General features: G+C 52.4%; 4 protein-coding genes across 13 annotated transcripts; 2 read left to right on the plus strand and 2 right to left on the minus strand.

Annotated features, from left to right (window-relative positions):
- Positions 1-14,389: 14,389 nt before the first annotated feature.
- CNGB1 (cyclic nucleotide gated channel subunit beta 1) lies at positions 14,390-76,169 on the minus strand. Its single transcript, XM_045076121.1, has 32 exons — positions 76,002-76,169; positions 73,901-73,958; positions 73,533-73,605; positions 72,610-72,730; positions 72,478-72,520; positions 72,245-72,281; positions 70,273-70,348; positions 69,951-69,990; positions 69,406-69,565; positions 68,508-68,583; positions 66,992-67,028; positions 61,436-61,598; positions 60,582-60,662; positions 55,044-55,131; positions 54,350-54,389; positions 48,988-49,147; positions 46,111-46,218; positions 43,652-43,809; positions 42,449-42,604; positions 41,119-41,327; positions 40,048-40,098; positions 39,695-39,781; positions 38,070-38,134; positions 37,125-37,247; positions 32,023-32,164; positions 31,146-31,305; positions 28,886-28,983; positions 28,703-28,786; positions 25,818-25,936; positions 25,417-25,563; positions 18,188-18,404; positions 14,390-15,594 (listed from the first exon to the last, which is right to left on the minus strand). Exons 1-32 carry the CDS (start codon positions 76,164-76,166, stop codon positions 15,328-15,330), a joined length of 3,609 nt encoding a protein of 1,202 aa, XP_044932056.1. The 5' UTR covers positions 76,167-76,169; the 3' UTR covers positions 14,390-15,327.
- Positions 76,170-80,915: 4,746 nt separating this feature from the next.
- Positions 80,916-88,750, plus strand: LOC101693991 (testis, prostate and placenta expressed). Its single transcript, XM_004744268.2, has 8 exons — positions 80,916-81,020; positions 81,765-81,989; positions 85,668-85,729; positions 85,990-86,164; positions 86,539-86,600; positions 86,822-86,886; positions 87,475-87,507; positions 88,582-88,750. The coding sequence occupies exons 2-8, from the start codon at positions 81,767-81,769 to the stop codon at positions 88,610-88,612; spliced, it is 651 nt and encodes a 216-aa protein (XP_004744325.1). The 5' UTR covers positions 80,916-81,020; positions 81,765-81,766; the 3' UTR covers positions 88,613-88,750.
- A 6,121-nt stretch (positions 88,751-94,871) lies between these two features.
- ZNF319 (zinc finger protein 319) lies at positions 94,872-101,885 on the minus strand. 5 transcript variants are annotated; one of them, XM_045076126.1, is made up of 5 exons: positions 100,926-101,416; positions 100,012-100,130; positions 99,707-99,800; positions 98,648-98,745; positions 94,872-98,494 (listed from the first exon to the last, which is right to left on the minus strand). In XM_045076126.1, exon 5 carries the CDS (start codon positions 98,491-98,493, stop codon positions 96,712-96,714), a length of 1,782 nt encoding a protein of 593 aa, XP_044932061.1. In that variant the 5' UTR covers position 98,494; positions 98,648-98,745; positions 99,707-99,800; positions 100,012-100,130; positions 100,926-101,416; the 3' UTR covers positions 94,872-96,711. The 5 variants fall into 5 exon arrangements, with proteins under 5 accessions (XP_044932061.1, XP_044932059.1, XP_044932057.1 ...); XM_045076124.1 differs by lacking the exon at positions 99,707-99,800; XM_045076122.1 differs by lacking the exons at positions 99,707-99,800; positions 100,926-101,416 and adding an exon at positions 101,424-101,885 and having other exon boundaries at positions 94,872-98,745.
- A 32-nt stretch (positions 101,886-101,917) lies between these two features.
- USB1 (U6 snRNA biogenesis phosphodiesterase 1) lies at positions 101,918-116,428 on the plus strand. Of its 6 annotated transcripts, none has more exons than XR_006605580.1 (7): positions 101,919-102,115; positions 103,000-103,166; positions 105,319-105,502; positions 111,669-111,722; positions 112,845-112,950; positions 113,698-114,288; positions 115,337-115,401. XR_006605580.1 is itself a non-coding variant. In XM_004744270.3 (7 exons), the coding sequence occupies exons 1-7, from the start codon at positions 102,006-102,008 to the stop codon at positions 115,439-115,441; spliced, it is 837 nt and encodes a 278-aa protein (XP_004744327.1). In that variant the 5' UTR covers positions 101,919-102,005; the 3' UTR covers positions 115,442-116,428. The 6 variants fall into 6 exon arrangements, 5 of the variants coding, with proteins under 5 accessions (XP_004744328.1, XP_004744327.1, XP_004744329.1 ...); XM_004744270.3 differs by having other exon boundaries at positions 114,205-114,288; positions 115,310-116,428; XM_004744272.3 differs by having other exon boundaries at positions 114,205-114,288; positions 115,337-116,428.
- Positions 116,429-127,856: the final 11,428 nt, after the last annotated feature.

Genomic DNA, 127,856 nt, shown 5'->3' on the forward strand with positions numbered 1-127,856 from the left:
ATAAGCACGCCTTTTTTTTACCCCTCACTCCCTTGAAAATTTTAAGGAAAGAAATATATAATTGAATTCTCAAAACCAACATAATTTCCATTTGTATCAAGACAGACCAACGCATACAAAAGTTTACTAAGTACTCCTTGGTTTGATGGAAAAGAAGGTAAACAAAAAGGCACTTTTACTTTGCGTTCTTACAGTTTTAAAATAATATATAGAACTGTGGCCACCTCCCAGTTAGATTCCCTTCAAGCCGTGGCTACGTGACAATTTTATACTGCGGGGGGGCAGTATCCTGAGAGGAGAGACAAAGGCTTTCCAGGAAGGTCTTCACTCAAGACCCTTTCCATACACCCGAATTAGTTCACTAATGCCTTCTCTTTGCTTGTTTTCCTTGCTTCCACTTCCAAGTTTGAGAAAGGGCCCGCCCTCCCTTCCCCCCAAAAGTTGGGTTTTGCAGTTAAAATGGCATGAATGACTTTAGTTGGGAGTAAAAAGGGTACTAGTGAAAGAGGTACTAATTATCTTCTCACCAAGCTTTCAGAAACTCCACCAGGGGGCTCATCCCTCCCTGCCGAGCTGCCATAGACCCCAAGATTATGTTGTCTACGCGGTGCCCCTCCCACACCCCCTGAGTAATAGTGACGGTAGGAGGGAGGCTGTGTAGGTAACTAAAACCCCCAAACTACTGGTTTCATTTCAAAACTCATGACCCACAAAACAACAAACCAACCAGCCACAAGTGTGGCAGATGAGGGCTCCTCATGCTTTCCGAGGGAATTACACAAAGACAGAGGGAAGCGTAGAAAATCGAATTGGACATACCAGTGAAATTAACTCTGCCCTGGCACTCCTCGCCACGATCAGCCTTCTATCTCAGCGTCCTTCTCCCCGAGTCTATGGCCACAAAACTTTTCACAACTTGTTTGTTGGTGTCCTGCATCACATGGGCTTGACCTGGACTGGATGCTCTCAAGGAGACATTGCCGGCGGCAGGAAGAGCTGTAGACCAGTCAGTCGGCGGCCACTTCCCCAGTGGACACCGGTGACACAGCGTTCACGTATGGAGGGGAGGGGGTAGGAGGGCAGAAGGGGGCCAGGTGAGTAAGTAACCTATTTCTATAGGTAAAAATCATCTCAAGCCCGGGGCGTCGGAGTACTGGTCCATGTACAGACCATCAAAGAGTGAGGATGAGTTTCTGGGTGCAAATCCTGGCCAAGAGGGGCTCTGGCAGAGCCGTGGGGAGCCAAAGTGGAGAGCCGAGATGGACTTTCCTGGAAGGAGAGGATCCCAGAGGATTAGAGACAAAAATAGTAAAAATACCTGACATCCAATAAACCCTCAATAAGATAAATAGGAACCTTTATATTCTCTTAAAGGAAACCTTGAGCTGGGAAACCTATGCAAGCGAAACAAAGAAATTATCTTGTGCTGAGAACGTCTCAAGGATCCTCATTTTACCCAGGATTCTGCTTCTTCTCTTTCTACGCACAGCCCCTCCCATCCCCATCCCCTCAGACACACGGGAAATATGATTCCACTCACAGAACTTCTAATTTGGGGTGCCAAGTGGCATTAATAGTAAGAATAAATGTAATTAGTGCTTGGACAGGACAAAAAGAAAACAGGATGGTTCTGGTCTTGGAGATGCTCTTTTTAAAAAAAATTTTTTTTTAAAAAGATTTTATTTATTTGACAGAGATCACAAGTAGGCAGAGAGGCAGGCAGCGAGAGAGGGGGAAACAGGCTCCCCACTGAGCAGAGAGCCCTGCGCAGGGCTCGATCCTAGGACCCTGAGATGATGACCTGAGCCAAAGGCAGAGGCTTTAACCCACTGAGACACCCAGGCGCCCCTTAAAAAAGATTCTTAAAAAAAAAAAAAAAAAATCCGAGGGAAAGTGGCAGCTCAGTGCTTCCCCAGAGCAGCCTCCATCAATGGCCCCCAAATTTCTGCCCCTCCAGCTACAGGGAAAGGCCCCCCACAACCCACCAACCAGGCCACTTCAGGCTGGTCTTGGTGGTGCTGGGTCCAAGAGAGAGAAATCATGTCCTCAGCTATTCATGGTGGTAGCCAGAAGAAAAAAGCTTTGGTGGAGGCAGAATTTCGACAACTAAAAGGAAAACATCAGTGGCATGTTACAGAAGACAAAGGAGATGACAAAGGTGGCCTGAGATCATGACCTAGGTTGAAGGCAGATGCTTAACCAACTGAGTCACCCAGGCACCCCAATAAATTGCATTTTAAAAATAACTTCAATGATGTCATCTAAGTAGTACGTGCATTTAATTAAAACTTGATTTTTGTCAATGCTTTGTAAGTAATTCAAGCACCAAACTTGTAACAACCTTTGAAAGATATTGGTTATAACCTGAATCACTGTTTTCCAAAGAGAACACCATGGGTTCCATGCCTCAGATCTCTCTCTGACATACCTTCCCCTCCCATCCCTGCTGTGTAGCCCCCAGTCAGGCTATCACCTGGCACTGCCCTGGGACTCTGGGTTTCCTGGCCTCCGGCCCCCCATGCAGCTGCCAGGGTGCTCTTTGTGAAAAGCAGACCTATCCAGGCCATTCCCTGAGCTATCCCTGAGCTGTCTCTCTGCCCCCAGGATCAAGGGCACATTCTAAGGATAACACTTGGGATGAGGCCTTCAGAGTGTGGCCCTGCTTCCAGGATTGCCAGCCACTGCTTTGCCCCGTGCCCTCAGCCACAGGTGCAGCCACAGCCTGCAGCTCTCCAGCAAGCCTGTCCAACTTCCCCCATGCCCTTACCTGTCTGGAAGATTCTCCCTCCTGGTTTCTCAGCCTACAAGCCCCCGCGTCCTTCAGCCTCAAAGGTAATGTCACCAAAATCTTCCCTTTATATTTTTTTTAAGATTTTATTTATTTACTTAAGAGAAAGAGAGAGAGAGAGAGTGAGCAGGGGGAGGGGCAGAGGGAGAATGAGAAGCGACTCCCCGCTGAGCAGGGAGCCCCTGTCCTGTGGGGCTCCATCCCAGGACCCTGAAATCATGACCTGAGCTGAAGGCAGAGGCTTAACTGACTCAGCCATCCAGGCACCCCCCAAATCTTCCCTTTGAACTCCTTAAGCCGCTGGTTGCAAATTCCTCCAAGTGACCCGAGTATACTACAGTCCCCTATGTTAATAGCATCTTTGATTTAGGGTGTGATTTTTAAATTTCATTTCTGGATTTTTTTTTTCATTTTTAAAATTTTTATTTATTTATTTACTTACTTACTTATTTAATTTCTGGATTTCTTTCTTTCTTTCTTTTTTTTTTTTTTTTTTAAATTTCTGGATTTCTTAAGAGAACCTCTGAGTTCCTGGAAACCTTGTCTCATTTTTTCTTTTTTTTAATTCCCAGTGCCCAGCATTGTGCAAAGTGAAGGTAAATATTCAGTAGCCTCTTTCTGGATGAATGAGTGAAGGAATGGATGGTCCCCCCGCAGGTGCCACGGTGCTTTTTCTGCACGGTGAATCCGACCACACCTCTCAGCGACATTCCTCCCCGGGCTTCTCCTCTGGTGATGAGTTTACAAGGGAGCTATTAACAAACAAGAAACAAACAAAGACGAAGTAGCAGCGGAAGGGGAGACGTCGAGGGGACTCTGACAAATTACTTATTTGCACTGAGTTTCTGTGTCCTCGTTTGTGAAACAGAAGTGCTGCCCTGGTGAGCTCCGAAGGAATCCTGTTCTCAAATTCCGGCTGGCGAGGCTCCCGGAAAGACAGTTTCCCCGGAGTCCCCGCAGCTATAACCCGAGTCTCAGCGCCACCTAGTGACAAACAGGCCCAGTAGCAGCGGGGAGGAAGACGGGCAGAGGGACCATCGGCGCGAGAAGGAAACCCCCAGCTTAAAGATTTTAGGAGGCAGCAAGAAATTAGGTCAAATGTGAAGTTAAGCCAAGAGGCCTAACTCGGGTGATTTTGAGTCCTCTCCCCTGGCGATGGAATAAGCCTCGGAACACGTGAGAAAGAGCCAATCGGGATCCTTAAAACATGAAAACATGAAAAAGGCAACAAAAAGTCCTGTGTGGCATGGTCCTCTTGTTCTTTTATTAAGTTACTGCTTGCTGTCCCAATTAAGTCTTTTCCTTGGGAGGAAATGTACTTTTGAAGAACCTATGGTGTGGAACTCCAAAAACCCCAACAAAAGTACAAAATATTCAATTAAGAGTTTATATGTGGTTTTCAAATGTCATTTAGCTTCATTAAAGTGTAATAAGAAATGTGAGGGGCGCCTGGGTGGCTCAGTCGGTTGGGCATCTGCCTTCGGCTCAGGTCATGATCTCAAGGCCATGGGATCCAGGGGCATCGGGCTCTCTGCTCAGCGGGGAGCTTGCTTCCTCCTCTCTCTCTGCCTACCTCTCTGCCTGCTTGTGATCTCTGTCAAATAAATAATTAAAATCTTAAAAAAAAAAAAAAAAAGTCTGCAGAGCATCTGATTCTAGAAGCCTGTCCTTGTACACCCTCCCTCAGCGGGGTTTGGTAGAAGCCCACTCATTGACCCGTGCCTGCTTACCTCACAGATACTCAGTAAAGAGAATTACGCGACCCCCAGAATCCATATCGTGTGACGTGGAACCCAGACCACTGCCCCGTGGTGACTGTACTTTCCAAACCTAGACTGAGGCCACTTGCTAGGACAACGATGTGTGTACACACAGATGCAGAGGGGAAGTGGGGACGGCTGGTGCATATCACCTCGGACCCCTCCTTGGGAAATGTATTACCTAGAAGTGTCTGAAAAGGCACAAATTGCACACAGAAAATGGAGCTGGACTTCTGATGGGAATTGGGAGGACGAGGGCAGGATTTGGAGGCAGCTTTGAAAAGCTTGGAAGAAAGCGGGTGACTGGCGGGCCCAGTGGTTCAGGCTTTAGCAACATAAAGGAATGTAACAGTTAGGAGGGATGGACTCAGGAGGCAGGTCTGGGCCTGATTTGGGCCTTCTACCTGCCATTGAACATAGGCCCTACCCTGTAAGCTGACAAGAGATCCCGCTTTCATTTCTAATATGGTTACATTAAAGACGATGTGTTCTACTTGGATCAGCTCAAGTTTACTGGCAAATTCAAAAAGAGTTTCACACATAGAGGCTTGGAAAACAGACTCCAAATAAATAAAAAATTTAAGTTCTAATAGCGCTCAAATAGGTGCCCAGAGCACTGGGTGGGGTGGGGGTGGGGTGGTTGCGGGGAGGTCCATTAGCTCGGCGCAGGCATCAGCTTTCTCATAAATTCCAAATAAGGGAAACCCTTGCAATTAATTTCATGGGGGATTTAACATATATTAGGTGATGAATCGTTACCTTCCTAACTGGCACCCTTTGAAATGTAAATGTGTTCTTTATTCTCTAAACTCCCCCATTGTTTTCCTCCCGAAAATTCCATTTGGAAACAGTGTATGTCTGCAGATGTCACAGTCATTACCTCTTTTTTTTGTTGTTGATAAGTATGCTCTGCTTAGAGGTTTTTATAAGAGTTATCTTTCCTGTAATGAATACTCAGCGATTCAAGCCCGTCTTTTCAGCTTGCTGGCTCTAAGTGTTCCTTGATTAATGGACCTGTCGGTGGGATCAGCGGCGATCCTACAACAAAGGCTCAGCCTGAAAAATGTCACTTCTTATCCTGGTTGTCCAAGCACTTCTGGCTTACAAGAGTCTGTGCACCAATCGGACATCCCCTAGGATTTCATTTTGAGTTTGGTTAATCATAAGGGAAGTTACGTTTAAGGAGGTAATTGAATTATTGAATGCAATAGGAAGAATTTCTTTTGTTCAAACAATGCCCTTCATAGGACGGAGGGTTTTCTTGTTCTATTTTTTCACTTCTGTCAGCTGAACTGCTACCTAACCATTTAAATCAATGTATGGATCAATATAAACAACATTCTCCCCCCCCCCTCCATTTTGCCTGGAGTTTTAACTTGCAAGAGGAGAATTGCTTGGGAAGTGGGGGGGAAATCAAGTTCTTAAATGAAATTATTCCGCTTTAGTAAGTCAAAGACATGAAATCAGCTAAAATTAAGGCTGTATGCTTTGAAAGTCAATTTTTCCATGTGCTTTTATGTTGTTGGATTCCACTTCAGTGAGGGAATCAGAGCTCTCAGATTATAAAGGAGCAGAAGTAGGGCGACTCTGAGCTTCTAGATAGGCAATATTCTTTTTATTTTTTCTAAAAGATTTTATTTTTAAGTAATCTCTATACCGAACATGGAGCTTGAACTCACAACCCCGAGATCAAGAGTCACATCCTCTAGCAACTGAATTAGCCAGGTGTACCTTGATAGACAATGTTCTTGAAAAATTATGTAACTGTCTGGGTAGAATAAATTTCAAGGTGATTATGAAGACCAGTGGTCCCAAAGTCCTAAAAACATTGACTACCTCAATGTGTTCTACACAATAAGTAATGAAGCCTACCAGATGCCATGCTGGGGCCCCAATAAAAGAAGGAAAACAAAAAAACACTTTCTTTCAATGTCTGGGGGGATAGAAATATAAAATGGAGGTCTCAAAAGAAACAAGGACTAGAGTAGGGTACATAATTTCCGTAACTATAAGAATCTAGGGGCTCCTTGGTGGCTCAGTGGGTTAAAGCCTCTGCCTTCGGCTCAGGTCATGATCCCAGGATCTTGGGATCCAGCCCCGCTCCCAGGGCTCTCTGCTCCGAGCCTGCTTCCTCCTCTCTCTCTGCCTGCCTCTCTGCCTGCTTGTGATCTCTGTCTGTCAAATAAATAAATAAAATCTTTTTTAAAAAATCTAAATGCTCTCAAATAATCAGAAAGGGAACGTAAGCTTCGAGCCTAGACAACCAGATACAGCATCTCATGGAAAGTAAACGCGAGACTGGCAGAGCCCGGATCAGCCAGCCAAGCTCAAGGACTAACCAACTGGGCTGAAGCAGGGATACCTAGGTCCTATACATACTAGATTCGAGCAACATCGAGACTAATGCTCAAGAACCCAACATAGAACTGAGGACGACAACATAGGGGCGTTGTGGATGTCATTCACAGACATTCAAATGGCACTGAGTACAACAGGTTCTGTACTAAGCAATAAGACCCTCAGCTGAATACAACGGAAGAGGCTCACAAAAGATACTGCAGATACACAGCTTCCACGGAGGGTGAAGTTATTGACACACGCTTTCAGCAAAGACCAAAGTTTACACTGAAAGAAAACCCTAGAGACATCCATAAAGTCTCTGCTGCTGACCCCTTTGTTATTTTGTCTCTTCTGCTAGGTATTCCACAAACACCCAAAATAAATTACCAAGGAGAATAGCTCCAAATGTGCAAGCACACAGAGCCCTGAGCACTGTTTGCTGGTTGTGCCGTTCAATATCCTACCGTTTGCTGACAGATGAAGAGGAGTGTCCTTATGTTCCCTCATATTAGCAACCTCGTAGCAGATACTGTTAGGCTCCTACTGTTTTCAGTGGGTGGGTGCCCTTCGGTTTCCTGGCAAGCCAGACTGAGAAATTCTGTGATTCAGCAGGCATTATTCCTGGTTTCAGTTTACTGTCTTCAGGGGCATTACTCACATCTGGAAGAGTTACCCCAGGTTGCAATGGATAATTCAAATCTGAATCATACAAAGTTCCTAATATCCTTCTTAGTCTTCAAACATTTCTTCTCCATAGTTACCATGTAATGTTCCTAGGGGGTCATTTAAAAGGGGATCTAGCTGTATCTTCAGTTCCATCCTTTCAAGTAAATGTAGTTTCTACGAGAATGCGAAGTATTATTTCTTGGTACAAACTTTTGTGGCTCCTACTCCTTCCTGGCAGTTGTCTTCCCGGGTTAAGTGCTGTTCATTATACATTTGCCCAAAGTCATCAATACATTTTCCTCTGTAGAACTGAGGTCAATCTGATTTGAAAACCTTTTAAACACTTTAGGCTTATCTGTGGAAGTTTTCGTCTTATCTGGATTATTCTTTTGGACCTATCTGGAAACATTTCAAGTTCTTTCTTACCCCTTCTCTAAGGAGGGAAAGGCTTTGGTTTCAGGAATTTGGAAGCGTGAAAGGTGGGGATGACCACAGCCATCTAGGTGCACGTTTCTGTATACACTGCTTATAAGGAAATTGAATTTCCCTGGATTTCTCTGTGCTCCGGGAAAAGCCCTCGCCTCCAGAGACCCTCACGCATCCTGGTAATTAGAGTGTGGGCATTCATCTAGCTAATTGCTCTTCTCTGAAAGGATGATGAAGCTCCTCTTATCTCAGGGAGGGAGAGAGCCAAATGGCTCCAGCCGGATCTAGGACTCTAAGTCAAGCCTCAAGGTGCCGGAAGTCTGCAGGGCTATCTCGGCAGGTAAGTATTCATAGCAAAAGCAATGAAGTCCCCGAACTTGCAGTCTCTACGAGGGGTAAAAGCAGAGACCCTGGGGGCCGTCTAGCTCTTGGAGAGACCATTAACATACCAAAAGGCTGGAGTTAGGTTTCAACCCCATTTGGTATCCAAGCAGAGTCATTCACGAGGGAAGGGAAACTATCTGCCTCCTTCCTCTTTATTAGCAGAGAAGCATTATTTTTTCCTTGCATAGGACATTTGACCCCTGGCCAGGGATAAGATCTGGGGGACGTAGGGGTGGAGGTGATATACTCATTTCTTACTTTGAGGCAGTTAGTAAGAAATCTGTCTCGGATCCAGAACAACTTGTCTGCACATTCAGGATACTATTAATAACAATGAACATTAAAAAACAAACACTGACAGACTGGGTGATCTCACTGGGGTGGGTCCTTTCCCTCCTTCTCCACTAATCACGACCAACTATGGAGAAGGGATGGAGTAAGGTGTTCAGTCAAAAGCTTGGTCTTGCCTTTGCAGGCGGGGGCGGGGGGTGGGGGTGGTGGTGGCCAAAGTCAGCAAGCAAGCTGCAGCCCTTGGTGGTGCATTTGGTGCACTGAGTGGATTGCCAGATAAGACACAGGACCCCCCAGTGTCATGCGAATTTTGGATAAATAACAAATAATTAGTAGCATAAGTATATCCCAAATATTGCATGGGCCATACTTATGCTTTTAAAAAAAATCCTTTATTCATTCATCTGAAATGGAAGTTTAACTGGACATCCTGTACTTTTATTTGGCACTCTGCCATGATGACAGTGACCTCTTAGAGATGCCAACAAGTCATGTCCATTGAAAGAATAAACTTAAAAGTGCCCTTTTCAGGAAGTGGGGGGTGCTTTCTTTTCATTTCTGAAGGGATGTTAGAGAACACTGTGCGCAGATACTGAATCTGGTCAATGTTGACATCCATAGTTATATGTTACGGGCTGAATGTGTCCCCTCCCAGTTCCTGTGAAGGCCCAACCCCTGCCCAGTGGGGCTGTGTTTGGAGATGAGGCCTCTGAGGACAAAATTACGGCTAAATGAGACCATACAGGAGGGGCCCTGAGCCAACAGGAGTAGTGCCCTTCCAAGAAGAGACAGCAGAGAGCTCGAGCTCTCTCTCCACAAGCCCAGAAGAAAGGCCTCGCAAGGACGCAAGGACGGCGGGAAAGCAGCTCTCTGCACATTAGGAAGTCAACCCAACCCTGTCATCTGGGGCTTTCCAGCCTCCAGAAGCATGCGTTTAACTCCGGAAGATAAACGCCTGTCCTCTAAGCCGCCCAGTCGGTGTTCTGTCATGGCGGCCTGAGCCCACTGAGCCAACATGGGCAGAGTTAGCTTCCCAGGCGTCCACTGAATTTTTTTTTTATAACCGTCCTGGGGGAGACTGCTTTATTTCTCCCGGCTCAGAGATACAACTCCCGAGGCCTGGAGAATGGTAGACCAGTGCTTGGCACATTGTTAGAAATATTTAATGACTGAAAGTTACCCAGCTGAGGAGGTACCGTACATCTGTGGCTGAGGCAGGACAGTGGTCTCTGGGCTCCTTTCTCTTGGCTGTTTCTGGCTCTAACCCCGGGAGGCTGAGGCCCTAAGGATGAATCCCTTTGACTGTGTAGGTTTGTAGGTTTTCCTTGTCTCGAATCTGGATTTACTAACTCCCTTCCTGATCCCCTCACAGCAGCTCGGTGGACACAACAGGTTGAACGGGAAAGCTCTCTGAAAACCATAGGACACAATCCCCTGTGTTCTGAGCCTTACCTGGAAACGCCAGCAGTGAGAGGCAGATGCTTCTAGAAGATCATTCAAGAGGGGGTCTGCCCCAGGGATCTTTGCTCTTGTGTCCTTGGCAAGACAGGAGGAGACGCTGGAAAGCTGCCTCGATGCCCACATGCTCCTTGTGGGGTAAACTGCCGCTTCCCACTGAGTTTCCCATCCCCAGAGAAGCATTTGATCTTGGTCAAAAATGGCCTCCTCTGTCCTCCGGTCCCTCCTCTGAAGGTCTCTTCCTGATTGAATTTAGAAACCACAGGTGCTTGGACCAGATCAAAGACACGGCCAGAGTGGGGGGCCTAGATCTTGAATTTTAAACAACCAGGAAACTCCCAGAAGTACTTTCATCCGCCTCAGTGAGGCTTCCTTCACTGTGAACAACGGAAGTTAACTCGGGCCGACTTCAGGTGAATGTAATCAAAATACACGAGGTAGCCTGTGTAATAAAAAAAGAGCGGAGGAGTGGGCCAGGAACAACAGGAACACGGAGAGTCACAAGGACCTGAGCGACAGGAACAAATGGTGTGTGTGGCCAGGGTGTTGGGGCTGTGAAGTCTCTGCTCCCACGTTCTTTCTTTCCTTCCACATCTCATCCCCCTCCCAGCTGGGTGTTTTCAGCTGCAGGCAAGAGATCGAGGCTAAAAATGGTTTAATAATAAAGGTATATCAGGGACACCTGGGTGGCTCAGTCAGTTAAGTGTCTGCTTTCGGCTCAGGTCATGGTCTCGGGGTCCTGGGATGGATCCCCCCAGGGTCCTGGGATCAGTCCCCACCAGAGTCCTGGGATTGATCCCTGCACCTGCTCAGTAGGGAGCCTGCTTCTCCTTTTCCCTCTACTGCTCCCCTTGCTTGTGCTCTCTCCCTCTCTCTGTCAAGTAAACAAAATCTTTTTTAAAAAGAGATCTGTCATTGTCTCGTGGAACAGTGTTCTGGAGATCAGCGGTTTGGGGTTGATGTCAGGCTCTGTATCGCTGATTCTTTGGCTGTTTTCTATCACAAAATGGCTGCCGCAGCTCCAGATGTCTATTCTCTCCCCAGCATTGCAAGCAGGAAGAAAAATGAGTCGCAGAAATAGGGAGGTTCCTGTTTTCTTTAAGGAGGCCTCCTATCACCCTTTACAATTCTTTGGTTGGAACTGGTCCCCTGGCCACCGCTAGTCCCAAGGAAGCCTGGGAAAGTGAGCATTTGGCTCACTTCCTGGATCAGAAGAGCGGTGATTGGCTTACGCCAGCGGGCATCCTCTCCTGGGGCTGGGCATATTGCTGCATGAAACCAAATTAGGACTCTGTTAGTGAGGAGGAAGGGGCAGGGGCTCTCCTGATTCAGATTCCCTGGAAGGAGAGCCCATGGGCATGGCTCAGGTCACCTTGTCCGAGTCCCAGTGCATGACTGAAAGGTGCCGTGTCAAAAAGGGGCAGGATCCTGTGGCTGGAAGAAGGGAGATGAAAGCTGGGTGCCAAAAGGACACATCTCTACCTCCCTCTCCCTTTGGCCTTTCCAGGTATTGGTTGTGGGGGAAGTGGGTGGTGGAGATTTCCAGCCTAACAAGGACAGGCTCTATAATTTGTGGGACCCAGTACAAATAAAAAATGTGGGAATGCCTTATTCAGAAATTATTAAGAATTTCAAGATGGTGGCAGCAGAGCATGAAACAAATATGGGACTCTTCAGAACACACATGGTGAGCTCTGTTTTTGTATGTAGCTGGATGAAATACATTCGTGGATGGTGGGGAAGCCTGTGACATATAGTTAAAATTCACATATGTCCAGGTGTTCATGCAAACTCTCCATTAAAGAGCAAAGAAAGGGGTGATCACGCCTCTTCCGTGTGTACACCCCCGGGAAGAGGCAGAATTCAGGGCAGACAGATTTCTCTGGGAGCTTCCACTGTACCCCAGCTGCAGCAGAGTAAGGGGGGATAGCAACTCAGATTTACCCCTCATGCCCATTCAGATGTGGTAAACCCCGTCTATTATTTAACCATCACTGTGGTCATGTGCAGGGGCAGTGTATCATCTGTGTCTTCTAGATGAGGTTGTTGGGGCTCAGAGAGGTTCATGGTCATCTGGGGTCCATGGTCAAGTTAGGGTTGGAGGCTGGGCAGTCTGAACCCAGAGTCCATGTTCATCAGCACGCTTCAACATTGGACAAATCTAACAGAGCGGGGGTCGTCGAAAGCAGTCGGCGTGGTGAGACCAGTAGGGTTTGACCAGATGCAAGGAGGCTGTTTTTGAGGCTCTTCGAGTCCTAGGGCCCATGGAGTCCTAGGTGTGCCGCAAGAATGTCCCTCCAGCAACAGGAACGCAGGATGGATGACAGCCCCCAGGATGTCACCTGCAGGTAAGAGGAGCCTGAACCAGGAAACAAACTTAGTTTTCTCACCAAAGCGGCTGTCACACATGGTCAATTTCTGAAATGAATCCATAAGCCAGGAACATTTGTCTAAACACTTTAATTAAAATGCATTGTAATAGGATGAAAGCCAGCATCTAAGTGCAGTGTTCATGTTTGCTAAGAAAACAGATGAAAATATTCTAGGTAGCCAAACACATTTTGATAATGAAATTTTACACAGCTTCTGTTTTAATCTTATTTAAAATATTTATATACTTAAAAAAATAGTTTGCTATTCATTTTCTACCTCAGTACAGGAAATGTGGAGATATTTGAAATCGGTACATATTCAACACACATAAGTAAAAGATTCTGTTTCATCTGCAGAATTACAGTATTCTGAGCTGTACCAGCCATACCTTGGCGACCAACCAGTCCAATTCTATTTGGAGAATAATGTTAGCCTCAAATTCAATTTATCTACTATCCAACTTTCGTGAAAGCTTCAAGTTTAATGAAATATCACAGTGAAATTAAGACACCGCTAATCTCATTTCAAAATCAATTTTCTTTCCGGGACAATTCTTGGGAACCTCAAGAATCTCTCGCTTTATATAATAAGCAGTATACATTCAAGGGTTGATATCTAAAAGAATGAGTGTGTTCATATAAAAAAAAAAGATTCCTTATAAAATAAGATCTCACAGTGAAGGTGCCTTTGAAACATTTTGCCATCTATTGGAGGGTAATACATGGACCGTATTGATACATCTGAAATACTTGGCTATAGATAGAAGCATTCTCTATGCTTGGATCTTAGAATATGCAGTGCAAATATGAGTATTATAAATGGGAATGATGAAGACAAAAATTAGCCCAAATCTCCAGACTTCCCCTATTTGGAAACAGTGCTTACTGTATGAAATTATGCATAAGATGTTTGCGTGTTGCTGCCTTACTTATTTATTTATTTTTTTAACAGCATGAGATTGGTAACATTGCCAACGACCGTCCTTGGGAGAGCCGTTCAACGTCACGGTCCTTGCATACAATGGACCAGATGGCAGGCATGAAAGATCAGCACGCCCTCCATGTACTAAGAAGGGAAGACCTTCCAAATAAATCCAAGGAAAAACAACAGCAGCTCTAGTATGTTACTATTTGTGTACAGGGGGAAAAAAAAAAAAAGAAAAGAGAAAAAGGAAGGGTGAAAGGAACTGATGTAGTGGTTTGCTCCCAGCCTGGGCACCAGGGGTAGGAGAGATCATTTGAACCGCATAGCCTTTCGTATCCGTGAAAATATGGTATTGGCTATGAAAGCAAATTAATAAAAGCTTTTTAAATGGCTAAAATCATGCCGCCCATCATTCTATTCAATGTGATGACTCAGATCACATGGTAAGTCACCAGCTAGATGAATGTGTCACCCTGGGATCTGGAAATGCTTAGAGCAGCCTGGCAACTCCCATATTGTGTCATTTTTTCACAGGGGAGATGAATGTCCCGCGTTTAGTCTGATGGACAAACACAGACATTTGCAAGCCCTCGACGGCCCCTGTTGCAGGGTGCAAGGTCCTGTGATTTTACATAAAGTGGGCAGTATCTATTGGAATTCCAGGCCTTTTGTGTTCATTGTTGCCGGTGGAAACAAATAGCCCAATACTAGTTTTTGTTGTTAATCACCCACTCCTCTAAGAGCCATTAGGTATGCAAATAAAATCCTCCCAATATTCGGTGACTGACTGATTCCTCCCCACCCCACCCACCCCCCTTTTATCTTGAATCATTAAAACAACAGGACTTGGGAATGCCTGGCTGACTCAGTTGGTTGAGTCTGCCTTCGGCTCAAGTCATGATCCCAGGGTCTTGGGATCGAGTCCCTCACTGGGCTCCCTGTTCAGCGGGGAGCCTGCTTCTCCCTCTACCTGCCACTCCTCCCTGCTTGTGCTTGCTTTCTCTCTCTGATAGATAAATAAATAAACCTCTAAAATGAAACAGAACAACAGGTCTTATCTGGAGAAGGTTCAGGAATGTCAGTGATGTGAGCTGTTGATTTCTGTCTCCTAGGATTAATGGAAGTTGCTGCCACCACCGTTAGAGCAAGGGTGTCAAAAGCAAGCAAGCATGATCCCCCACAGACCAGACTCGGCGGACTGGCAGGTTCTCCGAATCGCTCCCAGCGGGTAAGCCCACTTGCATTTGATCTGTTCTGAGATACTGGCATCGGACTGGGAACTGAACACAGCCTGGGGAAGATCTGCACTAACCTCCCGAATGAGCACAAGGTCCCTAACGTGACTGCCCAGGATGGATCGTCAGGTCGGGGGAGCCAGGATTCCCATTTAGTCCAAAGAATATCATAACCGCCCTTTCTGCTGACAAGGTTTTTAAAGTCATTTCTACACCCAACGTGGGACTCGCACTCAGGACCCTGAAATCAAGACTCAGATGCCCCATGGGGCTGAGCAAGCCAGGCGCCCCATCTGCCCACGGTTTTCTATCCTTGAAATGTGGGAGATGAGATTCCAACATTCCATAATAACCCTGTAGCCGCCAACGGAGCTTCCCAGGTGCTGAAGCCCCCTTCTCTGCTCTATCAACTTCTAAAATAGGAAAAGAATTTTGTTCTTAAAAACCATAGTCGGGAGAGGCAAGGTTCTCAGGTGAGGGAACTTAGGGACACGAACACTACATTTGTTGACTTCAAGACGAGCCGTGGCAGAAGCCGAGGCCGGGGCAGGTACGACAGCCTCTACTGTGCCCGGGGAAGCTGGGCCTGCGCGAGCCGGGCGCGGGGGCTGGGGACCCATCTGGGGCGCGGGGAGGGCGCGCCTGCACCTGCTGGGCCGGGAGCGGCGCGCTGGGGGCCGCCTCACTCGCCCTCCTTCTTCTCCTCCGGGATCTCCACCGACAGGGTCTCCTCATCGGGATCCGGGCCCGGGCTCACGCGGATCCGCACGGAGGGCTCTGAGGGCGCGGCCTCCGACTCCCCGCCTTCCTCGGGCCTCCCAGGGGAGGCGGGGGGCGGAGAGCGCGGGGCTGGGGGCTCTGGTTGCTCCGGGGCCTCCGGCTGCGGCGGTGCTGGCTGCTCCGGGGCGGCCGGGCCCACCTCTCCCGCAGCGTCTTGCGAGCTCTTGGCCTGAAATCCGGAAAGGGCGATTGGTGAGGAGCAGAAGGGCTGAGAGTTCTTGGAAAGGTCTTGAACACCTTCCCGTTCCCCTTCTCGGAGCCCCCAGGAGGAGGATGGCGGAGCGCTCAGGGGTGCAATCTAACGGATGGGAAGTGGGAGGTCGGAGCGGCATCAGGATTATTTGGTAGAAACAGAATATATTATGGGGAGACTTAGGGATTAAAAGTCCCGGTTGGATTTAGTGGATATTTTTGGTCTCTGTTGATTGGCAGGGCTAGAAGCCAGAGTGAAGTTGCAGGTTCAAGCCCGCTCCTGAGCTATGGAGGAAAGAGAGGCTGTGACCAGTAGGGGGAGCCAGGGAGGATTTTGCAAAGCTAAGCCCAGTCCCCCTGGCTGCCCTGTCCACCCTGGTTACCAGAGCTGGATGCTCCTGGGTGAAGGAGAACATTTCTAAGCAAACAAGATAAAGGCTGAGATGACGCCCTTTCTGGAAGGTCTCAAAGGTGGAGACCCCCACCCCCACCCCCATGCTATAGGAGAATGGGCAGGCTACCACTGGCATTTGGCTGGGCTGAACCCCCATGCTTGGAGACTTGGTGGGGACTTCCAGCCTCCAGCCTTCAGGGTTCCTGGGGACACTGGCCATAGTCTGGGTATCGGTAAAAATCCAAGCCTTCGTGGATACCCATTACCTGCCCTGCCCTGTGTGACCCACCTTTACCTGGACATAAATGGAAGGGGAGAGGCCCACAGAGGAGGAGACCTGAATGGTCCCCAGCTATCCAACACCTACTTGAGATAGTGGTAGTGAATTTAAAATGAGAGTAGTCAGCATGCTCCTGAAGAAGAAAACCCCCTTGAGGTTTACTCAAACCACAGAGTGATGAAGGAAGGGAAGTATGGCGGGGAACCCCACTCCTAGTAGAACCCAAGGCAGCTCTGGGGACACATGTCCCTCCCTCTGCTTCCTTGTTCCTGGATGTTTGGGTGCACCTGTTCCGCCTTCTCCTGCTCACCCTAAACTCTGACAATGCCCTTCCAGGGTGGGATGGTGCCTGTCACAGGACTTCCAGAAGCTTCCTGCTATGAATGGAACCAGAAGAATCATGGGCAGGTTGTCAGGTGGTTCATCATGTTCAAAAGGCTTTTCAAAAGCTCTCCGAGCTATCCTGCTTCATCCCTGTGGCAACCATAGGTGATCTGGTCTCAGGGAGCGTGAGGAGCTTCCTCAGGGCACTGCGCTGGCGGTGACAGACTTGGGAATCAGACCCTTGTCTTTGGATTGTTATTTCAGAGCTCCTCTGCCATTCTGCCCTGATTGTTCTAAAACTGCCTTTTATTAGAATTCTCATGCAAATTTAATGCACCTCTCCAAGCCGCCTGGGTGAAAAGCTAATAAATACTCTGGAGCAACAAGCCTGGATAAAGCCTTTCACCATACTAAGAACAGTCTTGGAGTTCATGTCCACTCATTCCCACGCAGCAGCCAGCACTAAAGACCCCAGCTTGCTGTCTCGACCTTGACCCTGGCACTTGGTGAGCCAGACAATACTGTGTGTCCTCCATCAGGGGCCAAGGGTGACTGCATCTTGAGAATATCTTGGAGCCCTGCATAGATTTGATGTCACCTCCCAGACTCTAGATGTCAAATGATCCCCAGATGGGTCCTCTGGACTCTGAACGGAGCCTCAGTTGAAACTGAGTCCCCTGGGCTCCTTTGAATTCTGTCGTGTAGACTGCCGCACCCTCCCTGCCACTGAGCTCCTGCCTACCCACCGCCCCCCTTCCCAACAGCCTCCCTAAAGGACAGTCGTGAATAGTCATAATTAGTGCAATCATTCTAATTGGCATTTTTGGCATTAGTCACAGAAAAGAGTCCCAGAACTAATTTTAAAATTCCCTTCAGATTTCCGAGGGCGGGGACAAGTCGGCATTGTGCCTGTCGGCAGGGTTTTTTCTCTTCAAACCTCTTAAATTGTCACCGACACAAATATTAAATATGAGAACATCACTGCCATCTGGGGAGAGACCTTCCCTGCCCACACCTACTGCTCCCACCTCTGCAACAGCACCAGGACTCCCCTCGGGGGCATGGCCCCCCTCAACCCGGGGTGGGCACAGGAGCCTGGACTCCCCTAGGGCACCACGCGAGTGGCTCAGGAATTGACACGTGACCCGATTCCATCCAATGACAGTGAACCCTGGGACTTTCGCTGGAATCACGGGGCGAGAGGGGCTTTCGGTGGGAGCTGCTAAACCAGGACACCAACCATCGTAGTGCTCTTGCGATCTGAAGCCTCGAGGGAAGCAGCAATAACGGAAAGGCAAAGCGAGTCCCACTGGCAATGTCAGAGATTTTGGGATCCAGCCTTGCCTGAGTTTTTCCGCTCCTTGACCCAATCATTTCCCTGTTCCCTTAAGCTAATGTGAGCTGGCACAGTGACCTGCATTTCTGTCACCTGCCTCCTAAGGCATCTCTACAGATAAGAAGCCGGTGGGGGCGGGGCGAGGGGGCGGGAGGGACGGACATTCCCCACAATGAAAGGTATGGTCCATGCTCTGGCACCAAGTTGAGATGCTGGCTGCTTCCCCACCACGTTACCTGTTCCAGCAGCTGTTGCTGCCTCGCTGCGGCCTCCAACGCAGCCAGCTCTTTGAGCCGGGCCCTCAGGTGGGCAAGCTTGCCGCCTTTGGCCCCCTTGCCCATCTTTCCTGCTGCGGCGAGGGCGGCGTTGAAGAGCTTGGGGGTGCCTGCCCGGGGTGGCAGGATGAGCACGCTCTTGGGCTCCTTGGGCTTGTTGTTGTTTCTCAGCATGCGCCTGAAAGAGAGCAGTGTTAGCCCGGTCACAAGCTTGCCCCCGGAGAGGAGAAAGGTATGTCTGTGGAGGGCCGTCTGGTGTAGCTCTGGGGGGCAGGGGAGGGGTGGGTTGTCCTCGCTGAGTCTGTGAGCAAGCCCAGTGCTAACGGCTTGATGCACGTATCAGTGAATGATTGGAACGACCGGAATGACATGGGTCTTACGGTCTGGACGTTATAGAGGAGGTATCGGAGGCTCAGAGGGGTTGAGTCACTTTTGTGAGGTCACACAGGAAATACTGAATGATGTTATAACAGATGAACTCAGAAACAGGGTACCCAGATGAAAAAAGACCAAAGCTTTTCTTCTCTTCCTTTGGCTTTTTTGTCATGTCACCATCTTCGTTGTCACCTCTGTCAACACTTAATGAGTGTCAGGCCCTGGGCTTGGTCCTTTACAGGTGTTCTGGTGGCCCCCGGGGGTGCCCCATCCTGGTGTCTATGTCTCTGTGTGATGCCCTCCCATCGAGGGCGAGGGGAATGGGTGATTTGCTTTTGACCAGTAGAATACAGCAAAGGTGATGAGACATCCCCTTTGTGAACATGTCACAGAGGAAGGTGATCACTGTCTTGCAAGGACACTCTCCCTTCCCGACTTTGCTGCAGCCAGGGGTCATGTCTGAGGCCCTCGTGGCAAGAACCAAGGACAGCCACCAGCCAACAATTAGCTGGGAACAGAGGCCTCCAGTCCTACAACCACAGGGAACAGAATTCAGGTGACCTTGGAAGCAGGTCCTTTCCCCAGGGAGACTTGAGATGAGACTCAGCTCTGGCCAGCACCTTGATGATGGCCTTGGAACAGACCCACCAAAGCCGTCCCAGACCTGTGACTCACAGAAGCTCTGCAGTAATACGTATATATATGATTTTAAGCTACTAAACGTGTGATACAGATAATCAATACATACTTAGTCATTTAAATCCCACAAAATCCTCTTAGGAAGGTCCCTATTTTTCTCCCTCATTTCAAATAGATATGGAAGACCAGAAGGGGTAAGTTAATTTTCCCAAGGTTACACAGCTAGGAAGTGGCAGGGGCAGAATTAAAACTCAGATCTAGGGGCACCTGAGTGGCTCAGTGGGTTAAGCCTCTGCCTTCGGCTCAGGTCATGATCTCGGGGGTCCTGGGATCGAGCCCCGCATGAGGCTCTCTGCTCAGCAGGGAGCCTGCTTTTCCCCCTCTCTCTGCCTGCCTCTCTGCCTACTCATGATCTCTCCCTCTGTCACATAAATGAATGAAATCTTAAAAAAACAAAAAACAACCTCAGATCTAAAGGCAGTATGCCACCCTGCTCTGTAAACAAGGATAGACTCTTCCATGGAACAGAGAGCCCCAGCCTTTGGTAGGGAATTGTTCACGTTACATGATGCACGATTTGGCTCAAGAACAAATGGATTTCGTCTGCAATCTAGCAGGCCTAGACTCCTAATTGGCAAATTCATTCATCAGGGCTCCAGCAAACTTGTTTGTTTAAAAATGAGGCTGTTGCTGGCTGCTTATCTAATCAGAGGCAATGGATTTAAATTGTGCATATTGATATTAATTGGCCAAGACTGGCGTTTTCTGGCTGGGGCTCCCCCAGGAGAACACAAACACGAGAATTCAGAGAATTCATCCGAGGCCTCTTCATGCCTGGCACCGTCACCTGTGTTATTCAGTCCATAATTCACAGCACGACCGTCTGTGGGAAGGCTCAGCATGGTTCAGAGATGACACAAAAGAACTCTCTATGGGACCTTTGCTGAGGGCTAATGGCCGTCTCTCTTTTGAAACATTGCTCTGGCTTCTGGGACATTTCCAGAGTCAGGAAAATTTCTCCTCACTTTTAGATGACGTGTTTTCCTATAAGCAGGATCGCACATTCACCCCTGGAGAAAGTGGCATGCATGAAAGCTTTTTGCCCCATCTCTTGGAGCAGCCAAGCCAGAGAGCTGAACCCTCCCCTCCTCTAGAGCCCCAGGTCCCCCATCTATAGAGTAGGGAGCTGAGACAGAATCCCACACATGGCTCTCACCAGCTCAGACATCCCAGGCCCTGGGGTTCTCAGACCGCGTCTTTTCTTTGATGGGCAGAGCTTTCTCACCACCCCTTGCCTCTGTCCTGAAGCCTGCCTATCCAGGAGCCCGACTCTCTGATGAATCAGGCCACAGAGCTGGACCCAGGGCCTCTGTGCGGCAGGACCAGATGGCTCCTCCTCTCTCCGCACCTTCTCCAGCGCAGGGCAGGGCGGCAGGCTCTCCGCACACGGGTCAGCAGCTCCTGCGGGGTCCTAGCTGACTGGCCGAGCCCTCACCTACCCTAGCCAAAGAAGTGGGCGGCAGCTGCAAACCTGGCTTTCACGGTCTTGCTCCTCTTGCAGCGGGAGGAAGGGCAGGCGGGGGCCGCGGGGACAGTGCACACTCTCAGACAGAAACGGTAGAATTCTCAGTATTTGAGGTCGTTCGGTGGAGTCCCTACAAATGCTGCATTACTGAACACCGAAACCATCGCTTCCAATGGAAATACAACGTTGGGTTTCTGGTGAGCCTCTCACGACAACACTTCGGCAACTGATCAATACTTGTTTGTGTTCCTGTTTAATGACATCTGATTGAACCTGCAGTTTCGTTAACATGGAACTCATGCCCCACAGCTCTGTGAGCCATGCCTGAGCGAAGCTTATCTAACCCGCGTGCCTTCTCCATCCGGGACATCCCAGCCTCCCTGCCATAAGGAACGCACCTCAGCACCACACTTCAGGGCCACGTCGCCAATGACAGTCACAGAACTATGGACACTGCGGTGCTGAACGGCCCATGGAAAGACTTGTTGACCAGTGTTCAGACGCTTCTGGGTTGAAACAATAAAGCAGAGCGTCCCCTTGGTCAGCTTCTGCTGGAAACGTGCACTTAGGACAACTCTAATCTCTCACTGGTCTCTCTACACACATCCGCGAATGACTGGGGCTGCCCATGAGCGCTGATTTGGGGGTTCCGAACACATTTCAGTGAGTAGGTGAATTGCAGATACAGAATCGCAAATACGTTGAGTAATGAGGGTTGACTGTGCTTCCCTGCTCCTCGGGGAGAGTCAGGGGAAGTGGGCAGATTTGGTGGGAGAAGGTCGGACAGACCAGCCTTTGGAAGGGCCCCATAGCTTCCTTAAGAGCAAACTGGTAAGTTGAGTTATGGGGCAGCTTCCTTCCTCAGGGGACCCCCCCCCCAGCATCCTGTGTATATTATGCTCTAACCTCGACATGGCATCCTCTTACCTGGGCTTGCCAAAGGGGTCCTGTGAAAACCTAAGTCACATCAAGCCACCAGGCTGTGTAAAACCCTACAAGGCTGCCATCTCCCTCAGACCAAGACCCAAAGCCATTGCAGGGCTTCACCTCCAAGACCTACCCACTCTCATCCCCTTGACTGCTCCCAGCCCGCACCAAGCTATGCTTATTTTCTGGCTGGTCTGCCCACACACACCGAGGCTGCTCCTCTGCAGGGCCTTTCCAGCGGCTGTTCCCTCTGGCTGGAATGCTCTTCCCTGCAAGCAGTCCCGCTCACTCTTCCATTCTGTGCTGGTCTCCACTGAGATTCCACTTCCTCAGAATGGCTTTTCCTGAGCAACCTATCTCAAGGAAATCCCTTCCTCACCACTGTCTCCTTGGTGTGGCTTTCTGTTTCCTCATAGCTGACACATCACAGAATCATTCATTTCGCTATGGTCGGCCTCCCCTACTAGAAAGGCAACTTTATTTGGTCCCTGCTGTGTCCCCAGGGCCCAGAACTATGTGCTCAGTAAATGATTATGAGCTATGAGTGGATGTTGGTAAGGTTGTGCCCTTTATCATGACCTCCCTCTGTGTAGTTTATTTTTTGTGTCATTTCATAGCATGAGATAGAAAATAGGAATATGGGGTAAAAGGCAATGGAGGAAAAACGAGATATGTAAATTTAAAAGGCTTCATCCAGGGGTGCCTGGGTGGCTCAGTGGGTTAAAGCCTCTGCCTTCGGCTCGGGTCATGATCCCAAGGTCCTGGGATCTGGCCCCGCATTGGGCTCTCTGCTCGGCGGGGAGCCTGCTTCTTCCGTTCTCTCTCTCTCTCTCTACCTACTTGTGATCGCTGTCTATCAAATAAATAAATAAATAATCTTTAAAAAATAAATAAAAGGCTTCATCCAATGGGAAAATTACGGAGAGAATTTAATGGATAAAGAGGAACAATTATTATTATGAACGTTCACTGAGCTCTCCCACATGTCAGGTACCCTGGTGGAGACATTTGCACACACGCTATTTTATTTAATTTTCCCAAAAACAAAGTAAGGGGTTAACATACCCTTATTTTACAGAATTGCAGAAAACTGAGACCAGAGAGGTTAAGCAACTTTTCCAAGGCCACATGGCCAGTACCTCACATGGATAGGACATGAGCCACATCACCTTCCCAAGCCTGTTGTAGATTTTTCTAGCACACCCATGTTACCTCTGTCACTCAGCTTAAAGCCTGATCTTAAGGATCTGAAAGCAAAAACCCACTTCCCTAAAATGTTACCCACTCTAGGGGCACCTTGGTGGCTCAGTGGGCTAAACCTCTGCCTTTGGCTCAGGTCATGATCTCAGGGTCCTGAGATCAAGCCCTGTATCGGACTCTCTGTTCCACGGGGAGCCTGCTTCCTCCTCTCTCTCTCTCTGCTTGCCTCTATGCCTATTTGTGATCTCTGTCTGTCAAATAAATAAATAAAATATTTTTAAAAAATAAATAAATAATAAAAAGTTACCCAGTCTTCAATAGTACAAAATACAGAGGCACAAGGTTATTCGCTGTGATGCTGTTTATAATTGCAAAATATTGGAACTCTAACTTCCCATTCATAGGAATGCTCTGCAACTGTCAGAGGAATGAGGAAACTGATGGGTCTATGGACTGAGAGAGAATGTTTTCCAGGATCGGTTGTCATGTGAAAAAAAGCAAAGTTTAAAAGAAAATCTATAGTATGCTACATTTTGTGTAAGAAGGGGAAAATTAAATATTCTCCCATCTGCCTATTTTTGCAAAAGGAAGCACACTAAGGAAGCAGCAGAAACTAATGAGATTGGGCTCCTACAGGGCTGGGCACAACAAGTCGGGGGAGCTGGGACTTCTCCAGGCACACCATTTTGTTGCATTGTGACTTGTGGTACCCTGCTAATGCTTGACATATTCAAAACAAAAATAAATCAACAAGGATCGGGACAGGAGGAATCCTAAAAGAAGAGAGTGCAAACCGAAACACATGAGCCTGGGTAGATTTCAAATGAACAGCCGTCCTTAAGGGAGGCAAAAGAAAACGAATCCAAATAACTCTGAACATAACACTTAACTCATAGGTACTTAGGCTAACGACAAGAAAACAGCCCCAAATATTAAATTCTGCTGGGAAGGCTTCCCCATCTCCCCAGGGCTCTGGGATAGCAATTCTGAAATTTCTTTGTCTGTATTATAGGACTAAATAAATGAGTGAACGTGTTAAGGGTAAAGAGAGTCAAATTTCTCAGTGATGGGGAAGGAATTTACAAAATATGGAAAAGGAGAAGATTAGAAAGACTCTGTGGTGTTGGACCAAAATTGTTAGATGGATACAGAGAGAGATACAGACGGACAAATGCATGTTGATATATACACAAACTTAGATGCATGTGTATATGTAGATTTGCAATTGTATATATACCGGTGAGCATGTGGGCGTGTTTCCCAGCTCTGTCCACTTGGGAGCCTAGAAGCCATGAGCACACATAGCACACAGATGGTGGTTTCTAAAAACCATTCCCACGTGCAAGGAATCAAGGCTCCTTGGAGAAATGGCCATTTCCAGGGATGTGGCAGAGAAAGTCACAAGATGAGCCTGGAACATCTCACTGTGCTTGTAAGCAAGGAAGAGCTGAAATATTTTGGAGACATAACAAGGAGTCACAAGGGCCAGGCTGAAGAGGGACCTCCTGGCCAAATCTGGAACAATCTGAGCACCAAAACAGTGATTGTAACAGGATATTTACAGAACAAAACAAATCTACGTTGATATAGATAAATGAATAAATGAAGAAATGGGAAAGAAGAGGAAGCTCTTCCTCACAGTAGAAGGCTCCTAATAAACGTGGAAGGCATGACGGAATCAGAAATATCACCATTCTGCAACCATGATAGCAATCGCTGATTTAGCAAGGAGCTCTCAGTGGATGCTGAATATAGCGAATGAAGGCTTACTTGATGGGAAACAGGAGGTCTAGATAGCTTCAGACTGACTCCCCACTAAATGCTTATTAATTACAAAGAGAAAAACGTTAACTCTAGAGTGCAGAAACCTTACCAAGTGATCAAAGGGAAAATCATCAATACTGGGAGAAACCAGCAGCTGGTGCCTCTCGATACGCCGCACTAAGAAGAATGCAACATCACTTTTTTTTTGTTGTTTTTTTTTAAGTAGGCACCATGCCCAACGTGGGGCTTGAACTCACAACCTTGAGATCAAGAGTTGCATGCCCTACCAAGGGAACCCACCAGGTGCCCCACAACATCACTTCTCAGACATTCCTTCCCCCATGCAAAACCTGAAGATAATCATGAGAAAATATCAGAACATCAGCTAACCCTAAGTGAAGGGACATCCCGCAAAATAATAGGCCTGTCCTCTTCAAAGAAGTCCAAGTCACCAAAGACGGAAAAAGGCTGAGGGACCATCTCAGATCCAAGGAGACTGAAGATATGAGGCTATGTGATGAAACTGGGGAAACCCACACTGGATCCAGGAACAGAAAAGAAGACAGAAAAGGCCATAAAAGGCATGATTGAGACAATTGGCCAAATCTGAAGATGGATTGGGGATGGGGTAGTAGCATCATTTCAATTCTGAATTTCCTGATTGGGATAAGGTACTATGGTAGGTAAGATAAAGGTTTAGTCCTCAAGAAATGTGCACTGACATATATGTGGATTTTTTTTTTTTAATAAAAAAATGTACCTGGCTTTCTTCCGGAGTAACTTCTGAGACTCAGGGTAATGCACCAAAATTTCATTCAGGTCCTTCTTGTCCAGAATGAAGAGGTTGGTAAACCCGTGGGCGACCACATTGGCCGTGCGCCGATTCCCGCCCCCAACAGCCAGCAAGCTGGGGTAGAGAAGGGAGGAGGTGAGACCTGGCAGGCTGGGGTTGAGATCCTGCTAAAATGTCCCTTTCCTCCCATTGCCAGAGCACAGGGTGGCCCCACACACCCAAGAGCTGGGGCCCACCCCAATATGTCAGCATCCACGCACGGCTTCCTCAGACCTGCCAAAGGGTCCCTGAGGAAGAGGTTCCCCCCTTGGCTACCACCACCACAGCTTGCCCAGGGCTGCCCATCTTACCCCAGCTTCCCCCCTGACCTTATTTCTCCAAACACGGATCCAGCCTTCAGTGTCACCAGCACGGCCTTCCCATCAGGGCCACCCAGGACCTGCACCTGTCCCGCCTGGATGATGTACATCTCTCGACCAATCTCCCCCTGAAACAGAGAAGTGCTGAACCCCTCTGCCATCATCAGAAGTGACCAGAAGACTGGCAGGGCTGGGCCCGGAGGCCGCTGGCACAGAGCAGAGGAACCTGGGGTGGCGTCCAGCTCACCACTGACATGGTGTGTGAAGCAAGGCCACTCACTTCCTCTCTGGGGCCTCAGTCTCCCCATCTGTGGATTGGGAAGAGTGGCCACCCCTGTCCTGCCTGATGAGATTCTGTTGGGGAGTTAGTGGTGTGATGGAGAGGAAAGTGCTAGGTTAGCGAGAAGGTGCGAGTGTAATGGTATTCTACAAATTCCCAATTATACACGCCAATGGAGGGCCGGAGACATGGAAAAAATTAGCTGTGGTTCATACAATATGTTGATACCCGTGCCTAGGACATGTCACCTTAGGAGCTCGGTAAGCATTTGCTAGGTGAAACAGCAGTGATAATGATATCAGTCACGAAGTCCAGCTCTCGTGCAACATTTTTCTGAGCGAGGCATTGCTCTAAGTGCTGGGTCTGCTTAGTCCTCCACAGCTCTTTGCCCGAGGTTGCAAAGCTAGGAAAGTGGGGATTGGGGCCCAGTCTGCTTTCAGACCTCATGGGTGCTGTGGGTTGAATGGTGTCCCTCCCAAATCCATATGTTGAAGTCCTCACCCCCAGATGCTCAGAATGCGACCTTCTTTGGAGATAGGGTCATTGCAGATTTCATTCGTTAAGTTGAGATGAGGTCATACTGGAGGTGAGTGGGCCCCTAATCCAATGTGACTGGTGTCCCTCTTAAGGGGATATTTGGACACAAAGACAGGCATACCGAGATGACGATGTAAAGTTACACAGGGAGAGGACAGCCTGGGTGGCTCAGTCGGTTAAGCGTCTGCCTTCAGCTTAGGTCTCAATCCCAGGGTCCTGGGATGGGGCTACACATCGCACTCCCTGCTCAGCAAGGAGTATGCTTCTCCCTTTCCCTCTGCCCCCTGCTCATGCTCTCTAGCTCTTTCTATCTCAAATAAATAAAATCTCTTAAAATTTAAAAAAAAAAAAAAGGAAAGAAAAAAAATACCCAGTCTGCCATGCACCTTCTAATCCTTATGCCCTCACAACGCCCCTCTCCCTGTCCATCACACCTGACATGTTTAAGAGGAGAGACAGCAAGGATAGGTCAATTGATGACACTTTGGATTCATTGAACAATGTGTGTGAACAGGCATGGGAGCCTTAACAAACAGGAAGAAAGCTTCATGTCCCTGTTTCTGTGTCCAATTTGACACAGGGCCGAAGGGTCTACAGAGCTCCCCCTCAGCCCTGGGGTGGGCGGCGGGGGTGGGGGGGGTGCATGGTGTCCCAGGGGTGACTCAGCGAGATCATCACATAGCAAAACTGGACAGCAGGGGGCACCATTCACACTTGCTTATCAAGTGTTCACTTCAAGGTCCCTCTGCCAACCCCCTCCACCTCGTTCAGCCTTCCTCATTTGCCAGCAAGTTCTACATTACCCCCAAAGACAGCTACAGCAGCAATGGCACCTAGCTCTGTAGGTACAGCTGATTCAACCATTACAACCCCCACCCCCACCCCGGGAGGGAATACCAGCAACATCCCTACTTCACCCATAAGAAGAGACTCAGAGAGGGTAAGCCACTTGCCCCAAGGAGGCACAGCTAGGAAGGAGCCTGTGTCAGACAAATCGCTCTATTGTTCTCAATCCCATCTTGGCCTCTAGGGCTGCAGCTTTAAGTTTTCAACCATCTGTAGCACTATTTCCCCATTTCTCCAGGCTCTCTGCTTCCAGAAACTTCACTGCTATACAGCATACAACTTGGAGATGGGGGCCTTCTTGGGCTGAAGTTTTCTGAGTCGCACAGGGGTTGCGTGGGCATTATTTTCACCTCTGTACACACACCCAGCCTTTACAGGCCTCTAACAAGGGGACTGAATTCCAAGTTCGTGCCCTTTCGTCCTAACCACTCACTGCCCAGAGGGCACTGGTCTCACCTTGAGTGGGGAATGGGAGCAGAAAGGGCCTTGACGCTGGGTATCCCTAGGTTCAAGTGCAAATATTTTCCAGGATCAGATGGGCAGATGAAGGAGTGAAGAGAGCCTGGTATGGGGCAGCGGGGAAAGGTGGGGCCTGTGGCATCGGGAGGGAGGGTGCCATCCTCATTGGGGGCAACCCCTTCTCCACCCAGTTGACTCTCGCTATTTGGGAAAATGGGGCTCTATTTTTAGCTAGAAATCTGGATTTTTATGTGAAACCTTCAAATTTGTAAAGGTTGGGGACAAAGTCAACATTGGTTTTTTTTTTTTTTTAAGATTAGGAAAAAAAAGAACACCTAAAAAACTACAAAACACTGTATTGGCTGCTCCTATGAGAAGGCCCTCTGTTTGCAGCCTGTGACCTAACCCAGGCCCCCCTCCACTCCGTTTTCCTGATAGGAAGACCAAGACCCTGGAAGCTGTTCCATCGGCACAGTCAGGGCCCTACCTCTCGTGAGGCTCCTCACTTTCCTTTTCTGGAAAGTGGGGTTCCTCGTCCTGGCTCCCCTGGTCCTGTGCCAAGAGAACAAGGTCTGAGGCGCACTGGAGCTCAGTGCCCGCCTGGGGCCAGACAAAGGCTCCTCGGGGCCGAATAAGCCGGGAGGCCTGGGCGCAGCTCTCCCTGGGCTTGCCGACCCTCCTGGCCTCCAGAGGCACCCCCTTCAGCCCAGCTCAGGGCCGGCGGGTGCGCTGGGAACCTCAGCTGGCCTTGCAGCCGTCTGGGGCCACCCACCTTCTTGCACACGTAGTCGTTGGGAAGGTAGACGACAGAACGGAGCCTCTTCAGCATGTCAAAGATCAGCTGCCGGTCACAGCCCTGTCCCCAAGAGGAGGGGGAAAGAATGCCTGTTTAGAGGAGGGTAGGGTCTTAGGGCTCCCCAGAACCCCGGGGACAGGGGTGCTGGGTGGGCACTACCTGGAAGAGAGCCACTTTGCTGACGATGTTATAGTTCACGTCAATGGCAAGGTCCAAACGCATCTTGTCTGGAAGCTGCACCATCAGTTCTGACTCATCTGCAAAGAAGATGCTCGCAACAATCAGAGGCACATCCCGCTCTCCCCCCCCCGCCCCCACACATGCACACACGGGGCCACACCATTCCTCTGCCGCCCAGAGCCACACTGTATTGGAAGAGTCCCTCTCTGGGCTTTTTTCCCTCTTCGGGGAACACCACCATGTACTTCCTTAGTTAACTTCTACTGCTTCTTTAGAACCCCTTACTAAATATCACCTCCTCCAGGAAGCCTTCCCTCAAGATCCTCACACCAGCTATTAGGTTCAGCAGTCTCTGTGTGGACGTGCTGACCACACCCCTATTGCAACGGTTTACTCCTGCTAGTCTGCGCTTCTCATGCTCTGAGGATGTTAGCAAGAGCTAGAGTAAATTGAACACAGTTTTTACAAAGTGCTTTACAAAGATGGTTGTATTAAATCCTCCCAACAACCCAACAGGTGCCCGCTACCACCGTGCCCAGTTTACAGAAACTGTAACAGAAACCGCCAGGAAGGGGCTGTGGGGGGGGCTGGAGAATGGAGTCCGTCTCACACCTGAGGCCATGGGGCTCCAGGGCCTGTCCCAGTCTGCTTTGCCCATGATGAGGGCTGAGTGCCTAGCAGAGAGCCTGGCACACTGGAATGAATGCCTGTACTAGGGACGGGAAATGAACTAACTTGACCTAATCCTGATGCCCCACTGCACCACAATCATTCATGGGTTCAAGTGCAGATCTGCATGACCTGGGCAGCTGGAAACCCGCTCTGGTCCTTCATTGTGCCCCTGGAGAAGGGGGCAATGATTTAGATGTCACAGGGCTGTCCCTGGAATGGAATGACGCGATGGAGGGAACCATGCCTTGTACAGAGTGAGCACACCAGCCAGGGACACTAACACTGCCTCGACCGCTCGCTGTCCACCCTCGGCTCAGGAGACCTTGGAGCTCAAGTGTGGCTTCTTCGAGGCCAGAGGAAAGCCCATGGAAGCAGGGGGCCCTTGAATAAGCTGAGTGTGTTGAGGGACCCTAAGACACAGTGCCAGTGGCCCACCAGCTCATCAGTAGCTTCCAGAATGATGTCTAAGCTCTGAAAACAAAATTACTAGTTCCCAAAGATAAAAAGAGAGAGAGAGAGAGACTGGGGGGAAAAATTGTGACTTAATTAACACAGAAGTAGCATATTCACATTTCATTAAGCGTTCCATTTCCAACTCAGGAAAACGGTACTACACCTGAAAACAGTGCACAGGTCAGATTCCCCCACTTCCCAGGAATTACTGAGTACACCCCATCATTGCCAAAAAAGGAGAAACAGTGGGGAGTTACATGCATTGCTGCAGCTGAAGAATTTCAGAAGCAAAGCATAACATCGAGCTTACAAAAAGTGTATGTGTAGGGGTACATGGGTGGCTCAGTCGGTTAAGTGTCTGTCTTCAGCTCAGGTCATGATCCCAGGGTCCTGAGATCGAGTCCCACATTGGGCTCCCTGCTCAGTGGGGTGTCTGCTTCTCCTCTACCCTTCCTCCCTGCTCACGATCGATCTCTCTCTCACTCTCAAATAAGTAAATAAGGGATGCCTGGGTGGCTCAGTTGGTTAAGCGGCTGCCTTCGGCTTAGGTCACGATCCCAGTGTCCTGGGATCGAGTGCCGCATCGGGCTCCTTGCTCGGCGGGAAGCCTGCTTCTCCCTCTCCCTCTGCCTCTGCCTGCCATTCTGTCTGCCTGTGCTCGCTCTCTCTCCCTCTCTCTCTGACAAATAAATAAATAAAATCTTAAAAAAAATAAGTAAATGAAATCTTTAAATATATATGTGTGTGTGCATGTGTGTCTATGGAAAGAGAAGAGAGGGGATCTTCCTTCTGTCCTGATTTCAGCTGTACTTCCATCTCTGAGAGGGATGCATTTCAAGGCAGGGGAAGAGAAGGGAGGGCAAGCAGGACATCCAGAAGACAAGGCCCTCAAGTCTTCAGGGGTCTCCTGATGGCCCAGCTTGGGGCACCTCATGGGCTTCCCTGGGTCCCCCTTCACTTGAATATGTTGGGGCCACAGCCAAGAGGCCCCAGTGCTCAGGACCTCAGGGACACGGGTTAGAGGCAGGACCAGGGGATAGCTGGTAGGAGGAGGGGGGTGGTCAGGGAGGAGGGGGCAGGGGATAGCTGGTGGTAACTGGGGCACCTGTCTTACCCAGCATGCCTTGGGACTGCCAGGTGTACTCGTACCAGGTCTTGACCCTGTTCTGCACGGACCTGGGGATCTTGTAGAAGTTCATGTACTTCACAGTGCTGTCCATGCAGCTGCGGTAGTAGGTCTGCCCGGCGGTGGCGGCCCCCACCACGTCTCTCATCTAGGCGCAAGGAGGAAGCGTCAAGGGGCAGAGTGGGGCTTTGGGACCATGAGTTGTGAGCCTGTGTATCTACTCGGACTGGGGGTGCATGAGGAAGGGACCCAGGAGAGAGGGGACCCATGTCAGCACACAGAGGAGGCTGCCGACGGGAGAAATTCTGCTTCCAGTGTGGACATGGGAAGGGCGGGGTGAGGCTGCCGAGAACAGCACCTGCTACGAGGAAATGCCTCGCTGGGCCAGGCTAATTGTGGTCTGACCTGGCCCCTCGGTGCCAGAGGCCACTTCGACCTCACTGGAGGAAATGTGAACCTGGTGTACTACTCCTTGTGACAGGACTAGATTCTGAGGCCATGGGACTGTGGCTTCAGGCAATGATTAGAATAGGAGATGCACCCCTGCACATTAGACACCCCCAGGGGTTTCTCTCCAGGGGAGCAACCCAAATCCCCAGCCTTTGCAGAAAGCCTTGCAGCCTAGCTCTCCAAAGATATCCCAAAGGGACCGACCTTTCCAGTGGAAGCCAGCGTAGAGAAGAGTGGGACCTAGACCTCCACCCCGTCCCCTTCACCCAGCAGGTCCTAGAGCTCTAGGCTCCTGAGTCCAGTCCTGCGGTCTCTCCTGGACTTAGTCCAAAAGAAATGACCACAGCTGGTGACATTTCTGACAGCAGTGGGAGGGAGAGGGGCCCTGCAGGCAGGTGGGTGGCAAGCCAGCTACCTGTCCGATCATCACAGAGAAAGCGAAGACACCCGTGAAATAGTTCAGGCCCTGGAAGACGATTTCAAAGAGCGTTTTGGGGTCAGGCAGCCCACCAATGGTGATGAGGGTCTTCACAGCCCAGTAGTAACAGCGAATGTAACTAGAGAGAGAAGAGGAAGGGGACCTGGTCAGCAAAGGCCCCCTTTTGCTGAGTCTGGGTGGCTTGGCTCCGATGGATGTGCAGTATGCAGAAAAGAAAACCCTTTATTTCTACGCACGAGGAAAAGAGCCTAACAGCCACAGGGCACGCGGTGTGCAGAGCACATGCACAGATACAGAGGCGTGCTATCTCCTCTGTTTACATATGGGGAAACTGAGGCTCCAGGAGACTGCTAGAAAGACTTGGCAGCAGGGTAGACCAGGGTCTTCTGACTTCTGATGCCTGGACTCCCTTGATATTATTTAAAATTTCCACTACCTTCGCTTTGCCATCCTGGCATGTTGGTTCCCAGAAACCGAAAGCAATGTCTAACTTGGAAGATATCTCAAGGACCACGTTTTCTGACCCTCTCCCCTGCCCATCTCTTTTCCAGATGGGGAAACTGAGGCCCCAGAAGGCAAAGGAAACATTCATGGTCACCAGCAGGCCAGGTCCAGAGCTGGGATTAGAATTCAGGCTGTCAGCTGCCTCAGTGAGCCGTCATTCACAGTTGGTAACGCCTCTCCGTGGGCGCACGAACCCGGGAAGGGAGGGATGGGCATGGGAGATGCCCTAAGCTTATCTCATTATCACAGAGGAGTAAGAGTCCCTCATACATCTGTTCACACCTTCAGGCTTGGCCGTCCCAGGGGTCAGCAATGGGTGAGGTCAGCAGGGCTCAAGGACAAGATAATCCCAGCTGGCTTTCCTGTGCCTTCCTATCTTCCTACCTGGGCACACAGGTGGTGTCCAGAGCCTGCCCTGACCCCAGTGTCCTGATATACCCACATTTTTGAGGTCCCTGCTCAGCTCCAAAATCAAGATCATCATCCACTGGCAAATCACCCAGTCTAGGGATGACCCCAAGCGGGTCCTCCCCCGGGCTCCGTTCACCAGCTAGTACTGCAGAGTCATAGTTAGAACATGGGCTCTGGACGGGACTGCCTGGGCTCAAACCCAGCTCTGCCACTTCCCAGCCACCTAATGAGGACAAATTACTAATCTCAGCAAGCTTCGACTTCTTTCTCCTACAGTGGACATGGCAGTAGCACCACAGAGTGATCGTGAGGACAAAATGAGGTAGAAAAAGATGCCTGGGACATGACGGGCTCTCAGCCTTCTCTGTCACTGGTACCTGCCACATGCCTGCGGTTAGGGAACAACAGACTCACCAGTGTCCTCAAGAAGCTTACAATCTAGTGCAGACAGGCAAGAAATTGTGCAAAGAATACTGGGAGGGGAAAGCCCAGAGCTTGTTGGTGAGTTATGTTGGAGGGGGGGCTCTGCCTCTGACTACTTGCTGGGAGGCCTGGGCTGGGGGCTGCACCAACCTGCACCTCATTCACCACCTGGTGCATAGAAATTTCCGGACAACACGCGGCTCCCCCATGAAGCCCCCGTCATACTGTCCCTGGCCACCAGAGGGCGTGCAAAGCAGCCGTAAGCAGGGACTGAGCTTAGCGGGTGCTCCTGGACCACCCCCCAAACTCTTTCTGACTAAGGAATCTTCTGTTGGCAGGGCAGGTCTTAGGGGCCTCCCTGAAGTCTTCTTGTCTTCAATGCTACTGGGTCTGTGGGGACCCCTGCCCGCTCCAAGCCAGGCAGATATGTGAGAACTTGGGTGCTCAAGCCTCTGGGCCAGAGCAGACTCTCAACAAATGGTCACCATTTTGAAAATGATTATTACCCGTGATATTGGACTTCAGGAGGGATCCTTCACTCTTTGTGCTTTTTTGCAGATACTGGGGCTCCCCTGTCGGATTTCATCTGGAGAAGAGTAGGACTGCCAAGACAGCGTGCGCCTTCCAATGTTGGCAGAAGGAAGTCCCTGACAGCTCTCCCCTGTCCTCTCTTCCCTGCTTCCCCTTCCACCCCAGGCCTGCCCATGATGCGGGTGCCAGGCCCAGTCCTGGGACTTGGGTTCTCAGCCCTCTGGGGCACAAACCCCTTTGAGGATCTAAGGAAAGCTAGCCACCTTCTCCTTAGGGAAGCCCGCATGTCCTCAAAATTAAGCTCCAGTTTCCAGGAGGGTGGTGGTGGGACCCCCGTACAACTCTGGATTCTGGTTTAGCAGCCCCTCTCCTGGTATGCTGGTTTCCCCATAAGAATGATCATAGCTGGGGCACCGGGGAGACTCAGTGGGTTAAAGCCTCTGCCTTCTGCTCGGGTCATGATCCCAGGGTCCTGGGATCGAGCCCCACATCGGGCTCTCTGCTCAGCAGGGAGCCTGCTTCCCCCCATCCCCCTATCCCTCTGCCTGCCTCTCTGCCTACTTGTGATCTCTGTCTTCAAATAAATAAATAAAATATTTTTAAAAATGGGTTAAAGAATGATCATAGCTCATCAGGCATGACCCGGACACGTTACACACATGAGTTTATCATTCCTCACAAGAAATCTGAATATACTACTATGCTCAGGCTGGAGAAGGGAAATTGAGTCCCAGAAAGGGGAAGAGCCTTGGCCAAGGTCACAGAGTGAGTTTTTTTTGTTTTTAATTTTATTTATTTATTTGACAGATAGAGATCACAAGTAAGCAGAGAGGCAGGCAGAGAGAGTGGGGGGAAGCAGGCTCCCCGCTGAGCAGAGAGCCCGATGTGGGGCTGGATCCCAGGACCCTGGGATGACCTGCGCCGAAGGCAGAGGCTTTAACCCACTGAGCCACTCAGGCGCCCCGACACAGAGTGAGTTTTAATGAACATCTTCTGTTCTTCCCTGGACTCCTGTCCCTTAAGCCTGTGCCCTGCCTCTCCAGGCTCACACCCCTGACCTGGACCCAGGTACTTCGGCCTCCCTTCCCGCACTGCTCTCCCTCCCCCAGACCACACAAAACCTTTGTCTCTAACTGGTTCCTCGGCTTCACCCCTGTCCCTGGAGTCCATCCTCTCCTCAGCCATCACCAGCAGAGTCACCTTTCTGAGATCCCCCTGGGTCCTGTCATCTTCCTGCTTCCAAGGTATGGAGGCAAGAGGGGAGAGAGGAGCCGGGCTATCCTTCCATATCCATCCGACATTGAAAAATATGGCAGCCCGCGGGAACTCCCTGGACTTTCCTACCAACTCTTCTGGAAATCTGGAACTGCTCTAAGAAAATAGTGTATTAATTATAAGAATGATAATTTTTTTTAATCTTAAAAATGTTCTTATTCTTGGCCCAGCAATCCCCCTTTGGGAATTTATCCTGAGGAAACAATCAGGCCAGAAGACAAAGATTCAGATACAAAGATGTTCACTGCAGCATCACGTGTCAGACTAAGGAACTGGAGATCCTCCAGTGCTCGGGGACGAGGGCATGATTAAATAAACACGGGCCTCTCTCCATGGGGAGGATATCAGTATTGTGGTTTTAAAAAAAATTAATCATGGACAACTATGCACAATATTCTGTTATTCAATATCTCTGTGGGTGACATACTTTTCCACATTTTCACATTTCTGAAGTTGGGATGGATCTTACAAACTACGTGTCCATTTACTGTAATATTTCTCTTTTTTTCCAAAAAGCTACATTGACTCAATAATGTGTCCTAGAAGGAACTGCATCTTAGAAGAAAGAAATATAGTGAGGAATGTTCCTGATCCTTCTTCAATAATCAAGATAAATACATATGAAACAAAGAACAGCACAAAAGAACCCCACACTGGCTCCCCATCACCTAGAACTAGATATGAAACAAAGAACAGCAAAAAAAAAAAAAAACCAAACTGACACCCCATCACCTAGAACCACGCTATCCTGTAAAAATACGATGTGACCCACCTATGTAACTGAAAATCTTCCAGTTGTCACATTTTTGCAAAAGCAAAAGGAACAGGTGAAATTAATTTCGATAATGTTTTTTAGTGACCCAAAATATCAACGTTAATATCATTTCACCATGTAACCAATATTTTAGGCATGAGCAACAAGGCAGTTGACATGTTTATTCATGTCTTCTGAACCTGTGTGTATTTCCCATCTCAGTCATAGTGACTTTTGAGGACTTGGTTGTGCCCTGTGGCCAGTGGCCACTGGATTGGTTAGTCCCCGCCACCACACAAGATAGCTCCCAGAGCCTTGACAAGGACACCATTTTGCAACTCTGCACCTCTCTTCCAGCTGCTCCCTCCCCTAGAGTTTCTCTGCCCCTTCTTCCCACCTACCAAGGCCAAAATCAAACATGACTTTTTGGAATTGATGGTCCCACGCCCATGCCTCTTCAGCACCAGGCAGATGGTACACTGGCTGAGAATGCAACCACGCTGCCCCAGGTTCAAATCCCAGCTCTGGAAATTATGAGCTAACTATGTGACCTTGGAAAGTGACTTCCCATCTGCTACCCCCTCTGTAAGATAGCTCATAATAGTGCCCATCTCGAGTGATGACTAGAAGGACTAAGTGAGTTACTGTGTGCAGTACTTAAAGCAGGGCTGGTGCAGAATAAGCATTCTCTGCTCTAAGTGCTTGCTGCTGTGACTGTAGTAGTACCATTGTCAGTCACTACATGAGCATGTCCCACACGTGCGGCAGCTCTCTGGACTGGCAAGTAGGGTTCGCCTTGTCTGCCAGCTCCCGCCCGCATGGCTAGCGATGCCTGGGGAGCTATGTTGAGAGGTGTGCTCTGGCCTCCTTCCCACTTGGCCTTGTCCATGGGATAAAGGAGTAGATGCACGTGGGAGGCAAATTTGCCAACTCTCCTAGGCTTCAGGAGGCTGTAAGGGCCTTTCTAGCAAGTCTTATTCCTGTTTGTGCCCCCCACTGCCTGGCACATGGCTGGTGCTCAGGAAATGTTAGCTCAGGGAGGACACAGAGATGTGGTCCTCAAACTTCCTCATGTCAGTGGCTCCTTGGGACTACGACAGCCTCAGCAACAGGGCAGCAATGGGACCTCTTTCCAGGACCCTCAGTGAATTATAGCCCCAGGAAGAAGACTGTGGCTCACCCGTTTCCCACGCCATCGTAAACCCAGTGAGTGGAGCCGATGCCCTGATAGGCTGATGCCCAGTAATACAGACAAGAGTTCACATGTAGGCTATAGAGCAGGTAAGCCGTGGTCCTGATCACCCTGCAGAGGAAGGACACACATGAACACAGTGGCGGAGCAGGTGGCCATGGTCTCTCGCCCCAAGGGTAGGGACTGCAGGGAACAAACCCACCTTTACCCACGCCCGACACATGCCTAGGTCATGCCCCTGATGGAATGTCATGGTCCGGCCCCACTGCCTGGCAGGATGGACACCTGGCAGACACCTGGCCAGACGGACATTCGGCTGGATGGACTACGCCAACCACATGCTTGCTGGAGACTTTGCCAGCTAGGGATGGTGGCATGTGAATGGCAAGTTGTCAAGGCCAGAGTCTGGGTGTTCTGGGGGTGTGAAGGACAGCAGGAGCTATAGCCTTGGAGGGGGCGGGAAGGGACAGACATGTGCAGAGAAGGACCACGTCGTGAGCGACGTGGAGAAGCTCTGCCCCTGCCCGTGGCCCAGCTGGGCTTGTGCCCCACTCTCCAGCACTGAGAGAGGGCCCACTGTCCTTACAATCACACCCACTGTGATCGAGCAGGATTGAGGGGCCCAGTTCCCTGAGCTGAGATCAAAATGATGCCTGGCTCCATGGAAATAGAGGTGAGCCATGCACACGAACTTCTGTGTGCCCTCCTTACAATTGGGGGAAATGGGACATTCCTGGCTCTCTAGAAAAACAAACATCCCTTCAGAGAAGGGCCAGGAAGAGGCCTGGCTTCCGGTAGCACTGGGGCCCATGGGGCCAGAGGAGCTTAAAAGGGGAAGAAATATGAGTAGAGAATGCCTAGTTCTGTTGTTACCACAAACAGCCCGTGTTGTGTGTGTGCTCACGTGCACGTGTGTGTGCACGCGTGTCTCACCTGTAAACATAGGCTTTGCTGAGGATGGCTTCCAGGCGGCTGTTAAACTCGAAGAAGGCCATGTACTGGGAGGAAGAGAAAAGCATCAGGACGGCCCACCACCCATGGCGTGCGGTGTTAGCCTCCCCTGGTCCGCAGCACAGAGGACTCCTTCTGCAGCGCCCCCCAGAGGAGGCTGGACAGTGAGCGTCCAACATCAGAGGTCTGGAGCCCTCTGAGGGGTGGGGGCCAGAAACTCCCTTTATCAATCCGTGGGAAACCGTGACCTGTCTTCCCCTAGAAACTATGCCTAGTCCTGTTCTCACAGTTTGCATATGTGTGGGGGGCTCCCAGAAACCTCCCGAAGCCTATCATGACATTTTCAGGGGTGACGCTTCTCAGGTTAAGAACCCTGTTTGCAACATTTGCTTATGAAGGAAACCATTTGATAAAGAAACAGCATCCCTACCACCGCTTACTTAGATTCTTCAAAGGCTTGTTTTTATAATAAAAGCGTGATAGTAGCTTCTCTTCTTTACTGAGCACCTTTGACGGCCGCACTTTCTATTCATGACTTTCTTGCTAATTTACACGTGAGGTATGTGGTACCAGTCTCCCTTTACAGAGAGGACACGGGCACTTCGTGACATTGAGGCAGCTGCCCAAAGCACACAGCTGCTAAGTGGCAGAGGCAGGATTCGATCCTAGAACATACTCAAAGTGGCCACACGGCACACGTGTTGTGGACATTGGAGAATGACCGTGGGGGAAATTCCCCGAGCCATGAGCTGGTCATCCTCCAAGGGGTCCTCCTGAAGTCCCTCCAGAGTTTACATGGGATGCAGGCGGCTGTGGGCTTGGCTCTCTCTCCCCTGAGGCTCCAAGTTTTGTCCTGAGTCATGCTAAACACCAGATACGAATCCCATCACTATGGGCGGGGCGGGGGGTATAAAACTCGGCTTATGGATCCACAGTTGGTCTGCCAGGAAATCCCACTTGGGGGATTCCAAGAGCTCCACCTGGCTGTCAACCTGGTCACACTACACGGACCACTGCCTGGTCTCTCCTTTACACTGTGTCACCTTCACTGGGACACTGGCTCTGCCCCAGTGGCAGGAGGGACGACTGTCATGACACCGAGCAACAACGAACAATGAGACAGGTATAGGCTGCACATCCAAATCTATCCTGGGTACTTCCTGGCTTCTGTGACCTTGGGCAAGTCACCCAAGGTTTTCAAGCCTCAGTGTCCCCATCTTTGAGATGCAGTCCATCATAAAGCAGAAGTCCCTCTCTTGTGTTTCTGTAATGACTGAAGGCACACACAGTGGAGGCATACTGCCTAGGTTCCAATCCGACTCTATTCCTTCTGACCTGTGTGACCTAGGGCAAGTTATTTAACCTCTCTGGTCAAATGCTGGTACTAACAACACTCGTAGGGTTGAAGACTATGTACTTAAGCTTCTGGAACAAGTCCCTAACACACAGCACAGTAAAGAAGCTCTAACACTTTCAGGGAATTTCCCATCCCCTCTGGGGCCGCCCTGACACCCCTCCCGGCCCCGCTCCCCAGTGCTGCTCAGGCGGGACATCATGATGCTAGTGCAGAGTACAGGAGAGCTAAAGGCCCTGGACGGGAAGCCTACCTTCAAACAGCGGGGCAAGCGCAGGAGGGGATTCACACCAAACTTCAGGTAGAGCAAGTCCAAGGGCAGGAGGCAGAGAAGGTCCATCTGAAATCCCCGTGGGACACCACAGAGTATAAAACAGGCAGCCCCAGGGGGGTGGGGGGTGGGGGAATGATAGGGTCTCTACCTTGGGCAAAAGGGTGAGGTCGGAATGCACCCAGGGGGCAGAGAGCCTTGTACCCACAAACCTCCCTGTGCCTAGGAGTGGGATTCTGGTGGGATTCACATCACATTGGCCCCAAAGCACCCAGAGTCCCCAGCCACACCTCCTCCCTTCAAGGTGCACGGAAGCTTGTACCCTTGGCACACACCTTAAAGCGACGAGATTTCAGGTAGTTATTGCGCATCTCCTTCTTGTCGGTCTGAAAGAAATGGAATGCTGACTGTGAAATGGCCCAAGGAGCTTCATTCCTGACCCCAGGGGAGCCTCCTGGACATCCCTGCAGAGTTTCCACCTTCTTATCAGAGGAATAGCCTCAGGGGGGGCAGCTGAGCTTTGGGGAGAGAAAGCCTTAGGGTCCACAGGTCTGCAAGGGGGAAGGGCAGACCTCCCAGAGAGCAGGAACTGGTCCAAGGTCACCCAGCTAGATTCCAACTTCCTAGCTGGGGAGTCAATATTAGGGTCATTCTCCTAGCACATGGGTCTTAACTGGACACTTTGTAACCTGGTTTTCCGAGGAAACGGCTGCTGCTCTCATCAGGCAGGGGGAAGAGGCTGCCCAGGGAATTGTTTCCTCTAAATTGTTCTAGAGACACAACAAGTGCCCGCCTGCACACAGAGGAGCAGTCCCCCGCCAGGGTGACATTTGGGGAAGTGACCTGCACAGAGATACAGGGACTGGGCCCTCTGCCTTCGCCAAGTCAAAATGAGGACTCAGTTTCCTCCCCAGGGAGTGGGGCCTGACCAGGGCACATGGTTTTACACTGATCCAGGCAGTGTGTTCTTTGCAGGACCCCCAGGAAATGTTGCTCGCCATGCTGAAGAGCTCTGTGGACATCATCTCAATTCCCCCTCCCTGCAACGCTACGAGGTGGGAACAACGAGTCCTCCCATTTTAGGATGACAAAACAGAGGCTCAGAGGGGGCCTGTAGAGCTATCAGTGGTAGAGCTGGGATTTGAACCAGGTTGGTCTGAAGGTTGTTCCCTGGCCCGCTTTCCATCTTTAGATCCACCTGGTGGTCCAGGAGCCCCTTCACCCATGAGCAGGGTTTGGGGTGTGTAATTTGAACAAGCATGGGTGCACATCCCCGAGATTTGTTCTTTCGTCTCGTCTATCACAGCAGCAGCCCGGGTTGGGCTCCCGAAGGCCCTGCTGCGCCCCCCCGGCCCCCTCCCCGTCCCCGCTGGCCACACCGCCCCCTCCCCCTGCCCGGGCCTCACAATGATGTCTCCCCCTCTGACAAACTGCAGGCGTATCTGGAACACAGTGATGTCCAGGAGGTAGATGAGGTCGCACACATAGTCCATCAGCAACCACAGGTGGACATTGTCCGGCGTCTGGTAGGGGAAGGCCCAGCGCACGGGAATCAGCCAGCAGTTCCAGTTCCAGGCCAGCACCACGAAGAACAGCCACAGGATGTACATCAGGTCTGTGGGGGAGCCAGGGGGTGGGACTGTTCTAGAACATCGGATGGAGGATGGCTCCTCGCAGGAGCATCAGGGGAGGGCATCCTTTCCACGAGTCTATTCCCAGATGTGGTACTTCTGTAAGTGGGGTAGGCACGTGTGTGCGTGAGCCTGTGTGCCTGTGTGTGTGCGTGTGCCCGTGTGCCTGTGTGTGTGCTTGTGCCTGTGCCTGTGTGCCTGTGTGTGTGTACGTGTGCCTGTGTGCCTGCGTGTGTGCATGTGCCTGTGCCTGTGTGTCTGTGTGTGTGCGTCTGCCTGTGTGCCTGTGTGTGTATGTAAAACTATCTCTGATTTAAAAATAAATCACTGCCAGGCCTAATAAACCAGAGTACTCAGCGGGGGGGATGGGGTGTATTAGATAATAGGCAGCTAACTAGAAAACACGTTCGCTCTCATTCTCATTGAAATATTTCCAAAATTGTATTTCCTGCTTTAATAAATACACAACACTAATGCCTGGAAGATGGGCACAGACAGGTGGGTGGGTGCATGGATGGAAGTCATAGGTCATGTGGTCATTTTAGAAACCCAGTGGACACCAGGATTGGCGTCCTGTCCCCCCAGGACTTCTTGTGTGACCACAGGAATGTCTCTCTCTGGCACCTGCCCTGCTCCCCAGGGAAGGCACAAGGAGAGGTCAGCTAAGAAAGGCTGGGAGCTTCATAAACTGTAAAGTGCTGTGCCCATAGAAAGGGTTGTCATTGCCGAGGAAGAGAACATGGGCTACATAAAAGCGAAGTGAGGGGAATTCACTTTAGATGTCAGAAGAATCTCTGCCCTTCTCTGCTCAGAGCAGCAGCTCCAGGAAGGGACCCTCGAGAGCAGAGTAGAAGGCAGACTAGGGCAAGAGTTAGGGTAGGGCTCCTAGTCTGCCACCAACCAGTCGTGCCTCGGTTTCCTTCTCTGTCAGGTGAGGGTGATGGTAGGTTCCCATTCAGGGATGGTAGGTTCCTATTCAGGTTCTTATTCAGAGAGCTCCCTCGCTCTCCCCACCCCACCCACCCCTGGCTCCTCTCACTGGGTCCCCTGCCCTCACACAGCACGCAGGGGCAGCAGCGGCTGGTCCGGTCCCACCCAGACTCACTGGTCAGCGGGTCGATGCTCTGCGGAAACCGGTAGGACTTCCAGGGGCGGCGCTTGAACTTGCAGCAGAGCATGTCGCAATAGTGCTCCTCCTCAGTCTGCCCGGCCTCAGCCGCCTTCTCTTCCGGGGCTGGCTCCGGGGCTTTCTTGGCTGGGGCTGCAGGAGGACATGGGGGACCATCTGAGAGGCTCCAGAAAGAGGGCAACCACCACAGACTCTGGACCTGGAGCCGCAGAGACCCTGGCTGCCCCAGATCCCATGTTGTCAGCTCTGTGTGTGGAAGCCCAGGTGCTGTCCACAACAAAGTCCACGGCACCTGGCCGGATACTCTTACCAGCTGCCAGGCTGAAGCTGCTTCTCAGGGATGGCCCAGAATGAAGTTTTCTGGGCAAGTTAGACGTTTTCAGAAGTCTGTTTGTGCATCTGTGTTTGGACCCCCTTGGTTCTCTTTGGAGGGCTAGGGGCGTTTCGTACCCCAGAACACTGCCCCCAAGAGCCAGAAACCAGGGAAACCTTGCTCTGGGTTTTTCAGAGCAGAAAACTGAACTCCTTCATCTCTGAAATGAGATACTGAAGGGACCACAGCCTCCCTGTGCATTGAAGGTGATGGCGTTGGTGACCTAGGCATTGACTTCTGTAGGTTCAGTATGACTGTGTTTCTAGCTTTAGGACTGTGGATCCAGGCCCTGCTAGGTCAGTTGTTAGCGCCCTGAGCTCGAAGGTACAGTCCTCCTTTGGAAAGACCTGGAAAACCTCCCTGACAAGAGAGCACTTCTCTCATTTCCTCCTGGAATCTGGAAAGCATGAAACTTTCAGGAAGCTCCATGAGACTATTGCAAATGAGGCCTCCAAAAAGTAAGACTGAAAAGAAAAGTGGGGGTGGGGGACACCATCTGTGTATAAGGCCATGAGATCCCACCCAGGCTGGACCACCTGCCTGCCAGTGGGAAAGGGCCAGAAGGGTCGAGGAGGAAGTACTTGCCCTGGGGGGAGGGGGATCCAAATCCGATTGGATCATCAGTCACAACTTTGACCTTATTCACTCCCCTGGTTCCATAGCTAAAGCTGTACATACAAGACCCAAAAATCCAGACAGTGGGAAGCACCCCGACCATTTCCTTGGGGGTACCCTCACCATGAGCTTACAAGGGGCTCTAGGGGACCCATTTCTGGCAGGTTGAACCATCCCAGCTCTGGGCTTACAGGGCTTCAGGCTCTCCTCATCGGAGGTGACGTCAGGGTCGATGAGCTTCTCCTTCACCTTCTCTGTCCTCTCCTTGAAAAGCTTCACCAGCTCCTGGAGCCGGTCGTTGATGATGGCGCTGTTCTGGCTGGCCGCCGAGGCTGCACGATCCTGGCCACTGTGGACACACCTGATGCTGAGCGGGCTGGATGGGAAGGGACCCCCATGCCCCTGGGCAACAGCCGAGCAGCCTTTGTATGCCATCCAGCCCAAAGGAGGCAAAGGCTGCCCCAGTTTCCTTCTGACACCAGAAACATCAAACCCACTTTAATAGCTCCTAGGAGGAAATTCAGTCTGAGGCTCGCACCTGGGTGCCCAGCTTTTAGAGAATGTACCACACAGGATCTGATTCCGATGGGCGGTTCTGAGAAAACTTTGATCCCACTTGTGATTTAGGGGGAAACTCTTGGAACTCGGGTCAGGACGGTCAGCCCCAGTTTGGGGTTCCCAGGAGATTGGTGTCTGGGACAGATCAAAGAGGGGCCAGGGCTATGCTTTGGGCTCAGGAAATAGTTGATGGAAAAAAACAGTGCAGATCCATTCCATATCCTTTTAACTTCTAGGAATTTAAACTGTCTGTACTCACAGCAAGAGAGACAGATGGACAGAGAGATGGACACAGAGAGAATGAATGTGAGTCTGCCCCAGGCACCGGTCAGCCTGGGGCAAGCACTCTGGGTGGGCTGAGACAGGCCGCAAATCAGCTGTCCTCTGAGTGGCGTCCTTCTGACCATCATGCTGAGCTGAGTGCAATCCTAGTGTTTCCACATCGATCTGTTTTCTGACATGGGGGCACCGGCAATTAAGCCCCCTAGTCCCCAGGTGCTCACCTGACGAGGCAGCTGGGGACCAGCAGCATGGGGACCCCAAAAAAAAGGGCACACGGGTATGCAGAGACGCAAACTGCTTGCCCACATCCGCTCCCGCCCGTGAGGAGTGGTCGCTGGGACGCGGACTCCCCGTGAGGGTGGCCGGGCGGGCTCCCCCAAGAAGAACGTGAGTGGACTTGCTGTGTGCATCTCTGGGCCCCCTGTCTGGCATTCTCTCCGTCTAGGGCTGATCCGAAGCTACACACAGGTGGCACAGCTGCAGCCAACAGGGTCCCTAAATGACTGCCTGGAGGAAAACCCACCACTGACCTGAAACAGGTGTCTGGTGACATGATTATGATAAATGAGACATTGTGTTGCTTAAGCCACTGCATCTGTGGGGTCTAATTGTTATAGCAGCTGAACCTACCTCGCTAATGTATGGGTCCCCACGCTGAACTCCTTAAGAGGCTTCAAGGGTAATTTTTATTACTATAACTGATTCCTGCCCTGTTTTCTGGTACTAAACTCTGACCCTGTCCTTACCCTACTGCATAAGATGGAATTGCACTGTATACTCACATGGACCAGTGAACTATGGGTGAGGTTTGGATTTTTTTTCTTTGTCTTTTAACTTTTCTGAACTTCCCACAGCTCTCTAAAACATATTCCGTAAAATTATGGGCGGCGGGGGGAAGGCTGGCAGGAAAGCCCAGTGCCTCCGGTGGCCCCTCTAGGAGCTGAGGCTGGGAATAGGATGGGGGTCCCAGGCCAGAGCCTGGGGCCGGGGGATTCACCATCAGTCAGGCATCCCAGACTCTTCCAGAAAACATCTTCTGTTGGCCCAGCCCTTGGAGTAGTTAGATGTCACAGACCCCAGGTCCCAGTGCTGTCACTGTGGCCCCTAAACACTGTCCCACAGACCTGTTTATAATCAGAATCAGCTGAAGGCTTATAAAGATGTCAGTCCCCCAGGGCCCACTGTCTGAGCTTCTGACCCAGTGGGTCTGGGCTGGGAGCTGGGAATCTGTATTTTTTTTTTTAACGATTTTATTTTTTTATTTACTTGACAGACAGAGACCACAAGTAGGCAGAGAAGCGCCTGCAGAGAGAAGTGGAGGTGAAGTAGGCTCCCTGCCGAGCAAAGATCCCAATGCGGGGCCTGATCCCAGGACCCTGAGATCATGACCTGAGCCGAAGGCAGAGGCTTTAACCCACTGAGCCACCCAGGTGCCCCTGGAATCTGTATTTTTAACAAGCTCCCTGGGTTCAGACCCCTGGAGATCCTTGTGGTCCTCGCCTCTCCCTGCTGACCTTCTCAGGGGTTTAGAGCCAGGACCCAACCTTGGCTGAGGGGCCAGGAGCCTCTCTCTCCTTTACAACAAAGCCTCTGTGCATTTTACAGACTGTACAGAACCGCTAGGCCAGTCAGAAGCAGCCTGGACAGGAGACCCAGCTCTGTCTTACTGCTCAGAAGCTGTTGGCAAATGGTGGAAGGTTCTAGAAACATCCATACTCTCCCCCACCAGCCCAACCCTCTTTCCTTGTCTGCTCATCCCCACCCAGACTTCCAACCACCCTCTGAAACCCTGCGGGTGGGCCCCACTCACTCAGTGCCCTGTGGGCTGGATGGGTCCAACCAGGCGACCATGGGTGATTCAGCTGGTGCCAGTGCCTTGAGCTCTTCAACATCATCATCTTGGGAGGGCAGCCTGTTCCTGCAAGGACACAGTCATGGAGGGGCCTTCAGCGAGGGCAGGAGCCACAGGGAAAAGGGAGCCAATCCTGACCGCTGCAGATCACCCAGGGCTGAACCCTGGGCAGGGGGGGAATGGGGCCGGGGGTGTTGGTGCCATCAAAGGGTCCTCACTTGCCTTCATGGAGAAAAAGAGAGAGAGGGAAGGGACACAGTCGCCCTCTGGACCTCAGTCTCCACATCTGTTCAATGTCCTAGTGTAAAAGTAACAACATTGACCTGGTATCAGGCAAACTGGATTTTGCATCCCAGTCCTGCTTCCCACTAGTGTGTGACCTTGGCAAGTGACTTAAACTCTCTGAACCATCTCAGTTTCCCCATCTGTAAAATGGGACTGGATCTACTCAACTCAGTGAGATACTCAGGACTCAGTGGGGCCTCAGCTAAAATGTTCTGCTTTCCCCTCCTAGCACACCCCTTCCAGGCTCCCTGTCTGAGAAAGGAAGAGCAAATCATCCCTGGGGTCCCCTGTCATTTAGTCCATGTCTTCCACAGGACTCTGCATCTGGAGCCATCAGAGTCCCAGCTGACGGTGTCTGGGTGTGAATTTACCTGTCACTGTGCCCATCCTCAACCATCTCGACTCAGGATCTCAGAGGCTTCTAGAGGGAACAGATGGAGGGATGTGCAGCCTTGCCTTGCCTTTATTCCAGGAGGCTCTGAAACTATCCTATGGCCTTCTGCCAGCTCACCAAAAATGGCAACACTCATGGATTCACCTCCTTCACCCTCTAGTTAAAATCCCCACCCGTGAACACCAAGGCCAGAATCTGCACAGGTGAGACCCAAACTCAGTCCTCTTGCGCCCGGCCTGGTGCCTTCTCCTGAGCCAGGAGGGCACATGCTGCCCGAGATACCAGAGTGTGGAACTCCGCCAGCAGCCAGGCTTCCACAGCCCTGCTTCGCGTGCAGCCCTGCGCAGAGCACCTTGCACGAGTTAGCTTGTTGGATTCTTCCAGCAATCTTATAACAGGTGGTGTGTCTATCTCCAGCTTACAGTAGGAACACAGAGGACTAGGAGTGTTCACTGGCTTGCCTCAAGCCTCACATCAGTAAGTGGTAAGATGGGAGTCACCTCAAACCAAGGCTTTAAGCTACAAGGCAGGGCCCAGCCCATGTGCCCCTCCATCAGGGTCTGTGATTTCCATGGCTTTTTGGTGCCTATCAGTTGCCCACAATGCTCATTCCACCCCTGACCATAGGCAGTCCCATAGGCTTCCCAAGTCAGGTATCAGAATTCTCCCCTCTCGGGGTCAAGCTCAGGCAAAGACTCAGGTAGAGGTTCCCCTGATTTCTCAAAGCCAGGTTCAACTTAGAGCTCTCTAGGACAATCTTGTCTGTTTATTTAATTCCCTGTTCATTGTCTATCTCAGTCCCACCAGAACATCAGCTCTGGGACAGTAGGCCCCTGTCAGGCTTCTCCGTGATGCATCCCCCAGCACCCAGAGAGAGTCTGACACATAAAGAAGTTCAATAAATGTTTATGAATGAATGAATGAGTGAATGAGTGAATAATAAGAACAAGAGAAGGCTCATAGGCCCATCCCATAAACAGCCCTAAGGCAGAGGGCTTAGATTCTATCCCCAAAGGAGCCTACTCCCCTCTCTGTGCCCAGATTTCCACCCCCAACCTAGCCTATAAAAAGAAAACAGAGAGAGGTAGGCCAGATGTCTGTAACAATATTAGCTCTTTTTGTTTGTTTGTTTGTTTGTTTCTGCTGTGTTCTGCATAGTTCAATGAATGAAACAAAAGAATTAATGGGACAGTGAGTTGTGTTCCAAGGCTAGATGAGATTGTTACTTTTTCTTCACATTAAAATCAGAGAGCCCTCAGTTGGCTACATCTAGCTATCTCTGTTACAGCAGGCTTTTTACTTTGGCTGAGAGAGTCCTCAAGGACCCATGGACGAGAGCAATGATGAATCAAGAAAAAGGAACTATCTCCCAGTGCAACCACCACAGGAGAAGCACTGGCAGCTCTCCTGCAGCTTAAATGCAGTCATTCACAAAGCATTGAACTACACTTCACAGTTTGCCTACAGCTGTATACAAGAACTCTCTGTTTCCTGGCTCAGGCTGTTCAAAACCAACTCCAATCGTGCAACAAATTTCTATCAAGAAGCATAAAAATGTGCACAACCTTGACCAAGATTCCCACTTTTGAGAAAGGAGCCCAAGGACAGAAAGAAGTGCAAAAGATGTCCAGAGCTCCACTATGGACGGTGTCCAACAAGAAGGGATTTGTGAAGTTCATTCTGACACACAGAGCTGGAGGAAGGTCAGATGTGGTCTCTAATGAAATGTGATCCAAGCCACCCCTCCAGTGAAAACCACACAAAACCATGAGCCCCATAGACAAGGTAGTGTAGTGGGACAAGGGATGCTTATTTTTCTAGTGTTTTTTTGGTATCTGCATTCCCTTATTTTAAAGTAAAACAAGGGGGTGGAAATAAGCCTTATCACATTTGTTACCCACCTTCTATCTTACAGCTGACAGTACTTGGGACAGGACTTCCTTGGAGAACTCTTTATAGAGTCCTAAACCAAGGTTTAGGGGTCATAGTCCAGTTCTGACCCACCAGGAAATGGGGCCATAATCCCAGTTCTGACACCAACTCACTGAGTGACCTTGGGCCAGCTGCTTTCCCCACTCTGGCCTCAGTCTCTCCTTCTGCCAAATGGACAGAGGGCACGGTGCTGTGAGAAGCCCAAGAGAAGCATAAAAGCTGACCTTTCGGACCCTGCGGCAGATCCCGGGACCGCGAGGGTGTCGGATTTGGCAGGAGAGGGTGGTGGCAGCTCGGGTGTGGGTGGGTTCTCCACGATGAGGGGATGGTGGGCCGCGTCCGCATCTTCCACCTGCACTTCCGGGAGCTCCTTTGTAGCCGGCACTTGGAGAGAGGGAGGAGAGGACAGTCAGAGAGAGAAGCCAGGTCCCAAGGGCTTTGCTCTGAATAAAGCCACAGAAAGCATGTTTGGATGGGCCACCAAGAGCCTCCCCTCCCAGTGGGGCCCACCGGAGAGCTCCATGCAGGGGTGCAAGAATGCAGATCCCGGGGGCCTCCGAGGCCCTTGGCCACCCCAGACACCAGCCCAGGAGCTGCAAGCGAAGCCATGACACCTTTGAGGCCACAGAAGCTCTGGAGCGCCGTCTGGAGTCCAGGTCTCCCAAGCTCTGGTTTCCCAGGGCCTAGGGAAGGCTCAAAGACCTGGGGTTTAGCAGGAGTGGCGGGGGTGGGGTGGGGTGGGAGGAGCAGCACCCAGAGAGGGCAGGGCGAGGCTGAGAGAGTCCAAGTCTGAGGGCCTGGCCTGGCACAGTCTCAGTGCTTCCCCTCTCTGGGCCTCAGTTTCCCCATCCCAAAGTGGGGGTCACAAAGGCACACGGCATCACATTCTTGAAGGGCCTTGAATGGAGACATTGGGCAGTTCCTCGCAATCAAGGATAACAGCCTACCCTTGAAGTATGTGCCACCCTTGTTTGGGAATGTGTTTTGGTACCTCCTTGTTTCTGGACTTGCCAGGACCCCCTGAAATCCATCAGCCCAACTCCTCTCCTGACCTCTGAGAGGCCTGGTACTGGGTCCCGTGTGTTGGGTCCCGCGTACCAGGACAGGGTCCTCCCTTGCAAGTCTGGGGGTGGCCCTGCCTCAGTCTTTATCACCCACCCCAGGGACTGTGGGGACAGGCCTGCCCGAGGCAAAGCTCAGAGGACGCTGAGGGGCCAAGATGGGGGCCCCCCTCTCTCGGCCTTACCTGGGGGGGACGACTCGCTGAGAGCCAGGCCCATTGTACCCAGAACGAGGAGAGGGAGCATTCTGAAGCCCTTGGAGGCTCGACTTTCTTTTTAAATGGCCACCATGGGGAAAAGCCAGCACTTTGTGGAACGTGGCTTAGGAGGGAAGCTGAGCAAGACCTTTTGGCATTTGCTCTACTAAGTCTTAAGCCCTCAGAGGAAGAGGACGAGCAGAAATAGAGAAGTTTCTAAACATTTAAGGAAGAGGTGTTGCCAGACTAACAAGAGATTTCCCCAGGCTGTGGAAAGCAGGAGAGAGCGTAAGGCACAAGGGACCTCAACCAGCTTCCCGGACAGGGCCGGGGTTGGGGGGCTGTCCAAAATGCTCAGCGCCCCCACACTGCCCCCAGCAGAGCCCCAAGAGCCTCCATAATGCCATCCTGGGGAGCCTGGGAGGGGGCAGGTCCTCCCCCACCCTGCCTCGCCCTGAGCAAGACTCTGCAACCTCTGTCGCCCCCAGGAATGGAGGAAAACCCCTAAGCCCGGTGTTTCATGTTTATAGAACAAAAATCACATTATGAAAAATAGAATAACAAGGCATGATTAAATTGGTTGAGAGAAGAGTCATATTTACTGTAAAGCCCTTCCTCCATGCTTGCCATCCATTTCACTAAACTCTTAGTGCTTTATATAGATTAATTCTTTCCCCTTTCCGGGCCCTTCTAGAAGAGCACTGTTACTGTCGTCCCCATCTTGTGGGTAAACTGAAGCACAGAGCAGTGAAGGAACTGGCCGCAGAGCCAAGATTTTGACCCAGGCAGCCCGGCTCTAAAATTTATCCTCTTCCTTTGTCCTGAGGCTGGTGACCCGCTCACGCAGAGGTCTCCATTTGGACAAAAGCTTGCTCCAGGCCAAGCAGCATCCTGGACACGAGGATAGCGCCCTTCCTACGGGCTACCATGCCGTACCCGCAGCATCTCACACCATCGTGGGCCGTACCACCATGGCTGCATCAGCCCATGGTCCTAACCCCGCAGTGGGACTGTTTCCCCAAGTGGGGAGGCTCCCAGGGACCAGGGAGGACACATGGTGACTTCAGATGGCACAGACATGACAAAGGAAATGTGGAATGAGAACGTTTCTCCCATTTCAGTCCTCTCTAGCTCCTGAATGCACAGAGACAAAGTCTCAGCCCCGTGTTCCTCAGCCTTAACACCTTTGTGGCTAAGAGGGCAGGTCTCCCCTGGGAGCCTTGCGCAGGCCATCGCCCTTTGCTGAAATTGTCCGCATGACTTGGTTTTCAGTTCATTTGCGGTTATTTCTATTTATGCCCTCTACTTATGGCAAGCAATGCTGGTTGCCCACTGGAATAGAATAGTAAAGGTTCCTGATTGAATAAACTTAATTAAATTTAAAAAATGATTCCACTGAAAGAAAAATGGCAAGCCAATCAAAGTAGAATTAGTACAGAATATAGCAAAAAATCAGAAGGGATCTGTGGGGGAGGTGGAAATTAGGGGACACTCAGGAGTGAGTAGATCTAGGGCTTGCCCAGAAGACCCAGCATGGGGGGTGTCAACCCTTGTGGTGGGGCTGATCGCCCTCATTCTGTGCCTATTGCAAGCCAGGGAGAGAAGACAGCAGTGGATCTCTACTCATGAAATGTTCAATGCTGCCTGTCTACTGACCTCACAGGCAACCTTGCACACTATCCCCCCAAAATAAACAAATGAAAAGGGAAAGAGGGTGGGTCTGGCTTAAGTTGAAGCAGAAAGTGATAGGGGTTAGTCCAGAAGCACCCTGCTGTCCCTGAGTCCTCTTGTTATCCCAAAGCAAGCAGTGGAGCCCAAGGGCTAGCAGGATCCAGACTTACCCTCCTTCACTGGCCCCTGAAGATGCCTCCCCTCCTGTTGGCCTGCAGCCACCTGGGGGCCTCTCTGTTCCTAAAATGGGATTTGCTGGTGGCAGGGGTGGGGGGGGGAGGGTATTGACAATCCCCAGGAAGTCCAAGTCCCAGAAAATCTTCAGGATTGGTAGGATTCTGTCTGAAATGGGTCCCCACATTCCACTTCTGCCTCATTGCCCTCAATTTATTCTCTTTCTCCACCCAGATCTCCTAGTCTAGCTATCTTAGTAATTTATTTAAACTAGGGTGTGATTGACTACCTATAAAAAATGATGATCTGCAGAATGCAATGTTTAACCCAAAGAAATTAACTGCTAATTATGGGCTTTTAGGTACAGAGATAAGTGGACTAATACCCCTTAAGTCACCATGAAGCAAGATAAAGGCATTGATCAACAGAGGAAGAGGGGGTGGTTTTCTAGTTCAACTGCTAATCCCACCCCTGGACCATGGCACCCATGCAGGGAACAGCCCAAGCCATGCAGGAGCCCACAGCCCACGTGCAAGCATGCTGGGTACACAAGATCACACTACCTAGGCGACGGACGGAATTCCTGGTCTCCTTGGCGAAGTTGGAGTTGGACAAGGCCGTCCTCCGGGAGATGAGGACGGGGATGCGGGTGATTGAGGGGCGGTAGCTGGGCACATTGGGGAGGTGCTCTGCCAGGGTTGGAGGAGCAAGCCCTGGGGCCATCTGGCCGGGCGGCTGGTCCTGTACCAGGCGACTCAGCTCCACGTCCTGGCCTGGCTGAGTCATGGTGCTGGGGCCAGTGGGGCTCAGGCAGGTGTGGGACCCTGGGGACTGCAACCAGGAACACAGGGTTGGGGGAGGTGGGGAGGCCTTCTCCCCACCAGCACCAACATGGACCCGCCCGGTGCCCGTCTGTGCTTGCAGCAGCTGCCCCTAATGCCCGAACACTGTTTGTGTCCCTGGAGTGAACACTGAATGCGTCGCCAAATCACGCTGACTGGTCTACTCAGCAGCTCCAAGGGACAGCATTGGACCCCCTCACCTTGTTGAGCTTCTCTGTTAACCAACCACATGTAGCATTTCCCACCTCAGACAGAAAAAGTTAGAATCAGGGATGCCTGGGTGCTCAGTCATTAAGCGTCTGCCTTCGGCTCAGGTCATGATCTGGGATCAAGTCTAGCATGGGGCTCCCTGCTCAGTGGGGAGTCTGCGTCTCCCTCTGCCTGCCTCTCCCCCTGCTTGTGCACTCTCTCCTTCAGACAAATAAAAGAATAAAATCTTAAAAAAAAAAGAAGAAGAAGAAGAAGAAGAAGAAGGTGCTTTTCAAAGATCAGATTGGGGAGCACCTGGGAAGCCTCTGCCTTCAGCTCAGGTCATGATTCCAGGGTCCTGGATCGAGCCCCACATCAGACTCTCTGCTCAGGAGGGAGCCTGTTTCCTCCTCTGACTATTTGTGATCTTTGTCTGTCAAATAAATAAATAAATAAAATCTTTTAAAAAACAAAACAAAACAAAGATCAGATGGGGAGCAAACTTGGGACACCTGGGGTCAGGACACCTGTGTCCTGTGTCAGTCCTGTGTCTGTTGCTGGCTGGCTGGTCACCATTATGGCCTCTTGCCTCGGTGCCACACAGCTTTGGGTACCTTCGACACATTGTCCCCCTGCCACTCTGACCAACTGCCCTATGAGGCAGGTACTACGATTGCCCTGTCTTTCTCTAATTAAGAGAGGTCACACAGCCTGGCTCCAGGTCCCACAGCAGGCGGAAGGAGGAACCCAGAGTGAAGTGCAGGTCTGTGGCCTTGAGTGCTCAGCCACTTCCTGCCCACTCAGAACCTTAGTTTTCTCATCTGTGAAATGGTCTGTCTGCCTCCCAGGGTGACTTGAGAAGCATGGAGTCTCACAAGGCCAGGGCTCCATGTCCGTCTGCCTGGGGCTCTCCAGCGTGGCTCCCCGAGACTTTACCACACCAAGACTGGAGTTCTCAGGTTCAGGAGCGGGAGTGGCAAAAAAGAGCAAAGTGCATGTGCTGGGTTCAGCCTGGGGATCTGCCCAGGAAGGAAAAGCTCATCAAGACACGGGGTCCAGGATGGGCCCTTTGCAAGCTTGGGTCCCAATTTTGACTCAGAGATGCTCCGTTTCATCCAAACCCTCTCTAGATGGTAGCCTAGAGAGCTGCGTTCCCAGTGAGTGCAGGTGGGGGGCAGAAAGGGCTGGCTGGGAGTGGGGTTTCCACGGGCCTGCTGGCGTCCCGAGAGCCTCCCGCAATTCCCCTGGGGCCTTTGAAATACATCACCAAGCTCTGATAATGTGGCCCCAAGACACAGAGGATGGGTTTTGCCTGGAGATGAGACAGGTGCAGGGGTGTAGGGACAGTAGAGATGGGGGTGGTGAGTGCCCTTGTCCCCAGGCTGCCCCCAGCCTGAAAGTATCATCTATCAAAGCACTGTGCCCTGCCCCCCACCCCCAGCACACCCCTACCTTCTGGACTGACAGTCACGGCCTCTTCCTTGGGCAGCTCCTGCGGACAGGAAAGTGGAAACAAAAGCTGGACCATCAAGGCCCCTCCTCGCACCAGGCCAACCCGGATCCTGTTGGGAGATCTGTCTTCAAGAGGTCACCTGGGCCCCTATTCAACTCCTTGCTCTGCCGGATTGGTCAGGCCCTGCCCCTCCAGCTGCTGGAGCACCCAGGAGATGGCCCCCACCATGTAGAGGGGAGGGCACCCAGAAGCCCTGGGCCCCCGCACCTGGACTTGGCACAGAGCGGGGGGTGTTCCCATGCAGCTCTGTGCATGTGGGGACCAAGCAGCGGCCACAGCACCCCCCACCTGGGCACTGCCCTTCACAGTGGACGACTCTGTGGGACTCTATGGGGAGGGGTTTTCAGCCCCATTTTATGGGCCCAGAGTGGAGAGGTGATGTGTCCAGGGTCACACAGCCATGTGAGGACTGGCCTACGGGACCGGCTGCTCCCCACCCATGGCCATGTCACCCCAGGCCCTCCCTGACCCCACCTGACCCCTGGTATAAGCCAGGCTCTGCAGTACCCACCACCCTGCTCCCCTTTGTCCAGGGGGCATCTCACCAGCTGAAAATCCCCCTGTAAACAAAGTAGATAAAACCCAGCCAGGCCCTGGAAGTAGTTGGGTACCAGGCCTGGTGCTGCTCTGTACCTGCTGTGAGGCCTTCTGGGGCTGGGTGCCGTCTACTCCACTTGGATCCTCACCAGCCTGCACCTCCAGACAGCTATCCAGCAGGACACTGTGACCCCAAGGGGGAAGAGGAAAGGGCTAGTGTTGGGGGGGTTAGACATTTCCTGAGCCCTGCCTAACGGGAGCCAGCCCCTCTGTTGGGAGCTGGTACACAAAGATGGCCAAGAATAGGTAGGTCCTCACCCTCATGAGGCTCCCCAAATGGGGCAGGCAGACCTCCACTGTGCCTAGGAAGGAAGCCTGCCCAGAGGAGGTGGCCTCTGGGCTGGACCTCAGGGACAATGAGTTTACAGTGAGGAATAGGCGAGGAAGGGTATCCAGGAAAGGGGAACAGCATGTGCAAAGGAAAGCATGGTGGATGGCTTGAGGGATTGTCCTCTGCAGGGTGGGAACAAACCGTATTGAACAGTGTTCAAAATGTACTCCCAGCATCTCCCCTCTGCGAGCCTCTAGGCTGGTGATGCAGTTAGGGCAGGGAGTACAAGAAAAGTGAGGCCCAGAGAGGTGATCTGAGCTGGCCAAAGTCACACGGCAGATTGTCTGACACCACACAGATCTGAGTCGGGAACCTCACTTGGCTTGGAAGATCTGATTTTTGAGAAGAGCCTGAACTCCACCTTTAAAGGTAGAATCTCCAAACTTTAGATGCTAGAAATTAATCCAAGTTAATAGACTCCTAGCAATATGTAGATAAACAAAAGAGCCCATCTACAGGTTAAATTGGGCCCTTCGAAGCCTGTGTGCGGCCTGTGGGTTAAAATGGTGACTCAGATCCAGGGGCCAATGGGACTTCCATAATTAGAACTGGATCCTGGTTCCTGGTGGCCCACCCTGCCCCACAGGCCTCTGTCAGCTCATGGAGGGCGGTCTGCTGTGTCCACCATCCAGAAAACCCAGATTCACCATCTCCTACCCAGAGCGCCAACCTTCAGCTCTCCCAAGGTGGGTGAGGAGGTGGGCACAGAATGGCAGCCCCAGTCAGTTTGGAGCCAGAGGCCTGGGAGAGGGACTCAGTGATCACATGGTCACAGTGGCCCCCATCCTCACCAAGACCACCCTGAGGGCCCGGGGCTATGACTGGTCCCATTCCAGCTCAGCAATTGAAGGCACAGATGGTCCATCCACAGTTATATGGCTGGCACAAGGCAAGCCTGGATGAAACATGGGCATGTACGCAATGCTTGGCTACCTGCCTCTGAGGGTCTACATGGCCCCACAGGACAGAGGAGTGAGGCAACTGTCCTGAGGATCCTGGCACTCAGCTCTCTTCATTTCCCTTCATTGACATGTAGCTATTTTCCATGTAAGGGGCCTCAGCTGTCAGGGTCATACTCCCCACCCTGCCCAGGAAGAAACAGATTTTATTCAAAAGATTCAAGTCTCAAAAGCAAGGGCACATGATGACTCTGCCTGAACAGTTTAGCCTTATTGGGCCCCTTCGTCCTTAAAAATAAAAATTGTGTTTTGTGACTGCAATTATATAAGATTCAATACTATATATAACCTCTTCCATTGTAAAGTTCATTTTCGGGTCTGACGTTAAAAGAAATTAAAATGTGCTTGAAGGTCCCTAGACGTGAGATGGGAACCATGCCCTTCCCGGTTCTCAAAGCACGAAGGCCAAGGACATGAACATCCACAGCCTGGGGTCTTGCTCATTCTAGAATGAGGCCAGGAAATCCCTGAACGGCCCTGAGCACAGCACCGGGAAGCCCTCGGGCTGCCTCTGTTTGCCTATCTGTCAAATCGGCAGGACTGCTCAGCCTGTCCAGCCTGACTCCTCTGAGGGAGATCAAAAGGGCCAGTGAGAATCTCATGAAAAAGTCAAAAAAGACTTCCCATGTCTGGTGTCATTCTTGATCCTCCATCTCTCAACACTGATAAGCAACTCTCCTCTCATGCGACATCAAGTGCTGGTTTTGCTCCCAGCTCTGTGCTCGCTGGCAGCGCACCCTGGACGTGGAGGAGACCGTGGCCGAGCCCCAGTTCTTTCGTCTGTGAAGCAGGATGAATAATCAATGCCCAGAGTCTGGCATGGACACCAAGCATTGCACAAATGGTCACCGTTGTCATGATCGTTCTTGTCATTATTATTACTAATAGTAAAGGAGGCAGCATCTGCGGGATTAGGAATCGCCCACGTGGATTGGGAAACATCTTGCACAAACATCTAACAAGCCCTACCATGGCCCTGTCAGCACCACCGGGGGGCTGCCTGTGGAGCTATGTACTCAACGTCATGTTACCCCTGGTCAGCAACGTGCCCAAGGCCCCCTCTTGCCTGGCCCAGAAGCCACAGAGAACCCAATTCTAGAAACCTCCCCAATCCCAGGGGAGGATCAGAAAGACTGGCTGAGGTGGGCACTCCTGGACGACCCCCACAGCCGGCCATCCGAGTTAAAGGTGCAGGGAGTAGCCAAGAGTTGACTATCTGCTCCTTATCCCCCAAGTCACCTGGAAGGTGACAGCCCAAAGCAAGGGTCCTCGGCACACTCCTAATCCGGCACCCCAACCCTGATAGAAAGAAGGGGAGTCCTTAGGAAGAAGGAGCCACCTACTTGGGTCTCGCCGTCTTTGCCAACAAGAACACCCATGATGCAGGAGGTCAGCTGGGGGCGATGACATACATCCCAAGCCCCGGGTCGGGGGCACACAGGGAGACAACTGGGAGAGCCCCGGCCCAGCCCCAAGCCTGCCAGGCCAGCTCTGGAGCCAGTGTGGCTCGGGTCGCCGATGAGCCACTGATCCTTCCTGCTTCTAATCAAATTGAGGGGATGTGCCGGGAACTCTGCAGAAATGCCCCCAGGGAGGCCAGGTGGGGACCGAAAGGCTGCGGTTGCTAGGAAAAGCTGAGCCGTTGCTGGCAGAAACCAGGTCGCTAAGCGACCGTCTGCCTGTTACCAGGGCCCGTTGCACGTCATCAGTAACCCCTGTGCCTCCATGAAGCCAGCCCAGAGCATCCTCCCTCAGCCAGGGACAGCCCAGTCCCTCCGCCCGTGTCCCACGCCCTCTGGCCCTGGCCCGGACATCGCTCACTCTCCCAACTGGTGCCCTTGTCCCAACCTAGGGGCCCGGGGCCCAAAAGTTCCCAGAGTTGGAAACTTTGGATAGACATTTGTGTGGATACGTGCGTGTCTGGAGCAGTTGGGGGTAGCTACATACATGTGCTTGTGTGCACGAGCATGCATGCAGGGCATAGGATGGCCACGTGCGAGTGTGTAGCAGTGTGCCTGCATGTGCAAGTGTGGGTTGTGTGGGCAGGCTATGTGTGGGTGTGACTGTGTGCATACCTGCACACAACCCAGCGTGTATGGGTTTGTGTATATTTGTGTGTACATAGAGTGCAGATATGCGTGTGTGCCTATGTATACTGTGCACTGAGAGCACATGTGTGTTTGCTACATGCGCGTGTGGGTGAGCACACTGACTTGCTGGCCTCTGAGGTGGAAAGCAGATGGCTGATGGGGCTGTACTAACAAGGCTGGGCTGCACCTAAGTCTTCATCCAGGAGATCAGGTGTCACCTGTCAGGGAGAGCAGCCTGGCTCCAGGGGACCCAGAGGGCAGAAATCGGACTGTGTCACAGAAACCATAGGGAAACATACTTATTTTTGTGGAGGAAATAATTTCATAAGTCAGAGGTGTATAAGAATGGGATGGACAGTCCTCAAGAGGTTGTGAGCTCCCTATCATTGGAGGCAAGCAAGTAGGTGTGTAGCCTCCAGCCAAGGATGAAAAAATTATATGTGAACTAGGGACAGGTGGACTAAAACCAGAAGCCACTGAGCAGGCCTCCAGCCCAGAAGTCCTGTGTTGGTTTCACAGTGTAACGATTTCCTGCCTGGGACTGGAAGGGACCCTCAGTGGGGACGAGAACATCAACGACATTTGATGGGGCGCCCACTGCAGGCCAGGCCCTAATATGCCTGCTACACAGCTGGCCCTGGCACCACTCTGCTGGGGCTGTGTGTGTCTCCATTCCACGGATGCAGAGGCAGACGCTCTGTGCGGTGTGAACTTGCCCAGATCACTCTGCCAGGAGGAGCAGAGCCCATGTCTCAGGCCAGGGAGGAAGGGTGTGGACACCACAGAGGGCCCAGTGACAGGGACAGGTAATAATGCAAGGGACAGGTTAAATCAGTCTGGACTGCCCCATGATAACAGCCTCCACACGGCTCTCCCTGCCTCCATCTCTCCACAGTGCAGCTGCCAGATCACGCCACTCCCCTGCTCACAAACCTTCAGTGGCTCCCCATTGTTTCTGGGAGAGCAAGTCCAAGGCCTTCACAACCTGGTACCCTGCCTCTGAAGCACCATCTCCCCCACCCTTGTTCACCAGCTGCACTGTCACTGTCCCCAGACATGTGGGTTGCTTTTGAGGCTCTCTTCGAAACCCCCAGGTTCTATGCTCTTCTCGTCTCCCACTCCCCTCTTTGGTACCTTTGGGCTTCTCCTCTCCCCGCACCGGCTCCCCCAGCATCTCCTTCAGCCCCGTGGTTTCCAGTTCCGTCTATGCAGCCAGACTCCTGACTTTACGTCTCTAACCTCTCACCACCCAACCCCGCCCTCAGGTCCAATTGTCTGCTCTCCATCTCCCCATCTGTCCCCTTTCCATCTGTCCTTCTGTCCATCCCACATTGGGAAAAAATCTTCTCCATATTAGTGGTCTTTTTGTATTATTACTGAAATGCATTGGACACAGAACACGATATAAATTTTAGATGAGCAGCACGTTGATCTGACGCGTTTGTAGATTATAATGTGATTGCCACCGTGATGACAATTAGCACCTCTACTGGGTGATATAATGATTATTTCTTTTTAGTTGTTGGAATAATTAAGATCTAGTCTCTCAGCAGGTTTGATGACTAAACTTTAAGTGGTTTCTGATCGCCAATCTTGAAGCATTATTATGACTGATTTCTCTGTGTGTTCAGGTGTAATCTTTATGGATGAGAGCAGAGGACATTCCAGGAGGACAGAATCCAGGGTGGCCTTCACGGGGTCAGAGGCACCCATGGGACCATTGTGGGCGGGGTGGAGGGGGACGCAGCCCAATGCTTTGGTTCTATGACAGAGGCTCTGAGCCCTTTGCATAGGCCCCTTCCCTCCTCCATCCATGCAATCAGCCAACAGTCATTTGGCACCAAGGATCTCGGGATGTGGGAGTGAGCACAACAGACAAAATCCCCCACCCCCAGGGAGGCTGTGTTCTAGTGTGTGTGTGTGTGTGTGTGTGTGTGTGTGTGTGGTGGGTGTGGGTATAGGTGTGTGGGAGGCTGTGAATGGTGGGCCATAGGAATTCCGGGTCATTGTGAGCACAGTGGGAGACCCCCCCCCCGCTTCCCCAGCCTCTCTGGTCAGTGCCCAACAGCACACAGCACAGAACGAACAGAGATGCCCCCCCACCCACCGCCCCGACCAGAAGCCCCACTACCCACACTGTAACCCTCCCTGGGTCACCCTTGCGGAGAAGACGAAGGACACACAAGCGCCTTACTCCGGCTCCTCCTCCTCTTCTTCCTCTTCCTCTCCATCCTCCTCCTCATCTTCTCTTTCCTCTTGAATCTGGGGCAGCTCCCTGAGTTGAGGTCAGAAGTAGGAAGTGAGGCCACCTGTAGCTCCCCCCATCTCCCTCCAGTCTCCATTTTCAGGAGGATGTCCTGCGACCCCTGAGACCCGAGCGGAACTTCTCAACCAAGACTTGACCTGAGGAACCCCACCTGAGCAGCCTCTTCATGACACGAGGGACCTGACCCAGCCCCTGCTGTCCTAGTGTCATCCCTAGATCAGCCCCTGAGCCTCTCTGAGCCTCAGTTTCCCCATCTTTACAATGTAGGCCATGGGCCCAAGGACCTGAGACCTCCCAGCTCGAGAGGCTATCACCAAGATTACTGGTGGGAACAAAGATCATGCTGTCCCTATGGAGGGCAAGTGGCAATCATTACCACGGTCACACGTTCCCATGCCCCATGACTCCATAGCCCCCCTTCCAGAAATCTGTCCTGGACACCTACTCATGTGCCTGTGTAAGGACATCTGTGCCAGAGTGTTTGTTGCACAATTATTTATAATAACACAATTTCAGAATCAAAAATGTCTGTGGGCAGATGAGTCCAATTACGGCACATTGACACAGTGGAATATTACGCAGTTGTAAAAACAACCGTGGGTGATCTTTCTGGGCATGGGAGGTGGAAAGACCAGAACGAACAGAGCAAGGTGCAGCAAGGAGGAGTGGAAGCAGGTTCGGTTCCTGTGCTGTAAGCCCCTGGGTACCTTTGGGATTCCCTACCACATGCCTGTTATCTTCCCAAACGATCACTTTTTTCTGGGGCTGTTTCTGGCTCCCACCTGGGCATCTCTTCCAAGGCTTCATTCTCCTCTTCATCAGCTGGAACCACCTCTGAGCCCTGCAGGTCAGTGCTGCCATCCTGATGTTCATGCTCCTCCCAGTGAGGGTCAACCTCTTCTAGGACGAGATCGGGCTCCTCTTGGCCTCCAGGGAGGATGCAGACTGCAGGGGACACAGGGTGGGTGGGGGAGAGTGGGCTTGGGCCTCTGAGTCCCCGGGGCCACATGGGGGGGCCTTGGCCATCACCCACCATGAGCCAGCTCTCGGGCAAGCAGCAGGAACAGCACCATTATGCGGGGAACCTCAGCAACCAGATCAGTGCTAAGGTGCCAGGCTGAAGCTTGCGATCATTCACACTATCTCCTTCCAGTCGTCTTCCCCCTCCTTTTCCTCTTGAGATAGAGCTTCGATTACAGTTAGCCTCTGTGTCCCCTTGGGCCTCCTTCTTGCAAGTTTGTGCAAAAGCAGAACCATGGCCTCTCGGGTGATATGAAAGTTCCAGGCTGCAAGTGCATGGTGGCCTAGACTGTCCCGAAGGATGCAGAGAGAGCTTGCCCCCTGCCTGTTCTCTAGATGCCGCCCACTGGGGACAGCATACTCATGCTCCTAACCTCAGCATCCGCTTCCAGAAGTCTTTCCCTTCTGGGCCTAGAGGCTCCAGCTTCCAAGGGGATTGACTTTCTGGTAGTGAAGGTCCCATCTTCAGATTGGAATTGGTCATTTTCACTAAATCTCCATGTACCCAGGTCTCTGACAATGCAAACGGTGTGGGGCTGTGAGCCTGGCAGAAGTGGGCATAGGCTAGTCTCATCAGGAACCTAAGCCCAACAAGCAAGAGAAAAGGTGGGGGAAGAGGGGAGATTGCCTGGATCCCAGGTGTTCCCAAAATCTCCAGGTCTTGGCTGGCCCTTGAACCAAGCATGAGATTATAAACAGTGACTTTAAATGGAAGTTGATCTCACATCTTATCCTGTGACTGGAAATTATTGCTCACAGTGTAGAAGAAAAATAATATAATACCAGCTACATTTACTGAGCACTTACTATGTGCCTGTAGTGATACACACAGATTAACTCAATGAGTCCTCACACCAAACTTTTGAGGTGGGAATAATTGTTACTCCCCAATTTTTCCCTCTTTTATATTATTCCCCATTTTACAGATGAGCAAACTGAGACCCATGTTAAAACCTTCCTTTACAGGGTGCTTCCCATGTGCCTGGTGCAGGGCTGTCTGTTTTCTGAGAGCTGCCCCTTCTGCTTCTGCCTCTAGCTCCCGAGTACGACATTATCCTGCCTCACAGAGGAAGGATCATCCTGCCCTCCAAGGAAGCCTCCAGGAAGGCTTCCAAGGAAGCCATGCATCCTGAACTAGCCAGCCTTTTCCACGCCGGTCCTGGCTCCTCCGGCCCTACAAACACCCCTGGGGTCTGACCAGGGAGAGTCTTCCAAGCATGGCCCAAGTCCAGTGGTGGGACACATCATTCATTCTAAAACACTGTCATCATGGGGCAGCATCTCTACCCTGAGCAGCCACTTGGGGTGCAAGGCCCTACCTGACACAGCCAGGGACACCCAGGGGATTAGCTTTCACAGCCCATCTGCATGGGAAGAACAGTACTCTCGCCATTTTATAAACCACAGAGCCAGCTCAGAGAGCCTGAGAGACTTGGCCAAGGCCCCACAGGATGTCAGAGGCATTGCTAGGTCTCCTGACTCCCGATTCCCTGGGGTGCTATCCCAGGAGATAAACATGCCCTGGGAGTGTCTCCCTGGCATGGGGGCCTCTCCATAACAGGCACTGGATGAGCCCATATTTGGTGTTTTGAAGAGTCGGTGTGATCTTTGTTGACAGCCTTGCTTTCTTTTTCAACCCTTTCTTTTCAGGTGCTCTTTAGTGAGTAAGCATTTTACAAGCTTTTCCTCCTTCCACGGCTGTGCCAGGCCTGTGAGCCATGCCCTATACTGTCCCCATATTATAGCCAAAGACTCTGTGGCTCCGAGAAGAGGACCATGACCAAGGCACTAGGCAGGTGGGCCAGGCACAGGGTACTCTGCCACACTGACCCAGAGCCAGGGTTCTGAGACCCTCTCTGTAGGCATCCAATTCACAGCTCTCCTAGCTTTTCCAGGGCCCCACCCCGGGGTCACAGATAGGGCCACTGAAGCACTGTGGGTGCTCAAGCTCCCACGGAATGTCCTGTTCCATCTGGGGCTGAAACTTTGCCCCTGGGGTGCCTCACTGGCATACCAGCTCCTGGCCAGCATCATCCCTGCCAGGCTCAGATGTCCCTCAGGGCAACTGAATGGGGTTCTGAGTCCAGCAGTGAAGTCCTCAGGTGCATCTGGGGAAGGAGCTCCTGTTTCCAGGACCAGCAAACAGGGAGGGTGGGAGCATGGATTCCAGGCCAAGGCCCCCAATAGACCCTGAGTTGCTGGCAAAGCCTGAGCCCTGGCTCACCCTCTCCAGCAGGCCGGGGTCCTCAATGCTTCGGGTGTGGCTCAAAATTCAAGAGCCTTTGCTTCCTCAACCTCCAGGGCTTGCTCAGCCTCAGAGTAGTCTTTGTGAAGTCACTCCCCTGCTCAATCACCTTCAATGGCTCCCCATTGCCTACAGTTTAGTCCCCTAAAATCAGACCCCAGCTTTTCTAGTTTCACCTTCCGAACTAAGAACTCAAGATTCACGAAAGCACCCAGCTCTCTCCCTCTCCCACCTCCAGGCATTTGCTCACTTTATTCCCTCTCCAGCATTGCCCTCCCCTTGCCGCAGGGTTGGGACGTGAGGGGTCTCCAAGGCCAAGGCCTGGGAGACAGTGTATGTGGTTGAGGGGGAACGTGTTCCCTGTCTTTGGGAGGCAGCTGCTGCTCAGACTATCCTCACAAGCACAGTGCGGGTCCATTACAGCCAGACAGTCCCCATTTTTGAGAAGCCAGACTTTTCCTCTGCAACGCCACCTCCCTTTTAGATGCTGGCAACTAATTCTAATATTGACAATCATTCCATGCCCCAAACACAGACATCTGTGAACCAGTTGGGGCCCAAAGCAACTGGCTCGGGATCCCCGGCAAACTCCTCCTTCCTGCTCCCCCGATACCACAGGCCACACGAACCCACGCGTCTTCTGAACCTGAGCGCTCGTATTAGGTTCACCTGAAGCAAGGACATTATGCAGTCACAGCTTTGATGTGCCAATGTATGCTTTTTAATGTCAGTGAAGGCATGTGTCACTGTCCACTCGGGGACTCCAACTCTTTGAGGGAGAGAACACAGGCAAACCTAAGGGGATCCTCTTCTGGGAAAAACTGTGTCCCATGGGGGCACCAGCTGGGTGCCCGGCCCCACGCTGAAGGCTGTGCAGGGGACCCCTCAAAGAGAGTCCTGCACGGCCTTTCCCACAGCCTGCTGGTGGGAGGTCCTCCTGCTTTCTAGCCAGCTGCCCTTGGCCACCCTTCTCCTTGCTTCTCTGGAAGGGGCCGGCCTTGATCTCAGAGAGGTGGCTCTGGGACTGGCTGCCCTCGCCCTGCCTGGGAACGTGGGGAGCGGCAGGGGCGCGTCACTGTTCAAGCAGGGTGCAGGGTCGACAGCCACCTCTTCCCCTCCCCTGCAGGTCTTCGGGGCACCCTTCTTTCCTTCCATCCATCCATCTGCTTGTCCATCCGCGCGCTCCCAGGATCCCTTCTCTCTTGTTTCAGAGGCCCCCCGCTGCTGCTACGCCTGAAACAAGACAGAAGGGGTGGGTGGCTGGGTGGGCAGGCGGAGGGAATGAACGAGCAGGGACGTGAGTGAGTGAATGGGCAGAGAGGCTAGGGGCAGAGCCAGTGGCAGGAAGGACACGCATCCCCCAGCCTGTTGGGCTCACCCCATAGCGTGGCTTCAACAGTGTCCCTCCTGAAAACATATACTCAGTCCTAAGGTGAGCTCGTTTAGAAACAGGATCTTTGCAGACATCATCAGTTAAGGATCTCAAGATGAGCTCAGCCCAGATTTCAGGTGGGCCTTACATCCCTGACTGGGGCCTTTCCAAGAGAAAGGAGAGGAGACTGGACAGACACAGAGGAAAAGGCAGGAAATCTACAGGACCCTGAGCATTGCCAGCAGCCACCAGGAGCCAGGAGAGAGGCACGGGATGCTTTCTCCCCAGGGCAGACACTCTGAATTTGGGCCTTGGGATCCTGGGCAGGCAGAGAACACATTTCTGCCATCTGAAGGCCCCAGTTTGTGGTCCTCTGCTTGGGCAGCCCTAGGGAGCTCATACACCCGCTTCCTGGCCCTGGGGCCCCTGCGCTCACCCACGCCCCACACACTCCGGGCTCGCAGGGAGGCCCCGTCCACAGCTGGCTGAGTGCCCTTCCTCCTTCCAGGGCAGCAGAGAGGGGGAGAAGAGGGGCCAGGGCCTCCATGTTCAGAGCTTTCTGGGGTCTCTGCTCCAGGCAAGGTTTTCTGTTCCTTTAGCCTCGACAACTACTACCAGGCCATGTGGATGCTAGTCACCACTCCATGACAACCGGCTCTCTGACCTCAGGCACATCCCTGGGCCTCTGCCCGCCTCAACAGGCATATGGGGCTCACTATTCTCTGCAGGATATCCATGAGACCAGGCAAGCCCTGCACTGATGCCTGCCCCTCACAACATCTTTAGCATCATACAAATCCCATTTCTTCCTATGGTCCCTCTGCCAGACCCCAGCTCAGCAGTCGCTGGCCCATCTGTACTCCAGGCTGTGGGGGCCCTCCTCACCCTCAGGAGGCTTGTAAAGACCACCATCAGCCTAATGGAGCTGGGGTGGACATCCAGAGGACACCCAAGGCCCATGCTCCAAGGGCCCCTGTCCAGGGTGGGGCATGGCCTCCACCCACAGGTCCTGACTTCTGCTTTGCTCACCTCTAGACTATTATCCCAGGCCTGGCATAGGGCAGGCCCTCCATGACCTTTATGAATAAATACAGGCCCCATGGGCCACATGCTCTTCCTGAGGCCATGAAATGAAGGAAGGACAGAATTTGGATCCTTCCCCTCCTGGCCTCCATCCGTCCCCCCAGTACAGGTGCAGGTCTGGGATAAAGGGCAGCACACAGCTCCCCACCCCACCCATAGATGAGGGGAACCCTCCTGTCTCAAGAGAGCTGGAGTTTACAGGACCTAGCTTCCCCAGGGAAACCCCATGCCTTGCCCCTCTCCCCTCACCCGGGGACTCTGCTCAGCCCCACCCACTGTCCCAGGGAAGCAGTGTGGGGGGCTCTCTCTGGGTGTTCCCAGAGGAAGGGGGTGTATCCAACTTGGCCTCAGAACAGTTTTCTCTGCATAGAAACTGGAAGGCAAGCCAGGTCCCCCAGCATGTCTCTCCCCAGCCCCTCAGAGGAATCTCCAGCCACAGTCTGGCGCTGGGCCAGGCTGACCTGAGGGAAGGTCTGCAGGGCAAAGGCTCTCTCAGCTTCAGATCAGGGGCCCTGAACCCCCAAAGCAAGTCTAGGCCTCAGCTACCAGCCCACTGCGCACTCAGACCAAGATACCCTCCCAGGGACGCCCATTAGGACCCACTAAGGTGTCACTTACTTGGCTGCACGTCACATGTCCCAGGGGCATCAGGCTCCTGCATGGGGAGAAGAGAGGAAATGTCATGTCTGCTCAGCAGCCTCCCTGCCCCCAACACCCCTCCCAGCAGAGACAGAAGCAAGAGGGTTTTCCTTATCCCCTACCAGGACACCCACAGAAGGTCCAGTTCCTCCCAGCTCCTCTCTTGTCTTCTTCTCCCCTCCTGCCTCTGCACTTGCTCCCTGCTCCAGGCTCTTCCCTCCCTGGATCACCTCTTGGTCCCCCCCACCCCCACCCAGCTCTTCTGCTAGGGCTGGGCCCCCTGCCTGAAATGCCTGATAACATTCCCCTCTCTGCGTGGGGAAAACTTCCTCCCAGCCTTCCCCGGGGAGTGGTCTCAAAGCTCTGTCTACAGGCGAGGCCTCTCCCCACCAGCACCCCGCCTTCCCCTGCCCCAGCCCCATCCTCAGGGGCCCCTGCTCTCTGTGAGGGCATCTTCATGGACACAGTGTTCTGACTACCAGGACCTTTTTTTTCCTTTGTCCCCCACAGAGGCCACATGGGGTCTTTGCCCCCCACAGAGGCCACATGAGGGCTCGGCCTGTAGGGAAGGGGTTCCTGAGGCTTCTCATCCACCTCCTGCCACAGCCAGGACTGGGGCTCAGGATTCCCACCCCCCAGTTTCAGGTGCTGCTCTCAAGATACACAATTGTCCCCAAGGGAGAAGGGCCAGGTGCCAGGTTCTTTTTTATTATTTTTTAAAGATTTTATTTATTTATTTATTTAGAAAGAGAGAAAGCATGAGCAGGGGGAACAGAAGAGGAGGAGGGGAGAGGGAGAGAAAGAATCTGAAGCAGACTCCCTACTGAGCTCAGAGCTGGAAGTATGGCTCAATCCCATGACTCTGAGAACAGGACCCCAGCTGAAATTAAGAGCTGGCTGCTAAACCAACTGGGCCAGCCAGACACCCCCAGGTGCCAGGTTCTTGGAGAAGGAAAGGAAGAAGTGCTCCCCCACCTACCCATGTAGCTGCTCAGAAATGCACAGAGGGCCCTCTGGTTTCCTGCAAGCCCCACTTCTTTCCAGAACATTCCAGGCCTCTCCTGTCTCTGGCCCTTTGCATATGCTGATCCTTTGCGGGCTCTTCCTACATTCCCCCTCTTCACTTTTACCCACCCCCATCCTACTTCCACCTCAGGTCTCCGCTTGCAAGCCACCTCCACCAGGAAGCCTTCCTTCATGTTCCTGGGAGACTCCTCCACTGTACCCCGCATCCCCTCTGCTCCCTCCACTGACTGTGACCCCTGCTCAGCAAGGCTGGGCCAGCACTTCTCAGCTCTATGGCCAAGCTGCCCCAGAGTGTGTGTGGAAGAAATGTGAGCCAAGCAGATGGGCAGATGGCCTGGGCTGCACTCCCACGACAGGCTCCCTTCTTCCTTCTATGCCCCCCCAGACCATCCATCTGAGCTCCCAAGACCCTTCCCACCCTGACCAAGGCCCCGCTCCGCCCGCCCCACTCCACCTGCCCCACACAGACCTGCTCCCCAGCCTTCCCGTGGAGCGTGGGCTGCGGCAAGGCCCTCTCCAGCCTGTGCAGGAGCCAAGCCATCAACCTGCATGTGGGAGAGAACAGGCCATGTCTAAGCGGCAGGGCTCATGGAGAAACTGAAACCAGAGCCGGGTCCCCACCATGGCAGACAGCAAGCCCAAGGGAAGGCAGATCAGAACCCAGGTGTCCAGCCCCAAAGACCGTAGCCCTCCGCCCTGGCGTCCCTAGGCCAGCCTCTGGGACTGCTCAGACCCTGGCAGGCAGCCCAGCAGCCTCCCACCCCTCCCGGATGTGCAAGCAGGCCTCTTCCCTGCCCCCAGGGTGGGAGCATTTGGCCACACCTGTCCTGATTTTTAAGGCACACAGCTTTAGGCTCAGCAGCTCCAGTTCCTTGGACTGAGCTACAGATGGACTTGCACGTGAGCCAAATGATGCTTGTACAAGGCCACTGAGTGCAGCAAGAGTGGAAACAAACCTAAACGGCCGGCAAATGGCTAAAGCAAAGCTGGTATAGCTATATGATGGGGCACTCGGCAGCTGCTGAAAGAGCAAAGCAGGCCCACGTGCACAAGACCACCTCTAAGAGACACTTTCCGATGAAAGAAACAACTTGTGGAGCAGTCTAGAGATTTTGCTGTTGTCTGGTACGTTTTCAGCTACAGGAGAATGGGACCCCCCCACCCCCCCGCTTGTGTGTGCATGCAGAATGTGTTGGGTGACAGTGGTGGACAGGGCTGCCCAGGGAAGGACTGCTGGAAATCCCTTTAAATTTTCCCCCGGGGGATATGTTTAATTTAAAAAACTAGTTTGGTGAAGTGTTGGGTGTGGTCTGGGGCAACGTACTGGTCCTGCTCCCCAGGAAAGGTGCAGCATTTGGGGGGCTCACCTGGCAGGGTCGCTGGGGGACAGCAGGGAGGAAGCCTGGGAGCTGGGCTGGGGCTCTGAGGTCAGCCCCTCCTTGGGCTCCGGGGGACCCGCCGTGGACATACAAGGGCTCTCCGGAGCCTGCAGCATGGGCTCAGTTTCCAAGGTCGGTTCTGGGTTCTCTACGCAGTGGGGAGAGCAAGAATCTAAAGAGGACAAGGCAGGGCTCCATGTGACCCCTCATGGGCACTGGGGGGCCAGATTCAAGGCCCCAACATGACTGAGTAGGGAGTCCCTTGGGCCCACTCCAACTACCCCCTCATCCAATGGACATGGAACAGAGACTCAGAGAGCTCAAGGGACTTGTCTGAGAGCTCGAAAGACCGTCCCACACCACTCGCTTCCCAGCCTGGACTGGGGAGGGGTTCCAAGGCCCCCAATGGCAGCCCACTCCTGGAGAGCCTGGGTGACGGCTAAGATCCTCCCCCAGGATCCCTCAGGCCCCAGCAGCACCCCAGCCCAGCCTGTGCCATGCTGGGTAGCCCTTCCCAAATCCCCTCCCTGTACCTGGGCCCAAGACAGCATCTTCAGGCTCATCTCTCCAGTCCTAGAGCAGAAACAGGGAGTGGGGGCGTAGAACAAAGCAAGCCCTGTGCATTCCCCCCACCCCGGCCAGCTGTGCCTAGGGCAGGTGGGGGAAGGGGCTCCATCCTTCCCTATGAAACCCCCTTGCTCTTTTGCAGTCACTCCTTTCCATCCAGAACCCTCCAGGGAGGACAATACCCCCTCTATGTGTCCCAGGGGTGAAGACAGCCTGCAGGGTCCTTCCTGGGGCCCCAGAAACCCTCCCAGGTGGTCATCTGCCTGCTCCCCCTTTTCACTGACTTACCTTGGAGGCTTTTGGGGGCTGAGGAAGCACTTTCTCCAGATTCTGCTCAAGCCACCTGAGCAGCCAGGGTCCAGACCTGCAAATGGGCCAGAGGTCAGTGGAACAGCCTAATCACACTTAGAATGTCTGTTGGAGTCCCAGGCTTCGACCAGCCCTTTCTCACCTCTGGTCCACTGTGCACAATGGAGAGCCTTTACTAGAATCTCTGGAAGGGCCTAGGTTAAGGGGCGAACTTCCACCAGCCTCAAATTCTGACCCGTGCCTGGACCAGACCCGGAAAAACAGGCCCAGCCCTGGCTACCTGGGCAGCAGGTGAGGAATAAGGAATAAGGGCTGCCTAGGAACCTGAATGCAGCATGGTGGGGTGAGGGGGTTGGCCATTCCCTGTGCCTGGCCCAGATAAGTCTGGCTCCACCAGTCCGGTAGCAGTGCAGTCACACAGGGCCCGATACTTACAAGGGCCTGGTTTGAGTTTCATGCTATTGTCACCACCTGAAACTCAATCTTAAACTTAAATTCTTTAAAATATTTATTTATTTATGTACCTTAGAGAGAGTGAGAGCGAGTGCACAAGCATGAGAGGCAGAGGCAGGAAAGAGAATCTCAAGCAGACTCCCCTCCAAGTGCAGAGCCTGACACAGGGCTTGATCCCACCACCCAGAGATCATGCCCTGAGCCAAAACCAAGAGTCTGACACTCATCCGACTGGGCCACCCAGGCGCCCCAAACTCTTAATTTTTTAAAGGAATCCTGCCTTTTAATTTTGCACTGGGCTCCACAAATTACATAGCTGGTCCTGAGGCAAATGAGTCCCAGATCTATCTGGCAGCCCCAGATAGGGGGCTATCAGATATGGGGTAGCCCTTCCATCTGGGAAGAAGCGAAGCTCCCTGTTCCCAGGGGAACGAATCCCCCCAAAAAAGAGCTGGCAAGCCCTCTAGGGGCCTTCATCCTAAATGGCTTTATTGGTCTTGTGAGTCAGCAGAGTAGCCCTGGGGAGCCCTGAGCTGGGCAGCTTCCAGGAGACAAAAAGAAATAGCCTGTGAACTAGAACAAAGAGTAAATGAATGGAGTACATTCATTCATTCATTCCCCTCTGTGCTGAGTCCCCTCTTTATGGCAGGCACGGTGCTGGGTGCAGGGGGATGGGGAGTCAACCAAGAAAAAAGCCTCTGCCCTCAAGAACCCAACAGTCTAACAAATGAATCAGGGGAGGAATGAATGAACGAATGGGGTGAATAAGGATGAATGCATGACTCTGGGTTTCTAGCAGAGATCGCGAACTGGAGGCTTCAGGCTTATTTGGGAGGTCCACAAGGTCCCAAAAAAGTTTCAATTAGTTGGCAACAGCTAAAAATTAAGGATTACATAAAAACCTAAAATTTCTAGCTTCTCTTGAAAAATTAGAGGGTCTGTCCACACTGGGCCTGAACTCCTCCAAGGCACAGGCAAGAGAAGCTGAGTAGGGACCCACATAGAGAAGGCCGTGGGCTCCCCTGTTTGACATAGCCCTCACCTAGCCAGCCATTGTCCTTGACAAGACAGCCAGCTGCCCACCTTGGTCAAGTCTGAGAAGTCTGAAGCTATTGCCAACTGTGAGGCCAACCTGGGTACCTCTGTGTCCCCCACAGCGGCCCCAGCCTTGCCCTTGGGCTCCACACGACATCCATGTACACCAGCCCATCTATGAGAACCCATCCTTGCCTCCTTCCCAGGGCAAGGACCTGGGGATCTCCCAGAAATCAGGACAATAAACACAGGGGAACACAGGGCCCTTTGGCTCCATTTTAGGGATGAGAAAAGGGAGGTCCAGAAGAGATGAGAGGCAAGTCCAACATCACACACTGAGGTGGTAGTGGACCCTGCTTCTGAACCCAAGACCCTCAGCTCTGCACACACGGCTCCTCCCACTTCACACGTTACACAGGAGGCTCAGAGGCTCCCAAACCAGTGCTCAGGGATGGGGACTCACCTGGTGTCCTGGGCCCCAGGGGCCTCCACGAGTCCATCTGCAGAAGAAAGGAAGGTGGTCAGCAGCAGGAGGCCCACTCAGACCCCCTTCTCTGGTCAGCCTCACTCAAACCCAGGCTCAAATCTGGGGCCACTCTGCTGAGTCCCCCACCTGTGGGCTTTCTGCAGGGGCAGGGCCCACACCAGGCTCCCCTAGTCCCATCCCCGAAGAGCCATCCCGCCTCATGGCCTTACCTGAGCCCCCAGTGTTGCACTGCCCGGATGTCTGTGCTCCTGCCTGCCAGGACAGATGGACAGATGAGGACAGAGAGCCCAGATGCAATGGCCTCCCACCCTGCCCACCTCAGCTCCCAGTCCCAGAAGTACCTGAGCAGGACTCTCTGGGCCAGCAGCAGCGCTCTGGGCGGGCCCGCCACTGGGGACCGGCTGTGGGACAACCTTCTCCATGCCCTTCTTGAGCCAGCTCAGCACAGAGCTGCTGGAACTGCTGAGGGACAGAGATACAGACCTACCCACCAGACCCACAGCCCCTCCCTGGTCCGAGGGGCCCTCCACCGTGCCTTAAAGAACTCACTTTGAATCCCAAACGCCTATCTCCCCACTCTGAGACTTCAGATATGCCACCTTCCCCGAATCTTGTGTCCAGCTTGGAAAATAGGGGACACTGCACCTTGGCAAGGCCAGGTTATGTCCAGGGCCATCCTGAGCCCACCCCTATCAGATGCTGGGTACAAAGCAGCCAAGTTCGGTCATCCTGCTTTCCCCCTAACCCTGGCTCCAAGGGGTCCCCTCCTATACCTGGCACACATCCTGTGCTCCGGAAGGGTTGAGGACTTCCTGTGGTTCTTTGTGGCTGAGGCTGGGTAGCCTCAACAGGAGGGTCACAGACTCACTGCCTGAGGCTAGCCCCCCACAGGTAGGCTCATTTGGATAAGCGCTAATGGTCTAAAATCAGCCAACTTGGAGATGTCATCTAAAAGTCTGGATTTCTGGCTCAGTTAGGAAAAGTGGGAAGCTCTGGCTGCACTGGATATGCATTTCTCCCAAGCACTGAGGACATTCTGGCCCCTTCTCACTGTTTCTCTTGGTCCCACTGTCTACCTGGCCCGGGAGCTCCCGGCCCTCTGCCTGAGGCTCCCTTCAGCCAGTTTCCAGGATGTTCTGTGCAGTTGCCTGTGAACGACTAGAGACCTGAGAGCAAGGCTGGCCCCCACCCACAAGTGGCTCCCTAGTTTTGGGGGGGGGGGGTGAGGCGCTGGCCCCAAGGAGAAGGAAGGGCGGTATGGTACCTGTTCACTTCAGGAACCACGGTGACCTGGGCCTGGAGGGATGTAGGCGAAGTAGGGGCAGCCTCCTGGATGTCTGGAAAAGAGTCCCTCATACGTTAGATCTGGAGCTTCAGAGTGGTCCATTTCTACCCTGCTAGCAAAGTCAAGGCAGAGGCAGGGGAAAGGGGAGAGCCCCAAGGGAGTCAGAAGGCCAGGCTTCCAGCTCAGCTCTGCTATAAGGTTCCCAGCAGCCCAGCCCTCAACTTCTCTGAGCCTCAGTTGCTTAGTCTGTGAAATGGGCCCCCCAGCCAGTAGATGGGGCAAGGTCCAGAGGGGGAACATACTCCTCCCAGCTGCCCCGCCCACCCACCCGGGCTTCCAGCACTCACCCTCAGGGCCTGGGTCAGCTACAGCCAGTTCCTCTACCCCCAAAGGCTCCTCAGGTGGCTGGAAGGTTCAGACAAGACCATGTAAGCCCTCAGTGAGACCAGCCTGGTTCAGACTGAGGCAGCCCCTGACCCACCCGCAAGGGACCCCCTCACCCCACAGGGCCAAGTCGCTCTGTTCTCACAAACGTCCCAGTAAATCCTGGCAGCTTCAGCTTGGGACACTCCCTTTCCAAAACCCCCAGGTGGGGCCCTCACCGCGCCCCCCCATCAGGGTAGCCCCCTGGAGCTTTCCACATCCCTCAGGAAACCGCCCCATTCCAGCAGCCGAACAGGTAGGAGGACTGGTACAAACTGAGGGGGGGGAGCTGCGCGGATCCCTCACATCTAGCCCGGGCCAGAGCTCTCTTCCTCCTCCGCTCCAAACCTTCCACGACCCCCCCAGCCTCCCGGGGGCATTCTGCACCTGCCAAAGCCTCTCATCTGCTTCCATGGTGGCCGCACCTATAGCTGCGCGCACGCACTCACGTGTACGGGCGAACATGAGCACGCACGCAGAGACGCTGACACGGGCGCGCTCACCGTGACGTGTAAATGTATGAGCTCCCGTAAATCTCCACATAGGTGCAGAGGCATGCGTATGAGCGCATGCGTGTATGCAGGCAGTAACACAGAGAGGGTGTAGACACGCATGAACAGAGACAAAACCAAGTGTATCTGCCTCCACATGCATGTGTCTGCACACGTGCATTTGCACTCGCATGTGCATGCATTCCTCACCACACAGGTGTGTACAAACAGGCACGCGCAAACCTATTCATATATATGTGTGCAGGCATGCGGGTGTACACGTGTGCAGATATCTGCAAGTATCAGACACAGACACACAAGTGTGCTCATGTGCACGCACAGACATTTCCATATACACACAGAAACAGACATTTGTGTGTATACACAAGTACATATATGTGTGCTCAGTCACATAGACATGGGCTTATACACGCACATGCACTGACACAGACATGTCTTCATGAGCACATCCTTTCATGTGTGTATTAACACAAACACATATAGATGAACATACATACACGTGTACACCTGCACACACAAAGTTCTGCATCTGAACACGCATATGTGAACAGGCATGCACAGACGTACAAAATATGTACGTGCACAGACATGCAGATACATATAAACCTGTCTGTACACACATACATGCACAGATACACAGACATGTGTGCAAACACAGGAATACATTCACAGACTCAGAAACGTTTGCATACACACACTTACATGCTTACAGCCTGCCCCACGTGCACATGGAACTACAGGAACACTGATGCATGTATGCGCACATGTGTACATATGTGTGTATTATGTGCACACATGCACACAAATATGTACATGTTTGCATGCACACGGTTTGCTAATGCTTATGTATGTGCAGGTACACCATTAAGGAAACAGGGCACACACATGTGTGTACACACATGCACATGGGAATACTATGTGCACAAACCCTATCCCAGGGTAGTCACTGTTTCCTGAACATGCCCTGCACTACCCGGGACTCACCCTTCCTCTGCCAGGGACACTCCACCCTCTTCATCTCCAGTCACACTGGGCCCAGCCCATCGTGTCTGAGAGGCACCCCCCCACCAGCTTCCACTCTCCAAATTTGAGATGATTCTCTCCCTCTTCTGAGCTCCCGTAGTTCTGCCTGATACACTTGCTTGGCCCTCCTGGGAGGGGAGAGCTGAGCCCAGCGCTGCACGCCCTGGCATTTCCTTATCACCTCTGTCTGCTGTTAGAATGACCTGGCTGGTACTTGTCTACTAAGCCCCTGGGGGTCGATGCCTTATTCCTCATCAGGCTCCCAGCACAGCGCACAGGCCTGGCATCAGTTAGAAGCTAAGTCAAATATTTGTCACTGAACTTCTGGACTCGTGGTCATCAGGATCCTGACGGATGGGAGGCAGAACTGGCAAGTTTGGATGCGCTCGAGTTCCCCCCACAATGGAAGGTCCCTGCAGGGCGGCTGACCCACAGTGGGGATCCCCTGAGCTGCGAGCCCAGCAGCCCTTGCTCAGCCTCCATTTCTCACCAAGGATTCAGCCCCTTGCTCAGCCTCCCCCGGGGCTGTTTCAGGCTCTGGCCCTGGTTCCGGCTCCACCTCTGGCTCTGGTTCTGCCCCCTCCTCTTCCTCTGTCTTGGTCTTCTGAGGGGTTCCTGGGGGCTGGGGCAGCACCCTCTGGACCCAGCTCAACATCCTGATACCTGCAGGAGATGGGGTCCTTAGGCACCCCCACAGTGCCCACCATGGCTCCCACCACTTGGGACCGCTCTTGTGGGTCACACATTTCCTTTCTCTCATTCATCTTCCAAAACATTTACACAAATTATACCTCCAGGTACTTACCTGATAGAAATACTCAAGCAAAAAAAAAAAAAAAAGAAAAATACTCAAGCCAAAAACACGTGTATAAAGAGGTTGGTCACCACAGTGTTACAACGAAAGATGAAAAAAAATCCAAGTAGGGGCGCCTGGGTGGCTCAGTGGGTTAAGCCGCTGCCTTCGGCTCAGGTCATGATCTCAGGGTCCTGGGATCAAGTCCCGCATCAGGCTCTCTGCTCAGCAGGGAGCCTGCTTCCCTCTCTCTCTCTCTGCCTGCCTCTCCATCTACTTGTGATTTCTCTCTGTCAAATAAATAAATAAAATCTATAAAAAAAAAAATCCAAGTATTCATGAGTAGGACCCTGGTTATTGGAAAATACCTGAATGTTCATCTATAAGAGAGATACATATTAAATAAATTACAATACATCCAATAATGGAATATTATGGAGCCATTTAAAGAAAGTGGCTCTATTTGAACTAATATGGGAAAATGTACATGCTCTGGACTCCAGTCATGACCAAATTAATTAAACTCTCTGTGCCTCAGTGTGCTTGTCTATCAAATGGGCATGTTACAGAACCGATCTTGTGGAGAGGATTGTGAGGATAAAATAAACAGATACAAATGTGACGGGCATACACTGGGAGCTTAATAAATGTTGACTGAGACGCATATGTAGTGTCAAGCGAAAACACCGATTGTAGAATATCATGTTCAGCATGATCCCAATATAAATTTTTAAAAATATATTATGAATTGCATACAAATGGAAAATATTTGAACATAAACGTGAACCTCTTTTCATGATGTAAAAATGTTTAAGGTGACAAATTCCCTTTTTCAAGATGTACTGTCCTACCTTATTTCGGTCCAGTCTCTGGTATCCTTTCCCTTCTGGGGAGCAGGGCGGGGGGGGGGGGGGGGGTTGGGCTCTGTCCTTATGACTAAATCCTTGTGGGCTGGCCTGGCCCAGTGAGCACCACACAGGTTTGTATGTGGGAACTCCCACCCTCAAAAGGCCCTTCTGAGGCGATGCCCCATATGACAGAGTGCTTCTCTGTCCCTCCTCTGCCAGGGACCCTAGCCCCACGCTGAAAAGGACAGGCGCAGGGCCCAGGATCCCTGCCCCAGTGCCCAGCTCCCCACTGCCCCCAGCCATGCTCCCTGCCCTTCTACTCACAGCCCTGACTTCTGTCCCAGCTCCGGCCTCAGCGGCCCAGCTCTCTTGGGAGAGGCTGTGGTGAGGGGCAGAGCTCCAGGTGGGAAATCAGAAGCCTGACTCTACATCCAAAAATGGGAACCTGGGCCAGACATGAACCCCTCCGGCCTTCCATTCCCTTGCTGGGTGGAGGTGCCGACACAGTGATTTCCCAGGTGGGGAGAGCCCAAGATCGTATGTTTAGGATGGCGGACGCCACAGCCCCAGGCAACCCCGTGAGCCCAAACGGAACGAAGTGTCCTCCACCCCGGATCACATTCACCTTATTCACCCGCCTGCCAGCAGCCTCAGGAAGGTAAGTGCTACCACTTTATAGCTAAGGAAACAGAGGCACAGAGGGATCGGTAGACTTGCCCAACACCACACAGCTGGTGAGCAGCCAAGCTGAGTCACACTCAGGTCTGCTGGCCTCCAGATGTCCCACGTCTACTCCTGCAGGCCAGTCCCGCAGACCCTTTCCCAGCGGGCAGAACTTCTGGAAATGACCAGGGAAGCCTTCCCCTCTCCCAACTTTTCTCCTTCCCCTAGATCCAATCATTTCCTCCCTCATGAACATACCTGCACGTCCCTGCCCATTCCACAATGATAGGGAGGCAAAGGTGGGAAGGGGGAGCGGAGAGTCCAGGGTAACTATGGCACTGGGGCCACCAGCCTTTCAGAATCTTCTGGGAAGCTGGTGACAGCAAAGATTCCTAGGCGCCTCTCAACCCTCTGTGGGACCTGGAACCTGCATGTCACAAACTGCCTTGAGGAAGCTCCAGGTTCCGAGACTTGCCTTATTCTAAATGCCTTGCTAGAAGGAGAGCATGGGGGTCCCACCAGAGGTCCCTCCGAGCCGCGACCCCATCCTAACTTACCCACTCAGATGCCGACCACCAGCCAGGAATCGCCTTCTCCCCACCACTTGCCTCTGGTCTCTCAGACACAGGGCGGATTAGGCAGCAGTGGGCCGTGTGCAAAGGATTAGGAGGTGCCCCACAGAGGTGGGGAGGTGGTGGTGGAAGACAGGAGCTGGACAGCCAGGCAGCCAGCGGCAACCCTCCAGGGGCTAGCAGGGATCCAGGCCCCAGGGAAAGAGCCCCAAGTGGACCTGGTTGGGGCACCACAGGTTGCCAGGGGACCCAGTGTACCACACACCTCGGCCAAGGCACACTGTGGTCGACGGGAGAATAACAGCTTTGTGACCCCATGTGAGGGAGTGAGGTGCCAGGGGAGCAGTTATCCCACGGGGCCCTGCATGACTGAGGCTTGGCCTGTGCCCCCCTCCCAGGGCTGAGCAACCTGGAGGTAGCAGAGACCCTAGGGAATGGGCAGTCAGATGTGCCTGGGGAGAGGAGGCGCTCTAGGGTAAGGAAAATGAACAAACTTTGGCCATACGCCCGCTGGGAAGACCCGCACGTGCGAATATGGAGGGAAAGAAGCCACACTCAAAAGACACTGATGAGCCATACCGATGAAGCTCAGAAGGGGCAAAATTAGCCTGTCTTGTCTACGGCTGTGAACACAGATGTAAAGCGACCAGGAAAAGCAGTGATGTCTTATAGCCAGAGAGCGGTTACCTCTGCTGAAGGTTGGGCTGGGGAAGCTTCTAGGGGCTGGCAGGGCCCTCCCTGTTTCTTGCTTGCTTTAGCTGACATCAATATTTTATTCTTTTTTAAGATTGTATTTATTTATTTGACAGAGAGAGACAGCGAGAGAGGGAACACAAGCAGAGGGAGCGGGAGAAGGAGAAGCAGGCTCCCCGCCGAGCAGGGAGCCCGATGTGGGGTTCGATCCCAAGACCCCAGGATCATGACCTGAGCCAAAGGCAGACGCTTAACTGACGGAGCCCCCCAGATGCCTCTGGAATCCGTTTTTTTAAACAACTTACCGAGGTATAATTTCTATGCCATAAAATTCGCCCATTTGTAAGAAATTGACTGAGCGAGGCAATTTGCACCACCCAGACTTAGAACCTTGCCATCGCCCTGATGAGACCCTTCATGCTGGATGGGAGTCACCCCCATCCTCAGCCACAGATCTGAATAGCCACCGATCTGCTTCCCGTCCCCACAAATGGGCCTCTTCTGGACATTTTCTATAAATGGCTCATACAACACACGAAGTGTTTTTGTGTCTGATTTCTTTCATTTGGCATGTTTTTGAGAATCACCCATGTGGTACCATGTATTAGGACTTCATTTCTTTTAAATTCCTGAATATTCCTTGGTGGGGATATACCACAGTGTAGGAACGGACACTTGGGCTGTTCTCACCCATCGGCTATCTGAAATCGTGCTGCTGTAAATACTTTCATGCCAGCTTCTGTGTGGTCATCTGTATTTTCCATATGCTTGGGAAGATTCCTAAGTGTAAAATTGCTACATTCTGTGGTCATTTTATGTGCCGTGTTTCAAGAAGCTGCAAAGTTTTTGCAAAGTAGTACCTGTTGTCTTGGCCTGAATAATAGATCGTGGGCTCTCACATCATAAATTATTAGTTACGTTATATATTTACGCACTTGCTGCATTTCGTTGTATTTTATAACTTAAAAAAAATTAACAACCAATCAGGGGTGGGGTGGTGCGTAGAGGCGATTGTGGGAGAGTTTTCTCTAAGGGGTGGGGCTCGGGGATGCTGCTTGCGGGTTGGGGAGCAGGGGAGCCCTGAAGGTGGAGCCACGAGGGAGCCAGACCCCACATGACCCTTCCAGGAGGCATCTGCCAGGACCCAGCAATCTCCGCACCTGGGCAGGGGTCTGTGGAACATACTTGAATACAGGCAAAGGCATTAGACTCTCCCCAGGTCTCCCCACCTGGGGGCCCGCTGCCGATGGCTGGTACCAGGGTGGTGGGCAGGCACCGGGGCTTTTGGGTGCTGGGCTTAGCCACTTGTGACCTCTCTTTCCTGGAAAGGAGGGAGGGAGGCTGCAGGCCCGCAGGGGGGCAGGGCTAGAATATCACCTGCTAATCCCTACCCCTGCTGAGGCCACCACTCTCCCTGATCCCTTTATGCTGACCCTGGCTACTGGGCACTGCTAATCGCCACCCCCTGGAGACCCGAGGGCTGGGGGAAGGGAGGCAGGGCAGCGCCCTCTTCTCTTGGTCGCCTAACATGGCAGGGCCCAATGTAGAACCTTGGGGCCCAGAGAGAGACAGCGATTAGCCGAGGATCACACAGCAGGCCCTGGCTCGCCCTGGCAGGGCCACCTCTGGGAGGGTTCCTCTTTCCATCTGACATTTCTCAACATGCCTGATTTGTTCGAAGGCCTGGGAGACGGCAACCTTCAGGAAATCTGAAAGCGGGAGCCAGTGAGCAACACGCCAGGTAGCTGGCTCCTCTCCAGCGTTGCCGAGCAGTGGGCGCCCTCACAATCAGGCGGCAATGGGCGTTGTCTCTCTGCAGAATGTTCCTTTATTCTCTTGCTGCATAAGGCACTGGGGCCAGCCCATCTCCCTGCCTCTTCTCCTCACTGAGTGGTCAGGAGAGCAGGAAAGCCTCACAGGCCTGTGTGCCTGCAGACCAGGTAGCTGCAGTTGGGGGTCCAGGTGCAAGAAGTCCTTTCCCCCCTCTTCTCCCTGCCCCACTTCCCTGGCCTCCCTGGGAAGGTCCATCCCCTGAGGCAGCTTCCCTAGGGCCAGTCCCCTTGGCCTCTCCCTGCTCCTCCACCATCCAAGGTCCCGGCTTCTCCTGCTCACCTACCACTCACCTCCACGTCCCACACCAACTGGGTCAGGCAGAAAGCAAGCCGACTCCACAAATTCTCACTCAAGTTTCAATGACGGACAAGCCGTGGGAATAGCCACTCTTGAAAGGGAGGCGCTGAGCAACCAGGAATGCTTTCCTACTTCATATCTCTCATGCCTCGCCCCTTATTTAAAACTACCCTATGTCTCCCTGTAGAATTTTGAGTAAATGCCAGATACTTTCGCTAAGGCCAGAAGTCCATAATTAGCTACCCAGAGGCAAAGGGAGCTAAATTCTGAACCCACTTGCCGGGGCTGCTTCCCGATCACGATTTAAGAATAGACTCCCATGCGTCTGCTTTTAGGCCGTTCGCGGCCCTGCACACCCTGTCCTGACCCGTCAGAGCCCTTAGCTCATCACGGGTGTGTGCTGGAGGGCGGGGCGGTGAGTCTGAATGTCCCTGACTCCTCAGGGGGAGGCCCCAGCTCTGGGGAGGAGTGCTGGACGAGTCGAGAAATTGGCAGCAGCCAAGGTCCTATCAGTCCATAGAAGAGTGCTGGGACGGGGTATCTCTGCTCCCCAGCCATGGCCCGCATCATCGACCTGGTGCCCTGGGACGACGGCTCCACGCACGTGTACGCGTCCCCCGCCATCCTGCTGCCAGTGGAGCGGCAGCGCAATGCGCTGGCCGGCGTGAAGCAGCAGCTCTACCACCCCGCCCTGCCCAGCCTGCGCCGCATGGACATGGACTCGGTCAAAGCCTGCCTTTCCGATGAGCACTGTCGGTGCTCCACCTACTGCCGCAGAGGTCGGGCCACCTGGCTGCCGCTGGCCATCTGGCGCTCCCTGGGCCTGGGGCTGGGCAAGGGGTGGGGGGGGGGCGGTGGGGGGGGGGGGGGGGGGGATTCCAGGAGAGCTGGAGGGGCCGGCATACTGCCCAGGACTCAGCCTCTGCTTCCTTATCAGGAAAATGGGATAACAGGGCCTCCCTCTTATTATGGTGAGATTAAAACCAGCTGGGAGAATCAGGAAAGGGAGGGAAAAAGAAAATGAGATGAAATCAGAGAGGGAAACAAACTGTAAGAGACCATTAGTCATAGGAAACGAACAGAGGGGGGCTGGAGGAGAAGAGGGTAGAGGGATGGGGTCCCTGGGCGACGGGCATGAAGGAGGGCACGGATGGGACGCGCACTGGGTGGTACCTACAACCAACGAGTCACCAAGCTCTACCTCAGAAACTAATAATACACTCTATGTTAATTAATTGAATTTATATAAATAAATGACAAGCTAAGAGAAGCACTTAGAGTCGTGAGGAGGCCAGAGTATGCGCTCAAGATTAAGGTATCGGTATCAGTGGTTACTCACGGAGAGAGAAGTGTGCAGAAGTCAGCTGTCGGGGTAGTAGGAGTGATTGTAAAGTGACGGCTTCTGCCCCCTCTGCTCTCCATGAGGAAAAGCAAGAGAAAGACCCTCCTCACACTTGAGAGTGTGGACAGGAGAACCTTTGGGCTGAAAAGGCTGAATGCACCCAAGGAATAGCCCTTCATCCATTGAAAAGCTCGGGTGTGGAAGCGGGGGGTATCTGTGAATGAATGAGTGAATGAATGCATACACCTTCATTTCAGCACAGGTATTAAGTTCTTACCTTGTGCCTGATGCTGCCCCAGAGGGAGGGAAACAGAGGGGTCCACATGCACAGGGGGCTGGAGGGGAACAACTGCCCCAGGTGTTGGGGGAACTCAAGGGGTTTGGCTGGGCTGAAGGACAAGGCGGGGGCAGCAGCAGGAGCTGGGGCTGGGGACAAGGACACTGCTGCTAAGATCAGGGAGCTTTGGAGGCAAAGGGGACCCTCTGAAGACTTGAAGCAGAAAAGAGGTCTATGCATCCTGGGGCAGTGGAGGGGATGGAGGATGGCTCAGAGGGACCAGAGGTGAATGGGAGCTGGGGGGGTATGACACTGGGAGGGACCACCGTCTTCTGGAAGGAGTAACTTGTGTTTTGGCCACTAGAGAGGGTTTGGGAAGGTATTTAGGAGAGGAAGGAACAGGATTTGGTATCGGTGTGGGTGAGGGGCAAGAGTGGGAAGTATGGAACGAGACCCAGGTTCCAGCTTGGGTGACAAGTAGGGTGAGGGTGTCAGGGATACATGGAGATCTCCAGAGGTCTCACACAGAGCCCTAAAGGGCCTAGATGGGAAATGCTGGAGGTGGGTGGGGAAGTAGTGAGGAGGGAGGGATGACCGGTGAACCCCACGCCTGGCCCTCTAAGGGGGAGCCTCCAGCCATGGGGCCCCAGCTAACTGCGGTGTGGGAAGGCTCAGCACGCTTCTTCCAATTTCCTGGGTTCTCTCGGAAGCCAGGAATCTAGATCTTTAGAGAAAGCTCTTGATTTAGATATGTATTTTACTGCAGGCATATGCCTTATGTAATTAAAGCAGTAGAGTCACCGGTTCAAAATTCAAAATGCTATACCAATGTATATCTTAACATCTCCTCACCCTCCGCTGACTTACAGGTAACCTGCCAGTTTCCAACATATCCTTCCACTGTTTACTAATCCAAATACAAACATAACATTCTTTACTCCCCAACTTTTTGTTATGAAGATATCCAAACATAAAGAAAAGTTGAAAGGATATACTATGGACACCCGTGCCTTCCAACCCCTTCAGCTAATCCACTACCATACCTGATTATTCTCTCTCTAACACACACACACACTCACACGCTCACACACACTACAGCAAGCAGTTCCCAGGGACAAGAACCTCCTGTATGATACAATACCACAATCACATCTAGGAAAGTGAACAATAGTTCCATAACACCTACTCTTCTGTCCATATTGAAATGTCCCATGGGGTGCCTGGGTGGCTCAGTAGTTAAGCCTCCGCCTTTTGCTCAGGTCATGATTCCATGATCGTGGGATCGAGCCCCACATCCGGCTTCCTGCTCAACGGTGAGCCTGCTTCTCTCTCTCCCTCTGCGTGCCGTTCTGCTTACTTGTGCTCTCTCTATCTCTCTGTCAAATAAATTAAAAAAAAAAAAAAATGTCCCAAGTGATCTTAAAGATGTCTCATAGTTTTAAGATCCTTCCGGAACCAGACTGCAGTCTAGGATTGTGCATCCCAGCTGGTTGCTATGTGTCTTGTTTTAGTCTGAAATAGTCCTCCCACTTTCCATTTTCCCCTATTATCAGCTTTTTAGAGTTCAAAATAGTTACATTGTGGATAGTCCCATGTTGTGAATCTGAGTGATCATTTCCTTACAACGTGGTTTACCTTAATTGTTTTCTGCAAACTAGAAACTAGATGTAGAGGCTTGGTTAGCCAGGTAACGTGTTGCTGGCCAGAATCTTGCACGGGGGATGTATGCCACGTGTGCTCTAATACTTGAGCGGGATATTCATAATGTTATTATCTTGCTATTGTGATGTGAAGTGTGATGACTTGGTCACGGTGGTGACCTGAATATATTCTTCTCTGCCTCCAATCACCTGTTTTAGGTGATAAAGCAAAAGGTAGCATACAGCATATACCTTTGTGAACCTTGGAGGTTTCGTATGGAGAATTTCCTCTCTTTTAAGTAGCTTCCTAGTGAGGATGTATCAGAGTGTATTTAATGGGTCCTTTCTGATGACAGACCCTTGAGCTGCTCTGTCATTCTCTGCTGCCAATAATGCTGAAATGGGTAGATCTTTTGCCCACCTATTTCCTGGTTGTACACCTGTCATATTGCATAAATTCCCAGAAGTAGGACTGGAGAGTCCGAAGGTATGTGTATTTATACTTCTGATAGATAATGCCAATTGCTTTCCATAGGCTGGAATCAGTTTATACCCACTCTGGCAATGTTACGGCAGCAGCCCTGCTTCCAATAACCGCACTCACTTTTGGACAGTTTCCAATCTGATAGACAACTATTGGCATCTTAATGTAGTTTGAATATGCATTCATCTTATTGTGAACGTGGCTGAGTGTCTTTTGATATGTTTTAGGAACCATCTGCATTCCTTGTGTTTGTGTGTGAATTACCTATGCATATGGCTTGCTTGTTCTCCTTTTCTCGTCTTGATTTCTAGGATCTCTTTAAGGAAATTGCACCTCATCTAAAATAAGTGGAAATATTTTTTTTCCCGTTTACCCTTTGACTCCTTTCGGTTTGGCCAAGCAGAAGTTTGTTTTTATGTAGTCAAAGTCATCAATCTTCCCTTTTCGGCTGTGAATGAGCTGGTATGGCCTTCATCACCCCAAGGTTACAAAGGAACTTACATGATTCCCTCTGGTACTTTTATGGTTTCATTTTTCTTACATTGAAATCTTTGATCTACTTAGAGTTTATCCTGCTGTAAAAGTAAAAAAATCTATTTTATCTTGGGTTCTTTTTTAAGTTGTCACATATTTCCAGGAACTTTTAAAGCGGTGTGGGCCAAAGGTCTCCTGAGTGGGAGAGACACCTCTTCTCCCTCTCTCTCTCTTCTTCAGATGACTTTGACAATGCCTACTTCACACTTTTGGGTGTCCCCAACAAACCCCTGCAGTGCTTGGTGAGTGTCCTTTACATCTGGCCCTGGGTTGGCTCAGGGGAGAGGGTGTGAAGGTCCTGCCTGTGCCCAGCCCCAAGTACCTGGGGTTCTTCACCTGCCTGCTTGGGCCCCTTCCAATGTCCTATAAGGGGCTTCAGGCTCTCGGCAGGAACCTGGGTCGGAGGAGTCAAGTTGTCAGAGCCCTGCTATGGGATGGTCTGGGTCGGAACCCTAGGCTTCTGCAAATACCACTGCGGTCCTGACTCCCATCACGCTGGCAGGACGTCACGGCGACCGGCCAGAGGCTCCACAACAGGTGCCGTGAGGGAAAGCTGGTACCCATCGTGCCAGGCATCGAGCGGGTCGACTGGCCCTGCTTCACGCACGCCATTGAGGACTGGTCCCGCTTCGTATCCTCGGCCGGCGAGTTCAAGCTGCCCTGCCCGAGCAAGAGGGGTCAGTCTACGGGCGCGGAGGGACCGTAGCACAAAGTGCGGGCAGGGGACATCGGACGGACTGAGGCAAAGACGGTGGGGAAGCTGAGAAGCTTCTGGGGCACTTAGAGCGGGCTGGACCGAATGGGCTAAGGGAAAAAGAGGTGGGGCTCTTCTTGGGGACGGGGCAGGGGCCAGATCCCGGCCAGAGGGAGCCAATGGGGAGGAGGCTGAGCGCGCGGCGGGCTCTGGGACTCAGGGAGCGGGATCTAGAGACGGGACTGGCTCGCCCGACAGATGTGGGCGTGTTGGATCCAGGGGCGGGGCTCAGGTAAGAGCAAGGGCGGGGCTTGTTCGGGGAGGGCTGGGGGCTGGAGAAGGGTGGTCTCTCCACAGTTGAGAGTTTCAGTGGATATGCTGTGCGGTACTTGAAGCCGGAGGTGACCCAGAATTGGCGGGTAAGGAGGGCTGCGCGCTGACCCGTCCCTGGGGACCAGGCGGTCCCGGAGAATTGACTAACACGAGGTGGGGGTGGGGTGAGGTGGGGGAAAGGACGTCCAGAGCAGGGTTTCCCAGCCCCCAGGGACAAGATCTCTGGCAGAGAGAGCTGTGGGGGGCCGGGGAAGGGGTCAGTGTTCCCCTCGGCTCACGGACCGCCCATTCCTCTGGCCCGGACCAGTACTGTCTCAACCAGAACCCCAGCCTGGACCGCTATGGACAGAAGCCCCTGCCTTTCGACTCCTTGTAAGTGACGCCACAGGCCTCCGGGGGCCCCATACCTGGAAGAGGGAGGATGGGGTCTTGGTCGCTTTCCTCGGAGCACCTTCAGTGACTCTTGAAAGTGTGAGTCCGGGGCGCCTAGGTGGCTCCTTGGGTTAAGCCTCTACCTTCGGCTCAGGTCATGATCTCAGTGTTCTGGGATAGAGCCCTCTATCGAGCTTTCTGCTCAGCAGGGAGCCTGCTTCCCCCTCTCTCTCTCTCTCTGCCTGCCTCTCTGCCTACTTGTGATCTCTCTCTGTTAATAAACAAAATCTTTAATAAAAGAAAAAAGAAAGAAAGAAAGAAAAAAGAAAGTGTGAGTCCTGGGAGAACTGCCGGGCTCCAGTACATCACAAGGAAATTGACGTTTCAGAATGAATAGATGTTTAATCAAACAGAGGGTCCTGTTCTCCAGTCCCTGACAGCCTCACCTTTCCCAGGGGAGGCCTTCGGTGGGACCAGGATGGAATGTCATCCTTCTGGTGGGATGGCACCTCCTGAGATGAGAGTGAGGTTCCCGAGAGAGTCGACCTTCCCCACCTCAGGCTCACCTTCCTCATCTCTTTTTCACAGGAATGCTTTCCGACGCTTTGGTTCAATCTACAGGTAGGGGAATGACCCTGCTCCTGCTCCACACCCGGCCACTCTGGGCTCAGGCGACTCTCAGACCCCTCTCCACCCCGCCTGACACCAAGGGATTGGTACCTCCTGAGTGACATCCAGGGGGCGGAGCTGCTTCCCTCCAGAGAGATCCACCCCAGGCGACAGTGCACCCTACTGGAAGATGGGGGGTGGGGGTGGGGAGCAGAGTGTGTGTCCCACCCGATTTGGCTCAGACTAGGCCAAAAGGAGGAAAGTTCACCAGGGAGGAGAGCAGGGGCCGATGGAGAGAACAGAGAGTCTGCCTTCTGGGATGAGGGATGCAGATAGGTAGGAAGGGCTGAGGCTCGTGTGTCAGTGGGAAGGTGCAAGGTGCGTGGTATTCAAGCATCATTTGGCCATATCCCCCTTCCCTCCACAACAGCAGTACCACACTCCAGGGTGTCCCCTGAAATCACCAGCACAACCAAGCCACACCTTTACTGGTGCTGTTTCAGGGCCTAGGCAATCCTTCCCTCTCTGCCTGGAAAATTCCTCCTCACCCTTAAAAGCCCAGACTAGATGTCCCATCCTCCTGGAAGTCTTCTTCCCTGACCCTCTGCCTCTCCCCTCCAGCTCAAACCTCCTCAGGCTGGTCACCACAGCTGCATCCCTATCTGATAGTCCAGAACCTACTGTAATATAATTATCAAGGAAAGGCTTGCCTTCTCTCACCTGCCCTGTGCACACACAGGGGAATTCTTCCTGATATTTTCCTACCATATAATGCCTGCCAGGGTAGGTGCACTAAATGCTTGAAAAATGAGTAAAACAGTGCAGGACTGGGGAATCAACGAGAAACAAAGATAAAATGAACTGAAAGAGGGGGTGGCTTGAAAGTCAAGCAGAGTCTCTGAAAATATATAAACAAAAGGAACTAGGGAGCCATTGAAGGCTCCGGAGCCATAGACAGGATAGAAGTTGTGTTTTCAAAGCCTTGAGGATAGCAAGATAGGTTTGTGGGGCAGGCCTACAGAAGGATCGCTTGGTTTTCCCCAGGTCACCCTGGAGGTCTCTGCCTCACTCTGTTTCTTTCCACAGTCGTGTCAACTACCTGACCCCCTGGCATTAATCTGTGAAAAGGAAGCCGAGCCCCAGGCTGCTGGGCTATGCCACTCAGCTTCTCCAGCTGGGCACGGGGTGTTTTGTGGTACCACCACCTACCTTAATGTTCAGCCTGAGTGGAAATAAACCCAATAGTAATAAACCAGGCATGTGTGTGTGTGTGTGTGTGTGTGTGTGTGTGTGTGAGCGCACATGCATTGCAGGGACTGGGAGAGGGCTCAGAACCTCAGGAGACACTGTCTTACCTTTACCTGCCCTGCCAATTCCTGGAGGACTGGTAGGGGGCTGGAGAAAAATATCTTATGACCACAAGTAAAGAGTTGGGGGGGGGGGTCTAAACCCCAAGGCTGCCTGGGAATTGGGTTTTTCCTGTGCCCCTGTTCCCTGATTGCAGCCCCACTACTGAGCCCCCTCCACCTCAGACTTTGAACTTGGGCCCCAAAGAGACAAAAAGAGGTTTTTTTTGTTTTTTGGGTTTTGTTTTTTACAAAAGGAGGTTTGAACGGGGTTTTTAGATACTGCTCTCAGAAGCTTTCACCATACCTGTACACTCTGGGGACTTCCCTGGGCCCAGCAGGCTCTGGGGAGCTAGAGGCAGCCTCCAGGTGTGGAGCGAGAGTCACCTACTCACTCTATCCATATAGCTTCAGGACTAGCCCTCAGATCTGTCCACCAAACTACAGAAAGGAAGGCATGACATCCTGGGGAGAGTCATGGGCTGTCCTGGGCCAGATATGGAAATAACCCCACTCAAAAGCTAAGGAAGCATGTTTCTGGTGTGGCTAGGGAGAGCCAGAACCAATGCATAGCTCGCAGACCTTCCAGATACCCCACTCATACCCCACTTGTGGGCAGTTTGCAAGGACAAATCCCAATCTGGATAAATAACTACCAAACTCTGAGACTATTTGAAAAGACCCCTGCTGCTAGAATCTGGGGCCTCAGGGATCCTTGAACCTTCTGAAATCACAAGCAAAACTGCATGTCCCCCCACATATACATTTTCCCATGGAGAGGCTCCTTGCTTTCATCTGACTCTTGGGAGAGTCAGTGCCCACAAAGGTTAGGAACCCTTACATTCTCCCCATCTTCTTCCACTAAAAATTACTGAGCACCTACTACATGCAAGCCGGGTCTCAGGTGGAAGGAATTTAAAGAATAATACCAGCCTCTTATTTCTGGACCCTATGTTACACTGGTCAGAACACATTGCCATGTGACTCATTCTCTCCTCCACGCCTCATCCCGCACAACTACTCTAAAAATTGACCAGAAGGAATGCTATCCTGTACCCCAGATAGGAAAACCGAGGCCCAGATCAGGAAGGAGTTCCCTTCAGCCACATCCAGAACTCAGGACTCAAAGCAAGTCCCAACACTTGACCCAGTGTTCCATACAGTCTGCGCTCGATATCGTGGAATAAATCATTTCCCAGAATGGGCGGTCTTTTGTTCAACTTGGGTAAGAAACAAGGAAATGAGCTGAGTCATTATTGTCTGATAACGTGGACAGAGCCTGCCCTATAGACTCTAGGCTGATTTTAATTTCTTTTCAGGATGGAGCTGATGGTTACTCTCCTCATACTGAGGTGAGGGACCATGGCATCTGTCCCTCTGTTCTCAAGTGCGGGATTTGCTGACAACAGAGTGGGAGCGTGGGGAGGAGCAGGAGCACGGGGAGTGGTAAACAACAGAGCCCCTTCCTCCCTGGGGGCCTTTCGAGAAGGTACTCATCCTCCTCCTGCCATTTCATGAGGAAAGAAACTCTTCCCTCCAAGCCCAGCGAGGCGTCTCCCCGGCCTGAACCTTGGGAAGCCCCTGGCAGAACCTCTTGGGGATGTCAGAGCCCCATTCTGCAAACCTGAGTGCCTCCTCCAACATGACAGCTCAGAGAAGAAATAGATTTGCCCAAGACCCCCATCACAGGAGGGATGCCAGAGTCCTGGCCTTTGTGGGACTGGGGACAGCCGGAGAGCATGCCTCAGTGTACCAGATGGAAGCAGGTGCCTGCGGGGTTTTTCCTGGCCCTGCCTCCTTGATGCTAAATGAATGGGCAAGGCCCTCTGGGAGTTTGGCCCTGCAGACATTTGAGACTTACCCGGACCCATGCTGGGTGCAGGAAGGACACAGACCAGATGCCATCCCTGCCTGGGAGATGTTTCCAGTCCAGGAGGAGGAAGGCAGGCCCAGTTGATTTGAACTGGAAAGCAGAAGGTGAGAATGTGGGCACACCTAGACCATGTTCCTCAGGTCCAAGACACCATAAATGGTAACCCACACCAGCAATGGAATTAGGTTCTTGCTCACCAATTGTACACTTAATCCTGATTCCACAGACCTAAAAATGAGTGCCCAAGAATAAAGGAAATGCGGAGTAGTTGAGCATTAACAAGCCTGACTCAGGATATACTTTTTAAAATTAATTTATTTATTTTTAATTAATCTCTATGCCCAACACAGGGCTCGAACTCAGGACCCCAACCAAGATCAAGAGTCACATGCTCTTCTGGCTGAGGCAGCCAGGCACCCTAACACTTTCTATTTTTTAACCGCAAGACAATGTATTAAACACTTTGCAGACACCATGAGGTGGGTAATTTTAGACCCAGTTTATGGGTGATGAAATGGACTCAGGGAGGTTAAGTGCCTGGCCCGAGGTCACACTGCTGGTGATTGGCAGAGCTGGGAACCAAAGCCTGCCTACCTGACCCTTGAGCTTGCAGCCACCACATTCCACTGCCTTCTAGCTATGAGAGAAATACAAGCCAAGAGTGGGGGGAAAACCCAAGGGGGCTTCCTGGAGGCAGGGACATCTGATAATCCCACCCAGAGGCCAAGAGATGGGAAGAAGCCCCACTCCCACCTAGTCTGGGTCACTGTCTCCTGGCCTCGAAGTCCCTTCAACCTCAGGGGACTCCTTACTCATCATAAATAGATCACCTTAGAAAGACTTCTTATGGCCACTACCTTGGGGACAGTCTAGCCTCCACAGCCTCACCCACAGGTTTTCCTGGCCAGGCCTCCAATCCACGTCCCTGGCCCTGGGGCTCAATGCATTCCCCTACACCAAACTCTCCACCAGCCTCCTTGCTGTTCTGAACACCCAGACTCTTGCCTGCCTCCTCACCTTTGTTCAAAACCTTCCTCCCACCGGAAATCCTTCCCCATCTCTTCCTACCCAAGTCCCACCATTTCTCGGAAGGCAGGCCTCTCTCAAGTGCTCCCTTCTCGCCGCCAGTCTTCCCCGATACTATAGAACAACTCCTAGCCTCTGGCCCACAGTTGGCTCTAAGGAAATACTGCACTTGGAGGCTTCTTTTATCTCTCTGAGTGAACAGGGAGGCTCAAGAATGGGGCCTGGGGCCACCTAGGAACCACGCACAGATCTGGGCTAAATGAAACAACTACTACAAAGTAATAGTTGTGTTCATGACAAAGTAACACACAAAACACATCCTCACCCAGGGCCTGGGGCTGGCAATGGGGATGGATCAGGGGTGAGGGGAGGGTCAGGGAGGGCTCACGCTTAATCTTTTGTGCTAAAAATCTGAAGCTTTGACACTTCTGACCCTACCTTTTGATACATGAAATCCTCAAACCTCTCTCCTCTGAAGTCTTAGCTGTGTGCCCCTGCAGCAGCAGCTCAGGGATGAAAAAGGCAGGAATGCAGACCTAGGTTGAGGAGGCACACACAGGGAAGAGGGAGACCCCGCGGGCGCCCCCTATTCCCACTCCTCCTGTTGACCTCCTTCTCAGGACCCCGAGGAGAACTGGGCATCCCAGGCCTAGAATCTTTGTAGATTTGTGACAATCAATAGGGCCATGGCTTTTCCTGGAGGCATGACCTTCAAGGAACAAAGAAACACCCCCCCTCCACCTTTGAGGATGGGATGTGGACTTATCACAGCCCAGCCAGGCACAGCCTAGGAGGCCCCGGGCCAACGTCCAAGACTGGAACAGCCCATGGGCCTGTCTGAGGCCTGCTCTGGAGGAGGGAAATGAGGCAGGAAGGTGGGAGGTCAGGATGGAGGACTGGAGACGCACAGAAAACTTCACAAAGGCGTCTGAGGAGGCCTCTGCGCAGATGGGGAGATAGAGTCTGGTGGCTTTAACCCCTCAGGGAGTCGAGGGCCCACCAGAGGGCTGGCCACCCCCTCTGCCAGCTGGTGAGGAGCTTTCCTAGCCCCTGGTTGGACCCGGAGCCAGCACTGGGCCCCAGCACCAGGGCCAGCCATTGTACCTGGCTTCCTGGGCTGCAAAGAGTGGGTTGGAACCAGAGCCCCAGGCCTGGGAGGTTCAGAGCCCAGGGCTGACCCATCCCCTGTCTGTTCCCTACCAGGCCAGCCCCCACAATTCCAGGCCTCCTTCATCACCAATGTGTGGCTTTGGTCAGCCAGAAGGGACTACTCAGGTCTGCCCAGCCCATCTCCTGGAGATGGTAGGAGGCTCTGACCAGCAGGTGGAGGGATAGGAGTTATGAATGGGGTGTCAGGCTAGGGGTTAGGAGAGCCCCGACATTGGAGGGAAGAGTTAGGGCAGCCCCTCTGGCCTCTGACTTCCAACTGTTCTGCTCTCCTGAGTGGCCACCCTATGCCCTACCCTCCACATAAGCCATTTCACTGTGCCCTCACCCTAGAGTTGCAAACTCCCAAGTGGGAGGTCTCTGTCCACCTCTCCCTCTTGCTCCGCCCCATCGGCGGTCATCCTGATGTCAAAGCTCACCCCAGGGTCCCACCTTTTCCCTATGCTATCAGTGGTCAGGGCAAAGTGCATGATGCCCAGAGACCAAAGGAGGTGGTATTAGTTTACACCCCGCATCACAGTGTCTGAAGTCCCCTCATGAAAATGCTCGGCTCTACAAGAGGGAGACTCACATCCACCGTGGGACGCAGGACATTGTGGGGGCTCCTGGGCCTGTGGGTGGGCGGTGATCAGCTGCAGCGGACACCTGCTTAAGCCGGTCCGCACCACTCCTGCGGCTTACAGCTGAAGCCAGGCTGAGACAGGAAGACGTAAGGCTCGAGGCCAGGAGAGGGAGGGAGAGGAAAGGAGACACAGGTTCATCCTGTCACCTTCCCAGAATCAGAGTGTCAGGTCTCTAAGGACCCTCAGAGATCAGGGTGAAGACCTCTGCTTCAGATGGGGAACTGAGGCCCCAAGAGGGGCAGATAACAGGTGCCTGGGGTCGCTTTTTATCAAAAGGCTAGGACTTGAACCTGATCACCCGGGCTCCCAGGCCCCATTCACTGCCCTGGTTTGGGCGCAGACTGGAGAGCAGGGCTGAGGGTCACGTGGGAGCTTTGAAGAGAGGATGGAGACAGAGCAGGAGAAAGTCACTGTTGGCTCCTGGTGAGCTCAGCCCCGCCCCACCAGGGCTCCTCCTGCCCCAGGCACACAAAGAAGACCATCGTCCATTCAGGAAGGGCAACCTGAAGCTATAAAGCACATGCTGGTGCTTTCCAGAAGTCTCTTCAAGGTAGGTGGGTTTTGTCTAAGGTCACACGGCTAGCAAGGAAGGCAGGATGGAAGCCTGGCTGGGCACAAGGGGCGCTGGGTGTCCTCCGGCTGACAAGTGGACACCTGCAGGAAGGGATCGCATGGCTCCTCAAGGGAGGTCCTCCCAAGCATGGGCACACACAGAGGGAGTAGAGGAGTGTGGGGTGTGTCACCTCTAGGGACTGCCTTGGCCTTTCCACTAGCCTTCTGCACCCAGTTTTGAAGCCCCCCGTGGCATGGGCAGCTCCTCATCCTCTTGACTTTCTATCCTACCCTCACCTCCAGAGTAAGGGGCTGACCACCCTCCCCTGGCCTGGGTAGGCTGTTTCTCCCGCCATCTCTACCCCTGCCTTTGAGAAATGGAAGGAGCCTGAGTCACAGCTGGCCCACTGGGGGTCTGGGCAGGGGACGGAAAAAAGGCGGGTTGGAAGGTGGAGAAGGGAGGCGGCTAGCTGGACATGCAGATGGATGGCCACGGGAGAGTGGGGCAAGAGCAGGAAGTCCTCTGGGTCAGGGCTCCTGGCTGGGGCCACCACTGCACTGAGCAAGCCCTGGTTTCCCGCAGGGGCAGAGCCACCATTCAGGCTTTGCCATGCCAGGCTCCCGGCTTCTCCCCATCCACAAGCTGCCCATCCCTCCCAGCCTGGCTCCCTCCACCGGGGCGCAGTTAGACCTCCAGCAGGGCGGGAGGCCGCCCGCTCCTGTACCCCTCTGTCTCTCTCTCCATGCCCCATCACTCCCCAGGGGAAGAATGACCAGAATGAGCAGTGCTTTGGTCTGTGATGGTCAATGTCTTTACTTCTAAAGCATACATTGGACTCACTATATATTAACATCAAAAGGGGCTATCTAAAATGGAGTCATTCTTTTTAAAAATCCAAATTTTCACATTTTTATAGAAGATCCAAAATGACATGAAATTAAACTATACAATGTTATGAACAGTATAACAACTGCTTTTAGAAAGCAAAAGGAAAGGGAAAAATTAGCAATTGGGCCTGTTGTCGGCCTGGGTTCCATGTCTTTTGAGGCATTGTGACTGAGAGCCAGCACCGAGGGGAAGGACCAGCCCCTCTCTGCAGGCACAGGAAGGGAGCCCAGTCCCAGAGAGGAGGCGGATGTGGGCTGTTCAGCCTTCTCAAGGTGAGAACGAGACAAGGCGGGCCTCCCTGCTCCTCTGGGCCCTTGGTGTGAGCACTGATTAAAGTCTTCAAGACCCACGCCCAGGGAGGGCTGGAAGAGGGCGGGGCAGGGGCACAGCTGGGTTCAGAAGAATCATTTTGATAATAAAGGTCCTTTGGGCTTCCCGAGGGCCCCCACCCCCGCCGGCCAGCAATCTCAGTCAACTCCAGGCACCTACTGGCTCCCTTAACAACCCCTTCCTTGGCCTGCTCCCTATTACTCTGGGCACCCCTAACTCCATGAGCCCTCATGGGCAGGCAGAGACCTACAGGGACCCCCGGAGGACCCCAGAGAGAATCTCTGGCCTTGGAAGTCAGAGGATAATGTCCAGGGCATCTTGGCTTGGCAGCGAAAGACCCCCGGGGTCCAGGCCAGGAGCCAGACTGATGGTGAGGATTCCCAGGGGCTAGGAGAGCACTGTGGAGTCACTAGGAGAGCACTTCCCCCACCCTGGGTGCCCAGGCCTGGTCTTAGCCCAGAAGCAGAGCTGGGGCAAGCTGTTTGGGGCCGCCCTTGACACTTTGGTTCACACATTCAAGGGGGAGGGCACTTGTTTCCGTCCACTGGTAAGATCATGGACTTGGCCCTGCTTCCTCCCAGGCACCAAGGTGGTCTAACAGTCCCCTTCTTCCACATCAGTAGTTCTGTCAGGTCAAGAACAAACTCCCCAGAGCTTGGTACCATGCTGCAAAGGTAGGAGGGGCGTTTTCTGTATAGCAGGAGCAGCCCTCAGTACGAAAGCTGCCTTTCCTCCTCTCCCTGTGGACAGCACTGTCCCTGGCTGAGTGTGTCACGGGACAACTTCTCTGCCTCCTTCCTTCTGGAGGGGCTGATTCTCTCCAGGCCCACCCCACTCACAGATGTGCAGCCCTCCCCTGGGAGGCCACACCGGTCCCTAGCTGGAGCAGACGAAGAGGCCTGCGGCTCAGGCTCACCGTCTGCCCTTCCTGGTCCCCAGGACTATATCACAAAGCCGCCTGCTCCCTCAAACAGGACTTGGAGGACAGCTGCCCTACATCCAGCCCACAAACAGGATCTAGCCCTTCTCCCACGCCTGACCTCGACCATCCTCTTTCCTACCCCATCTGGTTTCTAATTAGGCTGAAAAGTTTGGGGAGGTGGGGCTGGCACCAATCCCTCCCTGGGGTGGATTGAGACAGTCCACTTGACTTCCAGCCTGGTTCTAGGCCCCCAGAGATAAGGGAGGCTGATGGCTCTCAAGTAAGGGAATCCTGTAATGGGAAAGAGGTTTGTGGGATCAGGGCCAGCCACAGCAATCTGGCTCCCCACACCCTACCTCCAGGCCGGTACCAGGAGTGCTAGGCACCCCCACCCAGCCTCTGCCCATACCCTCCTGCGGAGGGCACGGCGGGTAGAGTGCGGGGCAGGGGCCGTTGGGGGCGCTCGGAGGCGCGCATTTGGGCGGCACTCAGGGCAGGCAGGCAGCCACCTGGTAGGCGCCCTCCGCAGCCGCTGCGGCAGCACTGTGCTGGGCGCTGTGCTCCTGCAGCAGGGCCACGTCCAGGAAACGCTCGCCACACCACACGCACTTGAACTGCTGCTCGCGGGCGTGCACCCCCTGGTGCTTGTTGAGATGCTCGCGCTGCTTGAAGGCCTTGTCACAGTTGGGGCACTTGTAGGGCTTCTCACCCGTGTGCACCCGCCGGTGCCGCTGCAGGTCGGACGCGTACTTGAAGCGCTTCTCGCAGTCCGGGCACTTGAGCGGCTTCTCGCGGGCCGGGTCGCAGCGGTGCTGCACGAACTCAGAGGACGAGAAGAAGCGGCGCTCGCACAGGGTGCAGCGCAGCGGCTTCTCGGCAGCCGAGCAGTGCGCCAGCTGGTGCTTCTGCAGGGCGGACGCGCGCTTGTAGGCCTTGCTACACACGGGGCACTTAAAGGGCCGCTCGGCCGCGCCCGGCAGGCACTTGTGCCGCAGCAGCTCGGCCGACTGGTCGAAGCCCTTCTGGCACACGGGGCACTTGAAGAGGGTCTCAAGGGTGTGCACATGCTGGTGGTAGAGCAGGTGGCTGGGCTGCCCAAAGCCCTTCTCGCACAGGCCACACTTGAACGGCTCCTCGGCCTTGTGCGTGCGCCGGTGGCGCATGAGCGCGTACTGCTGCTTGAAGCCCATGGGGCACAGGTCACACTTGAAGGGCCGCTCTGCGCTGTGCGTGCGCTCGTGCTGCCGTAGGTCCGACGGCCGCTTGAAGGCCTTCTGGCACTCGCCGCAGCGGAACGGCCGCTCCCCGCTCGGCGTGCACGGGTGCTGCAGCAGCTCCGAGGACTCCTTAAAGTGCAGCTCACACACGTTGCAGCGGAACAAGTGGTGCTCGCCCGAGTGCGCGTACATGTGGCGCACCAGATGCGAGCGGTGCTTGAAGGTCTTCTCGCACACGGCGCACTTGTACGGCCGCTCTGAGCTGTGCGTGCGCTTGTGGTGTACCAGGTGCGACGACTGGCTGAAGCTCTTGTCACACAGCGTGCACTTGTACGGCTTCTCGCCTGTGTGGATGCGCTCGTGCCGCGACAGCTCCGACAGGTGCTTGAAGGGCTTCTGGCAGATGGGGCAGCTGTAGGGCTTGTCCGCCTGCTCTCCAGGGGCCACGGCGGGCGGCGGCGGTGGCGGCGGCGGCGCGGGGGCTGGGGGTAGGGGGGTGGCGGCGGCGGCGGCGGCCGCGGGTTCTGCCGCCTCCGCCGGCTTGTAGGTCTTCTCGCAGATAGAACACTTCACCAGGCCGCTCGTGCCGCTGTGCGCGCTGTGGTGCTGCGCCAGTGACGTGAGCAGTGAGAATCCCATCTTGCAGACACCGCAGACGAAAGGCTTCTGTTCAGCCTGCACACACTGGTGTTCCAGCAGGTCCGTGGCCTGGTGGAAGATCTTGAGACACTGCGTGCACTGGAAGGAGCGATCGTGGCCCGCCAGACACTGGTGCTCGTGCGGGCTGGACAGGTGCGCCAGGTCGTGGCCACACACGCCGCACTTGGGGCCCGGCTCGCTGGCCGCCTGCAGGGGCGCGTGCTGCGGGGGCTGGAGGCCCGGATCTGGCTGCAGGAGGATGCCGTAGACCGCACAGCCCAGGGGGTTCTCAGCCGAGCCCGGGGGCAGGGTGTGCTCAGCCAGGGCCGGTGGGGGCTCTGCGTGGTGCTGAGGCTGTGGTGGCTGCGGCTGCTGCGGCTGCGTCTGCGGGGGCTGCTGCCAGCTCTCCGACATGCTTGGGAAGATGAAACAGGGTTTGGAGAGTAATGGCTTCAGTTTCCCGCTTAAGGCGATCCAGCCCAGGGAGAAGCTGCCCAGGATCAGGTATGGACCAAAACCTCAGACAAGGCACAGAAGAGGGACTGGTCAGACAGCCCAAGGTTAATACCTAGGCGGACCACAAGGCTCTGCCTACAGGCTAGCGTGGCTCTCCGAAGCAGGGTGCCCTCGAGGCCGGAGGGGCTCTGCCTTCCCTGATGACTGGTTCTGGAGGGAAGAGAAAAACCGTGAGCTTCACGGAGAGATACACAGCTGGTCCCTGGACCCCTCTCCCCATTCTGCCCGCACTTGCCAACACTGTGGACACATCAGGGAAGAGGGCAGAGTTTGGGGCTGGAAGGCCCACTCTCTTCACACAGGACCAAAGAAGTTTGCTGAGGGCTCAGCCCCTCCAGCAAAGAGATCTTCCTGCCTCCCCAGCCTCCAGCCAGCCCTCTTTAGTCAGCTGTCTCACAGATAAGGGTCTGGGATGATCTGCCCCTAATACCAAGAAGTCATAAATTCTGCTCATGCTCCAAAGGAAGAGGGAGGGCCATGACGTCCAAACCAATTTCAGCAACTTAATTTTTTTTGCAAATAAAATTCTTACTTGGAAGCCCAATATGTTATTAGATAAAAGCAGAGAGGCACTGGTGGAGGACACCCTGAGGCCTTCCAACTCCTTTCCCCTGGCTGCCCTGAATCATAACCCAGGACTTCCCTGCTCAGGGTAATAGCCAGCTGGGACGGAGAACCAGGCCTTCTAGACCCGAAGCCCCAATGGCAAATGGCCTCAGGCAGCCAATATCTAAAACAACTAGAGAAACTGAGGACCATCTCAAAAAACTTATTTTGTGGGGTGCCCAGGTGGCTCAGGTCGTGGTCCTGGGATAGAGCCCCACATCGGGCTCCCTGTTCAGCAGGAGGCCTGCTTTTTCCCTCTCCCCCTCTCCCTGCTTGCATTCCCTCTTACTGTCTCTCTCTCTCTCTCTGTCAAATAGATAAAAAACTTTAAAAAATAAATTAAAAAAAAACTTATTTTGTGAGGGGCTGACCCACATCCCTCTCAACTATCCCCCAGGCCCTCCATCCTGACCACTGACCACGTGCCTATTCTTTGTCCAACAACTGTTAGGATGGCCTTGCGGAGACCTGAGCCAATGTAACAATGATTGGTCCATAGACCCACCCAGCCTGGAGGTCTCCACAGCAGAACATCCCTGCTCTAGTTAGCTCCCAGAGCACCCCAAACTCCTAAATCCTCCAAATCACAGTTGCCAGGCCTGCAGGAAAAAGTAGGCAATCAATCAGAAGTTTCCCTTGGCAATGTGGAAAGAAGCATGCTAAACACAGAGCATTTCTCCTCTTCCCAGGACAACCTGGAAAAAAACAACCTTTCCAGAGACGACTGCCTTCCCTGGCTCCAAGTCTCTAACATTTTGGGTAATCAATGTAAGGTAAAGACCACCCATCCCAGGCAAATCTCTAACTCACCACTTTGTGGCAGCAGAAGGTAATGACAGCGAGAGGAGGAACTTTTAGAATTACATGCAACCGACTTTCAGGTTTCCAGCTTCTCTGCCTCAAACATCGAAAAGTTTCTAAGTTTTCTCCTGAAGGAAAAAAGAGGAAAAGGGGGATGCCTTCACAGGCCAGCCCTGCCTCTAACTGTTCTGCCCAAGAAACCCAAGAGTCAGACCAAAAACTGTCACCCACAGCATCTTCCAGGAAGGAAAGAAGGAAAGGAGCCCCACTCAGGGTGGACGCAGCAGGTTGCATGAGCAAGAAGGTAGGAAGCCTCCCCAGGAAAGAGGGAAGAGGGGCTACCCTGAGCTCAGTCTAGGTCCGGATGTGCCAACCCAGATGATGTTTTTTCCCCCTCCCACATGAATGGCTGCCAGAACCAGGGTTCCGGATCCCGGCCCCCAGTGCAGCTGCCCACCCCTGTCCTTTCCAGGGGTGCAGCCCGGAGGCCTTTCTGATCGTGCCGCAAAGAGGAGAGACTAGGATGAGGGAAGCAAAGGGAGGCCCCCACCTGCGCCCCACGCCAGCCCTTCCTCCTCCCTGGGAAACCGAATGAAAGGCGATCACCTCCCCGCCGGCAATGCCAGCCGGCCCAGCTGGGCTGCCTCCTGTCAGCCCTCACCAGGAATGGCCAGGCCGCTACGGGCCAGAGGAACCGGCCCCGCAGGCGATTGGGCCCGAAGAAGGCCCCAGGGCCGCAGGTTGGGCCCGGTTAGGAGCTACGCGCCCTGGCTGGCCTGGGCCGCCCCAGAGCTCAGGAGGCCGCCGGGTCGGGCCGGAGGTGGAGAGGGGAAGGTGGTGGTGGCAGGCAGACCGGCTGGGGAAGGGGTGCGGCGGGCGCGGGAGTGACCCCCAGACGCAGCCCCGAGCGCCCCGCCGCTCACCTGCTCCAGGCCGCCCGCGGGGTCAGGCGCGGGGCGAGTGGCGACCGGCTGCTCTCTCGGCCGCCCCTTTATTCCGGCTCCAGCGGCGGCGGCGCGGCCTACGCGCACTGCCAATCCCCGGCCTCGAGTAGCGGCGGCGGCCGGCCTGGGGGCGGGGAACGGGCTAGCGGCGGCCGGAACCGAGGAAGCGACGTGCGTGGCCGGAATAGCGGGGCCAGGGCGGAGGAGCGCCGGGAGGGCGGGCGGACGGACCGACGGCCTTGCAGAGACCGGCGGACAGGCGGGCGGCGCGGGGGCCAGGGAGGCGGGGCCGGGGGAGGAGCGGCAGCCGGGGCGGCGGCGGCTGCAGGAGGAGCGGGCGGCACGGAGCGAGGCCGCCCCCTGCCGGGGACCCCGCGGCCGGGCCGGGTCGCACAGTGGGGCGTGCGGGGTGGCTCTCCAGTTACCTGGCCTGCACGCCTCAGCTGACCCAGGGAGGGCGCCCCGCTTCCCACCAACCTGCTCGGCCTTAGGGGAGGAGGCGCGCCGGACCCGCGGCCCGACGCCCGCTCTTGAGAGGAGGGGTCTCCTAGACCCTCCGATCTTCTGGAACTGACCCGCCTCTGACTGCTCAGCTTGCTCTTAGGAGACGCGCCCCCGAAGCTCGGACCCTGGACCGGCTTGAGGAGGGGTGTCCCGGACCTCTGATCCCGTCTGGGCCTCGAGGGCAGTGATCTCCGCTGGGTCTAGGGCGCTGACCGCTGATCCAGCGACCGTCCGCGGCAAGGAAGTCTGGTCACGGATGGCTGCTGACAGAGGAGCGAACAGAGAGGCCAGGGCCCAGAGCGATCTGTGAAATGAGCACACAGAGGCTAGGTATGGGGTTCCGGGAGGCTCCAGGTAGCCGTCAAGGCGCTGCGAGCTGGCAAGCGGCGTGGTCCGAGTGGTAGAGTCCCGCCAGAGTCGTGTGGGGCCCCGCCCCTCCAGGCCCCGCCCCGAGGCGGTGCTTCCCCTGGCTCCGCCCCCCGGGAGGGCACTTCCGGCGCAGCGGAATTCCGGGTGCGATCCCTCGCCGATACGGCCTGTTGTGGTGAAGGCCCCATGAGTGCGGCGCCCCTGGTGGGCTACAGCAGCAGCGGCTCGGAGGATGAGGATGAGGCCGAGGCCGCGGCCGGGGCCCTGGCGCGACCCGGAGCTGGAGGCTGCCGGCGGTAAGGAGCGAGAGGATCTTTCTGGGGAGGGCGCTGGTTCGCGCGACACCTCGACGGGACCCGAGGGTCCTGGGGGGAAAGGGGCGATGATGCGGGGCGGCTCGCCTGGGAAAGAAGAGGGGCACAGCGGGAAGGAGGGTCCGGAGGACAGCCCTGGACACAGCCCCAGAGTGCCCCCACCTGGCTAGGCCAAGGTGAGGAGGCAGGAAACGTGGGCTCGGGTCCAGCCTCCAGCGCTGGCCGCTGGGATCTCCTGGTGCCGCCGGGATCTCCGGGCGCGCACCCACAGCGTCATCCTAGGTCTGTTTCCACATTTGGAGAGTGTTTTCATTCATCCGGTAAATACTCATGGAGCACCCGCTCTGCGCCAGGCTCGGGCTGGGACGCTCCGCAGTGAACGAAACGGTCGAAGTCTGACTTCGTGGAGCTTCTGTTCTCAAGTGCCACGCCTGGTGCTTTTAAGAGTGCCTTTCAAGCAGGCATCTCTGTTGATCTCACAATAGCTCTATCAGGTCGGGATACACTTTACAGATGAGGAAACTGAGGCCTACACAATGCACATGACTTGCCCCAAGACCCCAAAGCTAGGAAGCGCTACTCCAGTTCAGGCTTGTCTACCCTAGGGAATGTGAACCACACTGTGCTGCCTGCCCAGTAGTCTCCCAGGCCCCCAGCTAAAGTCAGCCTCCCAGGGCTGTTGGGAGACCCCAGTGAGACAGTACTGGGGAAGGAGTTTTGTGGTTATCTAGAAGCTGCCTGCAGCACCTGGTGGGAAATGGATGCACACAGTCACCCTGAATAAGGGGTTATGACTTTTGTTGTAGCTACAGAGGTAGAGAATGTCAGGAGGCTAAGTGTGCCCATTTCCTTTTTCTCTCTTGCAGTTCCCAGAGCCCTCTCCCCAGCCAGAGGTTGCCAGTACCCGACAGTGTGCTGCACATGTTCCTAGACACTGAGGGAGAGCCTGAGGACGACCAGGAAAAACATGGAGGCCGGGTGCGCACCTTCCCCCATGAGCGGGGCAACTGGGCTACCCACGTCTATGTGCCATGTGAGTAACGTCTAAAGGGCGAGAGGCTGAGACTGACAGGTGCCTCTTTCTTTTTTTTTTTTTAATTTAAAGATTTTATTTATTTATTTGACTGACAGAGATCACAAGTAGGTGGGGGAGGTGCCCCGGGAAGCAGGGTCCCTGGTGAGCAGAGAGCCTGATGCGATTCGGGGCTTGATCACAGGACCCTGGGATCGTGACCTGAGCTGAAGGCAGAGGCTTTAACCCACTGAGCCCCCCAGGCACCCCTGACAGGTACCTCTTGATGGGAGGAAGCTGGCCCCAACCAGGAGGAACAAGCCAGAAACCTCTGACATGGATGGTAGGAAAGAGATGGACTTAGCAGAGAAAATTGGGGAGTTTTTCTGTAAATTTGTTTTCAGTTTCAAATTCATTGCCTAAATTTTTTTTTTTTTTTTAATTAATTCTGGGTATAACGTTTTCCCACTCATGAGGAGGTGACCAAGGGAGGGTCTAGGGCAGAGTGTCGGCCATCCCGGAGTGTGGCTGTAGCTGGCAGTTTATTTCTAAGAGGCCTCTGGGTATGCTGGGCAGGTCTCCCCTCCCGCCCCCACCAGCCTCCATGAGTGAATGGCAGGCACATAATGCCACCCTTTAGTAAGTTACTGGACTTCCCAGAGCCTCAGTGTCTTTATCTCTAAAATGGGTATTATAGAAATCTGTATCTCCTAGGACTTTTGTGAAGATTAAATCAGATCGTTTATGTCAGGCTCTTTTTTTTTTTTTTTTTAAGATTTTATTTATTCATTTGACAGAGACACAGAGAGAGGGAGAACATAAGCGGGGGGAGCAGGAGAGGGAGAAGCAGGCTTCCCATTGAGGAGGGAGCCCTATTTGGGTCTCGATCCCCGGACCCTGGGATCATAACCTGAGCCGAAGGCAGCCGCTTAACAACTGAGCCACCCAGGCGCCCTATTTATGTCAGGCTCTTAACACAATACACAGAGTAGGTGGTGGCCCTTAGTATTTTGTGTTAATTAGGTCAACTCTTAGAACCTCCATTTCCCCATCCACAGAAGAATGAGTCTCTACACTGCCTGCTCACCAGGGCATTGGGATAAATTGACTAACATATGGGGTGCAAGCAGTTACCCATGCAGCTCCAGGCCCACATTTGGTTAAAAAAGAAGAAGAATATGTGAACATTCAGTGGTGGTCGTCGTGGTGTTCTTCGTCTTTGTGAAAAATTAGGAGCATTCTAAATATTTATCAGGAGATTCAACATCTAATAGGGACTGATAAAGGAAGTGTTGTTTGTGATTATGGATTACTGTGGACCAGTGACCATGAGCTTGCCCACTACACTGAAAGGAAGACTGTCCACCCTGTAGTGTTACATGAAGAAAGCCAGTGGAAGAACAGTTTGAATGGTACACTCTCATCTTTTCAACAAATAAAATGTGTACACTGGGATAAGCACTGAGCAGAGGCTGGGAAGAAAGGCATCCAACTCCGGCAGTCTTGATCTCTAGGGTAGTAGTCTTGAAAGTGGGGTGTATGCCCCCTGGGGAGAGGTCAGGATGACCCATCTGGAAGAAAAGTGTTAGAACTTCCTTATATATCTCTTTTTATCTCCTCTTTTTAAAGTTTCTGTTTTTGGGGCACCTGGCTCACTCAGTCAGAAGAGCATACGACTTGATCTCGGGGCCATGAGTTCAAGCCCCACGTTGGGTATGGAGATAACCAAAAAATAAATAAACTTTAAATAAATAAATAAAAATTTCCATTCTCAAGAGTGTACATTTTACAGTGGACATAATTTTGTAACATGCACATTTGTAACATAAATAAATACACATTTATTGCAGGGATGCTTGTGAGTTTGTTTCCTAATGGCCCAGGTGATCAAAACAATTTGGAGACCACTGCTTTAGGTGATAGGATTTCAGGAGGCCCTGCTTTCTCCTTTGCATATTTCCTTCTCGTACTTGAACTCTTTACAGTGAGCATATGTGTGTTACTTCTATAGCCACAAAAATCATATTAAACTACATAGAACTAGGCTGCTCTCAAATTAAGTGTCCCCAGAAGTCCAGAGTAACAAAGGCCTTTCTCTGCCTTCTGGGATTCTTCCTTCAGCCACACGGCCCTGGCTAAGAGAATGGCCCGCCCTATCCACTCTTGCCTCCAGATGAAACGAGGGAGGACTTCCTGGATCTGCTGGACATGTTGCTGGCCCACGCCCAGACATGTGTCCCCCGGCTGGTCCGGATGGAGGCATTCCACGTCAGCTTGTCCCAGAGCGTGGTGCTGCGGCATCATTGGATCATCCCCTTTGTGCAGGCTCTGAAGGACCGCCTGGCCTCCTTCCAGCGGTGAGTGCCTGGTGCTTCCTCCTCTGCTTCTCCTCCCCTCAGCTCCTCTTCCTGTCCTAAGCTACTGTGTGGGTGTAGGTGTGGGGCGTACTACCCTAGCCAGCAGACCAGACCTGAAGGTTGAACACAACATCTGGAGCAGCCTACCATATACCCCACCTTGGGTGACTTTGGACAGGCCACAGAAGCTCTGGAAGCCTTGAATCCTTACCTGTGGGCAGGTCATGGGAGCGGTGATGGCCGCCTCCAAGGGGACCTATGAGAGTAAAATGAGGTCATGCGGGCCTTGGCGTAGTGCTCGGGGAAGGATGGGACCTGGACCCCGCCTCTGGCTTGGTTGGCTAGCCTCAAACTTTTCTTTCCTCAACTACGCATATTTCTTCTTCCTACCGGAGTGCCTTTCCCCCTGTACTTAGCCATATCAAAGCCCTGCTCCTTCCAGAGGCTCTCCAATTTGGCATCTCCCCCAGAGTTCCCCAGTCCCTGGGATCATCTCATACTGGGGCAGCTTATTCCCTCGTGCTCATTTCATGCCTATCTGGTCCTTGTCCCCTGGGGAGCCAAGCTCCCACAGGCCCAGGAACACCCCTTTTTTCTGAATTCCCCATGTTTCTGCTCCAGGTGCTTTGCTGACTGTAGGCATCAAATGGATATTTGTTGAATGAGCAGGAGGAGAGAGGGATCCTCTGAGTGTTGGTTCCAGAAGGAGCCCAAGAAGCCATCCAGTTGGTGGTTTTCTTTGCAGAGCCCCTGCTTCAGAAAAGGTGTTACTCAAAAGCTTGGATGTGTAATTGTGTAGGAGAAAAACTGAAGTCTTCTAGCGTAAGCCCCACACTCCCAGTGTGGAGGCCTCAGACCCAGGAATTCCGTAGACGAACTTCACCCAGGTAGGGAACTGCCCGTTTGCTTTAGCCCTTTCTGAGGGCCAGCGGAGGAAGGGATTCGTTCCAGTTCAGTCAGCCAGAGAACTGGGACTAAACTTCTCTCTCCACCTCATTCAGTACCCCCTTCTCCCACCCCCGTTTTTTTATCATCACTACCAAACTGATGGAGCAATATGTCTGTCAGGACGTACTGGTCACAGATACCAGAAATCCAGCCCAAAGTGGCTTAAACTGAGGGGGAGTTCATAGGCTGGTATAACTAAAAAGTTCAGAAGTCACGCTGGCTTCATGTGTGAGTGCACTGGGGTGACCAGAAGACGGCACCTGACTGTCACCATCTCTTAGCTCTGCCCCTCTCTGTGTGGGCTTCCTCCTCACAAAGGCAAAGAGACCTCTGGCAGCTTGGGGCTGCCAGTCTACCAGTCTGGAAAGCCAGCCCTCTTTCTTAAGAGCTTCAGCAAAAGTCGGGAACAGGGGCGCCTGGGTGGCTCAGTGGGTTAAGCCTCTGCCTTCGGCTCAGGTCATGATCCCAGGGTCCTGGGATTGAGCCCCACATGGGGCTCTCTGCTCAGCAGGGAGCCTGCTTCCTCCTCTCTCTCTGCCTACCTCTCTACCAACCTATGATCTCTGTCAAATAAATAAATAAAATCTTTAAAAAAAAAACACACAAAAAAGTCGGGAACAACTTTGATGGGTCTGACTTGGCTAACAGGCTCTCCATACGTGAGTTCAGCTAGCAGAATGCTGTCCCCTTCTACGTGAGGCTGTTTCAGTTACCTGCTTTCCGCTCTGTTCTCTGGGTAGAGGTGGAATGTCAGCTGGGTCTGGGGCCACATGACTTTGGCAAAAAGGACTTTATCACCACACTGCATGCATCTGGGCTGCGAGGACCATGTGAGAACAAAACCTGTGGCAGGAAGCCATGATGCTGGGCTCCTTTGCACACAGTGGTCCTTCACCTGGACAAGTCCCTTACTGGGGCCTCTGGAAACTTTGCCCACAGGCCATTGCTAAAATTACTGGTCCCTGGGGAGCCCAGATGTCGCTTATCCTCTTGCTGCCTGTGGGACCAGAGAACAGCACCTAGGTCACCCAGCTGGCTCTCCTTGCCAGCACAGGGTGTTTCCACCCCTGTGTCCTGGAGAAAGCCAAGCTAGGTGGCCTCTTCAAGTTTGTCTGATTGAGCCTCTGGCCAAGAGTGGGCAATGCACCTTTGATTCTGTTAATGCAACTGAGGGAATGCTGTGTTCTGAGTGGCCAGGCCTGGGGCAGGTGTGTACCCCCGGGGTAGTGGGGTAGAGACTCCTCCACCAGCAAAAAATGGGAGAACTGCCTTCCGATGCAAGTTTCCTGGGACAAGAGGGGTTAGTTGGCGTCTTAGCCAGGGTTCTGGGAAATCTGGAAAAGTGGCTACTTGCCACTCATTAGGCCCAATCAACAGTGTCATCATCAATGTCATGGACTTGGTTAAGCTTATTCTAACCCACTGTCATTCTTTGAGATCGTCTGGCTTCTGCACGGGCCAGAGAGGAGAGTGGAGTGGAGATGTGGGAATCCCCTCCCCCGTGTCTTTCAAGTCCTTGGTGGTGACACTGATCTCTGCGAAACCTCCAGGGATGGAGTATTGCTTCTGATTCACTACTTTCCTAGGTCGAGGCAGTTCTGGTAGCTTCAGGTGGCTCCCCTACCATAATCACCTTCGCTCCACAGGTCAGGGAACAGATGTGGGGATTCTGCCAGCCGCTGAGTGTATATTCCAATTATGCTTTCAGAACTGGAGAAATAACCACAGGCTGGGTTTGGGGGCCCACCGAGACAGGCCTGAGCTGAAATTCCATAGGTCACTTGGCCTCCATGAGCCCCCACTCTGACTAGAGAGCCACAGTGATGTTTTGGTCTCCTGGAATTAGTTCACGGCCTTATCTGGTAGTTCCCAGAAGGCCTGATTATTTCCTTTTCTCTAATGCACAATTACCCTGGCAAAAGGCCATAGGTCCCTTTTGAGAAGGCTAGGGAAAAAAATGAACTATAAAATTTTAGTAGTATACCAGGGTCCTTCCTCAAAGGGACCAGCCCTTCCCTTCATTCAAGGGGTCTTGGGTCCATAAACTGGCTCAAGTTTGGAAATTGAGGATCCATGACTTTCCTTTTATGATCGGATTTATCTTTGTTCACTCGGCCTGCACTGTTTCTGCTTATACAGATGAAGTAAGACTTTCGCAGGCTTCCTGTCTAGCTCACTTCTCGGAGCGCCCTGACAATTAGCCAGTACCCTAGGCCTGCCCGAGGCTCTGCTGCCTTCCATGGTAACTACACCCACCTCTCAGCTTGGGTGTCTCCAGCTCCCTCACTGGAGCCACCCCTTGTCCACGTTTCAGGCAACTAACCCAGCAAACTGTGAGATCCTTTCCCATCCCCCGAGCTGTGGCATTCAGGCCAGATCTCTGCTTCATGAGCCCACATCAGGAAATCGGCCTAAGCCAACTCTGTGAGGCTTGTACCATTATCCCACACCTTTAATAACCACACACGTTCCCTGAATTTCTGCTCATGTAGATCAGAATACTCGGGTAGTACTTTGGAAGTATGGTACATCTCACAAGTCCCACTTTGTACCTCACCTTTAGGGGACTGCCAGGACTTTAGTTATAGGTCTAGAAGCAAAGTAGGGGGTGGAAGGGGCGCCTGGGTGGCTCGATTAAGGGTCTGCCTTAAGTCCGGGTCATGATCCCAGGGTCCTGGGATTGAGCCCCAAGTCGCACTTACTGCTCAGCTGGGAGTCTACTTCTCCCTCTCCCTCTCTCTCCTTCCCTCTTCCCTGACTCTCCCCTCTGCTCCGGTGTTCTTTCTCTCTCTCTCTCTCTGTGTCAAATAAATAAATAAAATCTTAAAAAAAGAAAAAATTAAAATAAAATAAAACAGCTTTAAAAAAGAAAAATAGAAACAAAGGGGTAGTGGGAGTGGGTCCGGAAGAGCCTCACCGTCCTCCTGCAGGGTAACCCTCAGTGCCGGCTGAGTCCCCACAGATGGAGGTGGCAAAGCCCAAACCACTGTTGTCGGGGGCCACTTCCACTGGGAAGGAAAGCTCGTAAGAATTTAGGGGCTCAGTGCTTCCCACGCATGCCCCTTCCAAGAATCCCCCTTCTTTCCCAGGCAGTGCCCTCACTTAAACAGTAGCAGTAAGCACAGCTGGGAGTTCCACTGGTGTAATTCAGCCAATCACAGCACTCTGTTCCACCTTTGATTTTTTTTTTTTTCTGCAGTTACAGCCCTGAGGCTATGGGACAGGAGGGTCTCCCTAGCAGGGCATACCTAGAGGTTCCTAGGTCCTTGATGCTGCCTGAGTGCAGAAATCCCCAAGCTCACCTTTTTCTTTTAGCACTTTGGCCACATTAGGAGCAAACAACCAATGTCATGTCATTATATTCCGTAGTTTCCCCCCAAACTGTTAGAAAGTATCATACAGTCACTTAGCTCCTTCTAATAGATGGTTGCCTGGGATGATGCGGTGCAGATATTGTACACGTCTCTATAATCGGTTCCCATGTGGACTACCAGTGCTCGATTTACTACTAGAAATAGTCAGTAGTGTCTTTGAATCAAATCAGATTAGAGACCTAATTCCAGAAGCTTCAGAACCAATTCAGAAAACTCAACCTTAAAATCCTGGTTTAGAACCACTCTTGGTACTGAAATCTATGTTGGGGCTCTCTAGAGAAACAGAACCAATAGGATAGAGATAGAGACAGAGATAGAGATACAGAGAGATTTATTATAGGAATTGGCTTACGCAGTTAGGAAAGTCGAGAAACCCTATAGTTTGCCATCTGCAAGCTGGGGAACCAGGAAAGCCAGTGGTATCATTCAGCCTTGAGTCCAAATGCCTGAGAATCAGGCGTGGGGGTGGGGGAAGCGCTGGGGGTAGGAGATGACTGATGGTGTAAGTCCTGATAGAGCCTAAAAGCCTAACAAGCGGGAAAGTCAATGTCCAGTGTCCAAGGGCAGGAGATGAATGTCGCCACTCAGAGAGCGTCGGAGCGCCAGTTTGCCCTTCCTCTGCCTTTTTGTTCTGTCCAGGCCCTCAATGGATTGAGCGATGCCCTCCCACACTGGGGAGGGCCATTTGCTTTATTCCTTTCACAAATTCACATGGTAATCTTTTCCAGAAACATCCTCACAGACACACCCAGATTTCATGTTTTACCAGCCCTTTGGGCATCCTTCCAGGCAGTCAAGTTGACACATAACATTAACCCTCACAGTTGGGCACAAACCTCCAGCATGCACTTCAGGATGTTTGTCAAGTCCCTTGCTGAGCTCTGGGTAAACCTGATGCTTAACCAAGCTCCTGCTGTTTCTGTCGCCCCTTCCATTTTCCCCAGAAGAGATGCATTAGGAAGCTGAAGGCTGATGGGGAAGTCAAAAGTTCACTGAATCTGAGCCCCGGACAGGTTGTGAGATTCTGCCTGGCATGCGGGTGGTTGTGTTCCATCACATGGAACCTTGGCCTGGAAGCCATCAGTGATCATTTCCTATAGTGGGATTTGCCAGGTTGGTCCACAGGGGGCCCCCCTAAGATCTAGCGTCTCAGAGAATACAGCAGGAACCAGCCAGAATGAAAGGACTTACTGACTGAACCCAATGGGCGCTGTGTAACAGAGCTGAGGGGTGGGTGGGTATGTGGGCGGGCAGGTGTTTCTGCCCCATTTGCACACCAGCTGAGACCCACTTCCCCTCATTAAAGCATCATAGGTGACAGCAAGAGCTTTGGAATCAGACAGACTGAGGTTAAGATTATGGCTTACCAAATTCAACTTTACCTGACCGCAGTTTCCGTGTCTGTGGAATGGGCAGAGTTACAGCGCCCGCGTCACGGAGTCGCATGAGGATTCCCTCAGCTCATGCCCACAGAGCCCTCAGTTCAGCCCCTGGCACATGGGAAATGTTCATCTCTTATCACCTCTTCGATGAATAAGACTTTCTCAGTTCCCAGCAGTAAAATTGAAATAGTCTCATTGTTCATTGGGATGAACTGCTATTAAGAAAACTTTCACCAGCATCTGAATGAAGTTATGTGTCACTTCAGCTGGGTGATGACATAAGGCCTTGTCCAGCTCTAATATTTTAGGGTTCAGTTATACCACCTGTATAATAGGATAACAAAATGAAGGGTGCAGTGAGTTAATGGTATTTTCAAAGTCCTCTTTTTTAATATAAACTTTTCAGATTTTTTTTTATTATTATTATTCCTGAAACGTGGTCTTTCGTCTTCTAAATTCCAGATTCTTCTTTACTGCCAACCGGGTAAAGATTTATACCAATCAAGAGAAAACCAGGTGGGTCTCCCCGTCTGCCCCCAGTTCCTTCTACAAATTCTTCGAAGTAAAGATTCAAAGGGTGCTTTGCTTCTGGCCTTTTCTGTCCCAGTTTTTTCTTTGTGTTTTTTTCTTTTAAAGATTTTATTTATTTATTTGAAAGAGAGAGAGAAATAAAGCAAGAGAGGGAACAGAAGCTGAAGGAGTGGCAGAGGCTTCCTGTCAAACAGGGAGCCCAATGTGAGCCTCGATCCCAGGACCCTGGGATCATGACCTAAGCTGAAGGCAGATGCTTAACGACTGAGCCACCCAGGCACCCTCTTTGTTTGTGTTTTAACCAACTCTATGACTACAAAAGCAGCTGTTCCCAAATCTGAACCTTTCATTAAGAAAAATAACCAGAGGAACGTGGAGGGGAGGGGGGCAGAGGGAGAGGAAAAACATCTTGGTAAAGTGAACAAAAGCCTGCCACTGGAAAAAAACATGGGCTTCTGCCCAGCTCCGTCCCCAGTTGAATGTTTAGCTCATACCATCATCTCCATAACCTCTCATTTCCGTGCCGTCACACGCCTGCCCTTGATACGTCCATCACTGGGCAGTCGTGAGGCACCAATGAGCCCAGCATGTTTCAGAAGTGGTGGAGTGGGTTGAAACTAGGAGGTGAGGGATTAGAGAGAGTGACAGTAGGCAAGTCATCTAATAAGTTTCACTGAGACCAGGAGGGTGTCTGGCTAAAGATGTGGGCTCATGGCAGGGTTTTTAAAGATGAGGGAGCATGTCTGAGAGCTGAGGGGAGGGGAGCCCATGCCCAGGAGCCTCATCCCTGAGAAACAGTCCAGACTCAGGAGTGATGTGAGGGGTTGCAGACACGTGGCAGGGGCAGATGAAGGAGTTCCTCGAGGGTCATGAGCCCCCAGGAATGAGGAGAGATCTGTGGTTACAACTGGGGAAGGAAGGTTTAGGGACAGAGGAAAGAGCCAGCTCAGAGCGCGGGCGAGCGAGGCACCCAAAAGGGGAGAAGGGAGAACCCCCAGCTCTGACCTGACTACTTCCTGTCGCCTCCCCTGCCCTCAGTGGGGATGGTTTGTGTTCTCAGGGGTTGCATCTCATGCCCACGTTATCTCCACTTCTGCCCTCCCCTAGGACCTTTGTCGGACTTGAGGTCACCTCCGGGCACCCCCAGTTCTTGGACCTGGTCTCGGAGGTAGATAGAGTCATGGAGGAATTTGACCTCACCACTTTCTACCAGGTAATAAACAGGCTCTTCCTCTCCACTGGCCCGCCTAAAAGTGGAAACAAACCATCCTCAAAGGAGCCCTTGTTAGAAGCAAACTGAAGAGCCCTCCAGAACTTGCTCCCCTGAAGCATCCCAAATGCCAGACTTCAGAGGACACAGGCGAGTAGAGGAGCCAGGGGCGCACTCAGGTGCAGCCCGTCAGAAGTCCGACGCTTCATAGAAATCTTTTGTTTCATCTTCAGTGTGCACAAGATTTACCCATTCTGCTCCATATGGATCCATGTTCATGTTTCTTTTTTCAGAAATAGTAGTTTTCCCAGATTTTTTTTTTTAGTGAAATTGACACACCAGGAAGAGTGGTGGCTTCTCCCGTATTTCAGCACCTCACCCGGGCGCCCCATGCCCTCCAGGGGTATTTGACTCCAAACTGAGTATCAGGTCCTTAAAGGGCCCTTGGTTTTGCTTGATGTATTCTTTTAAAACCTTGCTGAGGCATAGGAGTATGAATTTCAGTGGAGATTATTACTCATAATTTTAGACATTTTGGTTTTTGTTCACTTCATCTTAGAAAGTATGTCATCTATTGAAATGTTCTAGATCAGAAAATAGAGTTGGAGCCTGCATTCTCGTCCACGTCCCAGATTTAATGACCGTTAAGGGAAAGCCTCTGGAAGCAGGACTGTCTTAGTCAGCTGAGCCCATCATAACAACATACCCTACATGGAGTGCTTTAAACAGCAGAAATTTCTTTTCTCACAGTTCTGGGGCCTAGAAGTCCAAAATCAAGGTGCCATCATGGTCCACTTCTGGTGCGAACTCCCTTTCTGACTTGCGGATAGCAGTCTTCTCGCTGTGTCCTCACATGGTAGAAAAAGAGGAAGCCAGCGTCCTGCCCTCTCTCATACAGGCACAAATCCCATCACGACGGCCCCCCTTTGAAAAGCTCCTCTGAACCTAATTGTCTCCCAGTGGCCCCATCTCCAAATACCATTATATTGGAAGTTGAGGCTTCAACATAGGCATCTGGTGGGTAGGGAGGGGAGAGGTCATGGACACAATTCAGTCCACAGCTGGGGCCAACCCAGAGCTCTTTCAGTTGCGGAGGGTGCTTGGGAACAACACTGGTCAGCACTAAGGGTCTAGACCCTCATGGAGCAGGCCAGGGCTCCGGCAAGGATACCGTGACAACAGTCACAGACCTCCTGTCACGTCTGCACCTGCCAAGGCATCCAGACGACCTCCTGCCTCCCTGCTGTTCCTCCACAGGACCCTTCATTCCACGTCAGTCTGGCCTGGTGTGTGGGGGACGCGCGTCTCCCCCTGGAAGGACGGTGCCTGCGGGAACTACAGGTGTGTTCGCAGTGCGGGAGCACAGAGCGTGCCCAGTGCCACGAGTGACAGGCCATGTGTTGGGGAGTGGGAGGGTTGGCGACAGGCCCTGAGGATTATGTGTGCAAACCAGAATCTGGGCAAGGAGACCCCTATCACCTCACCTTGCTACGCAGACGGCAGTCCCTTGGATGCAGCTCCTTGGAGCCTATTAGCCATCCACACTCTGGCCCCAATGCAGACCTAAACGCAGACCTAAGACATCGGAATTGCATTTTAACAAGATCTCTAGGGACTTGCATGCACATTAAAATTTGAGAAGCACTGCCCTCCACCACTGATCTGAGAGAATGTTGTAGGCCTCTCCTGAAGTCCTAGCCCCTTGCCCAGAGGTCTAAGGCTCAGGTGCCCAGCAGGGACCGGCAGGTGTTGGAAATGAGTGAACGGTGCCAGGCGTGAGGCGCGCCCACCCTGGTAACCCTCCTGTTCTGCTAAGTAGGTGAGACAGTTCTTCCCATCAGGGCCCTCGGAGGAGCTGGGACTCCTCCACCGTAGGGAGAGGAGAGTGGGGGATCCTGCCATGCAGGAATGTGGACCGTGTCGCTAGCTCTTCTGTTTTTCAGGGGAGACCAGAAATCCAGACTTTTATATGCAATCTCTCATTTTCAAATGTTGGCACTAATGTGAAATTTTTTTTTTTTTTTAAACATACTGCAAGCCAGACAAAGTGTGTGCTGGAGGATAGAGCCACTTCTGCTCTTAGCCTAGTCAGGCCATGGGGTAAAGAGCTCTGGTTTCAGGCTCCAACAGACCCCATCCCCCTTCCAGCTTTATCAGGTTCTGAGCTTCCACTTCCTCCTCTGCAAAATTGGGATGATAGGACCCACCTCCCCAGACTGCAGAGCTGATGAGACAAGACTTCTAAGCGTGGAGCCTGTGCGTCCATCCCTCAGCCTCCCTCCGCAGTGCCTAACCCCTGAAGGATTTTAGTAGGCTGATCTTGTTCACAGTGCCCTGTGGGTCCCTGATTCCCCTAATGCAGCTGTCCTTTCTCATCTTCCGGTGGAAGAACATTGTGGATGAGTTTGAAGACCCCGAGATGGTGCTGCGTGCGCATGCCGAGCAGGTCCGCTGCAAGTCTGGGAACAAGTTCTTCTCCATGCCTTTGAAGTGAGCACCAGAGACCCTCATCCCAGGCCCCTCTGCAGGCCAGGCAGAGATGGAGAATCCTGCTCCAAGACTTGGGGAGGCTCCCAGCCTCCCAGAGGGAGACCTGGACTGGAGCGCAGGCACTGCTGGTGGTTCCTGGGGGCTTATTTACTCCCAGCTGGTTTGGGTGCAGGTTCAGCCCTGCTATGTGTGGTCATTATCAGGAATCACCAGTAGAGGGCAGCCTGGGCTTCCTAGTTCTAGATCTGTGGCCTGTAGACTTGCTGGGCACAAAAGAAAGTCAGGGTCATGGTGAGCCCATCCAGACTCAGCCAGCAACCCCACTGTAGCGCCTCCTACAAACAGCCCCTACCCCACACCCTCCCCCCCACACACCCTCCCCCCATGGGCTGTTTGCATCTGGAGGCCACTGGCCTCCATCAGGGTTCCCCTGGCTCTTCTCTACTCGCGCTGGACACACCGTGTCTTCATGGGTCCGTCACCCTCCTTCCCTGAAGTCCGTCGTTTTTATTTATTTTTGGTCTCCCCCTCTGGAGCCAGCGGAGACCATCTCAGGGCCAAGGTGCAGAGCGCTGATTTGTGCTTCTGCCTCAGTTTTCTCCCCCCACCCTCCCCCCACCTCCTACCTCCCACTCGCCCCCAGCCAGGTGCCTGGGGAACCAGGAGCAGATGTTTCATTTTGGCCTGGCTATGGCGGCTCTAAGCCAGCCCTCCAACGCTCTGTGGCCTCTGGCTTCTCCTCAGCTTTCCCAAAGAGGCGGAGGGGCAAGGCCTTCCCCCAGTTCTCTCCACTGCCTCCAGCCGCCTGCCATGGGCACTCTGAGGGGGGCTCCAAGGAAAGGCCAGGGGTTGTCCAGGCCTTTTATTTTCCATCAGGCTTTCACCAGAGCAAAAGACCAGTCCTCTCCAATTGTCATCTGTATCTCTGGTGATGAGAGATATTTTTATGTTATTGTTTTCAATTATGTTCCAGTAAAAATTACAGTTTCGATTTTGGGTTTTGTTTGGGACTGCTTCTGTTGTTCAGCTAGGTGACAAGATGACTGTCCTCTGCCTGCACCTTCTCCAGCATGCCATTCAGTGTCAGGGGTACTCTTGGGAGTCCCTATTATGGCTCTGGAGTGGCCGTGAGAGGAGGCACTGATGATGTCTCAGTAAATTGATAGTGGGGTCACCCGGCCTGCCAGGCCTGCACCCCAGACAAGTGGCACAGACCACATGTGGCCCAGGGCAGGGCCTGTGCCGGGTGAGGGGGAACCCCAACTCCTCATCAGTGTAAGCACAGGCATTCAGACCTGACGCTGCTACAACACGTTCAGAGCCCTTTCTAGAATCATCTCCTCTGTCCTCCTGGTAACCCGCCCCAAAAAGTAAACTGGGGAGGAATGGGTATTCCACTTGTGCAGAAGAACAGCTGAAATCCCTTATCTCTGTTCTGCTCTGACCTCAGTCCTGCCCCGGGGCTCCCCATCAGGCCTGCTCTCCCCTCCTCACCCCAGGCCTGGGGAATGGGGACCTGCCACGCCAGCTCTCACTGCCTCCAGCATCTCTGGGCTCTCTGAGGCAAGCTCCCAATCCCAGCCCAAAGATGCGGGAACTCACTTTCTGTGCCTGGTTCCCCAACTCCACTGCACTGATCTGCTGATTCAGCTCCAACCGGGCAGTCGGTTCTTATGGATTTTGAGGTCACGCTGGAAAGGGAGAGGAAGCCCAGCCTCCTTCCGGGCCTGCAAGGAACACAGCAAGTGTCCTGTGCAGCGGGCACTTACAGGGCCACCAGCTCTGTGTCGGGTGCTTACAGCCAGAGCACCTGGAGAAGAATCCCCAACCCCAGCTCTGCACTTCTAACACTGGGGAAGTACAAGCAACATCCTGATTTCCGATTTCCGGCAGGTTCTAACCTCAACGTCGAAGCCAGCCTCCACCTAGGCGGCTCTGTAGGCCCAGACCACCCAATTTTCCTCATCAGGACCACTGGCTTTCCCCAGGAGGGCAGCCCCACCATGAACAAACCCAGGAGGGCTGGCTGCACCAGTCCCAGGGGAGGATGTGGCCCGGATGGAATTACAGTGCAGCAACTTGAAGAAATGGGCCAAGATCTAGAAGGGGCTCTTCAGTGGGGATTGGCAGGTGGCGATGGAGGAAGGAAGCCAGAGAGTCCCTGAGGGGGGAGGGGGCCAGGCTGGCCGCAGGAGGCTGGGCGGCAGGGCTTGGCAGGAGCCCAAACACTGAGTGTGCCGTGGAGCCCAGCCACCGGCTCCCCAGCGCTCGGCTGACAGTGCAGAAGCAGCTGGGGCTCTTCCATAAGAGGAGATGTGATCCGAAGGCAGACGATGAGACCAGCGCAGCCTGGGGTCCACCCCTTGGCAGGCTTGGCTCGGAAGAGGGAGATGCTCCTGATGGGGATTTTCTCACACCAAAGAGAGCGCAAAATCAACACATCTGGCCTGGGTGTCCTCAGATGTTCCCTGCAGGGCAGGGAAGTGATCTTGGAGGCCTCCTTGGCCCCTTTCCACCTGGCACTCGTGGCTCTCTCCCGCAGGCCTCTCCAGACCACCCCAGCTTTGTCTCCAAGGAAGAGAGAAATTACCTCGGCTTGTTTGTTTATGCCTTGTCTTGGTACCGGGAGCCTGAGAGGCCAAGTGGGGGGCGGGGGTGGCAGCCAAGGATGGGGGTGGGGGTCCAGGGCCTGGTTCTGACCCACAGCGTGTGGCTTTTACGGGGACCTCGGCCACCACCTGAACCAGAACCCTCCTTCTACCAGTGAAGAGACAAACCCAAAGAGGGGAAACAACTTGCTCCAGATCGCCCTGTAAATGAGTGCTGAGGCAGACCCCCCGCCCCCACCCCAGGCCTGGCTTCTAATCCCCACCTGTTTGCTCAACCCCTCACTACCCCTCAGGGGCTCACAGAGAAGCTGGGCGCTTTGATCCCAAAAGTCTCCAAGAAAACAAGAGGGGCGGGGTGGCCGGAGGCTCTAGATGAAATGGTATTAGTGAAATGTGGGGAAGGTTTAACGCTGGGTAACAGAAGGCTAGTCCCCTCAGGCCTTGGGTCCTGGCCAGACCCTGCAGAGCCACAGACCCCCATGACAGACAGGTGTTCAAACCTACCTTGGAGCCTGCAGGGGCCAGAACCCAAACACTGGGGACTTCAAGGTCGGGTCACAAGGGATGCCTCCTCTTTAAGTAGGATTTACCCCAGGAGAGGAACCTCCAACGGAGAGAAAATAATTACCAAGCTGACCACAGGCCTGTAAGAGCATTACTCATTGTTCCTGGGTCCCTCTCTTAACTGAAAACCTCCTAAACTCAAACTTATTTATTTATTTATTTATTTTATTTTTGCAAGATTTTTTTTTTTTTTAAGTAATCTCTATAGTGTGGAGTTTGAACTATCAACCCTGAGTCCCAAGCTCTACCGACTAAGCCAGCCAGGCGCCCCTCAAATCCTTCTTTGTAAATTGACCAATTGGCAATAAATATCGTGAAAGATTGCAATGCGTTCCATTAAACCAAGACAAGCCTGCTGTCCATTTCTGACACCTACCATACATTTCAGAGTAAAAAATTTAGAAGGCCACCCCACTGATGACGGTGAGCACAGTGCAGGTATAGAATTGTTCGATCGTCGTGTGGTACACCAGAAGGTTAATAGAACACCTTGTTGTCAACTATTCTTTCATTTTTAAAAACATTTAGAAATCCATTTCTCAAATGAGGGGTCCCACAGAAAAGGTAGTGGAAATGGATAAAATTGTCCCAACCTTTTCCCTGAAGAAATAAGGCCCCTCTGTGTACTTGCTGCTATAGAATTCAGTTTGGCAAGAAACCAGCTAAATCAGTTTAGGGAGAAATCCCCATCCCTGATAATCCAATCATGCCCCCCATCCCCACTATACCCAGGTGATACCGCCTGCCTCAGCCAGAGCCCACCCCAGACTCACTGGCTCCTTGTAGTGATCTCCCACCCACCAATGCCTCCCACCCCCCACCCCCAACCCAGCCCCTTGCCTATAAACTCCCCTTGTTCTGGTTGTGTTGGGAATTGAGCCCAGGTCTTCCCTGGAGTCTCTTTCCCTATTTTGAGAGTTTTTTCCCCGTAAAATCTATCCTCACTGCTTTAACTTCTCTCTGACTCTGTTTCTTCTCCTTAACGGTTTTTGATGCGGTGACCCAGATGTGAACCAGAACCAGCATCAGACTCAGAGACGTGACAACCAGGCTTCATGGTGCGCACCTAGACCCTCTGTCTCCACTCTGTTTGCTGGCTTGGGTATCCTATGATGAATCTGACTCCGGAGCCCATTGCTTTGAATAAATGTCCCCTGAAACACAGAGAGGATTTGGATTCTTAGGATTCTGAATATTCTCTAGAAGCTGGGTCAGAGTCCCAAGCAAGCAGCTGTTTGTAAGAAGCTGCGTTAGATCCTGAGTCAACAGAGGCCAGATGAGTCCTAGGTTATTTTTGATTCGAGGGGGCCCATCTCTGTAAGGAACAGAGGCTGGGTTAGAGTCCCAGGTACTTCTGTTCCTAAGAGTAAAGGTCAAGAACACGGGAGCTTTTCAACCGACTGAAATCTCTCCTCAAAACTCCTGCTGACTCTATCCTTCTAGAGCCAAATGCTGCCCACTTTCTTTCTCATTAGCAAAACTTCACCAGAAACTCTCTTTACAGTGGGCCCTTTGGGGGCCTCTTTGGATATGCCCAAATTAGTCCACCTGAGGGGAGCCTTAGGGCAAAAGAAACAAAATTCTCTGATGCACAATGCTCTGCTTTGTTCACTTGGTCTGAAGAAGCCAAAAAGTAACTAAATGATTCAAATCTCATTCAAACTATAGAAGTACTTAAACAATGTCTTCAGAGACTCTGTTCTGATTCAGTAAACCCTCCCGAACCCTCGCAGTTTTCCTCATACCCATCCCTCTCCCCCAAAATGTCCTTCACCAACACACGCCCGGCGCCTCCACTTCCTGCACCCTGAAGGTGCACCAGACCCCCATCTCTTGCAGATGAAGCCCAGGGTGTGACCCCTACCCGTTCTTATGCCGTGGTTGACAGAAGAGACGCCATTCAAACCTTGGTCTTGGTCAGAATTAACATGCCACCGTCGAGGACTTTCCTGACTCCTGAAAGAAATAGAAAAGGTTTATTGGCTACTTTAGGTTTGTTCTGGAGCATGCTCTCCAGACTCCCTGATTTAGATCAACTTCTCCACCTATGGTTTGGCCTTGGGGTGCCTCCTTTTGGTTTGGAAAGGTCAAAGGAGCACCATACCTGAAGGTCATCAAGGGTATCGGACTACCTCTAACTCCCATTAGAAAATGAGGAAACAGGGGCGCCTGGGTGGCTCAGTGGGTTAAGCCGCTGCCTTCGGCTCAGGTCATGCTCTCAGGGTCCTGGGATGGAGCCCTGCATCGGGCTCTCTGCTCAGCAGGGAGCCTGCTTCCTCCTCTCTCTCTGCCTGCCTCTCTGCCTCCTTGTGATCTCTCTCTGTCAAATAAATAAAATCTTAAAAAAAGAAGAAGAAGAAGAAAATGAGGGAAGAAAAAGAAAGACAGAAGCCATTCTTTAGGTCTCTCTCACCAAAATAGATTGATCATGTATTCAAAATTATAAACGAAGATGAAATGTGCCTAACGATCACCATCAATTAAAGACAATAGACAGAAACTCTCTGGGCTGGAACTGGCAAAGAGCCGCAGCTCTGGCCACATTTCCATTTGGAAATGGTCTCAGACCAGAGGTCCCTGACACATTCCAGAGAAATAATATTTCTGGCAAAATGCAGACATGTGTAAGCACCAGCCATTAGCCCAGCGTTGGGAAGATGGTATTTCAGAACCACTGGGAATACAGAATGTGGGCTGACGACACTGCAATTAAAACAGCGAGGAGCTGAGATTTTCATCTATGGCAAATTCCAAAATCACCGTCTTCCATCGATCGAGACACTTGCTGAAATTGTAAGAAAGAAGGATGTTGGGCCTGGGAATGCCAGGCCTCAAGAAGGCGGAAAAAACCCGAGTCCCGTCCTCACCAGAAAATTCTTGACTCTTCCCCTAAGAAGTAAATGTCCAGTGCCCTCAACGGTCACAAAACTCACAAGGGGAAATAACCCTACGCGTTCAAAGGCACCCCATCACGGTTCTCACTGACTCTGGGGCAATGTGTTCTACCCTTAGCTACAGCTTGTTTCCTGCCCTGCTTCCTCGAGTCACCGAACTTTACCCACGGGGAGTTTTCATAATTTAGCTCTTATCTGCCTGCCTCTGTCTCCACCCCTTAATATTTCCATGGAACCTCCTGAAGCTCGGTACCACTTCCTTGCCAGTTCTGCCAACCCGGAAGCCTGTTCAGAAGGCATCTTCTTATGAGTAAGATAGAAAAGTTCATTATGCCCTAGAAAGTCTCCTTCTTAGGTCCCTGACTCCTCCCCTCCATGTCTACCATCCCTAGGGCTCTGTCTGACTTCCTTGGGGTCCTCTGCCCCCTTTACCTAACACTTTCCTCACCGAATATTCAAATCAACTATGGGACAGGACTCCCTCTTCTTTATGGATATAAATAGATACAGAACCCCTCAAGATAGACCTAGATCTCCATGTCCCTCCCCAGGATTCCTCAGGATCATTTAAAGCCAGAAGCTCTGGCTTTATTCAAGGCTTATTAGACAAAAAAATTTCTAATCCTCACTTCTAATCCATGCAATACTCCCATTTTGGCCATCAAAAATACCAAGTGGGCAAAAGCATCAGCCCCAGATCTGAGAAGCTGTCAATCAAATTGTTAAATCCAGATTGGCCTTGGCACCTAATCCTAATGCTATTCCCTCTGCCATTTCTTCCAACCCCCCAAGGACTTCCCAGCCCCCGATGTGTGTTCCATCTTGTGTAGAATTCCCCTTCCTAAGGCGTCCCGGTACAGTACGTGTTCTCCTCCCCTGGGAGAGCCATCAGCAGGCTCCTACAATGCACTCCCCGCACACCCTATAAATGCCAGCTTGAGGGACTTAAAATTCCCAGGAAACTCTGCTTTAATCCAATATGTAGATGACCTCCTTCTGTGTTCTGACAGTCATGACAGGCTTCCTAAGGCTTTAGCAAGAAAGGGCCACCAAGGGCCCAGGGACAAAATTCAGGTAAGCCCCCGTGAGTCTGATATCTGGGTCATGGTACTCTGGCTGTACGTACAACTGTCTTCACAGACCAAGGCTCCCATATTTGACATTTTCCTCTCCCTGAAAGAAGATAACCACCGATAGGCATTTGGGATCTTGGAGGATCTGCAGGATGTAGCTAAACCTACATTCTCTCCCACCGCCTCACCCCCTTAGTGCCGAAACTGAGGAGGCAGCCCCACACCCGGGAGTCTGGGGCGCCTATCCAAAGATGTTTTTGAGAACCTTAAGGGCTAGAACCACCAAACTTGTCCCAGCGGCCTTTGATTTAGCATTAGGTCATCTGCTCAACATACATGTTCCTTCTGTGGCACAGACCCTACTGCTTGATGGAAGCACATAGTACTTTTCTGCCTCCTGACTTATCGCTCATGAAATCTTACTCTCTCCTTCTCACATGGCCTTACATCACTGTCCAAACCCTGCCACCTTACTTCCCTCAGCCACTAATGGGACGGCCCACGACTGTGTCCTTAACACTAGACCATGATCATGTCCTAGGCTAGATTCCTCAGAAGTCCCCTCCCCCACACACGCTGACCTCACTCTTCATTTCAATGGCTCCTACCTCCTTAAGGAGAATGGAGATTTCCAGGCTGGAAATGCCATCACTGATCAATGTAAACCTCTAGAATACTGAGCCCTGTCAAATGTCAAATCAGCCCCCATTGCTGAGTTAATTGCTTTTACTTGGGCTTGCATTAAGAGCAGAAGGAATAAAGGTTAACATATATACTGATAGCTGCTATGCCTTTGGGGTAGAACGTGACTTGGGTACGTAAAACAGAGAGGATTCTCGACAGCGGCCAGTCCCCCAGTTAAAAATAGACCCCAAATAGCAGAACTTCTGGAGGCACCTGTATTATCCCAGTAGATGACTATGGTAAAAAGCCAAGGGACACGGCACGAAAAATTCAGACGCGACCTAAAGAAACAGATGGACTGATAAGTACGCTGCATCAGCAGGCTGCGCCCTGCCCACCCCAAAACTCCAAGCAGGTTCCAAGCCTTGGGACTGTGCCCTTGCATCCTGCTTTCAAGGCCTAGACCCCCGGTGGGATTATTCACTTTCCTAGAGAGAGCACTATTTTAGGACGGCTCCTCAGGCAATCGTGAAAGAAATCCACACGGCCCAAATGGTAGCTTCAGACTTAGAAAGAACTGGATGGGGAAAGCTGTGTATTTAAGCCACTCCGATGGACTTTGGAAACACCAAGATGGCTGCTCCACAGTCCCCAAGTTCATCTCTTGAGTCACCTTGTGTGGTTTATTTGACACGGCTCACACGGAAAAGGACAAAATGCAGGGTACAGTACACGAACAGTCTTTCGGACTCTTCCGCTTTTACTTGCACCAAGCGGTTGCCCCTGGCCTCAATGGTCAGAAACACAAGCCTGGAAAAACCCTAAAGGTACAGCAAGAAAGGGAAGCAGCTTGCCCTCCACTGTTTTAACCCAGGTGATTAGCCCCGTGAGAAAACCCTGCACCCATTCCAGTCCATCCTCACAAGGGGCTTGTCTTTTCCTTTGTGATTTTACCACAGGCCCTCTTCTGAGAATGAACATTTATCATTACACTTCCCTAACCAGCACTAAATCCAACATAAAAGCCCCAGGCCACTATAGTGTTCCCTGGAGATCCCTCATGGGAATGGAAATGTCCCCACGGCACCTCCTAGCTCCTTTCTCAGACCCAGCCCAACCACACAGAAATCACCTCCAGACACAGCTTTCCCCCTCGCCTCAAGATTAGCATTCTCTGGTTATCCTCAGCCACCAGATGGTTATTTCTATGACCCCTGGCTAATTCCTGATGGTTCTAACGTTGGGGAACCCATGCTTCTTGGCTGTTCCTTGTCAACTGGACCCTGCTACCTATCAAACTTACCAAATCTCTCTCTCTCTTTTTAAAAGAATTCCCCCCCCCCTTTTTTAAGGTTTTATTTATTTATTTGACAGACAGAGATCACAAGTAGGCAGAGAGGCAGGCAGAGAGAGAGGGGGAAGCAAGGTTCCTGCTGAGCAGAGAGCCCGATGCGGGGCTCGATCCCAGGACCCTGAGATCATGACCTGAGCCGAAGGCAGAGGCTTAACCCACTGAGTCACCCAGGCCCCCCCAAATCTCTTTATCTTACTCTATTTCCTGTAATCTTCTTGCATTCATAAATTCTCTCTAAAACAACCATGCCCTCCCTCAGGGTCACTTTGCCCTCACTATAATAACAAGAGGTATCAAATAAAAACCACAATGAGATACCACCTCACACCAGTCAGAATGGCTAAAATTAACAAGTCAGGAAATGACAGATGCTAGCGAGGATGCAGAGAAAGGGGAACCCTCCTACACTGTTGGTGGGAATGCAAGCTGGTGCAACCTCTCTGGAAAACAGCATGGAGGTTCTTCAAAAAGTTGAAAATAGAGCTACCCTATGACCTAGCAATTGTACTACTGGGTATTTACCCTAAAGATACAAATGTAGTGATCCGAAGGGGCATGTGCACCCGAATGTTTATAGCAGCAATGTCCACAACAGCCAAACTATGGAAAGAACCTAGATGTCCATCAACAGATAAACGGAAAAAGAAGATGTGGTATATGGGGAATATATATATTCTCCATTGTGTGTGTGTGTATACACACACAATGGAATACTATGCAGCCACCAAAAGAAATGAAATCTTGCCACTTGCGAAGATGTGGATGGAACTAAAGGGTATCATGCTTAGCAAAATAAGTCAATCAGAGAAAGACAATTATCATACGATCTCCCTGATATGAGGAAGAGGCAATGTGGTGGGTTTGGGGGGTAGGAAAAGAATAAATGAAACAAGATGAGAATGGGAGGGAGACAAACCATAAGAGACTCTTAATCTCACAAAACAAACAGGGTTGGGGGGAGAGAGGGGGAGGAAGAGGGTGGTGGGGTTATGGACATTGGGGAGGGTGAGTGCTGTGAAGTGTGTAAACCTGGCGATTCAGACCTGTACCGCTGGGGCTAATAATACATTATATGTTAATAAAAAAATTAAAAATTAAAAAAAAATTTTAACTTTAAAAAAATTAAAAATTAAAAAGAAAGAAAGAAAGAAAGAAAAGAACAACATCCCAGATCCTCCTATAGGTGACCTCTGTTCCTGGGAAGGTGAGGTAGAAAAAACAGCCACAAAACTGGTCCTGTGTTCCATCCAGGACCTCTTGACTTTGCGGGGGTGGTGGGGGAGTTTGCCACCTTTTTAGGTACCAACCCTAGGAATTTATCACCTGGCTCAAAAAGTTAGATTCCACAACAGAATCAATCATCTATTCATTGCCGAAGCCATTCACCTTGTCCCTGGGTAATACCACTGTGGGTCTTGAATCAGTGACTGGTTAACTACAAGAAACCCAGCTAGCCATTCTCCATATGACCCTGGTTACAGAAGGAGGGCACTTGCCTAGCGGTCAGAAGTAACGACTGCGGGGCGCTTGGGTGGTTCAGTGGGTTAAAGCCTCTGCCTTCAGCTCAGGTCATGATCCCAGGGTCCTGGGATGGAGCCCTGCGTCGGGCTCTCTGCTCAGCGGGGAGCCTGCTTCCTCCTCTCTCTCTCTCTCTGCCTGCTTCTCTGCCTACTTCTGATCTCTGCCTGTCAAATACATAAATAAATAAAATCTTAAAAAAAAAAAAAAGTAAGGAGTGCATCTTCAACCCCAATGGTCTACCGGACATCTTTGCCTTAACCGGGAAGGTTCAAGAGGTGAAGGAAATGTTTCACCACCATTCTAACTCACACCGCGTCCTTCCTTGGTAGATCTCTGAAGGTCTGTGAAGTTGGGTACACATATTGATTCCGTCTCCAGTGTTCATCTACCTATCTTCAAGGTATTCCTCTCATTAAAGGTCTTGTGTCTCGTATTGAACAGCCATTATCTACTGTCACCAAGGTTCTAAATGATTAAAAGGCAACCACCTAAGAAATGGACTTACGTTGATAAGAGGAAAGAAGAATTTCTTTTCTTCACTTGAGCAAGGGGGGAGACTGACAAAGATTCTTTGCTTGACCAAACTTTAGTCAGGATCCCCCAAACCTTCTCCCCAAGGAGGCCCTTCTGTCTACTTCCTTCTAGAATCCAGTTTAGCAAGAATCCTGCTAAATCAGTTTATTCAGAATTTCCCAGCCTGAGATCTTATCACGCAAGGCATCCCTACAACACCTCCCCCCACACACCAGGTAATCTTTAGCCAGAAACTTCCCCAACACCCCTCCAAACTCCCACTCCACTTGCTTATTGGCTATAAACCCCCCCTGTTCAGGTCATATTTGGAAGTGGGTCCAGTTCTATACTGGAATCTGTCTTCCCCTACTGCAATAGCTTTTTCGTTGTTGTTGTTGTTGTTGCAATAGTTTTTTTTTTTTTTTTAAAGAAAATCTATCATGGGCAGTTTAACTTCTGTTTTCTTTCACAGTGCTCTTTTTCCTTACCTGCCAGGTCTCTCAACAGGCCATTTCCAAGCTCAGCGGGCTCTTTGCCCATTTCCAGGAGGTGAGGTGGGCTGGGCCACCCTAGGGCTTACTCTAGAGAAACTCACCCTCAGGTAGGGAAAATTTCCATTCCCAGTACTGGGAAGTAGCAGAAGAGAGGGAAGGTCTCCACCCTCCTGCCCTACCCTGGGGTCTTCACCTCCTGACCCTGGGGCCAGTCTGTGCGGCCAGAACTGCCCTTGGTCTGAATTCACAGTCTCTGTGGACTTTGGATGGAGGCCTCTCGCCACCCCAGGCCCTCTGCATCCACACAGATGGCCTGCTCCTGGATTAAACCTAGCACTTTCAGCTCAGCTCTGTGGAAGTTTTGCCCACTGGCCCATCACCTTGTGGAACTGCCATGTTTTACTTGCATGAAGCAGTATGCTCTGCTTGGACAGCTCAAGTGTGGAGACAGCAGAAGCATACCCAACCCTCAGCAGCCCTTTGCCCCACATTCCACATAAAGACATAAAGGCGGCAGGTAAGAGACAAAAAGTGCAACTGCCTCCTTCTGAAACCTGTGCTCTTGCAAACGCAACCGAGGAGGGTCACTCAAGGACCAGTGGCATCCTGAGGCTTTTGAAAAGACCCCAGGAGCCAACAAGCCGCTAGATTTTTATGCCCCCCCCCCCAGGACACTTGGGTCCCTCTGCCCTCGCGCCCCACCCCCTACTGCCCTCCGTTGCCTTAGTATCCCTACACACCCGCCAGGTGGGAGAATGAAGAGTCTTTCTTCC

Source organism: Mustela putorius, unplaced genomic scaffold (genome assembly GCF_011764305.1).
Source record: "Mustela putorius furo isolate JIRA1106 unplaced genomic scaffold, ASM1176430v1.1 tig00000174_pilon_pilon_pilon, whole genome shotgun sequence".
In the NCBI taxonomy this organism is placed as follows: domain Eukaryota; kingdom Metazoa; phylum Chordata; class Mammalia; order Carnivora; family Mustelidae; genus Mustela; species Mustela putorius.

What these genes read in the sequence shown, in the direction of transcription:
- CNGB1 (XM_045076121.1), bottom strand. Translation starts at nt 76,166, where the DNA reads ATGTTGAGCTGGGTCCAGAGGGTGCTGCCCCAGCCCCCAGGAACCCCT. An exon ending in TCTGCCGCAGGGTCCGAAAG is followed by an intron (nt 46,219 to 48,987) that starts GTCAGCTTTTAT and finishes GTGTCCTTGCAG; the next exon opens with GAACAGGCTGCCCTCCCAAG. An exon ending in GCTTGCCCCGCTGTTTGAAG is followed by an intron (nt 38,135 to 39,694) that starts GTAGGCTTCCCG and finishes TCTTCCTCCCAG; the next exon opens with TACATGGCCTTCTTCGAGTT.
- LOC101693991 (XM_004744268.2), top strand. Translation starts at nt 81,767, where the DNA reads ATGGCCCGCATCATCGACCTGGTGCCCTGGGACGACGGCTCCACGCAC. An exon ending in CTCCACCTACTGCCGCAGAG is followed by an intron (nt 81,990 to 85,667) that starts GTCGGGCCACCT and finishes TCTCTTCTTCAG; the next exon opens with ATGACTTTGACAATGCCTAC. An exon ending in CCCCTGCCTTTCGACTCCTT is followed by an intron (nt 86,887 to 87,474) that starts GTAAGTGACGCC and finishes TCTTTTTCACAG; the next exon opens with GAATGCTTTCCGACGCTTTG.
- ZNF319 (XM_045076125.1), bottom strand. Translation starts at nt 98,493, where the DNA reads ATGTCGGAGAGCTGGCAGCAGCCCCCGCAGACGCAGCCGCAGCAGCCG.
- USB1 (XM_004744269.3), top strand. Translation starts at nt 102,006, where the DNA reads ATGAGTGCGGCGCCCCTGGTGGGCTACAGCAGCAGCGGCTCGGAGGAT. An exon ending in CGCCTGGCCTCCTTCCAGCG is followed by an intron (nt 105,503 to 111,668) that starts GTGAGTGCCTGG and finishes TCTAAATTCCAG; the next exon opens with ATTCTTCTTTACTGCCAACC. An exon ending in ACCAATCAAGAGAAAACCAG is followed by an intron (nt 111,723 to 112,844) that starts GTGGGTCTCCCC and finishes GCCCTCCCCTAG; the next exon opens with GACCTTTGTCGGACTTGAGG.